This window comes from Mus caroli, unplaced genomic scaffold (genome assembly GCF_978045245.1).
Source record: "Mus caroli unplaced genomic scaffold, Mus_caroli_1 scaffold_1, whole genome shotgun sequence".
Taxonomy (NCBI): Eukaryota; Metazoa; Chordata; class Mammalia; order Rodentia; family Muridae; genus Mus; species Mus caroli.
In genome coordinates, this window is record NW_028227256.1 from 164,957,229 (window position 1) to 165,090,274 (window position 133,046).

At 46.8% G+C, this 133,046-nt stretch overlaps 2 protein-coding genes and 1 pseudogene across 2 annotated transcripts; 2 read left to right on the plus strand and 1 right to left on the minus strand.

The window, feature by feature from the left end:
* Nucleotides 1–5,343: 5,343 nt before the first annotated feature.
* Uck2 (uridine-cytidine kinase 2) lies at nucleotides 5,344–68,167 on the minus strand. Its single transcript, XM_021162233.3, has 7 exons — nucleotides 67,854–68,167; nucleotides 20,036–20,195; nucleotides 19,153–19,249; nucleotides 17,013–17,155; nucleotides 12,351–12,448; nucleotides 10,202–10,250; nucleotides 5,344–8,982 (listed from the first exon to the last, which is right to left on the minus strand). The coding sequence occupies exons 1-7, from the start codon at nucleotides 67,950–67,952 to the stop codon at nucleotides 8,843–8,845; spliced, it is 786 nt and encodes a 261-aa protein (XP_021017892.1). The 5' UTR covers nucleotides 67,953–68,167; the 3' UTR covers nucleotides 5,344–8,842.
* LOC110309844 (DNA-directed RNA polymerases I and III subunit RPAC2-like) lies at nucleotides 25,750–30,230 on the plus strand (annotated as a pseudogene).
* A 23,527-nt stretch (nucleotides 68,168–91,694) lies between the features above and the next one.
* Nucleotides 91,695–115,899, plus strand: Tmco1 (transmembrane and coiled-coil domains 1). Its single transcript, XM_085842679.1, has 7 exons — nucleotides 91,695–91,949; nucleotides 92,330–92,407; nucleotides 97,097–97,156; nucleotides 98,719–98,765; nucleotides 101,940–102,007; nucleotides 109,143–109,287; nucleotides 115,106–115,899. The coding sequence occupies exons 1-7, from the start codon at nucleotides 91,880–91,882 to the stop codon at nucleotides 115,202–115,204; spliced, it is 567 nt and encodes a 188-aa protein (XP_085698805.1). The 5' UTR covers nucleotides 91,695–91,879; the 3' UTR covers nucleotides 115,205–115,899.
* The last annotated feature ends 17,147 nt before the right edge of the window (nucleotides 115,900–133,046 follow it).

Consider the following 133,046-nt stretch of genomic DNA (forward strand, 5'->3'; position numbering starts at 1 on the left):
GATACTGAGAATTGAACTCAGGACATCAGACTTGTCCACAAGCACCTAAAATTACATTACAGCTTTCAGTGACTAAGAGGGTGTCTTAGTTAGGGTTTTACTGCTGTGAACAGAAACCACGACCAAGGCAAGTCTTATAAAAAAACAACATTTAATTGGGGCTGGCTTACAGGTTCAGAGGTTCAGTCCATTATCATCAAGGTGGGAGCATGGCAGTATCCAGGCAGGCATGGCACAAGCAGAGCTGAGAGTTCTACATCATCATCCAAAGGCTGCTAGTGGAAGACTGACTTCCAGGAAACTAGGGTGAGGATCTTATGCCCACACCCACAGTGACACATCCATTCCAACCAGGTCACACCTATTCCAACAAGGCCACACCCCCAGATGGTGCCACTCCCTGGTCCAAGGATATACAAACCATCACAGAGGGTTTTCTGGGTTTTGCTTACAATATCTCTGTGCGGTTCTGATTTTATTCAGAGAAGAAATGGCGTCACTTAAGAAGACCACATTTCCTAGTCTTCCTACAAGGTAGGTGCAGACTGAGTTCTGAGGGCCAAGAAAACGTGAACAGAGGGCTCATTCTTCAAAGTCTCCCCAAACAGGACTTCCCCACAGCCCCATTCTGAATGGAATGAAGTCTATTTGGACCATAAAGTGGTTTTGAAAATAAAAACCAAGTGCATCAGATGGAAGCCTTAGCGTCTGAGTGTCTGGTAACACCATCGTTGTTAGCACTGGACTTCAATGCTGACGTTAACACAGTGGTTCTCAACCCGTGGGTCCCAACCCCCTCTGGGGATTGATTGATCCTTTCACAGGAGTCGTATATCATCATACCCTGCATATCAAATACGTACATTACAATTCATAGCAGTGGCAAAATTACAGTGATGAAGTAGCAAAGAAAATAATTTTATGGTTAGGGGGTCACCACAACATCAGGAACTGTATTAAAGGGTCGCAGCTTGAGGAAGGTTGAAAAACTGCTGACTTAGGATTAAAACAGGCTGCTTTCCTCAAGTCACACGTCCTTGGTACTTTGTTTTCCTACTGCATGCAGCTCAACCCAACGAACCCTCACTGACTACACCTCCATCGGTGCTTGGTACAGTGGCCTCACTGCTAAGACATTAGGTCTGATGACAATGTGACAAACGGACCTGAAGTAGTCCTCACACCACTTGCTGGTTCATAGGCATAGCCTGTCACCCAGCCGATACTGGCATGGCTTGAGTCCCTCCTCTCTCTGTTTGACTCAACTGTGAGGGTTCGTGCCAATCATCAACCTGACTGACTCTAACTTCACCTGGGAGAAGCGGACCTCTGGGCATGTCTGTGGCCTGTGGGGGATTAGCTTGATCATGTTAACTGAAATGGGAAGCCACTGTCCACTGTGGGTGGCACCATTCCCTAGCTTAGGTCCTGGATTGTCTAAGTAGAGAAAGAAGCTGAGCAGTTACCTGCATCTGTTGCCCTCACCTTCCTGGTTGTGGATGCCCCTACAACCTTGCCTTCCCCACAATGGACTTTGCCCTTTGAAGGTGAGCTGAAGTAAAACCTTTGTTTCCTTTAGGTTTCTTTTGCCAGGGTATTCTTATCACAGCAACGGGGGAAGAAAACAAGCAATACTTTGGTCTGAGCTAAACTCAATCAGTTTTTAGTACCACCAAGGCTAGCTGCATAGTGAACTGAACACTCACTCATTATCCTTTCATTGTTCCTAACTCACATTGTGTCTGTCACCTTATGTGACCTACTAAGCCACTAAATTGATAAAGATGAAGGTCATACTCTCAGAGAACTAGGGAGGCTGGTAACCTGCCATCTCCAGTCATGTAAGGTACCACGGGACTTTCTCTAGTTAGTACCTTGTTCCAATGGAACTACGGTGGACCATGTTGGATGCTCAGTGATGCAGACATGCTCCCTGCTCTCCAGGAACTGTTGTGCAAAACAGAGCTGGTGTGGGGTGGCATCCATGGAGATAAGTGGCATCTCCCCACCATCTGCTTTTAACTGAAAGAATGAAAGGACTCCAGTGGTTCCTTCTCTCTTCCCTGGATTGCAGTGAATGTTTCCAGTCCCCATCTGCAATGCTTGGGACATGTCTGGAAGAGTACAAGTGCTAGGAACACCAGGGTGTGAGGGTCCCTATGGGTAAAAATGCACAAGGTAGGTCCTGGGGTTCCAACCCTTCCTGTAGAGCTCATCCACCTACCCCAACAACCTGTTATCATTGATCCTCTTCCAGGTCTACAGATTCAGAGTTCTCAGGAGTAGATCCCAGTAATGCTTTTAAAATAATAATAACCACACACATGTGCACACATGCACATAGACAGCTGATGATAGCAGCCTGTAAAAACTACTGTAGTAGAAACAGCTGTAGCCTTGGGGCTGGGGAGATGACCATACAAGCATGAGGGCCTGAATGCAGAGTCCCAGAACCCACTGGATCCTACAGCACACATACATTTCGTGGGCAGAGACATGCCACCTTACAGAACCTGTGATCTCTAGCCACATGAGAGAACCCCTCTAAAATAGATAGATAGATAGATAGATAGATAGATAGATAGATAGATAGATAGATAGATAGATAAATGGTATAGGATGACGTGATGATACACACCTTTAAGCCCAGTACCCAGAAGGCAGGAGGCAGATCTCTGAGTTAGAGACTAGCCTGGTCTACAAAGTGGGATATTATCAATAATAATAATAATAAATAATAATAATAAAAGAAGGAGGAGGAGGAGGAAGAGAAGGAAGAGGAGGAGGAGGAGGAGGAGGAGGAGGAGGAGGAGGAAGAAGAAGAAGAAGAAGAAGAAGAAGAAGAAGAAGAAGAAGAAGAAGAAGAAGAAGAAGAAGAAAGTGATTGAGGAAGACACTTGACAACTTCTGGCCTACACACACATACACTCACACCTATACACCCATCCACACCACATCCACACACACACACACCCCATATCCCAATCCACTCACAATTGTTGCCATGGAGAAATTAAGGGAGTTAGTTTCTATGTGCTCTAGTGGAGGCTTAAATATTTTTTTTAAAAGTCATATTAGTAGTTAATACTTTCAGTAGCACTTGGGTATACATCTCTTAAATATCAATAGCCAATCAAATGGCTGTCCAGGAACTGAAGCCACCCACTCCTGCTGCCATCTGAATCCCCACCACTAGATGGCAGACACACACCAGACTTCCTGCCATTTAGGTTAGACATTTGCAGCAGCTGAATTCAGTTTTCCAGTGATCCCGGAGAACCAGCACGTTACCTAGCATTCTTCACAGGTTTAGTTTGCTTTTTGGAGAGGTGTTTGTTTGTTTGTTTGTCTGTCTGTTTAAGGATGAGCGAACACATAACAAACACAGGAAAAATCTAATGTGATTTTACAATGGAGGCCGTTTACTTCAGAGGAGGCAGAGGGCACTGGGAGGGCTCCTCTAAAATGCACACGTGTGATGAGCATCCCGTCCCAGGCAGGGGAGCTGTCACCAGGTGCTGGCTTGCCCTGGCCAGGACAGTCAGAACTCAACACACACTCAAGTCCCTGGAGCCACTGAATCCAAACAGCTCCTCACGGGTACAAGTCAAGGCCCAAGGTGGATGTGGTGTTTACATAGAGGGCAGTTTTATGTTCCTAAGATGTATATACCAGGGCTTAGTCCTGTCTCTAATGGGTTCCCATATGTTATTTTAGCTCATGGTTTATTGAAAGTGTATGTAAGTATACACACAAGACTAGGCTAACAGATAGCTCATAGTTTCAGTTTTGCAACGTTGGGGATTGAGCCTGGACTTTGGTACCAAGATACATCCCCAGTTGAGAAAATGACCTCATTAAATTGTTATCTTTGTGGGGGCGAAGGGGCGATTGGGAGGGATATTTCTGAGATAGGGTCTTTGTATGTGGCCCAAGATGACTTCAAATTTGTCATCCTGCCTCAGCTTCTCCACTATTGGGGTCACAGGTATGTGCCATCAACTTAAACTTTAGATCCGCCTTAAAGCACCTAAACACCCCCAGCATATCGTGAAGGAATCCACCTACCCTAGTCTCTTGAAGCCTACAATGCCATGTTCCAAGACCCTCTCTCTACTCCTTGTATTGAAGCCACTGTCTGCAAGCCAGCCCATTGATGGCTTCATTAAAGCAATGTTAATCTGGAGCTAAAACTAGGAGACTCACAACCTCCTGTGACTTCAATTCCATAGCATCTGATGCCCTCTTTTGGCCTGAGGGTACCATGCAAACAAGCGCACCGATATACCATGAAGGCAAAGCAGCCATACACATAGAAAGAATTAAGAGCAGCATCACTGCCCTGCCTCACCAGCAAAACCACCCTAGGGGAAGAGGGGACACTGCTGAGGCTCCTATCCAGAGGCCTGCCTAGTTCCAGGATGGCCTGGGTTAGCAAAAAGCAAGCATCTGGAAAGACAGGATGAGCAGAAGTAGAGATGAAGGGAAGCTAAGACATGGGAACTGTCAGGAACGGCAAAGAGCAAAAGCCAGTTGTGTGAAAGGCCCTGGATGTAGGTGTTTTAAAAACAGGAATAAGCTGGATGTGATTGTGTGTGCCTTTAATCCCAGCACTTGGGAGGCTGAGGCAGGTGGATCTCTCTGAGTTCAGAGGCCATTCTGGTCAACATGGCACAGGGCTATATAGCAAGACTCTTACCTCAAAGAACAAATCAATCAATCAATAATCAAGCAAGAATAGAAAGGCTGGAGCGATGCCTCAGTAGTTCAGAGCATTTACTGCTTTCAGAGGATCCAGGTTTGGGTCCCAGCACCCACATGGTGGCTCACTCCAACACTGTGCGTTGCATGCACATATATAGTACATACACATACATACATACAAACACTAACGCACATGTATGTTTTAAAAGTACACACATATACCTTCATTCACATCATAGTGAGTTATCATTAATGTAAGCTTCCTTACACATGCCCCACCCCGGTACCTTCCCTCCCCCCACCCCACCCCCACCCCCAGTTCACTCCACCTAGGTTTAGTTCTCCTTTTCAACAGAGAGAAGTGGGTAGGTCTAGAAGGCGGCAGAGGCAGAGGCTACACAAAGGACATCAGTGAGAACAGAGCCAGCATCCCTAGAATCTCAGCCTCCCAGAAACCATGTGATAGAGAGTGCAAGGGAGAGCCCTGGGAGTCTGTCCCACACACATCCCAAGACCAGGACAGGAGGCAGGCTAAGCACCCCTGCTTCCTCCAGAAATGCAAGGCCCAGCCCTCCCTCCCTCCCCCCAATTCTCACAGCAGGCTGCAGAGACTGCTGCTAACCAGGCACCACAAAGGAGTGAAGAGTTGAATTCATTGTTTTTATTTGTCTTTATTTACAGCCAAGTACATAGGGTGTGGTCATTTCATAGCACGAACAAAGGCAGGGCAGTAAAAAAGCAAAGACGGGAAGAGGCAGCACCTTCTGGGGAAAGAACAGCCTAGGTCTCTAGTCACCCAACCCTGCTGTGGAGGCAGGGCTGGGTGGGAACTCACTGCCCGAGGGAAACAGGACTCCGCGGCTGAAACCGTCACCTGTGCCTGGCACTGTGAGAACCCAGCAGGACCAGAGCCAGAATCTTAAAAGGGACTTGTGTACACTACTAGATGCATCCAATTGTGCCTTTCCAACCTGCCCTCTTCCTTGTCCTGACACAAAGAGCATACAGCAATGGCCCTGAGGAAAGTATGAACGGCAAAGGAGACAGAGAAGGCCAGCTGGTCCTTCGCAGAAAGCATGGGCCTGTATGTACCAGGGGCTGACCCCAGCCTCAGGAAAATCAGCCCTTTCTTTGGAGACTCTTGGACATGAACAACACAGGTTCCAAGGGCAGTGAAAAACATTTCCCTGCCAGAGACTGCATTCCTCTGCAGCAGTGGGGGCTTTGAGGACAAGGTTGATCCCAGTCTCCACTTTTGACTACTCAGGGGCACTGACCCAGCAGCCTCCCAAGAGACTCACCCTGGAGAGAGCAAGCTGGAGCCAACTTCCCCCACGGTCTGAGTAGTCACCACCATAAGTATTCATTCGGAGACAGGTGACTTGGCCACTGCCCTAGCCCCAAGGCCTGAACCCGTTCCACTCCCTTCCCCAGGGCCTACTCTACCCACGCTAGACCAGATGCCTATCTTTTTCGGCCTCAGGTTATCCAAAGAGAAGTCAGGGGGGCGGGGGGTGGGGGGGAGGTTGTATTACCATGATGAGGTGTAAGGCTGGACCTTCCTCTGACACAAGACTCAGAATTTTTGTTTCCTAAACACTCAGGCCATAGACGTCTGTGAACGGGTGGGGGAAGCAAGCACCATTGAGTGGCTCTGAGGTGGAAGAATCTGTGCACCTGTGTTCAAGGTTGTGCAGCTCTGCCCAGCTGGGCTTCCTCTCTAGAACAGCTCGGAGTCCCCAGATGACAAATGCCATGGTTTCCAGATCCCTTTACCTCCCTGCTCTCCAATGGAATGGCAAAACCAAAACCTCAAGGCTCAGACCACATTTCCTATAGAGAAAGTTCAAATGCACAATTGGCCAAAAGCTGGGCGGCGGCCTGGAAACAGTACAGCGTCCAGCCCTCCCCTATACCCAGCAAATGCTGCTTCTAGCCAATCCAGAACTTCCCACGGAGATAGGGGTAAGGTGGTCCTACAGCTGTGTCCAAGCTACACCAAGTGGGCTGCTCAGAGGTTTTGGAGGCTTGGTCCCAACACCATGGGTAGATGAGGGAGCAGCTAAGTAAAGGCTCAGAGATGAGAAGAATCCCTTTTCCACGGCAGTGGGATAGACAGCCAAGGCACGAAGTGGTTTGGCACCTGGAAGCTTCAAGTAAAGTTGAGCGTGCTACCCACTGAGCTGCCAAGGCTCTTGTACACAGGAATAAGTTTTTCCCATGAGCACATGCAACATGCAACACTGACCAGCAAGGCCAAGGTCCTTGTTCTTAGGATCTGAGGCCAGGTCCTAACCTACCGTTTTCTAATCTCAGGATTTCACAAAGTTGGTGTGATAAAGACTGCTTCCCGAAATACTCTAGATGGATCTGCCTTGGTGAGTGCGCCTTCCCCACAGGCTCCTGAGCTGAGAGCTCCCTGCTCCAAAGGCAGCTACCAGCATATGAACTTGCTACAGAGCCTGCACCACGGCCCCCTACTGCCTCAGAAAAGTGACAAAGCTCTGCTGAGGACTGGGTTAATGACACCTAAATAGAAAAACGGAATTGAAGGCAAATTTGAATCCTGATTGGGGAATCAGACGGGACAGCTCGAGGGAACCTCGGTGCGGTTTGTGGAGTATCGGAGTAAGAGCCTCAGTGGGCTCCAAGTGCTGCCCAGACATGAGGCTCTCCCATGGGTTGAGGATGTGGCCCACAAAGTGCAGGACGGTGACCACCACCATGACAATCCACGGCTCTTCTGCAGCCAACACAGACTGAGGCCTCTACCTCACACCTGTCCCTTCTGGCTTGGTCCCATTCCCTCCAGCTGTCTTCTCAGCAAGCCATCCATCAACCTCCTCTAGGCAGGAGTCACCACCGAGGAAGTGCTCAGAGGAGCTGAAGATCTCTACCTTGGGCATCTTCAATCTAAAACCCCAGCTTGGGTACCCATGATTTAACTACCCTCCCTTAACATCTTCTAAGAAATAACTTCTCTTCTCCCGGCCCCTTCCTGCTAGGCAGCCACCTTATTAACACGGTGACAGTGTGGTTCAGGAAATCATCCTGATGCTGCTGCTTCAAGAGAATCTCCGGGGGCGAGGCATTGGCTGTCACCTCCCAATACAGCCCCAGCTCAGACGGGAGAAAAAGCTATTGCCAGTTCCATGGGTAGAACTCCTGGGGCAACCTCAAATAAATGTCAGTGGTCCATACCAGATGTCGTTAACCAAAGCTCATTAAGATAAATATTCTTATCCAATAATGTGTCAGGCAATTGGCCAGCTAGTTCCTTACACTCTCCAGGAGACAGAGTCACGTCCCATCCCCTTCTCTCTTTTCGCACAGGATGAGACCCTAAAAAAATCCCCACCTGGAAATTGGAGACAGCTCTGGCTTCCTGGGGAACAAAGATAGCACAGGAAGAAAGGAGTCATGGAGGTGCCCAGGCAACCAGAGTGAGGCAAGAAGGAACGCAGACAGTCTGATCTTCCTCAGTGGGCCTCTTCCCTGAGATTGAGGGGAGTTGAGATCACACTTAATTTCAACTCCAAAACAAAACAGGAAAAAAAAAAAGAGAGAAGTATCTCCCTCAGCTCCAGTTTCAAGGTGGTGGCATCTGACAGGGGAGCCCTTGAGGGTTGAGTCCCATCCCCACTGAGGCCCAGGGTGCTGAGAACAAGGGACAGCAACCAATCAACCACCCGACTCCCGTGGCTCCCCGGTGGCCGGAGCACAGAACACTGCTGAGCGGGGCTCCAGGCCCGACACCCACGCACGGGTTCCTACAGGATACTTATGGCAAACAGCTTTACAGTATCTGTACAGTTACACAAAAATAGATCCTTTCTTTTTATATAGACGTATGTATGTGTGTATTTATAACTGGTTACACGTTGGGTTCATAATTCGGCATCACCAGTACTAGTTGGCACAGTTTGTCACTTATGCTCGGGGTCAAGTTCCGTCAAGATTTGCTGTTCCAAAGTACAAAAAAGGCAGAAAGGGAAATCAAGGCATTTCATCTCCGTGGTGGTGTTTTCTTAAATACAGTAATTTTCTGAGGAGGCGTATGTACAGGTGACCAGAGCCTCTTGACCCCTCCTGTGTCTTGGAGCTGGGGGGCTGGGGTTTGGAGTCAGGGGCACGGGAGTCAATGTGGCCGGCTGCTGGACTCTGACGCCTGCCTCTTGCGGGAAGGGGTGTAGCCGTTGAGATAGCCGTTCGTCTGCCGCTTGGAGAGCCCCCCGTTGAGGATGTCCTGGATGTGTTGCACGATGAGGTTGATGGCCACTGTGAGACAGAGACCGGCAGTGTTAGGGACAGTGGGGATGCGGCAGGGGCACGCGGCAGGGGCACACGGTCGGGGCTGTGAGGACAGTCTGTGGGCATGGACGGGCCACGCAGGAAGCAGAGGCAAAGACTTCCAGGAGAGTGGCCCCAACCCTTGAAAGCAAGTCTTACCCAAACTTCTCCAGAGCCTCCAGCAAAATATTCTAAAAGGACAGGGAATGATAGCCAGTGAACGGCCATTGACTGGCAGTCAGTCAGGGTTCCCACCAGATGAAGCAACCCAGAAATTGTGTGGAGATGACTGGAGGTGGTCTGGTTTTTGGGTTGTTTGTTTGTTGTTTGTTTGTTTATTTGTCTTTGGAGGGTGGGGGCTGGGGTTAGAGACAGGATTTTTCCGAATAGCTTGGCTGTCCTAGAACTCCATTGATCAGGCTGGCTTCAAACTCAGAGTTCGTCTTGCACATGTCTTCTGAGTGCTGGGATTAAAGGCACTCGAGACCACCCAGCGAGAGACGGTTTTTAACACCAATTACCTCTAAGTTCCCTTTACTAAGGACCTACCAACTTATGTCCCCAAACTGCGACAATATCAACAATACAGAGAGAGGCTCTTCTTCCCACAGAAGGACGAGCTGTGTTAGCATCGGAAACAAACTGCATACCTCAGCCAACTGACCAATGCTAACAGCATCAACAAGGGTGTGTGTGTGTGTGTGTGTGTGTGTGTGTGTGTGTGTGTGTGTGTGTGACAGTGGAGTATGTACCTGAGTGTATAGGGAGGCCAGAGGAAGATGTCAGGTGTGTCCTTCTCTATGACATTCCGCCTTGTTCCCTTCAAACAATCTCTCACTAAACTGGGGGTCACAGTTAGGCTGGCAGACAACATGTCCTAGCAACTGTCACGTTTCTAATCCAAACACTGCCAGAGTTACAGGCACAGGCACAGCCATGCCCAGGATTCTGGGACTTGGTATGTTTTGACAAAGGTGGTCTTGGATACCAGGTGGCCACATGTCATTACTGGGGTGGCAGCTGAAGGGAGTCTGCAGCTCTTTCTGTAAGATTCCCTGAGTATGTATGTCTACACACATGGACATACATGTGACCACAGATCTGTTCCCAAGACTACCAGACCCTGTAGAGTCATCACAATTGTGCCCCTATTAAGAGCCGTGTGAGCGTGTTACTGAGCACAGGAGGACTTCCCACAGGTACTCACCGAGATTGTCTGCACCTCTAGGAATGATCACATCAGCATATTTCTTTGTCTGTAGAGAAAGATATTTACATAGAATTAACCCAGACGTTCAGGGACAGACCTGAGTCCCTCTCCAAGGGCACAAGGGGGGGGCCTAGCCTGACCCTGGCAGCAGCTTGAGACTTTGAAGGCAATGCTGGGGAAGGAGAGGCCTAAGGAAGTGCCTTCATGGCTGACATGTGAGTGAAGGGAGAAAGGACGTGTCAAGTATAGCCCATACTAGGAATAGCATTAATCAGAAAAACCCACACTTAAACAGCTGGAGATGCAGCTCAGTGGGAGAGCCCTTGCCTAGTCTAAGACCCTGGATTCCACCCCCAACGCTCACAAAACAAAGAACCAATAGCTGCACTTAAAGGGGATCCATCTACACCTTGGGTTTTTTAAGCAGTCTGAGGGGTGACGCTATTCACACCTAGCCCTCAGATAAAAGCCTCTGAAGGGAACACCCTGCTGGCGATCGGCTTCTCTATCACTGCAATAGATTACAAAGTGAAGCCATGCTCCTGGTGTATTTTGTTTGTTTGCTGAGATTCCATGAGACATATTAGCAGTAAGTGCATCCTAGAAATATGCCCCTGCCTTTTCACACAGTCCGTGAGTACCCCCTTGTATGCCCGAGAACCCTCACTCCTGCCAAATCCTGACCACGGCCACTGTCAACCTCAGACCCCAGACGTTTCTCAATGATGGGAAATGAACTGCTCTTCCCCGAGCAAGAAGTAGCTGGACCGTGGGGGTGAGCACAGACGCTCCAGACAACACTCGGCCAGAATCTTCAGCTGGCCTAGACCTGAGTTAAACGGCAGGACAGTGACAGACACGGCTGGCTCCCAAATGGTGAAACCCTTCTGGGTTCTCAGTAAGTCAAAGAGTGGGAAGGTCCTCCGGTAAAAGAGACGAAAAGGATTTCACAGCCCTTCGGCCCTGGGAGCCCTTTCCCAGAAACCTGATCCTATAACCTAACCTTCAGACTGGCAAACTTACTCGGGCTTACTCAGAAAGTCCAGCAGTCCCCGACTGAAAACAAAACCAAGCCTGCTGTAGGGTGAAGGTCTAACGGACTTAAAGCAGCATGTTGAGGAGAAAGGGCAGAAGGCATTTATTAGCAAGAAGAGATAAAGCCACACTTACTGTGAAGACGATCCCCAACACCCCTCTTCCCAAACGACCTCACTCAAACCGGCCTAAGCTCCAACTTCTCCCTCTCCTAGTTACAGATAAGGAAGGCCTGCTTTGCCAGACCTGCTCAAGCCGGGAGGACACAGTGATTCTCCTAACATTCCTTCCACATCTTCTTCCCTTCTCAAGACTACATCACACCCTGAGTCTCGGGCCCCATTTGGCCTCTCCTGGAGAGATGTGTTTCTCTTGCAGATTATATGCTTTGAGTCAGTCCCCTTCAGTTCTCAGAAAGCCACCTCACAGGGAACTCCCAGGTCAACTCCCAGGTCCTCCAGAGGGGATACAGCTGTGCCAGGACACAGGCAAGGAAGAGGATTCTAGCATAGTCCAGCACTCCCTAAAATGAACCAACTGTCACAGTGCCTCCCACCACACCCCCTGCACCCACACTCGGCTTTCTGGAGTCTCCAGCTGGTTAAGGTCTATCTTGGATGTGAGCTAGCTTCAAGCAAAGTCTCGATACCATAGCCCTTCCAGGCAAGAAACGCAGGTTGTGCTAGGAGATACTCAGGGCTAGAGTAACTTTAAGAGGAAGAGGGGAGAAAGACAGCAGGACGGAACCCAGCCTGCTCTCTCAGGACTTCAATCAGGTGCTCACTCAGAGAGGAGTAAGATCCGAGCTGCAACGAGTCCAGCAATCTACCATCACAAAGCTATAGAGCGAAGGCCCAGCAGCTAAACGCTCTTATTGTTCTCCCAAAGGACCCAGCATACGCCTGGCAACTAACAACCATCTGTAACTCCAGTTCCATGGGATCCCAAGCCCTCCTCTGGGTACTCCATGCATGTGGTACACAGACATACACAGGCAAAAACACCCATACACATAAAATAATAATAATAATAATAATAATAATCCTTTAAAGAAGATGAAATCATTAAATATCAAGATTTACATTTAGCAAAGACAAAGAATACAACTCACTGGCAAGCAGAATTCCTCAAAGGCAGGCTTCACAAACGTAATGTACTGTGATAAAATCTGCTCAAGGTCCCTCCCTCTTTCGCTGATGTCCCTCAATACTGCAAGAGAAGAAAAAACAAAAAACAGAAATCAAGAAAGCGGTTCGTGAGGGAGCAGACCGGGCCCATGCAGGTCGCCCGGGTGACTGAGAAGCCGGACTTCTCAGATTCTTGACCTGAGATGGATCAACAACAGATTTAGGAAAAAACAAGTTACATTAAGTCTTACTGCCAGCAAATTCTACTACAGTGTGTTCTCTAACATAAAAAGGCTGCCTGACCAAGACCAGCAAGCAGCTGTCTTGTCTCAAGCCAACAGAAGTTTTACAAGAACCAGGAAAGAGCAGGGCATCCCCACTGAGTCAGACAACAGGGAGCAGCTGGCTGCGGCTGGCAGAATGCTCACCAGTGTTCCCAAATCCACAGCAACCCCACCACCACCACCACCATCACCCCACCCCTCAACCCCTGCCACTGGGGTGGAAAGCCCTTTCTGCTCACCTCGGGCACAGAAGTTTGCAAATAGAAATGCCCATGGTGAGTTCTCTCCCATTCCAGGCAAAACTAAGCCAGAAAACGGAGGAAGCCCAGATGGATCCAGATTCACCACCTTCCACGTCTATGATCTCCCTCAGTCCCTCTAGTCAGGGACCTGCAGCCAGCGCTTTTTAAAAACCTGTTTTAAGGGCCAGACTATCTTGGTTCTGTCACTGTGCTCTGACCTCCCCAGGCCTCAGTTTCCCTCAGAGAAAGAAGTGAGGTAGGAAGGAGGCCTGTCAACCAACGCAGCCCTCTGCACAACTGTCATTTTAAAGCTAACTATTAACATGCTAAGTTCTTTATCTGTATTCCCAGGGATTACCAGATCTCAGCCAGGCCACTAAGTAGTGATGTGTGTGTGTGTGTGTGTGTGTGTGTGCACATGCGTACACGATCACACCCCACACAGACCTGCTGCTGCTGCTGCTGCTGCTGCTGCCGCCTGCAGGCCAGACCTGGTAACTTCATCTGTCATAAGAGAAGCCGGTGACTCATGCAGTCAGCTCTGGGGGGAAAGTGACCCAGCAGGACTGCGTGGCTCTCTTTATCTAATGAATATGGATCTGGAGGAACGTGACCTAGATGGGAGTCCTGTCCCTGGAGTCTCCTGCTCCTGTGACCTTAAACAAGTGACTTCTCCTCTTTTGGGTCTTCATTTAAACAAGAAGTTGACAACGTAACATCCTGATTATAACTGGGGGAGGGAGGAATCTCACGGAGCCTATAGGCTGGTCTTGAAATGGAGCAGAGGATGACCTTCAACTAACACACACACCTGCCTAAACTCCCGAGAGCTGGGATCCCAGGTGTTGGCCGCCGTGCTCCGTTTTCACACAGTGCTGGGGAAAGAATCCAGGCTTGTGCCCGCTGGGCAAGCAATCTACGAACCAAGCTCCATTCCCAGCCCCGATAAAGCTATTGGTTAAGATGACAGGGAGGCACAGAAAATCTTCAGCATGGCAGCTGGCACACGGTAGGTTCAACAAGCCTACCCTCCTGTGACAACTGCAATACCGGCACAACCTGAAGGGGGCTCCTCAAGCTAAGACCAGTCAATGAGGGGAGGGGGCAGGGGCTGCAGGAGTCCTGCAGAACCCCAGACAGCTAAAACAAGGTCTGGAGAGTCCAGTAGAACACAGACACGTGCGATACGTATTTTAAAGGGACAGATGGAAAAGAAGAGTCACAAAGACACGGGTCCCAGATATTGAGGACATAGATAACAGAAAAGGCACTGTCACCCAACGCCCTAAGAGCCTTCAAAGAAGTTGTCACCTTAAACAGACTAGGATGGCTCCATGGCCAAGGGCAGGCCAGGGTCAGCCAGCACACTGCATTTGAAATGCCCTGCTCCTTGGCCACTGCCAAGAAATGGAGCCAGACCAAAGGCTGAGTCAGAACAAGATGTTGGCACAAACCGGAAACTCCAGAAAACCAGCACTCCCACCCCACCCCACCCCACTGCAGCCCAGCCTGAGCCCCACACTTGGGTTGGATCAAAGCAATGTGCAGGAAGCTACATGTCTGCTAGCTCCCTGTCTGGCCTAGAGGGGCCCGGCAGCGGTGCTCTAACCGCCCAAGCCTCTAACTGCCCAAGCCTCGCTTCTTCTCTGCCCAGGTGCTTAAGAGCCCGCCAGGAGGAAGGAGCAGAGAGAGAAGCACTCAGTAAACGCAGAGAGTAAGGTGATCTAGGGGGGCCTGCGGGATTCTAAAACCCACTTCTCCCTGGCTGATATGTCAGACACCTAGCACACATAGCCTAGGTTAGGAACGATGGGTGGAAACCTGGCACCCAGCTCTCTCAGAATCTTCTCCAGGCCTCTATCTGCTACTGTTACTCACTCACTGTCCCCCAGCCCTGAAGATCCCTGCACCCCAAGCATACACCAAGCGTGTTTTGTGTCACACCTTGAAAGAAGGAACTTGTAGAAATGACAAGTAAGAAAACTCCACAAATCCACCAGGAAGGGCAGGGCTTTGCAGAGGAGGGACTTGTAAAACCACATCTGAAACAAAGAGGCAAGCAGTCTGCCCAGGCAGCAACTGGCAGACAGTCACTGGCCAAAGAGAACCTCGGGGGAGCTGGGTACATACACCTTTAAATCTCAACCCTTGGAGGCAGAGGCAGGCAAAGCTCCCAGATCACTTCAAGGGAGACCTCTCCCCACCCCAGGCCAGGAAAGGGAGGGAGACTATTTTGGTCAACCTGGATCCTGATGACCGGATTTTAGTCAGAAGCAAAGACTTTACAACTACTCCAAATCTGATTCTAATTTCCTAGACATTTAGCCTCCTTCTGAGGTCTCTCTAGGATTGAGTCCCACCTGCTAGGGCAGTTAGTAAGCCAGTCAGTCAAGACTCTCCCGAGGCCCAGCTAGACTGCAGAAAGGATGCCAGCCCCTCCCTCTGACCTCACATGCAGCAACCATCAACTCCTGAGCCTCTGGGCACTCTCCCTGCAACATCACTAATCTGTCACTGAAGGACTCATCCCCAGATGACTGCGTGCTAGGAAAAAATAAGGTTCAGACACAGTCTGCCCAAGGCCACACATCTGATGGGCACTGAAGCCTGAGTGTTAGCGCACTTCGCCTGGCTTTGATTTAATTAATTAATTGTATTATTTATTATTATTATTATTATTATTATTATTATTATTATTATATACCATGTTGCCTTTGGCAACCATAAGGTGAGGAAAAGTGCTGCATTTGTAGGTCAGGTGACGAGCCAGGCTGGGTCAGATGCACAGGAGGGGTCCATAAAGAAATACAAGCCTGCCTAGGTATCACTAGAGCCACCACCGTCACTAAGCTAGAAGAGGGATCTGCCTGCTGGAACTAAGGTCTCGCCCACCAATCTCCCCCCATCACTTACGGATACTTTTGTTGTTTCCCACTTAGAGTTCAAGTGGGGCTCCAAGTGAATGTGCACCCCATTGTTCCTTAGCAGGAAAATCCCTTAGGCTAGCTTCTCTCTGTTCCACAGCTTCCATGGACAGCTCTTGCTGAATATTATATATATGTGTGTGTGTGTGTGTGTGTGTGTGTGTGTGTGTGTGTGTGTATACATATACATACATACGTATATATATTGGACTGGAATGTCCAATAACTCACATATCTACCTACCAGGATCTGTCTGAAACAGGGTCTAAGCTGGCCTTGAACTGGCTAAAGATGACCTTGAATTTCTGATCCTCCTTCCTCTACCTCCCCGGATGCATTAGTGATAGAGGGCACCTGCTCACGTGATGCTGGGGATGGAACTTAGACTTCACAGATGCTGGGCAAGCACTCTGCCCACGGAGCTGGGAGTGCTACATCCCTAGCCCAAGCTACTTCCTATCTATTCTCTCTTGTATGCTCCATCCACAAGCTACTCTCAGAGTGGGCCACTGTTGTGTCTATAGGTAATGAGCACTTTCTCTAATTGCCTGCACCACAATCACTCCTCACCCCTATGACCTAACCCCTCACCACCACCACCCCCAGCCTCCCAGTGGAATCAAATGGCTCCGCTCAACTCCTCACCCAGTTAGTTCTGTGGTTTCTGAGAATGCACAGATTCAACAAAAGCACAGGTCCGCTCTCAGGAAGCCTGGTGGAGAATCTGCTCCAGGGCTGGCTCGAGGGAATGAGAGCATGAGGAAGCAGATGGTGGGAAAAGGGGCAAGGCACTGCAGGCCCAGGATCTCTGTCCCCAGATGCCCTGAAGTTAGTGACTTCCAAGTCCAAGGCATCTCTTGTTGATGTCTTATGGGGGAAAAAAAGTCATAAGCATTTAAACTAGACGATTCCCAATGAAACTAGCCTTGTTTCACCTTCGTGACCGAACAAGCCCTTCTTTGCCTAAACTGTAACGTGACTAATCCCTTCCTAAATATCACCAAACACTCGGTAGCAGGATATCCCAGGGCTGGGCTGATATAACTGGGCTGAGTCACAGGGCCACACAGCCGCATTAGGAAAGGTCCAGGCTTCACTTCAGATCCAGGGAAGGCGCCACATGCCTCTCCTGGGCTCCCATCTATCTGCTCCCAAAGTGGCCACCAAGCGGGCCATGTGAAGCTTACAGAACACACCTCTGCGAGACAGACGGGTATCCGCATCTGTGTCCACAAAAAGCTTCATCTGGAACAGGTCTCGGACCTCCTGGGAATAGAAGGCTAGGATCCCTTCGAAGAGCACCACGTCTGCGGGATAGATGGTGACCGTCTCCTCTTTCCTGCAAAGAGGGGAGCAGTGATGGAGACGAATGGCTAGGGAGCCACAGCAAGATCAGAGCATCTGCTGGGCTGCGAATCCGGGTTCTCTCCCGCTACAGACCTACAACGGGAGGGGCTTGGCTCCTAGCCCCAGAGGCCTCAGGCCACCACCATGCAAAGGAGGAATTAAGAAGGCTAGGACAAACTAGTGGTGGACGTTCTTTAAATAAAACGGGTTGAAGGACGCAGACAGAGACAGAGTTTTTCTGAAGGCCTCTCTAGGAATTCTGTCATGCCTTGCACTTCTCCAACTTAGCACTCTGAACTTTTAAGAATCAGATATTCAGTTCTTGTTATATACTCCCACCCACTGCTGTACACATCTCTACCCACTCTCCCCTACCTGAGGCAACCTGAGGGGAGCAAAGAGCCAAGGAAAAGTGTGGGGGTGGGGAGTGGGGGGGAGTTCTGGAGTGTGCTGTGGTAAGCGAGAAAGCCCTGGATGGAAGTCCAGAGTTCTCTGTCCACCTCTTCCAAGGGCCCCCATGATGAATGACAGACAGACAGCTCATTCACTCACAGAGCTGGACAACCCAAGGCAGATCCTTGCACAGTGGTCCTGAGATGGGTCTGAACAGACAGGCTGCCTGGGGCTCTTCTGCCCCATGCCCCTCCAGTGCACTCTTAGCCTTTGATAAAATGATATCTGCCTTACGCCTCCTTACAGGCCCTACTGCCTCTCCTGTTAACATTGTACAGTCAGTCTCCTTCCCTAACTCAAGCGAGCTAACATTGGCAAACCACTCCAAGTTAGGGGGCACTTAGTTCTACTGTTCTAACCCTCATGTGGCAGGATCTGGCCCCACTGGAGGCGCTGGGAGGGCACTGGAGCCCCACTGCATTTCACTGCATGGATTACCCTCTCATCTCCCTCCTCTGTCCCAACCCCTGCCACGCCCTCGTGCCCTGGGTTATGAGAAAGGCACAGGCTATATATATGTGCACTGCTCTAAGAGCTCAGGATGCAGAACAGGATAATGCAGAGGCAGGCACTAGGCTTATAATGACAGGAACATCTGGTAAGAGATCTAATTTCCTGTTTTAAAAGAATTCAACTCAGAATGAATGGCACAGAGTAATCAGAAGAATGGAAAGCCGGTGGGAAAAACTTTCTAACAACCCACAGATAAAGACTGGAGCCTCGACAAGCTCAGGTCCAAGAAGCCATGCCTGGGAACAGACTGTCTACAAGTTCAGCTTACGCTGTAGAGCCCCAAGGAGTTTTTTATGTTAACCCAGTTCTGAAGACTCATATCTGGCCAACAAGAGTAAATATTCCCAAATGTATCCTCATATTAGGGCAAAGAGAGTGAGCTCAGATTCTAATTATGCCCTAGGATGGATGCCCACAGGAGGGGCTTCAACAGAGTCTGTCTGGATCTAGATGTCTGGATGCTGACTGCAGACTAGGGACTAGCTTTGGGGTGTGGTATGATCCTGATGGCCTCAAACCCTCCACACTCTCCAGCTACAAGTACAGCCTGAGAACGGAGAGATGTTGCTTTGTTCTTTCCCTGGTCTGCCTTTGGTCCTGCCCATGATAACCTTTTTAAAGAGCAAAGAGTCAAAGATGCATTCCACAACAAACACACGTGCCCAAAGTTCAACCCCGTCCTTCTGAGAGAAAAGGGAAACGACCCAAGTAGTCCACGAAATATCCTCATGAAGATGGGGAAGGGGGCTGGTGAGATGACTCAGCGGGTAAGAGCACCCAACTGCTCTTCCAAAGGTCCAGAGTTCAAATCCCAGCAACCACATGGTGGCTCACAACCATCCGTAATGAGATCTGACTCCATTTTCTGGAGTGTCTTAAGACAGCTACAGTGTACTTACATATAATAAATAAATAAATCTAAAAAAAAAAAAAAAAAAGAAGATGGGGAAGGAGGCAGAGGGCACACCCGGGTTGCTGGAAGCCGCAATGGCTGACAGCCTCTGGCCAGCCTGGCTTGCTTACCGTGAGTGGGAGACAAAGTCATACACGGGAATCTGGACGGTTTTTCCTTCGGTGATTTCTTTGAGTGTTTTGAAGATGAGTTCGTTGTCAAAGGCATCTGAAGGAAATCAAATGATTAATTAACACAGCTCTTGGTTTTTAAACCAACCTGTCCTAAAATCAGAACAAACTTTCACACCCTGAAGTACACTGCCTCTCCAAAGCCAGTGTCCACCTGTGACAGAATATAAACACTCCCTGGATCTTAAAACAGGGTGTGTTAAATGAGTTCTGGCAAACTGAGCTCTTTGTTACCTGCTGACAGCCTACACTTGGTGCTGACACGCCCCACTCCCATCTCTCCTCGAAGGTCAGCTGAGGGCCCTGGGATTGGCTCAAGTTAAGCGAAAAGTACACTGTGACTAGGAAGAACTACAGTCCCATTGCCAAGCAGGGCTGACTCCCAACAACGAGAAGCCCAAACGACCTGAAGGAGCACTGTGCTGATCTAAGCTCGCAGCAGAACTCATTTAGGGGTCCATGTTAAGGCTCCCATCTCCCTTCTTGCTGGTCACCAAGCAGACCACATGGGGTTGAGGTTGAGGGGTGGGTGGAGATGGTACAGGCTGCTACACATCAACCAGAAAGACCAGTGGTGTGTTTGCTCCTGGGGCTGGCCCATCTCTACCCAAGCTTACATGGCTGGCATTCATTCGATTCAATCGGCTCTCTGCAAAATATCCCAAAACCCATTCTTTCCTCTAAGCACATGATAACCCTGCAAGCTGGTCATTAGGCCCCTATGGTGTGGACAGGAGGAACAGACTGGGAGAAGCTAAGCCTCGTGGACACAGCCACCACCCGATCCACCTTCAACACACACATCTCTCAACTCCCAACTCACCCGGGTGATCAAAGTTGAATTGGCCCTTGAGGGCTTTGGCCTTCTGCTCTGAGGTGAGGACTCGGTAGAAGCTATCCTGGCTCAGGATCACCACCTGCTTCTGGTGGTAATCAACCTCATTCTGCCCCAAAAGCTGGACGATCTTAGCACAAACGGAAGACTGTGAGGAGAGAAGACGACAGCCAGGAGTCAGAGGTGTGCGCGGGAGTGTGCGGGAACACAGGAGGCGCGCATCTCTAGGCTGGCGCCTCCCTGAAAGGAAGCCAGCAGCTCTGGTAATATACAGCCAACTAAAACGATAAGACAGTGCAGGGGATTGGGGGGGGGGTGGTATCTTGAAAAATAAAACCCCTCTAAGACCAGCCTGCTGAAAGGAAGGTCTAAGGAGCCCATGGTCCTTTCCTCCTCAGCGCCTGCTGCTCTGAGGGCTCCATGCTGTAAGGTGTGGAGAGTGGCCCTGCCTCCTCTCTGCAAGCTGGTGAATGAAAACGGAATGCCAAGAATCGCTCCATCTTCATGTAGAAAGTGGAACTGATGCTATGCTGACAGAGCAAAAAGTGACTACGTAAGCACGGGGCACTCAGCGCCTACACAGCCTCATCAGTGTGAGCCAGAGCCGGAGCAAGGGAGAGAGCCAGAGCAAGGGCTATGCAATGTAGTGACAGAGGGGCTGGAATGTCGGCTCTGTGGCTGAAGTGCTTGCTGCTCTTCCAGGGGACATGAGTTCCACCCCCAGCACCCAGGACGGGTGGCTCACAATCACCTGTAAATCTTTAACTCCAGGGACGCCAACAGCTTCTTCTGGCTTTTATAGGCATGCAGGTAGATATAAACAGGTAATAAAACCTTACTTAAAACAGAAGCAGACTGGCAAGATGGCTCAGTGGGTAAGGCACTGGTCACCACTCCTACAATCTGTGGTGGACCCGTGAGACAGAAGGAAAAGAGTGAATGTGGATAAGCTGTCCTCTGAGCTCCACAGACATGCACAGACATGCACATGCATGCACACACTAAACCCCGATGTACAACAAAACAAAGTGTGTGCCGTTGATTCTAGCACTCTGAGAGGAGAAGGCAGACCAAGCCCTGAGTTTGAGGCCAGCCTGGTCTAGAGCCAGGAAAAGCTCCAGGAGCAAGCAACGAACCAAACAACCCAACTCAGAACTGATACATTAGAGAGTTACCAGGCTCGGCTTTGTCCTTGAGCCTGTTTTACGAACTTTGCCACCTGACTTTAACAGCAAAACACACAAACCAAAGCACACACAAGTTACAAATTCTTATAAACGTTGTTTGGTTTACTGGAGCCTGAGAACAGTAAGCCACTCATTGCACTGCTCTGTATCCATCAGACTGTTCTGTGCAGCACCACAGGGCATGTTTGTCACTCAACCCATTAAGAACCCTCGAAGGAGGGACAATAGTTTGCCGCAGTTTATCGTTCCTAAGTCACTTTCCCTCTTGTGACACTTTTATACAGCTAAGCACTTGACACTACTTTGAACTTTTATTGGAGTGTATATTTGCTCCCTGAGATGCCCCCGCACACACCGCTGCCCCCACCCCCAGGAAGGTAGAGCTTGCATGTCTGTCTCTAAGTGCAAACACCCGGCATCCAAGTCAATGGAAGGGACTGATACAGTTGCAGGCCTGGAATCTCCTTTTCCTAACTGATACAGTTGCAGGCCTGGAATCTCCTTTTCCTAACTGATACAGTTGCAGGCCTGGAATCTCCTTTTCCTAACTGATACAGTTGCAGGCCTGGAATCTCCTTTTCCTAACTGGCATCTGATTCCTACATTCAAAGGTGGCGAGAAAAGTCTGCGCTGCTCACCTTTTTGGGGACACAGAACTTTCACAAAGGCATGTGTACATTAACTATACATTACTTGAACAATTTTGCCCAAGTCTAGTAAATGTTTTTGATCCACAGTAATACCACACTACCACCAAAGTGTATAAAGCTAGCATGCCTGACAAGAAACAATTTCTTTCCCTTGATCCAGCTACAACCCTGGGGGGGTGGGGGTGGGGGGGAGAATCTGATTGGCAGCTCTTATGAGTAGGCTAAAAAAGTTCGCCGTCAAGTGCGATTCGAGGGCTTCGGTGCTCTTCGTAATTCCTGACTGGAACAGGGCTGTTTCGTGAGCCTAGCCTTTCATGATGGAAATCACTAGTACAGGAGTTCAACAGCTAGTGCTAAGGTGGGGGTGGGGGTGGGGTGGGGGGTGCGCGGCACAACAAGACGCTGGAGTCAGGACTCTAAGCCAGGGCTGGAACAGCTCACAGCTAGCTAACACAGCCTGAGGGAGCTTGCGTGCAGCCTAGTTTTGTGCATCTTCATCCTCTCTTTGTTTTTCCAAGGTAGACTTTCTCCATGTAGTCCTGGCTGTTCTGGAACGCCTCTGTAGACCAGACTGGCCCGGCTCAGAGAACCAAGTGCAGGTACTAAAGGCATGCACCACCTCCACAGATTTCTCGCACTTCCGCAGACACTGGCAGAGAGAGGGCTCTGGGCAGTGTCCAGCCGCACTGCACCGCATCCTTACCTCACTGCCTGTGTTAAATGTCATAGCATTTCAAATAACTAAAGGCAGGGAGTGGTGCGTCTACCGAAAGAAAGCTCAAAGTGCATACACAGAAGTCCCAGTTGTTGGGAGCCAGCATCTACGACAACAGGCTGAGCGCTCTAGATGTGTGGAACAATGGCTTCCTTTCTCAGAGACACTCTCGGTGGCCCTCGGGGAATCGCCAGAGTGTCAGTGAGTCGCCAGAACCCTCCGGCTGGCAGTTCCTAAAAGGGCAGATGCTGAGCCTGCTGCAGATTCTGGCCTAAGCAAAGGCTTTTTCTCTAAAAACCATCCTCACTCACACACAAGTTGGCTCTCACCACCCAGACACCATCTGCCTATTCTACTTCTAGCAGTGTGTCTTCCCGGGCCTAACCCCCTTCTGAGGCTGCGGGCCAGTGCCAATACTTCTGAGCGGGGAGAGCACTGGGGACTGTTGTCTCTTTGTCATATGCCCTCCAACCCCAGGATGTACACAAGGCCAGGGCAGGAGAGCTCTGTGGCCCCAAACCCTTGAGTGGGTGGAAGGCTGGGGGGGGGGGGGGTTCCCTGCAGCCTCACAAGGGACATCCTGGCTAAGGGCCACTCTGTCCAGCATGCCACAATCCCATCAAGTTGTTGAGGCTACTTCAGAATCAGGGGGAGGGAAGCCTAGCAACCAGCCAGCCAGGCTTAAAGGAGCCAATCAACAGGCAGATTCATCATTTCCTTCCCCTCTGTTAACACTTGCCCTGAACTCAGCTGACCTCATCAGCTGGTGGTGGGAAAAGGCCAAGCAGGGACGGCCATCTGGCCCCTTCGCTCTGGTACTGCGAATAAGTCATACCAATTACTCTTCAGTCTTTCCCTGTTAGTAGGATTACTAAGTTCTATGGTGTCCATCTCAAGAAAAGAAAAAAAGAAAAAACATCATGCCCCCCCCAGACATTAGGTCACTTTTTTGGGCTCAGGGGGTGTTCCCCACACAACTCACAGGCTCTAATTTACAGGCATGAGAACATCAAAACACCCATCATTTGCTCTGGCCGCAACTGAGAACAAAATTCAAACCTGTTGATTCTAACGGGAGCAAACCAACCTTGTGGCCACGGCAGAGAGGTGTCCACGCGAATGCTTCCCTAGAGTCAAGCCATCGATATAGGCTTAAGAGTGGGTAGCCAGCCCAAAACCATGCAATGCCAAGCAGGCAAACTAACCACAAAGCAGACCAACTGTGTCCTTCAAGACACAGACGGGATCTCAATGAGAAACTTGTTCAACTGCTACAAATGCATGAGGTTCTCCAGGACCCCAAAGAGGCCACAGACCATTCCAATAACCCAAGAACCAGCTGTGGCTCAGCTTTTACCCCAGGGTCTGGCCAGGCTGTAGCACAGAGGAGCGGGGGAGGGGTGTCTCAGTTCAGCCGAGGTCCTTCTCTTTAAACCCGGCACCTGTAAAGTGTACACCGCTCCTTTTTAGTTAGCATCAGCCATGATTTGAACTATTCTTTCCTAGGGTCTATCCTGAGCGACCGACAAAACTCTTAAATACTCAGTAGAGATGGCTGGTTGTGTGTTCCGAATCTCCAGCTCTGAGCACTAACGTTTTCGGGGCCCTTCCTTGAGCTGCATCATCATGCTAAATTCTAGTCACATTAATATGTAGAGGTCTTAAACGAAAGGTTTCAGGAAGCTCCTTAAATAATTAAGTACCCCCCCTTTGTTCCTCCTAGTTAGTAAACACTTGCTAGCTGGAGCTTAAGCAGCCACCCTGAAGCAACTAAAGATAGACAGTAGCTAGACAAAGTAAGTCTGAGAGTCAGGGAACCTCAAATCAGACAAAAGAGTAGGAGCATGCTATGTCCAGAATATGTCCTCCAAAGTCAGGCTGAACGTGTCTGTGAATCTGACAGTGTCAGAGGTGAGGGTACTGGGGGGTGGGGGGGGGGGAGGTGTGAGTTATTGACACACTGAGTATAGGTGTGATTTACACACGCACACCTTCCGTCCAAGTTCAGGTGACACAGTTGACCAAAGCTACAGTCCTATCTGAGAAAAGGAAATTTAATGCTTTTTAAATGCTTCCAAAGAAAGGGGGGGATGAGGGGGAATTGGAGGGAAAAAAGAAAGGAAATGCCTCCTGTGGGGCATTTCCCTAATTAGTGACTGCTAGGGGAGGGCCCAGGCTATTACAGATGGTACCAGCCCTGGGCCAGAGGTCCTGGGTACTATAAGAAAGCAGGCTTAGTAAGCCATGGGAAGCAGGCCAGTAAGCAGCACCCTCCATGGCCTCTGCATCAGCTCCTGCCTCCCAGTTCCCATCCTGACTGCCTTTGGTGATGAAAACTGATGCCAAGTGTGAGCCACATAAGCCCTTCCCTCCCAGGGTTGCTTTTGGCCAGTGTTTCATCACAGCAACAGTAACCCTGACTGAACCCTGACTATGACACAGAACCTGCAGCTAGAGCCATCTCAACCCTCAACCCAGCCTATGACGTGGGTGACACTATCCTCTCTTACCTAACTCTCTGGAGTCACAGAGAGGCAGAGTAAGTGATTCTGCCTGTGACCACACACTGCAAAAGCAGCTGTGCCTGGCTCAGACAGCCCGGCTGAGGGTGGGTGGGTGGGTGCTCATAATCACTGCACACCTGCCAGGCCTGCCCCACTTCCGAGGGGACAGCCCCGGGACTCTTCAAACGGGTGCGGTGCCGACGACGTGCTCAGACCCGGCATCGCCGGGGAGACTCTGCCGCCCTCCTTGCAGGTTCTGCAAAGCAGCTGCTTGCCGGGCCTCTCGGGAAGCTAATTGTTCTGATGACTACTTCACGATGGCGGGAAAGGTAAGCCACTGCTGACTGTCGACAATTAGTTCTCTTGGTTAAAAGGTGTCTGAGCACATGCTGAAGGAGGCACAGATGGCTACTCTAGGAAGCAGGTGAGCCCGCTGTGTTCTAGGGGGAAAGGAGCGAGCGGCACAGCACAAAGTCTAACACACAGACTATTCCACTTGTGCTGGCCTCGAGTTGTGAACTGACCGACTCCACTCAGAAGGACCAGGCTAAGAATGGCAGCGCTCCTACCCTCTAATCCAGCAAGAAGCTAACAGTCCTGAGTTAGTCATTAGCTAGGCAAGAGTTAGTAGTCTCAAGCTAGCGAGATGGCTCAGTGGGTAAGAGAACTGACTGTTAAGGTCCCGAGTTCAAATCCAAGCAACCACATGGTGGCTCACACCCACAAAAAGGGCAAACACTGCTCACATAGACCTGAGGTCTAGGGTCATCCTGTCTGGTCACCAGCTGTGCAGAGGCAAACTCTCCCCTCGCACAGCAGAATGCCAGGGATTCCGGTGGTCACGCTAACCCTCGCATGAGGTAACAATGACTCTAAACAGTCACTCTGCAGAAACAACTTCAGTCCTTCTGTGTAAAGAAATCAATTCTTTCTGCCTCCACTTCCTCACCCTCCGCCTGAATGCAGAATCGGTGGCCGTGCCTGGGCTTGCTGCTGCTAGCTTTGGTGAATCTGCTAGGAGACGTTCTTTCTGAAGCTCGTGGCAGAGAGCAGAGATCACACTGGAGGGTCTATCATTCCTCACTTCAGGACACAAATGGGGCTGGTCCAGTTCCTTCCCCTCACGCCTGGGGATTAAGGGACAAACTGGAGTGGTGAAACTCAATACTCAAGGTCCCTTGCCCCCACGGACACAACACATTTGCTCTCACCTGGCTTCTTCTACACAGGGAAGACGCCTATAACAGAGGTGATGCGCTAAGAAGTGAGAAGGCAGCTGACTGCCTCTCCTGTTTATACAGCAATGAATCATGGGTGGGCGGGGGCAAGAGAGACTAAATGGCCAAAGTACATAATATGCACCTGTAAAAACCCAAAGCCCATCATCCTGTACAACCAATACACACTTGTGAACAAGGACAATGAAAGGCAGTGCCACGTCAGTGGATCCTCTGAAGGTCTTCCAGAAGGAAGGACCACACGGACGGACAAACAGTCGGTGTACACAGACAGAACAAGAGGAGATGCTCAGGTGAGCAGCCTTTGTTGGCCTGTGCTTCCACTCCATGTGCAAGCACTGGAAACCCAGAGACCTGCCCAGGAAGGTTATTTTCATTTCTTCTTTTGTTCCCATCCAGCATCAGAGTCTAATGCCCAAGTCTAATGCCCAAGTGCAAGGTGGCAGGGGAGAAACAGCGTGTGCCAAGCTCCCGTCCCTCCATCCATCTCTTCCTTTTGGAGTCTTTTTTACTCTCTTTAAGAACAATTTATCATTCGATCTTCCTAACTTCTGAAAAGACTTCAGTTGCTTTCCTGGCAGTCGGTTCCCTAGGACGCTCCCTTCCTTACTGATGTTCCTGGATCTGTCATTCATCGCTGCCTCCAGGCTCCCGAACACCTACAACCTCACACTACATATAAAAACGAACTCACGTTTTAGAAACACAAAACACAGAGATGGTACAGAGATTGGAAGCTGCTAGGGGTTAGGCAGGAGGGAGGAATAGATGGGTTAATGGGGACTTAAGGCAGGCAAGTTCCCCAGCTACTGAAATAGTGGGCAAGACCAATGCCACTGAACACACAGCACCAAGAGAGATGTGAACAGTGGGCTTCAGTGCCAGTGGACTGCTGTAGGTTCACAAGGCAAAGAATATACCGCTGGGGGGGGGGGGGGGAGGGGGAGGTGGTGCCTGTCGGGGAAAAGGAAGGGGAATTGCCTATACTTGTTCAATTGTAACTCCTATCTGTTGCTGCAACATGTCCACAAAGAAGCATGTACACAAACGTTCACAGACACTTTCTTGTTAGACTAGAAAAACCCCTGGGCATGAGAACAGGATCTGGGGCCTGAGTGGAGACCCAACATTCCCATTGGGCTGTTTCAAATCACTTTGGCTCTGAGTCCATCCCTAGGAAGGCGGGCTCACCTTAAGCTATGCAGAAGACACAGGCCAAATAATTAGTCCTTGGACGAGCAACAGAGGGCAAAAAGCAGGAAAAAGCTCACTGGCCAGCCAAGCCAGTCAGTCTCTTGAATTCAGTGAGAGACCTCGTCTTGAAAGACAGGTAGATCAAGGGAAGACACTCAACAGCAAGTTTGGGCCTCCCCACACATGTGCACATGTGTGCATTCAACACCATACACATACATATGACTTAAACAGTAAAGCTCAAGAAATTCTTGTTGCTATGATTATATTTACCTTAACATTTGAAATAAAAAAAAAAAGTCCTTCCTAAGTCATAGATTTCTTAATCTTTTCTCCATTTCATGTCCTTTTTACTACTCAGTGGTTCCCTTCATCCCTTCTGCCTCCCCAAAGTATCAAACAGGTCAGGAGGCCCGGAAGAGGGCACCAATTCAGCAGCTCCAGATGCTGGAAACAGGCCAGACCCACGGCGAGTACAGAGACCTGAGAGGGCAGGGTGGTAAGGAGCTTCCGGTGAACACTCCAGAGAGTGCCAGACAGGCCTGCAGCTGCGAGCTCCTGGAATCCATCACTGCAGAGACCCAGGCTCTGCTTCCAGTCCGCTTGCTCACACTAGAAAGAAAGGCCTGGGCTTTGGGAAGAAGCTGGACCCGTGGCACATCTGAGAGACAGACAAAGGTCTACTGCACAGTTCGTGGCTTCTTTAAGCACAAGTGCTAGTTCCCACTTCACGCCAGGTGTTCTGCAGAGGGAGAGCTTGTTTTCCCCAACCACAGGAAATAGCTAATGCACACTTGCACACACACCCATACACACCCCTGTGGGGGTTGGGGGTGGGTGTGTACACCACTCAGAAAAACCTCACACACACACCCAACTCTTCTCACACCAAAAAAAAAAAAAAAAAAACCTCCATGCCTGAATAAGATCAACGGGCAGTCCATGCCCATCCCCAAGCCTTTGGTGAAATAGTGTCACCTACGGAACTAGAGACAGAAAATTAAGAAACAATAGCGTGTGTTTCTAATCCATCCCGGACAACCTCCTACTTCCATCAAGGTCTACTCCTTCAGGAAAGCATCCTGGTGTGTTCTGTCAGTCCACAGGACAGTGAGAAGCTTAAAGCTCCTCTGCATCATTTAGGGAAAACAACAACAACAACAAAAACCTGGCAGACACTGCGCCATGCAGCTCAGTGACAACCTAAATAGCAGCTATCTTCTTCCTTGTAAGAAAATTATCCTTTACCAAAGATACTGAGAAAGCTCAGCTATTTCTTCCAAACAGAGCCGAAACTTTGCTGACATTATTCCACAAACAAAAACTCCGAAAAGCTAAATTATACGATACTGGGAAAACATGGGAGGCAAAACATTGTGACCTGGGGTTTGGAATGGTGTGGGATATAATACCTGAGGCAGAGAAAGTCAAAGGAAAATCAGGAAAGCTGGACTTCGTACAAAGAGTACTGACCATGGAGTAGAAAGAATCCGTGGGGTGGGAGAAAGTATTTGCATTCATATGTTGGTTGGGGAATGATGTCCTAAATACATAAAGAAGTTCTACTACAGTAACCAAAAACCTGACTATAAAATGGGCAAAGTCAAGACCCAAAGTCGAGACGCAAACAAAAGGTGCTCAACCCGGATGCCCGATGGAAATGCAAATCAAAACCACAAGGAAATAGCCTTCCACACACGTCAGAAAGACCTGGGGAAAAGAGAAGTTTTGCGTAAGTGACGGGTATAAAATGATGTGGGCACTGTGGACAGTGGGATGGTAACGCCTACAAATATTAACCATGAAATTACCACATATTGTATTAATTCCACATTTGGATATGTGCACCCAACAGAGGACTGAAGGCAGGGGTTGAAATACATGTGCACGGGCTCATGTTCACAGAAGCACTGTTCACACAACGACCATTCCTCCATTGATAGGTAAGCCAAATGTGGACTGTACTTACAATGGAGAGCAACCTTCCAGGATAAGGTGTGCTAAGCAAAATAAGGCCACCAAAAAGACAGCTGCTACCTAGTCTGCACACTTCTAGTCCTCACCTTTCTACCCTTTTTGTTACTGTTGTTGTTTTTCTGATACAGAGTTTCTCTGTGTAGCCCTGGCTGTCCTGGAACTCACTCTGTAAACCAGGCTGGTCTCGAACTCAGAAATCCATCTGCCTCCTCCTCCGCCTCTATCTCCCGAGTACTGGGATTATAGGTATGTGACATCTCAGCCAGGCCAGCATTTCTGTCCTTTTCACCGGCATCACCCGAGGCTCCTGAAACCTTCCCACGGTGAAGGAGGACCAGGAGCTGGGAGAAATATACCAGGATTGACGATCTCGGTGGCTGAAGGCAAGAGGAAGCCAGCCCTGGAAACCGGCCAGGCAGTTGGAACAGACGTTGTGCAACATTTCTAGCGGAGGCCCATATTCTAGGAAATTTGCTGTGGTATCTGATCATGAAGAAACCAGAAGTGGAATTTTGTGGTTACACTACAACCCATCCTTCAGAGATCAGATTTAATTTGCTCATCCAGACACAGGCTATTCTTACAACTGGTGATTTGTTTCAAAGAAAAGGCCTGGCTGGGGTCATGAATGTCTGCCAGCCAGGTGCCAGATAAGTTTGAGGCTGGCATAAAGGACTACAGAGATCGGAAGGCAAGCAGAAATGAACCCCCTTTCTAGTCCCTTATGTAAAGACCACTCTCACGATGGTGTAGAGCCTGGAATTTGAGTTTGTGATTATAGCATATTTTGTCCTATAGGATGGTATGTAGCTGTGGACCCACCCTGAAAAACAGCACCTGAAACTACAGCTGGCAGAGGGAAATATCACCCTGTAATCTTTTCCTCATTTTAGAACTGATAATCTCATTAATGAAATGTTTCATTTAAAAAAGAGCCAACCAAGCTGGGCGTGGTGGCGCACGCCTTTAATCCCAGCACTCGGGAGGCAGAGGCAGGCGGATTTCTGAGTTCGAGGCCAGCCTGGTCTACAAAGTGAGTGCCAGGACAGCCAGGGCTATACAGAGAAACCCTGTCTCGAAAAACCTAAAAAAAAAAAAAAAAAGAGCCAACCAGCATATGACCAGTTCCCACGGTGAAGGAGCCTGGCACGAGCTGAGGGCCCAGCACAGGCTCCCGCGTGCCAATGAGTCTCCTTTTCCGAGATGATATGGAGACTGCTGCTCCCTGGGAGTACGTCTGCTCAGCTCCCCACTTCATTCCAGTTCAAAGAGGAGGACGGAGTCATGTGCTAGACTAAGGCAAAATAAGAAACGAACTCTATCCTTTTGCATGTGGGGCTTAGGGGTGTGGGAACAGACTGCAGAGCAATGAAACCAGGCGTGTGCCCATCCTCCTGGGAAGGAGAAGATGGTGCGGAGGGCGACCGTCTTCCCAGTCTCTTGCTGTTGTGCTCGCCATATCTGCTGCAGAATCGGGAGCTTTACAGCACAGCCACCCCAGCAACACTGCACCTGGGAAACTTATCCCCAAACGCTAGCAGCAGCTGGCACCGCACCACAGAGCCTGCCCAGCAGCTGGGCTAGCAGATAAATGGTTAGACGGATAAATGGTCTTTTTGACCAAGAAATTCCATTTCCATGTGGTTGTTCTAAGGAACAAACAAAACTAATTTTGCAGGGCTGAAGAAATGGCCCAGTGTTTAAAATCACTTGCTGCTCTTGCAGAGGGCTGGGTTTGAATCCCTTCACCCAGCACCCACAGGGCACCTCACAACTATCCTTTCCTCTTCAGGCCTTCACAGGTATGAATGCGGTACATGCACGGTACACATACATGCATATATACATACATACATATTTAAATAGATAGGTTTACATATGCACATGTTGCTTAAGGAAAGGCCCATCACTGCATGCAAGCTAGTAGTGCCACTCCTGGCCACCACCATCAAAGGCCATTAAATCTTGGTGCATGACAAATATAACATACAAAGCTACCAAAAGCCGTTTGCGGAGAATAGCCGAAGTATGGGAAATGTTCAGAATACATTATAAAACTACGCAATTGGCCCTCTTTATCATGAGTGTTATTGCAACATACTTAAGCAATTTTATTTTTTAAACTGGAATCCAGTTGGGCATGTTGACACCCAACTAAGCGTCCCAGTTCTTGGGAAGCTGCGGCAAGGAATCATGAGTTCAATTTTATCCAGAGCTAGAAAGGGAGACCCCGTCTGAATAAACAGACAGTATCCACACTAACACACACAGACGTCTTTCTTGTTACTGTCTGAAGAATTAAGTATAGCTGTTAGGTGTGTGTGAGTAATCTAGAAAGGATTTAAACTAAGCTATACAAGAAAGTACACACACCCTCAACGTCTTTAAAAGGTATTTGACCATCCAAGGTATAAAGGTATTTGAAGATCCAATCCAGCACCTAAGGGGAGAGCTCTTGAGATCAGCCATTTATGGACAACCATATATAAAAGCCTCAATTTTGTCTAAAAGCAGAAATCATTTCCACAGTCGTATGTGTATGTTATCTACACACATGAATTCAGGGGCAGGAGCTGGAGGAGATGCTCATTTGGTAATCTGCAAGCACGGGAACCTAAAGTTGATCACCAGCACATTTTTTAAAAATGAGCAGTGTCGTGCGCCTATAACCTCAGAGCTGGGCACGCAAGCAGGCTTAGTTAGCATCTGGTTCCAATGGCATCTGCGCTTCCCCGACAGAAGCCCTTGGATTGCAAAGAATGTTCTCTTCTCTATGCAATACTCTGCAGTCTGAGACTTACGCTCACTCATGCGCTCCCAGCGAAGGGGAAGGGCCGGCACAGCTTGTTTTCCAATATACAACACAGCCTGTTCCTCCCACGCACCCCCAGCTCCTCTGCTGCCCTGTTCTATGTCCGCTGAGAGAGGAGCCCTCAAATACTGAAATAATAATGATCTGGGCTCCTAGGCCTAAGGATGCCGGAGCTCTTCAAGGGCAGACACAGTAACGGCTATTCAGCACCTTTTCTTGCACCGGCAGGCCCACATTTCCTATGCTCCCCTCCAGGATGGGGCCGCTTAGGGGCAGGCAGTAAAAATGACCTCTGCAGAAGCCAATGCCTGACTGATTGACTTCTCTATGCAGGAAAATTGCATTCTTTGTTCTTTATTTCCAGATTCAAACCTAATAGGCCTCTTTTCCGGATGTCACGGGCTTCGAGAAAAGAGGCGCACATTCACTGGTGTCTCCATGTCCAGCAGGAGAAACAGTGAGGGTTTAAGTGTCCTACTAGGTCATTCAATGTGGACAAAGACTATCAAACTGAAACTAGAGCCGCAAGTCACTCGGAAGAATCCCTGCCACCTGACAAGCATCAGAAACAGCAACCTACCTGTGTGGCTAAGCAAGTCATAGATGCTGGCCTTGGGTGGCTGCCACATTCCACTCACTAACTGTCCTTAAGAAAACAAGATGTGAGCCAGGCGTGGTGACGCACGCCTTTAATCCCAGCACTCGGCAGAGGCAGGCGGATCGAGGTCAGCCTGGTCTACAAAGTGAGTTCCAGGACAGCCAGGGCTACACAGAGAAACCCTGTCTTGAAACCCCTCCCCCCCCCAAAAAAAAAAAAACAAGATGTGGTGTGTGCCAGGTGTGGTGGCACACATCTTTATTTCCAGCGATCTTCGATGCAGATCTCTGTGAGTTCAAGGCCAGCTTGGTCTATAGGATTCCAGGAGAGCCTGGACTACATACCAAAAAACCTGATCAGGGAGGGAGGGAGGGACTGGGCAGACTTCCTGTCATTTCTGTGAAATGACCAAGTCTTCCTGAGTCTTTCTCCCTTTAAGGACTACCTTGGGAGACAGTTGGGGTAGTGAAGCACTTGTTATAGAGAAACTAGACCTGCACTGGATGTCCAGAACCCATCTAAGAAGCCAAGCATGGTGACTTTATAATCCCAGTGGTGGGCAGGCAGAAACAGGATCCCTGCAGCTCAGTGGCCTGCTAGCAGAGCCAGACCAACAAGCCCTGGGCCAACTAAAGACCCTGTCCCAAAGCAAAACAAGGCCAGTTTGCCCTCTGGCCAGATGTCTGTCTGTCTGTCTGTCTCTACATATACACACACACACACACACACACACACACACACACACACACGGAGACACGGACACCCTAGTGACCCCCAGGTTCTAGGCCGAGGGTTTTACAACAAGGCCTCCAGTGCTTCCCTGACCTCCTATGCTATCATTAAGACCGAGTTAGCTAGCCCCATTGGGCATTGCCTGCGTGCAACAGTGTCCTGGTCCAGATGCCTGGCCAGAACAGGATTAGTACCCAGAGATGTATTGCCCGAGACTAGATAATCAAAAGGAGGAGAAAGATGAGATTAAGAGACCATGCAGCCGGGTGTGGTGTCAGACACCTGAAATCCCAGCACTTGGGAAGGCCTGGCTGTACTAAAAGCCAGGCGAGGCTAACATAACAGGACCCCACCACAAAAGGTCAAATTCTCAAGAAAAGACATGAACAAAGAGGCTGGTCCAAGAAGCTAAAGCAGGTGGCTAATGTTTTCAGTCAAGCATTTGGTGAGGTTCCACACATGGGACTTGCCTTTTTCAATAAGCTGTTTATTCAAGTGGAAATCAGAAAAGATTAAAACCGTTGAGGGCCTCCATCAGAGCCCCTTTGATCTCAAGGAGGGTCTACTAATTATCATCAGGCCAGCCAAAAGTGATGTGATATCGGGGCTGAAGTTATGAAGAGATGGAAGGATTTTGCTGGAGACTGGACATTACCATGATAACAACCACTGCAACAAACCGGGCCTGACTTACAAGAGCCCATGTTCAATCCGAGATATGTCTTCTGAGTTTGGAGACAGTGGCTCACCTCCTCTACAGTTCTCTCCATCTGTGAGATGGCCGGGTCAGGAACATCTTGCACGGGCTTGGAACGTAAGCCAGAGCCAACTGTCTCTTGTCTGACAAGTTCCGTAGTCTGCAACCCACCTCTTCCACTCCAATGGTTGGGACCCAATCCTCAATGCAATGGGAATAAAATGAAGGGCTTTGGGAAGTAATTAGGTCACAACGGCTCCGTTCTCCTGGATTCCACTGGTGCCCTTATCCAAGAAGGCTAGGAGAGCCCTCCTGCCTTTCCACAGTGTGAGTACACATAGGGTACTGCCTTCCGATGCAGGGATGGGTCCTCGCTAGACATTGAATCTGCCAGTCCTAACCGTGAGCAGTATGCCTCTGTGTATAAATTACCCAATCTAAGGTAAAACATTAAGCATTTAAAATCTGAAATGCTGGTCCCTATCTTCATCACATGTCCAAAAGGACCAACGGTAGCCAGGGAGTGAACAGCTGTGAGCAGGTCTTGGCTGATGTTAAGTATGAAACTCTGTATAGACAGATAAATCCTACACACAAGGAAGAGCACTGGAGTCCTGGAGTCCTTACAACATTGACTACACTTCTTCCTGGGGTCTGGACCCCAGGGACATCGGATAGGGATCTGAGCCTGCATCAAGGCCCTGACAGAGTAAGAGCTGGGTACCCACAGAAAGACTTGGGGCCAGGCTGCTGTAGTGGACGCAGGAGGCCAGCTGTGATGGGTAAGACAGGCTGGGCAATGGGAAAGCAGCCCTAAAGGACATTTCCTCCCCAGATCTGAGACGGGAAGAGACTTTCACTCTTGAACACACTGATACTGCGGACAATGTGCTATGTATTCAAGGGCACCATCCCAAAGGGACAGAGTGTCACTTGACCGAAAAATATGCAGGAGACCACAAAGGTTCAGTGAGAGCTAACCGGGTCAGAGGACAAAAGCAAGACAAGGCCAAAAAAAAAAAAAAGGGGTTCCTTCTCCAGATACCCAGAAAACCTGGGACAGCCAGTTGTGTTACCTCTATTCCCAGAGTGCAGGCAGCCTCCTCCACAGAAGAGGGCAGGTGAGAGAACAAAAGAACAGCATGCCCTTGGGACGCCTACCCCCAAAGTATAGAAAGCATGGTCCCTTTAAGACATTCCTCCATCGCTGTTAGAAACCACCCAACATGGAGCAATTCCAGAGGATGTGCCCAGCAGGTGCCACTGGACAGGGTGACACCTTCAACTTATTTTACCCCTTTTACATGAGAAATGTTTACATGACCCCAGATACAACTCAAATATTTACTACTCAATGAGATTTATTTTAAAACAAGCCCTAGTTAATATATAATTTTTGCCATTCATGAACAATAAAAGCATGAAGTAGATATGATTGCTTGGTTTCGCATTAAGAATGAAGCCTTTACTCTCTGCAGGAAAACAATCTTGTAGTATCAGAATGTTCTCCACCTACACTTACCTATTTATAAACTGAAGAAGGTCAATAAGTAGTTTTAGATTCCTTTTTTAAAAACTTAACATCTTAACTGGGTTGCATGCCTTTAATCTCAGCTCTTGGGAGGCAGAGACAGATGGATCTGTGAGTTCAAGGCCAGCCTGGTCTTCATACCAATTTCTAGGCTACCGAGGACCACATAGCGTGGTCCTATTTGGATGAATAAATAAATACTGGGTGTCTTAGAGCTGACTCCTTGATTAAGAGCACTTGTAGCCCTTGCAGAGGACCTGGATCCAGGTCCCCTGACCCACCTGGTGGCTCACAACCAAAAGCTCTTTGACCCTCAAGGGCACCAGACACACAACATGATACACAGACATACATGTAGGCAAAACACTGTAAGATAAAACATTTTTTGAATAAACCTTGACTTAAGATTTGATAGCAAAGCCGGGCGTGGTGGCGCACGCCTTTAATCCCAGCACTCGGGAGGCAGAGGCAGGCGGATTTCTGAGTTCGAGGCCAGCCTGGTCTACAAAGTGAGTGCCAGGACAGCCAGGGCTACACAGAGAAACCCTGTCTCGAAAAACCAAAAAAAAAAAAAAAGATTTGATAGCAAACAACACAAATCACCTTAAGCATGTTTCAAAATTAATCGACATTTTTATTCTATAATAGACACTTCTGAAAACACCCCATCCCATAATTACATAGTATAAAATGGCAGATACCTGTTTAATAACATCTCTGAAACTGTTGTGAACTCTCTGAATTCTAAGCAAAAGTCATAAGTCGATTAAGAAACTCAAGTCAGCAAGCCAAATACTTTTAATGCTTTTAAAATTAAGCATTTCCACACTAGACAATCCAAGATGTACTAATCTTGACATTTACACGCTGAGGGACGGTGGCAAGATTAATAGCCAAAGTCTTTGTTGCTCATAAACCATTGAGTTTCTGGAAGATTAGAGAACCCGGCATGCTCAGTAGAAACACCACACTGCAATTCAATATGGTGTAAGTCTCCGATCAGGGCTGCAGTGTTTCCGATGACTGGCGCACAGTATAAATGCTCGTGCTGTGTGTTTAGAACCAAGTGGCTTTAAAGTAACTGCCCAAACCACCTATGATTCATCAAGCATTTGACTCTGAATTCACTTGTAGTCTCTGTTGCCACATTTTTTTTTATAGCCCCTACATTGAGTTACACAGCCCCACAGCTGGTCATAATCCACAGTTCAAGAAAAACTGTAAGGTAGGGAGAACTTCCAAATGGCTCAGTGGATCAAGGTGCCTGCGCCCAAGCCTGACGAGCCAAGTGCAATCCCTAGGAGGCACATGGTAGAAGAACTGACTCCCCCAAGTCCTCTCCTCGCCAAACATGTGTGAAACACAGCCACATTTAACTTCTTTCTAGAAGAAGCTGTGGTATAACAAATGTATGATTCATTCAGCCCCGATATGACTTAACTCAATAATCTCTTACAGATATTTGGAATGATTACTATATAAAATAGTGCCAGCTTCCTCAGGAATTAGCACTGCTCTGCGTTGAGCCAGAAGGCCCTGCCTTCTAGTCTTCCTTGCCTGAATGGTCCCTGAGCAGGCCACTGCACACATCTCCTGGGGAGGCAAGGTCTAGTTCCTATGGCACAGGTGCTGATGATGATAAACCTGCGTCCCCTCCAGCTCAGCCTCTCCTGGGCTGAGAGGTGACCACCAGGCAGGACTCAGTGCGAGGACTCAGACCTACAGGATGGGCTGTGAAGCAGGAGCTGTAAGCTAGGTAGATTTGCTGATGTGTCCAGATGTTTCTGCTGTGAAGCCTGGACTCCCTTCTCTGGGGACACATTCCCAGGCCAAGCAGAACAGCTGGCTGTTTGCTCACCTGTCAGCAAACTGAGCTAATGGAAACAAAGTTGCCAGAGGAGCAGATAGGGAATCAGAGCCACTCTGCAGGACACTGCGAACTACCACCCCTACCTTCACAGAGGCATGGGGCTTAGAGGAGAAGAGCTGGGCAGACCCACACATGAATCCTCTGTTACCCAATGTACTGGCTGGTTTTGTGTGTCAACTTGACACAGGCTGGAGTTATCACAGAGAAAGGAGCTTCAGTTGGGGAAGTGCCTCCATGAGATCCAGCTGTAAGGCATTTTCTCAACTAGAGATCAAGGTGGGAGGGCCCCCTGTGGGTGGGACCATCTCTGGGCTTGTAGTCTTGGATTTTATAAGAGAGCAGGCTGAGCAAAGCAAGCCAGTAACATCCCTCCATGGCCTCTCCATCAGCTCCTGCTTCCTGACCTGCTTGAGTTCCAGTCCTGACATCCTTTGGTGATCAACAGCAATGTGGAAAGTGTAAGCTGAATAAACCCTTTCCTCCCCAACTGCTTCTTGGTCATGATGTTTGTGCAGGAATAGAAACCTTAACTAAGACACCCTAAGCAACTCTGGGGAAACTTCAGCTTCTCAAAGCTGCCATTTGCTTTCTCCAACACCTCAGGACAGAGTGCACAGGCTGTCCACTATGTGCTACATGTAGTGGCTATAACATTCCATCGGTGCTAATGGTTCCGCACGAGTCTAATATGCTCTACATAGTTGTTGAAGAGGGATCAGATATTTCCCAGTTTCCCAGTGCTCGTTCCTGACCTTCTCGGAGGGCTAATTCTAGATACCTGGTCCTGGAAACTTAACCATGATAACGGCACACCATACATCCATGCATTGTGCTAGTAGCCAAGAGCCCCAAACTGCTGCTGCACCCGTCTCCGATTCCTGCAGTTTTCTGAGTCCTCACTGCCTTCCGAGCCATCCAGCTAGCTGTTTCCAATGTCACCCTGCCCTTGCCTGACCCCACCCTCCTCATCCTGGCTGACTCTTGCCCAGTCATCATCTTCTTGCCATCTGCCCCCTCCACCACCTCACCGCGGCACACCCTTCCAGCCCGGTGCTTCCCAACGGCTCGTTCCTATCAGTTGTCTGTTGCCTTACTCATCTTCCATTGCCAGGAAATGAGTCAGGTATCCTTACACCTCAAGATGCCTGTCTTAAATTACTCCTCACAAGTTGCAGAATTAGCTGAGTGGGGTCTCGCCCTGGGGGCTCCTGCCCCTCTATTCCGGTTCTCATCTTTCAGCACAAACCTTCGCTCCAACATTACATTGCCGGGGGCTCTTTTCTCCTCACGCTGTACGTTTTGTATTTCTTTCTCCCCTGCTTGCTCTTGGTCACTGAGGATAAGAGTGAGCCTCACTGCAGTCAATATTAGGCTGGCACGTGTGTTCTCTCTCACTTTCCCTCTCCCCACCATGATGGTCACAGACTCACCCTCTGAAAGTTTAGCCATCCCATTAAATGTTTTCTTCTATAATGTCTCTTCTCAGCAACAGAACACTGGACGGTAACTAAGAAGTTGGTATCAGCCCCACCATGATGTTTTGTGAAAGACCGTGGAAGGGCTTAAAAGTCCATCCTAGGAAGGAGCTTGCAGGGCACTGGTGCTGAGAGCCATGGGGACTCTGGAGGCCCAGGTCAAGGTCTTCAGAGTGGAACAACATTAGCAGCTGTGGCTGCTTTTTGCCTGTTTGCCCTCACTCTTGCTGGCAAGTGCCTGTTCCCTGGTCACCCACATCACTGACATTAGAACCTACTTCCTTTGGAATTCCATCATAGACTGAAAAGTGGCAGCTCGTAGGACTCGCCTGGGGCTGAGAATGTGTGGATGGAACAGCTGTGGGGCCCTTGGCCTTTTAGTCAGGAGACAGCCGTTGTTGGACTACTAGGACCCCAGTAGTATAAATATTATTTATATTATAATAAACATAATCTAACAATACATACATCGGTTCTGTTCCTTTAGAAAATACATTGTATAACCAAAGGTGACCTTACCGCTCTGATCCTGCAGGGGTACAGGTGTGCACCACCACAGTTTTAGGTGGTGCTAGAGACCCAAACCGTGGCTTTCTACATGCTAGGTGAGCATGGCTGGTCATGCAAGACCGAGGCAGGAGGGCCTGGAGTTTAAGATCAGCCCGTGCTATATATAAACTCTTTCCCACTAAGTAGAGGCATAAATAAATATTTTTAAATGTTAAAGCTCGTTTCTTGGCAGTTTAACACAAGTACTTAGAGGCACACATCAGCAAAGCCACCTAACTCCAGACTGAGCCACATCCCCAGCTCATGTCAGAAGGAGGGATGGATATTACCGTTTCCTCGCTTACTCAGGATCAGCTGAGAAAGCAGGTGTAAGAAATTGAGTAACTGTGACGGATGGGCGCTCTGGGCCCGAATGCTTTCCAGAGACCCTTAAATCATCTCTGCGGGTGGCAAGGCCGGGGCACATGATCCTGCCTTCCCCGAGACACTGTTTTCAGAAGCTGTCAGAGGCCCCTAGTTAACGCATGCCCTTAATTTTCTGACTCTGGACACTTGTCCCAGTTAACCTGCACAGCTGCCAAGATGAACGCCATCCACTCTGGGACTGTGTTCCAAGTTAATTATTGACTAAAGCTTTCAAGGCTTCTGCTGCTGAGTAGAGCCTAAGCTGGAGCGCTGGGAAGGTTAGCAGTGGACTCACTCCTGGCAAAAGGAGCATGTGTCACAGACCCAAAAGATTGACTACAACCATCTAAGGTCTCTTTTCCTTCACAAGATACTCCCCTGCCAATTGTGGCATAAATATACACGGGGACATCAACTAGGAATGTACCACTCAACACCCAACACCTAATTAGGTCCTGAGTTTTACCCCGAACCCCGTAGCAGACTAAGAGCCAATGGCGTGGGCTACTCCGCTACAGTCCGTTACTGAGAAGGCTGAGGAAGGAAGATCTCAAATATAAAAGTAGCCCATGGTATATAAACTATGTGTGGTGAGAATGGTCCCCATAGACTCATATATGTGAATGCTTAGTCTGCAGTGGACACCGTTTGGGAAGGATTAGGAGGTGTGGCCTTATTGGAGGAGGTGTCACTTAGGGGTGTCATTCCCAGTTAGTGCTCACTCGGGAGCTCCCTGATCCCCTCCTGGTTGACTCAAGATGTAAGCTCCAGGCACAGCTCCGGCACCATTCCTGCCCTGTTTCCCCACCATGATGGTCATGGACTCTACTACCTGCTGGCACTGGGAGCCCCCAATTTCTTCTATAAGTTGCTTGTCACAGCAGTAGAAACGTAACTAAAAGACCATGTCTCAGTAATTAGTTTAAATTTAAAAGTCACTACATTGAAGCCCATTACAAGTTACATAAAAGTCGGGCACGGTAGCAACACTTTAATCCCAGCACACAGCAGGAGAGGCCAGTGGATCTTTCTGAATTCAAGATCAGCCTGGTCTACACTGTTAAGTTTCAGACCGGCCAAGGTCTACAGTGATGCCCTATCCCCCAAAAAAGCCAGGCATGGTGGTCATGGTGGTGCATGCCCAGAATCCCAGCACTCAGGAGACAGAGGCAGGATGAGCTGGAGGTTAGCCTGGTCTACTGAACAAGTTCCAGGATAGCCAGGGCTACCCAAGAGAAACTCTGTCTCAGAAAACCAAGAAAAGGGGAAAAAAAAAGAAAAAGGAAAGAATTGAGAGATATTTTAAAGTTATGGTATATAGTAGGGTCTGTAAGATGTTCATTGGACCTTATGACCTCCACACACATACACACAGGACAAATAAAATGTAATATTTTCAAAAGTTAACTAGTAAATGGTAGACTGTGCATACGTTATGTGCAAATATGCTACTTCATTTAAGGTACTACAGGATCCTGGCAATTTAGCTATATATTTTTTTATACACACACATACATATACATACATATACATACATATATATATACACACACACACACACGTGTGTGTGTGTGTCTGAAAATAATTATATTCTAGTGACATATCACTAGAATATATATAATCATTTTATTGTGGAGAATTTGTGCTTTTTCATTTTTATGTCTATTTTCACATTTTATTCTCCTAACAGCAGAGTGTCACAGACAGGATACTCATCCATTTCAAAGATAGTCAAAAACCAGAAACATCAACTGAGAGTAGAGTGTAACTTTAAAAACAAACTATTTTTAGTGATGATTCTTAAACGTTTTAGCCTCCCTGCTAGCCCACCACCCACCAGAAGTATCAGAAAAGAAGGGATTGGGAGGTGGGGGGTGTGGAGACCTGATTAGAAAGGTTCTTTGGAGCAACTCCTGTCTGTGTTGCCTGGAAGTTCAGTTCATCAGCTCACAGGTTAGCAAGAAGTGGCAGCTCAATCCACTTGCAAACATTTCACAGACACACCAGCAGTCCAGTTTGGCAGAGTTGGCATAGCAAACACGCATAGACCGAAGTGGTACTACTACCTAGCAGACAAGACAGCCAGGTCTCAGCCTCAGCGTGAGTCAGCAGGCAAGACAAGGAGGAACACCAGGAGTTAGAACCTAGATAGAGGCTTTGCCTTTCTCGGTGAAGATCAGCGAAGACACAAGACCAACAAGCGTTGCATAGCCAGCTGTACCAGCAAGCCAACCTCAGCCTCTGTCACTGTCTGTCAGGTTCTATCTGTACTCCCTCCAAACATCATGTGTCCTCCGCAGGCCTTGCCTTAGCACATGCGTCTGTCTCAGCTGACACAACTTTGCCAATCTGCCCAAGTCTGAGGAGTCCAAAGAAGTGGCAAGAAGCTGCAGCACACCACCAGAAGTTTTTTTTTGATGTTTCTCTCTATGGAGTCCCCACACATGCAGCTCAACTACTGTACAAGGTAAAGTGGACCAATACACGCATGTGGCTAACAAAGAATCCATCACGTGCCCTTTCACGGGCTTGCTTTAGCAGAACATCCTCTCTCCTGTGTCTGCTTCAGCTAACCATTTCACAAGTCTGCCTTCTTTCACTTGTGTCCACTTCAGCTAAAGGTTCCTTCTACACTATCCAACCGACTTTCCAGAGAACCCTTAAGTTTCCACTTCAGTAGAGTACTGTCTAGCATGCCCAGGGTCCTGGGCTTAATCCCCAGCAATTCCCCAACCTCTGCATGCACTCGCACAGACCCCAGAGGAGCTAACAGTCTTGCACCGAGGCTTGCAGAGGTGGAGCGACGGATTCCACCTCTCTGAGCCTCTTCCCAATGTTCCATTCTGGCGATAAGTTAAAGACATTCCCAGTGCACACTCTACAGGCCTGCATGTGCTCAGACACCCACAGAAACCCTGGAATGTGCAGCTCAGCTCACAGACGCTATGTGGGCTAGGCAGGACAGAAGGAGGCTGCAAGAGGAAAAGAAAGTCACTGAATATGTATGCAGGACAGTTTTGCTTCCTGCCGTGCTGGGGTCTGTCAGTGCTGAAATGTGTTTCAACTGTGGGTGCCGCTCTGCAGCAAGATGTGACGAAGCAGGAGCTGCTGCTATTTATAAATGTCTTATTTGGGGCCGTCTTTCCCGTAAAGTAACAGGCAATCCAGACAGGAACTGGGAATGGGTTTTTTTGTGGACTGAATTCAGAAAAACTGACACCTGGCAAATGCCCTCCATTTCGAGGCCTGCCACTGCTAAGGGCTTCTGAACAGAGCTAGGTGGAGCCTCTCTGATCAGAATCTGTCATCTGTCATCCCAAAGCAAACAATGTCTTTTTTCATTGATTTCCCTCTTGTGTTAAAACAGCTTAAAATAAGCAGGGCGTGGTGGCACACACCTTTAATCCCAGCACAGAGGATTAAAGGAGGAGGAGGCAGAGGCAGAGACAGGCCGATTTCTGAGTTTGAGGCCAGCCTGGTCTACAGAGAGAGTTCCAGGACAGCCAAAGCTACACAGAGAAACCCTGTCTCAAAAAACCAAAAAAAAAAAAAAAAACACAGTTTTAAAAAGGGAATTGGGGGGCTGGAGAGATGGCTCAGCGGTTAAGAGCACCGACTGCTCTTCCAGAGGTCCTGAGTTCAGGTCCCAGCAACCACATGGTGGCTCACAACCATCTGTAATGAGATCTGACACCCTCCTCTGGTGTGTCTGAAGACAGCTACAGTGTACTCATATAAATATAATAAATCTTTTTAAAAAAATGTTAAAGGCCTCTTTAAAAAAAGAACATTACCCAAACAAACACAGAGAAAAAAAAATTCAGAAGAAAGCACTCAAGAACTATGGGACAATATCAATAACCTAACACATCTATAGTACAGAAATAAATTAAAAAAAAAAAAAAAAAAAACAGGGAATTGGGGCTGGGTGTGGTAGCCCACACTTTTAATCCCAGCACTGATTTGTGAGTTTATGTGAGGCCAGCCTGCTCTACACAGCAAGCTCAAGGCCACAGGAGACCACGTTCAGAAAGCTCAGAGCTACACAGGAGACCATGTTCTGAAAACAAACAACAAAAAACAAAGAAAATTGGCAGTGTACAGCAGTGTGTTACAGTCCGGGAGGACCTGACTAGCTCAGGTGAGACTTTGGCTGGAGACCCTGCAATGCAAGAGTCACGGGTGGTTTTTGTCCTCATCTTAATGCTGGAAATCACACCCAAGTCCTCTGGAAGAGCAGCAGCCCAGTGCTCTTAAACCACTGAGCCACTGCCACAAACCCCTTAAAGGATTCCTAAGTGCTAGGGATCTATAAAGAACAACTGTGAGCCGAGGACGCGACACCATCGTTGTTGGAGTGGAAAAGGCGCTGTGAGGGAAGGGGGTGGGAAATCAGACCCTGGAGAAAGCTGTGATCTTACGGTACCCCCAAGCCCTGGCCCTAGAGCCTGATACCACCGCTGTTTCAAAGCCTGCTCCCAGTGACCTATGTGATTCTGTGCTTGGGATTCACACAGATGCAGGACTGAGAGCCTAGACGACTAACTCACAATAAAGGGCAACATGGAAAAGAAGCAGGAGCCAGGATACTGGCGGGGGGTAACCTCGGCAACAACCTTGAAGAGGAAGATGGTGCTGATGCTTGAGAGATGGTGCCCATTAGAGCTGGGATCGTCTAAAGGGCCACCAGTTGGCCTGCATATACATCAATACTCCTCCGCCCCGGCCTAGATGCACAGCCTCTCCTAGCCAGAGTGCATCAGGACAGATGCTTACAAACCATCATATTGCTCTGCGAGGATGCCTGATGCACGCACTGGTCCTCAGATGAGACAGAGACAGACCAGGCTACAAGGACCAGAAGGGACTCTCAAAGCTGTTCAATGCAGCTCTAAGGAAGGACACACAGCTCTCCAGCTATCAGGTTCCATTCCAAGCCATCGGGGGTCACCAAGGTAACCGTCTTACCTGTTAATCCAGCCAGTGTGTGGAGAGAAGCAGGTGTCGCTGACTACACCTACTTTACCTGGAAGACAACCAAGTTCTAGAGGCAAGGCCTTGCTTGCCAGAAGCCACTCAGCAAAACTCGGTGGAGGCTGGGTGAGACACACGTACACTGAGCCACACCCTCTGCCGTCCACTGGGGAGCCCAGGGAAAGGTGCCTGGCGCCGAGCTTGACAATCTGAACCAGATCCTCGGAACCCACCTGGTGGAAAGGACTGACCCCAGAGGGCAAGCCAGTGGGTGCTCACACTGACACATACACTAATTAATGTAATTTTTAAGAATTGCTTTAATAAAAGCAACTTTTCCAGTTTTTCTGGCTTCCCTCACTCTGACATTTAAGGGCAAAGAAAGAAAAAAAAAAAGAACTGTTTCCGCAGAGAGGAGTTCCTTGCTCCTCTGCCCCCAATGGACCTGGTCATTTAGGGTCAAACTATTTTTAGTGTTGGGCATGGCTCCCTCACAGGAATCCAAGTTGGCTTTCTTCTCCCCAGCTCCGCTGCCCCACTGCCCTGCTCTGCCTTGCCTTACCCCTAACATCTCACCCCGAGAGTAGTTGGGGGTATCTGGTACACAACAGATCCCTTCAGGATTGAATTACATAAAACCCTCTTCCCAAACCTGGGACCCACAATTCAACCACACGCTGTAATGATAGAGCTCTGGCCTCTAGTTCAGAATCCCAGACCAAGGCTCTCAGCCACCTGACCTCTCCCATCTGGTTTTCTGGCCAAGGGTTTAGCTCAAGAAAGCCACAATTGAAAGCTGCCCCTGCCCCCTTGCCCTTCCCTCCTGTGGGTAGCTACCGAGTGAATCAGTATTGCTCTTCTCACTCGGAGAAGCTGCCTAAGTACAGCTTAAGAAACCACCTCTCTTCCCTTCCGGCATCTGTATTTACTTCCCCGGTCCTGTCCACCTGCCTTTTCCCACATCAGGCTCCTCCTGGACCACGGCCAACAGGGCCGTCCCGAGCGTGCTTTCCAGTGACCTCATCACATCTTCTGAAAGACGTGAAGGCTTCCTAACCATGGGCGACCTCAGCTTAAGGACAAAGGTGGCTGGTGTCACACAGTGGCACAGACCTGCTGGTCACCCAGTTTTTCTACCACAAAACCTGCCATAGAGATATTTCTTCAAGTTTAACCTTGCCAGGCACATGTCTGTAATCCTGACACTCAGAGGACTGGGTCAGGAGGGCCACTGGAAAAGACCCACGTTTTTATTTTTAAAAAAAGAAAAAATAAAGTTAAGCACACCTTTCCCAACTCTTCTACGTTCAGAGAAAGCACGGAGTCTAAGATGAGCACCTGAGAGAACAAGTCGCCAGACAGACTGACCTCAGCGGCCACAGCCAGTGGCAGCCTGGCCTTTGCACTCAGGCCTCAGTAATACTACCCTCCTGGTTTGTTGCTTTGTGAGAGCTTTTTGTTGTGTTGTCCTGCATTGTCCCCTGCCTCACCCTGTACTTCTCTAGATCCTGTCTGGGCACTCGAATGTAGAAACTGTGTAGCCCTACTAGAACTCAACCAACCGCCTCTGCCTTTAAAGGATTAGAGGTGTGTACTGCCGCCGATGGATTCTTTGCAAATCACACGCATGCATTGGTCCACCTTGCCCTGTGTAGTTGAGCTGCGTTTACTCGGGCTCTATCATAGAAATGCACCAACAAACTTCTGGTGGTGTGCTGCAGCTTCATGCTGCTTCCTCGTCGGACTCTGGCTGATTGGCAAAGTGCCGTCTGCTAAGACAGACGCATGTGCCGAGGCAAGACCCGTGGAGGACACGAGATGTTTGGAGGGAGTGTAAAAGGCCTCTCTAGCCCCATGGTTGTTGTTCCCCCCCCCCCCAACCTGATTTAACAGTTAAAATATTCATGAGAATGTAAATATCAAGTGTCAATTTAACCAAATCCCAACAGAATTACACATGGAAAAGGGACAAGTGTCAGGAAAGGATCAGTGAACTCAATTGTCGGCATGGAAGTCAATAAAACCGTGTAATGCGGATCCCAGAGGTGGAAACGGACGGAGAAATGGCAGTACAGTTGTTCCAGTCCTTCGTTTTGAAGTGCCAAGATAAATAAAAGGAGAAATAACCAGAAGGGGTGAAAGAGGTTCTCTGGGAAACAGGATGAGCTGGCACAGGACTGCTGGTGTTTGTTACAGGGCTTACAAGAACGGTAGCTGTCAGAGTCATGACCACCACCACCACCAGGGCCACATCAGCTACCTGTCACTGTCACCAGCACCGTCGTCGTCGTCATCGTCGTCGTCATCATCATCATTGTGGTAGCCATCACCATCATCACCATCATGAGATGCTGCCCAAGGAAGGATGGACGCTCCTGCTACTGAGCTCCAAACAACCATTCAACGGCCTTCCCTGGACACTGCTCTGTAATCTCCAAGCATGGACACTCTACAGAGACCAAACTGATATCCCCCTCAGAGATCCAACTGCCTTTGCCTCCATTGTGTGGGATTAAAGGTGTGACACCAACAATTCACATTCACTCTGTGTGTTGCTGCAGCCTTAAACCTAGGCCTTATAAGGGCAGACAAAGGTTGCCCAGTGTGGCAGTGCACTCCTTTTTATTCCTAGCACCCAGGAGGCAGAGGCAAGTGGATCTCTGAGTTCAAGGCCAGCCTAGTTTACTGTGTGAGTTCCAGGGACAGCCAGGGCTACAAAGAAACCCTGTCTCCACCCACCCACTGCCAAAATGGAATGGCCCCCATAGACTCATAGCTTTGAATCCTCAGCACTACTTACAGGGACTAGAAAGTGTGGCCTGGGCAAAACAGGTGTGGCCTTGTTGGAAAGTGTCACGGTCGGGTGGGCTTTGGGATTTCAGACCTCAACCCCAGCCCAATGACTCTCTCTCTCCCTGCTGCCTGCAGATCCAGATGTAAAGCTCCTCCCGCTGTGTGATTCAAGGACTCACTCACGTGTCAAGCCCGGCAGCAAGCATCTTTGACAAGGCACATCACCCCCATGCACAGCCTGGGACAGCAGTGGAAAATAAAAATGGCCAATTAGATGCCAGGCTGTCAGCTCTTCCTGTGACAGCAGGCTCACATGAGGACAGAAGCCAGCGTGGCATCACTCTGTCCAAGAATCTCTTCGATATCATGAACTACAATCCAAACTGCCTTCTCTGGCACACGCGCACACACATACACACATCCCATAACCAATATGGTGCCCAAGGTCCTTGTCAAACAACACCGTTAACCCAAAACGTTAGCCCCAACCAAACTCCACATACAGCTTCTGGAGATGAGTGGCCCTTTCTGAAGCTCACCCGTGGGCACAACTGCCCGGCTAATCTAACTCATCTGCCCCACAGAGAGACTTCTGGGGAGTGGAAGTACAAGGTCAGCCTCCCCCCAGGTGGTGGTGGCTGCGGGGCTCTGGCTCTCTCTGAGCGGTGGTTTGTCAGCAGGTGGGATTGGAGTTGTCAGCAGTTGGAAAGGGGTGGGACCTCCTCCAGGGAGGGAGACCCACAGTTGGTAGTGGTGTACTGTTCTCAAAGAGATTGAAGGTAGTTCTCACGGACCTGGCAAGTGCCTGTGAAAATGTGTAGATTTCAGGGCAAGCCTGGCATCTTCCCCATCCTCTGGTTTCCTGTTTCCCACATAGGTGTCCACCACCATGAAGCCCTTAGCGGTGACTCAGCCTTCAACTTCCAGCCTCCAAGCAGCAAGGTAAAAAAAAAAATAAAGCCCCTTTTCTCTATATATTCCCTGGCCTTGGGTATTTTGTTTTGGCGCCAGGAAACAGACCAACTCAGTCAATAATGTGGATGCTCAATTTTCCAGAAGGGATATCCCGGATATGAACTCTCTACTCAGGCATGCCACTTTGTCAGAATCCACAGAACATACGGATGGGAGGAGACACCTGCGGCAGTACTCGCCTGCTGGGAGACTGCTGACGAGACCAAAACGCTCCCCAAAAGTCAAGGAAACTGACAGTTCATGTAAAGCAAGCTGGTATCCAGCTGACTGTTGCAGAGTCAGGATAATGTAATACTCAAGAGACATGATTCCCCAGGGAGACAGGTTAAGAAAGAAGAAGAAATGCATTTACCAAGGAGGATCACTTTTCTTTCAGAAGGCTGAAGCAGGAGTTCAAGACCTCTTACACTTACACACACACACACACACACACACACACCCCAAACACTAAGACTAGCTCACTTTGTAGAGAGCTTGCCTAGCATACATGAAGTAGGGCTTGATCCTAGCAGTATTCGGACGGAGGTGTGGGGGTACGAACCTGTAATCCTGTCACTTTGTGGTGAAGGAACTTGTAACTCTATAGTGGGACTTATCTAAGAGTTTAAGGTCTGTATCTGTGCAGGAACGTGTGTCTGCAGCTGAAATGAAATCACCTGGGGGCTGGCGAGATGGCTCAGCGGTTAAGAGCACTGACTGCTCTTTCAAAGGTCCTGAGTTCAAATCCCAGCAACCACATGGTGGCTCACAACCACCTGTAATGATATCTGATGCCCTTTTCTGGTGCATCTGAAGACAACTACAGTGTACTAATGAATATTAATTAATTTTAAAAAAAAATCACCTGATGGGAGAAGCCTCGAGGAACTCCTATCCACTGCCTTAGTTCCCCATTTGGACTTCCTACAGAAGATTTCCTCTTTGCTCACCAAAACGTTGGAGAATTTCTACCACCAGACCAGCTGCATACGGTCAACTGTCCCCCAGAGCAGCTGGGTGTACCACTAATTCCACTTTCCTGTAACCAACCTGGAGACAGATAAGATCTGTAGTTTAAGACCACCCCAGGGGTTGGGGATTTAGCTCGGTGGTAGAGCTCTTGCTTAGCAAGCCCTGGGTTCGGTCCTCAGCTCTGGAAAAAAAAAAAAAAAAAACCACCCCAGTTCCACTCTCCCGACCTTGGATGCTCAGCTCAAGCCCTGACCCATGTGCAGCTTGTGCTTCTGACCCAGGGCTATAAAATGGGGTTTCCTTGTTCCCCACTTGGGACCACAAAACGAGGGATACTCTCCTATGTTCACCATTACAGACTATTTCAACAGACAGACAGAAGAGGATGCAGAGCACAAGTTGTATAGGAGGGGGCTTGGAGCATCCCTGTGCTGTGTGGGAGGGGGCTTGGAGCATCCCTGTGGTGTATGGGAGGGGCTTGGAGCATCCCTGTGGTGTATGGGAGGGGCTTGGAGCATCCCTGTGGTATAGGGGAGGGGGCAGGGAGCATCCCTGTGGTGTATGGGAGGGGACTTGGAGCATCCCTGTGCTGTGTGGGAGGGGGCTGGGAGCATCCCTGTGCTGTGTGTGCGAGCGCGTGCACTCCTCTCCAGCAACTCTACTTAATTATCCAGCAGCCAGCTTGAGCCTTGTCCTGTAAGGTTTTTTGTTTCTTCCAGAGCATGACTGATTATGGCACTGGTCGTGATAATTAGCTCTACCTCCTTTCCCATCCCTGGATGTCAAAAGATCGGGGAGAGCATGAAGAATCTGGCTTCAGATATGAATCAGCTCATTTTCTGTTCTGTCTTGTTTGTGAGTCTTTACCCCTTGGGCATCAAATGACCCTCTCATGGATGGGTGTCCCAGATACCCTGCATATCAGATATTCACACTGCAATTCATAACAGTAGCAAAATTGCAGTTGTGAAGTAGCAACGAAGACAATTTTATCATTGGAGGTCACCACGACATGAACTGTCCCAGCAATAAAGGGTCCCAGCATTAGGAAGGTTGAAAATATGTAGACCTGGTTGGCCTAGGAACTCACAAAGATATGCTGTATCTCTGCTACGACTAAAGGCCTGTGCCACCACGCCTAGCCCACATTAATTCTTTAATGGGTTCACATTTGACACGGTGCTGGGACCACAGAAAATACAGAAGGTATGGCTGGTGGGCATGCATCAGTTGGCAGTATCTCTCATACACCAAGCCCTGGCTCCATCTTAAGGATCCTGAGAACTGTGTCGCCATGGCTGAGCCTATAACTGAGCCCTAGAGGTGCATACTCAGCCCTAGAGGTGCATACTCAAGACAAGAAAATCAAGGTCTTCCCTCAGTGCTGGGCCAGACTGTGGGATACATGAGGCTATCTCAAACCACCTCAGCCCCCCACATAAACTGGTGAGCTGATGCATGAGGCATGAGGTGGGGGAATCATACTTTCAAGGCCAGCCTGAAACAGATGCGATGGTATACAGGAAGGAATGGGTACTGAGTTAGTAGGGTCAGGGCAGTGACCTTAGGGACCCGCCTTGACCCCGATCATTCCCTCTGCTTCCTGGTCACCACGAAGCACACAGCAGCACTTCGTTTGGCACCAAGCTTTCTCTCGGCTGATGCCCCTGCTTTGCCACAGGCCCTGTAACAGACTCCAGTGGCCAAAGTGCTTTTCTCCTTCAAGTTCCTGGTCACAGGGTGACACTGATGAATGAACACAGGACTCTGTGACACGAAGGGGGACAGGAGGTTGTTTGTGGCCAAAGACCAATTACTACCATGAAGATTCTCCTGATCTTTCTACACACTAGAGACTTGGGAGCTCTGAACTGAGCATAGGGCAAGCACACACTACTCCTTAAATCCCCCATTCTTAGTGTTTCGGGCTTCCATGTCTGCTTTTCACTTGTGGGGTCTGTTGCTCATTCTGAACCTAGTGTCACCTATGAGGGGGCTCAGTTGCCAGTCCTGTGGGCACTCACTACGTGGCCCCTAGCAAGCTTGTGCTAAGCACCCCAGGACCAGAGTCAGGTTTTCTAGCCCTCCCCACTCAGTTGGCTGGACAGGCTTCAGACCAAGCACCACTCGCTGGGCTACGGGACTCGAGAGTGGTTACTGACTGAACTCTATGAAAATGGGGAACCATTACAGCAACCCCTCTGAGGGCTGAGGGGTTATGGACTTAAAAGATGTTTCTCCTAGGAAGAAACAAGGTGAGCTGGAGAGATGGTGTGGTGGGTAAGGGCCCTTGCTGCCAAGGCTGGCTTGGGTTTGATCTCCAGGACCCATATGGTAGAAGGAACTTTCTGCTCCAAGTTACCCTCTGATAACATTCATTCTGTGGCATGTGTGCAAGCAGGCATGCTCGGGCAAGCACACACAGGCACATAATTTTTAAAAAGCCATGAAGCTGTTTTATAAAGCAGAAAACAGAAAGAAATGGTGTAATACATGTATTAGAAGTTGTTTAGGCTTCACTGGTGTGTTTAGGGATATTTTCTTGGTTCTTTGGGACAGGGTATTACTCTGAGGCCTTAGCTGGCCTGCAGCTCCCTGTGTACACTGAACTCACACCAATCTGCCTCGTGTCTCCTAAGCCCTGGGATCCTGAGAATGAGCTCCAATGCCTGGCTAGAGGGCATGTGTGCGCATTTGTGTTTTAAGTGGATTAAGAGAAGAAAACCGGACAGGATTGGGCCAGGGAAAGGTTGTTCTTCCTAATAAAGTCAAGGGCTGTGTCACACCTCAAAACTTCTGGGCGCCAACAACTTCCTGAAACTCAAACATCTGTCCAAGTGCTCAACAGAAGAGCTGCGGTCTCTGCGGCAGAAGCAGGGTGCGTTTAAAGCTGGCTTTTCCAAGAACTGGCATGTGAAGACTGACTTCTCAGATCTCAAATTCTAAAGTTAGAATGGGGGCGGGGGGGGGGGGGTGTCAGGCAGACTCCACGTAAGACACGGAGGGAAACCTGAATACACTCTTCTCTCTCAAGGGCCTGGGCACCCGCTACGCTGTACAGACATAAGAGCAGTGTCCTTAAACTGGGAAGATTAAATAGTACAGAGGAAGGAACACCTAGGATGGGAATCCCAATTCAGATTTAAGTGGAGTGGCAGACACACACAAGGGAAGAGGAAAGCTGAAGAGGGCTTTAAGAGATGAAGTGCATGGCTGGGCAAGCAGGAGGCAGAATGCTGAGCAGGGGCAGCTCTGACATCACAGGTGGAGGCGAGCCGACAGCAATGAGGATGGGAAAGGACAGGTGTGACACGTGCTAAGAGCTAGCCCATTACGGCCTTGGAAATGCCAAGGGCAAGAGCGGAAACACAGCCACAAAGAATGTCCAGGGAGTGACGAGCAGGATCAGAGCTGTATTTGTTTAAAGATCACTCCGGCAGCAATGTGGAGAATGTTCTGGAGGGGGTCCAGGCTGCTGGCTGGGAAGCCAGCCACTAGAGAGTCATGCTGTCTGGAAATGATGGAAGCCTGGCTAAGATTCCAAGAGAGATTCACAAGTGGAACGGAGGGGATGGGCAGCCTGGATGGACAGACTGGGGGGGGAGGGGGGATGACAGCAGCAAGGTGTCTCTCCCGAGTGGCGGAAGGGAAGGTTGCAGGTGGGACTGGCAGGATTCCAGGTCTCACACACTGCGTGGAAATGCAGGGTGACAGCTGAGGACACGGGAAGGGGGCTAGGGACAAGTGATGACTGAGCAGACTCCAGAAGGGAGCGGAGCAGTGAGCCAAGGAGCTTCAGAGGCGGTACCCAAGCCCAAGAAGAAAGAATACACAAAGCAACGGAGAGAACAATGGGAGGCAGGAAGCCAGCAGCAGCCTGAGCATAGAGGTTGGGGCTGGGGTGGGGGTGCACAGTAGACCAGTGGTTCTCAATCAGTGGGTCTCGACCCCCCTGGGGGAGGTAGGGTGACTATTTCACAAGGGCTGCCTATCAGATATCCTGCTTACCAGATATTTACACTACAACTCATAACAACAAACAGTTTTAAGGTTGGGAGTCACCCAGACACCACCACAGTTTGCAGCACTGGGAAGGTTAAGGGCCACTGCAGTAGAGACACATCCTAGAGGAAACAGCACAATCATGTGATGCAGAAAGGTGAGCTCGGCTTCACAGGATCCAGAGACTGGGGAGTGGGGGGGTGGGGGTGATTTCACGCAAATCCCGCAAGAAAGACTTCCCCATTAAACTCTCTCCAGCTCCTCTTGATCTGCCCAGAGCTTACTCAACCACTCACGTGGCACCGAAGACAAACGCATCACTCTACCAACAATCCCTGAAGCTGTCTCCGTGCACAAGGCATGAATCTGCACCCCACCAAGTTCAAACCCCCAAAATCGCAGGTACAAACAATCAACCACAACACAAGACCGGTGCTCCAGGGAATGTCGCAAGGGGTCCAGTTTAGTCTGGCTCAGTGACGTTTCACAAGGCGCCAAATGAACAGGGGTGAGTTAGAGCCAGCCATGGAGGGAGGATCCCTGAGGCCAGGGCCTTTCTCTCAGGCACTGCCGAACCCCAACACCTCAGGATCCCCAGCGCAGTCAACCTTCACATCACATTACCAACTGAGGAGCGCCAGGCTGAGAATGGAAGCGCCCTCTTCCTTCAGGAGTAAGACATAGTCAATGGTTCCGGGGGTCATTTGTGTTGTATGTATCAGGGTCTTGCTATATATTCCAAAGTATACCCCCCAATTAAGCCTGGCAGTGGTGGCACATGCCATTGATCCCAGCTCTCCAAAGGGAGAGGCAGGAGGATTGAGCCAGGGCTATACAAAGAAACCTTGTCTGGGGGAAAGGGGGAGGTATTCCCCAATAAAACAAATAAGTATTGGGAATATGTTTAACAATAGACTGATCAGAGAGGCTGTTCTGGCAGCACACACACTGTAGAACGTGAAGGCAGCTAACAGGAGGGCGATTGTTCCCGGTTCAGACACCACTGTGTATACACTGGGGCCGGTGTTCTCACAAGCCAGACCTTATCTCTTTTCACAGATGTAGGGATGAGGTCAAAAGAACCAGATTAAAAACAGGCCAAGACAGGCCAGGAACTCGAGCCTGACAGAGTACAAGGCCTATGTTCCCTGTCCCCAACTCACCTGAAAACACTTTTGCCACAAGCCTGCGAGGTCCCCATCCTAACTGGGCACAGTGACGGATGCCATAAAAGCTTCCATTGGATTACAATGGAAGATCTCAAATCTCACACAGTGAACACAATCCCCTGGAAGGCCTGGTGGCATCCTCAGTGGGGGTGCATCCATCTGGGGAAACAAAAGGTCAACCCAGCTGCAGTGCTCTGGGGACTGGGGACAGCAGACCAGGAAGGTCCTGCGGCTTGCTCTTCCTCCAGAACAGTGTTCATGCCTCCCTCATTCAAATAGGGTGTATTGCTCCATAATGTTCTGCTCTCAAATGTTGGCTTTCCCCACAGAAGCGCCAGAGTAGGGGAAATGCAGCCAGTGGCTAATCAAAGCACCATGTTTGACCTCCAGAGATCAATAAGTCGTGAGAGCTATGGCACGGCTCCAGGACCAGTCTCGAAAATGGGACTTCCTCAGACAACCAAATATGGAACACATAATCGTCGTGGGCTCTCTCCTGAGACAGAACGGCCACACTGCTTCTGTGTGATGCTGCCCCCAGGACACCTAACAGAAATGGGTTTGTGAGGCCCCCACACATGCTGCAGGCCACATGCAGCCCCCAGTTCTAACCCTGAGCTGAGTCCTAGTCAGAAGTAGGCATTACCAACACTATCACAAGTCCATTGGTGTGGGGAGAAGGGTTGCTGGGACTGGATCTATTATGTAGCTCTGGGTGTCCCGGTACTCACTAGGTAGACCAGGCTGGCCCAAACTCACAGAGATACCTGCTTCTTTCTGCCTCCTTATTGATGGGATTAAAGGTGTATGCTCCAGTGAAACTGGTTATATTTTATCTTCTAAGTTTAGTGTGTTGCTAGGCAATCAGGCATGCCTTCACTAGATCAGAGACTTTAAAAACACACTTTATAAAGCTGTGTGTCATTTTGTATGGCCTCCTTTGGATGATTACCATATTTATATGTATTATAATGATACATAATTATATGTATTATAAACTTCTATAAGATCCTACTAAACACTGCTACTTAAAAGTGTCCCTTTTTGATGAACGGAGCACAAAGCCTGTGTAAACTGTGAAACATGTATAATGTGCTTTCCATCCTATTAGATGCCCGACATCTAGTGGGGCTGGATGGCTCAGTGGTTAAGAACGCTTATTGAGCCGGGCGTTGTGGCGCACACCTTTGATCCCAGCACTCGGGAGGCAGAGGCAGGCAGATTTCTGAGTTCGAGGCCAGCCTGGTCTATAAAGTGAGTTCCAGGACAGCCAGGGCTACACAGAGAAACCCTGTCTCAAAAAAAAAAAAAAACAAAAACAAAAAAAAGCAAAAAAAAAAAAAAAAAAAACGCTTATTGCAAATGACCTGGGATTCATTACCAGCACCTACACAGCTCCAGGCACAGCTCTGACACCGTCTTTGGACATCTTTGTGCCCCTGGACAACAATAGTCCCCCGCCCCCGCCCCCGCCCCCACCTCTCTCTCTCTCTCTCTCTCTCTCTCTCTCTCTCTCACACACACACACACACACACACACACACACACACACACACACAGTAAATCTAAAAAGATTTCCCCGGTGGGCGGCAGGGGAGGTAGGTGCCCAACTCCAATCCCTGTTAGAAAAAGCCCCTGTTGAGACTCTGAGCTGACCAAAGCAGGTGGGTTTTCCCCAGGCAAGGCAGACCTGCCTTTTCCTAGATCTTTGGGTTCACAAAATCTATAAGTCCTCTCTTAGGTTGAAGATGCGGTCCCTATCAATAAACATTCACTTAAACAAAATAGATGAAAACTGTGGTTCAAGAGCCAAGAGGTACTCAAGCCTCTCCTTCAGCTGACTTCATCATCTCACCAAACGGAACATCAGATGGCACCTGGCCACCAAGCAAGCGCGTTCACACAAAGCTGCATGACTACGGGGGGGCGGGGGGGGGACCTCTCACGCTCCCCCTACCCCCAGCCCCCACAGAAAGCCCAAGTAGGAACAGCACTACCCATATCTCCCAGCAGCCAACGACACAAGCAGGTTGAAATGCTCAACCAGTGTCTGAGGGCTCCAGGGCAGTTGGTGAGGGGGGAGGGCGGTACAAGCTCAGCATGATGCCCTGTGTGTTGAACCTCAGCACCACAAAAAACAGAAGACTTAACTGGGCAGAGAAGCAGTGCGGTCTTCAGCCGCTCTCCCAGCCGATGAGCGCATGTACTGCGTACACTTCTGACTGGAGCAGTGGTGAAAGCCAAGAGCAAACACTCAGGGCAGTCAAGGAAGTGAGAGCTGCCATAAAGACTCAACTGCTAAGGCAATTAGGACTGAGATAAGAGTTATCTCCTCCTAGCTAGGGAGAATACATCCTGGAGAAACAAGTCAACACAGAGGAGCCATTTACAGTCCTAGAGGCCCTTGGCATGCCCGGATGCAAAGGCCTTTAAAGGCAGCATTCATTGGAGGCAGAGGAGGCAAGGAGATCTGAGTTCAAGGTCATCCAGGACTATGCGGAAAGGCCTACCTCAAAACACAAAACAATTGTGTTGAGGTGTGTGCATGCGTATGCACCTGTGTCTGGAAGCCAGCGGTCAAGGAAGTGTATTCTCCGCCGTCACTCTTGACCTGTCACTCTTGGCCTGTTTTTTAGACAATGTCTCCCATAGAACCTGAAACTGTCTTGCTAGTTGGCTAACGAGCCAAGTGCCCAGCAATTGCCAGTCTCCACCCCCAAGTACTAGGGTTGCAGGCACAGGTAGCCCCTCCCACTCTCACAGGCGCTCATGGAGAAAGGGGTTCTGGGAAGGATAAGCAATACATCATCTCATTAAGGAGCGGTCAGCCCTCGGCTTTAGCCTTGTCTTCCGGTGAACAGGATTTCCTTCGAGACAAGGTGGTGGACAGACCCTACCCCTTTTTTCGAGACAGGGTTTCTCTGTGTAGCCTTGGCTGTCCTGGAACTCACTCTGTAGACCAGGCTGGCCTCGAACTCAGAAATCCTCCTGTCTCTGCCTCCCAACTGCTGGGATTAAAGGCCTGTGCGCCACCACTGTCCTGTCTGGCAAGACCACAAGACCCCTTCCCGTAAGGAGACAATAGTGATGTTTTAATCTCTGGGGCGCAACAGAACGTCTCCACTCAAAACCAAAGGTCATTCTTTTGATCAGGAGGGCTGAGGAGGGGCAATTGTGTTTTCCTTTCTTGCGTTACCACAGAAACCCAGCAGGAGATCCTCGGCGGATGAGGAGGGAAGGGTACATTCATTGTACCTGAGTGGCTCTAAATCACTATCTAGCTACCTACCAGGTTCCTCTCACTTTACAAAACCAAAGCCTGCCTTTCCTGCTTGAATCAACCCAGAGGAATGGTATGAAAATACTCACAGATGCTACCACAAAGCTAACGGGTCCCTTTCTGGGTATAGGGTTTCCCAGTCTTCTCTCTAAGCAGTCAGCTGGGCACGGTGGCTGGGCACATCTACCTAAATCCCAGTGCCTGGCAGGTTAGAGGTGGGAACACAGGGCCTAAGGAGCAACTTTGGCTGCAAACTGAGATCACGCTTGGCCCAGGGTCCAGAACATCCTCAGAGGGCAGAGAAGGAGCCAGCAAAATGGTTCAGTGGGTGAAAGTTCCTACCAAGTCTTAGTTCAATTCCCTCAGGATAACGTGGTAGAAGAAAAAAACTCCTCACGAGCTTCCTTCTGACCGACACACAGTGACCAACAGCTCGCAGTGACACAAATGTCTACACAGTTATACACACTAACTAAATATGTAATAAGTATTTTAAAGAAATAAAAATCTCGCCGGGCGTGGTGGCGCACGCCTTTAATCCCAGCACCCGGGAGGCAGAGGAAGGCGGATTTCTGAGTTCGAGGCCAGCCTGGTCTACAAAGTGAGTTCCAGGACAGCCAGGACTCTACAGAGAAACCCTGTCTCGAAAAAACCAAAAAAAAAAAAAAAAAAAAAGAAATAAAAATCTCTAATAACGTCTAATCACACTGATCACGAAGTAGACACAAACAGACCACTGTTTCAGATCAGGGACACAGATCAGAGAGTTTCAAATCAGCCACACGGTGGCTACACAGAGAGACCCTATCTCAAAGAAAGCAACAAAAAATATAGTCTGAAAGAAATTAAAAATTATAATATGAAATAAGGGCCAGTTAAAGGCTGAGACTGTGGGTAGGAGTGATTTTCCACCAAGCTTGAAGACCTGGGTTCAATTCCCAGGACCGACAAAAGATGCATCTTGTGTTGATATCACAATATAAAACACAACACAACTTTAAGAGGCCCACGGTCTTATAAAAATTACAAAGACTTAAAAACCCTCTAACTAGGGAGCTGGAGAAATGACTTGTCTCAAACAACTGCCTGTCTGTAGCTCCAGGACTACCTGACACCTCTAGCCTCTTGGAGCACCCACACAAAAATACACACACATAATTGAAAATTACCAAAATACAAGCTTAAAAAACCTGACCTACACACATTAAATGAAAAAGAAAAAAGAAACTACGCTATAAAGATGAGCATCACAGCCGGACGTGGTGGTGCACGCCTTTAATCCCAGCACTTGGGAGGCAGAGGCAGGCAGATTTCTGAGTTTGAGACCAGCCTGGTCTACAAAGTGAGTTCCAGGACAGCCAGGGCTATACAGAGAAACCCTGTCTAGAAAAACAAAACAAAACAAAAAAAGCATCATTGGAGCTGGGGAGATGGCTCAGCAGTTAAGAGCACTGACTGCTCTTCTGGAGGTCCTGAGTTCAAATCCCAGCAACCACATGGTGGCTCACAACTATCGGGAATGAGATCTGACGCCCTCTTCTGGAGTGTCTGAAGACAGCTACAGTGTACTTACATATAAATAAACTTTTTTTTAAAAAAGCATCATTGATTAATATCTTAATAACAAAACCATGAACTGATTTGAGGGCTGTTAATCACCCTCTACCACTGTTCAAAATTTCCAAATCAAGCCAGGCCCGGTAACACACCAAGTACCAGAGATAGGTTGACCTTAGCTACTAAGTTGAAAACGCTGGCTGCAAAGGCCCAGACTCAACACCAGGACCTACTGTTGGAAAAAGTTGTCCTGACTTCCAGGATTTTGACATGACACACTGGTGGTGCACACCTTTAATCCCAGCTTGCCAAAGGCAGGCAGATCTCTGTGAGTTCCAGGCCAGTCTGGTCTGCACAGCAAGTTCCAGGATAGCCAGGGCTACACAGAGAGACCCCATCTAGAGACCCCCAACTCCCAAAATAAGGCTTTCTTTTACTTGGACTTTTGAAGAGTTAATTCAGCAGCCACTAAATCAATGTTCAAAAGACTGAACAGATCCAAACACTTAACCTCTAAACTGTTATCAACAAGTGACCCAAGAATCAGAACATCAAACATGATTTGGGCGGAAGAGGCAGTGTTCTCTCAGTATGCGCCAAGCCCTGGGTTCTATCCCCAGCACCACATTTAAGAGAATGTGGTGGCAGCACAGGCCTGTAAGGCCAGCACTGGGGAGGTGCAAGGAGGGTCACAAGACTAAGGTCATCACCAGCTACACAGCAAGCTCTATCTATGCCAGCCCGGAATGAATAAGAGTACAGCTCGGCCAAGGAGATGGCTCAGGCAGGTACAGACCCTTACGGGAAGGCCTCAGGACATAAGTTCAATCCCCAGATCACAACTGTTGGATGGTGTGAACCAACTCCAAGTGTGTAGACCTCTACCTCTACACACATGCCATGTACACATATGTTCTGTATATGCACACACACATGCACACACACACACAATAACTTAGAATAAAATAACTTGCTTGGTTTCACCTGTCACATTTTTAAGGGGCTTTTTAAAAGTGTGTGTGTGTTGTGTGTGTTGTGTGTGTTGTGTGTGTTGTGTGTGTGTATGTGTGTGTACAAAGTATGTGGGCACACACATGCTACAGCATACATTTGAAGGTCAGAGAATGATACCGTTCAGGAGTTCTCTTCTATCCTGTGGGCTCTAGAGCCCAAACTCAGGTTGGCAAGCCTAACCCCACTGAGCTATCTCACAGTGCCAAAGACATATTTCAATCACAAATATTTTAATAAGAACCAAGACATTCTCTACCACTAAAGAAATGCTTCTAAATGGCTCACTTTTTCTTCTTCTTCTTTTTTTGGGTTTTTTTTTTTTTTTTTTTTTTTTTTTTTTGGTTTTTTGAGACAGGGTTTCTCTGTGTAGCCCTGGCTGTCCTGGAACTCACTCTGTAGACCAGGCTGGCCTCGAACCCAGAAATCCGCCTGCCTCTGCCTCCCGAGTGCTGGGATTAAAGGCGTGTGCCACCACTGCCTGGCTGGCTCACCACTTTTTTTAATTAAAGATTTATTTATTTATTTATTATATATATGTAAGTACACTGTAGCTGACTTCAGACGCCACAGAAGAAGCATCAGATCTCATTACGGATGGTTGTTGTGAGCCACATGTGGTTGCTGGGATTTGAACTCGGGACTTTCAGAAGAACAGTCAGTGCTCTTAACCGCTGAGCCATCTCTCCAGCCCCTGGCTCACCTCTTCTATCCTTTCATAATTCCTATCGTTATTTCACAAAAACATGGTTATACTTATAATTTGCATATGCCTATGATTTCTATATTAAATTAGATGGTCTAATGATAAAGCTGACTAAATTATTGAAAGGGCAAGAAAAGCATAATCCACTATAAGTACCTCCTCAAACACTTTTAATTAACAAAAAAAGTAAGGGCCAGAAAGATGGCTCAGGGGTTAAGAGCACTGGCCACTCTTCCAGAGGACAAATGCTCCAGAGTGCCACAACTCTAACCCCCCCAGGGGCTCTGACACACGCTTACACACTCATTCAGGGAAAACACCAATACACATCAAATAAATTTTTAGGGCTGGACATGGTGACGCAGGCCTTTAATCCTAGCATTGGTCGAGCACACAGGATGTAGATCTCTGAGTTTCTTAGCCAGCCTGATCTACAGGGAGAGTTCCAGGACAGCTAGGACTATTAAAAGACAGAGAAACCCTGTCGCAACAAGCCAAATAAATGAATTTGAAAGACCTAAAAGACCTTGAAGTTTCAAGGTCACGATCACAGAGCCCACCAGCAAAAAGTCCTATCTCAGCATTTTCAGTGGCACTCCCAAATGCAAGCTGTCTGCATCACAGGAGCTAATAAAAGCTGGACTCTGAGAGCGAGTGAGAGTCCACCGTCTCCTTCCACCAGGTCTGAACATGTGTAGGCTACTGACACGCAATAAATAAAGTATAAAGCAATATTCTACAAAAAAAAAATTACAGTTAAGTTGGAGACCGCACAGTTCACTAAGATGGACTGAGGTGACCACAGGGGGTGAGCATCAGAAAAGACACTTTAAAGACACTCATCCTAAGAATAAAGGAAGGCCTCCATGAGGAAAGACAACAGGGCAGCGCTGCTGCAGGGGGTTTCCCTCCACACTGCAGTGGAGCACTGAACTAAATGGAAGATTTTCAGGAGGTTGGGGGGCGGAAGCACGGCATGCCTAGAGGAGTGACTGAAAAAGAGCATGGGAGGGTAGAGGACACCGGGGATGGAGCACTGCCTGTCAAGACCAAGGCAGGAATTTGGGAAGTGGAAAATACACAGTGCATGCAGCCCAAAGAACAAAGCCCACGCCTGGGGTCCTGGAAGCACCTCACTGGAAGAGTATGCGATGAGCCATCCGGATAGAAGGGGAGCAGCCGAGGTTCCAGGAATAGGGCAGGGGACGCCAAGATGAGATGACGAGGCCCCGCAGCATTCTGAGGGCGTCCAAAAGCAGGTGCTGACTCACAGTCAAGCTGAGCTGACGTATCAGTCCACACCTCAGTGGGGACCAGCTTGTCCTGCATCCCTAAAAATACCTTCAAGGGGAGGTCACTGCTACAGGAAAGCTCAAATGAGGCAAAGTCAGAAAAGCTGAGCCTGAGCCCCACCTCTGTTCCTAAGTTTCCGCTATCTCTTCTACAAAGGCACCTGACCACACACCTATAAAGTCAAAGAATGCAATTCTCCCATGATAAAGCCCCAGGATGGGAAAGCAGAATGGGCTGCGATAAGCAGACAGACATGGGGGTGGGGGTGGGGGACCTTCTCTCAGTATCCTTCAGTTTAGATTCAAATGCCTTTAATCCCAAGGGGCTCAGGAAAGCAAGGTAGACAGATTTTTTTGTCTTGAAAAACAAAAACAATCGTGCCTCCCTCCATACACCTCAAGAAACGGACAGCATTTCAGTCCTTCTTACAGAAACTAGACTCTGGAGGAAGCAGCAGTCTAGAGCCAAGCATGGTACAGGGCAGGATGCAGTAGGTCTGACGGAAGCAGGCAGGTTCTGATGAAGGAACTGGGTGACGAGTTCCCTTCTGGAAGCAGTTATAACAGCGTTGCACCAAAAGCCACTGTAGACAGGGACAGGAACAATGGCATCAGAAAGCAGTTTAAAGACATGTGCAAAATGAGCTGTGGTCCTCAGCCCAGGGCCACAGCTGAGGGACCAGTTTTTGACCTGGACCCTGGACCGTGGAGAGACGTCCATGTGTGTGAAGAGGGGAGGGACAGCAAGAGCAGACACAAGGAAGGCCATCTGAGATGGTGTGACAAGATGCAGATTCATAGGCTGTTTTTACTGGTCAAGGGCAAGAGTGAGGCTCAGAGGGAGGGAGGGGACCATACTGAAAACAATACATGTATACAGAGACAGGCAAGTGGGCTGGAGGGAGGGGACTGTACTGAAAGCGATACATGTATACAGAAACAGGTGGGCTGTTGGGCAGGCTGCTGGGCACTGGTCAGGTCTGTTTCTGCCTCCCTGCCAAAGTTATTTCTTGCTATCATCCTGCACCTATTGTTTAGGAGGAAAATTAAAGTCTGGCTTTTGATAATATTAGGCCAGAAAAACTTTCTCACCCACCACATAGAGTGGCTTCATGTCTTTGAGTTTTAGGAGAGAAAACTCAGACCCTTTCTTTATGTATACTAGACAAGAGTGTTACAGTTCCTGGTGCATTTTTTTAATTTTGGTTTTTGGATTTTTGGCGTTTTGGTTTGGGTTTTGGTTGGTTTGGGTTTTGTTTGAAACTGGATCTATGTATCCCTGGCTGACTGTAACACCACATCCAGCTTAATGTAAGGGTCTGGATCCTTTGCATATATGTATGTGTGTACCACATCTGTGTCTGGTGATTCCACAGGGCCAGAAATTGATAGCAGATCCCCTAAAACTGGGGTGGTAGGGAGCAAACCTCAGTTCCTCTGCAAGAGCAGTCAGTGCTCTCAACTGATGAGCATCTCCCCAGCTCCCCACCCCCACTAGGAAATGTTAAAATCATCCAACAGTGATTTGGTTTGTCTGCCTAGTAAATTTTAAATTTCTTTTTTTCTTTCTCTCTCTCTCTCTCTTTTTTTTTTTTTTTTTTTTTTTTTTTTTTTTTTTTTGGTTTTCCGAGACAGGATCTCTCTGTGTAGCCTTAGCTGTCCTGGAACTCACTCTGTAGACCAGGCTGGCCTCGAACTCAGAAATCCACCTGCCTCTGCCTCTGCCTCCCTCCCAACTGCTGGGATTAATTAAAGGCGTGCATCACCACTGCCTGGCAAAATTTAAATTTCTAATTCATCTTAATCTATAACAGAGCAGAGGACGCATGCATTCAATTATCCTAGCACTTGGCCGGCAGAAACAAGGCAATCATCACAGCCTGGACTGTATAGCAAGACACTGTCTCAAAAAATAGAATATAAACGTCATCATTGGAGCTGTCATCAATATTTTTGGTTTTGGTTTTTTTGAGGCAGTTTCTGTGTAGCCCTCACTTGTCCTGGAACTTGCTCTGTAGACCAGGCTGGCCTTAAATTAACAAGAGATCTGCCTGCCTCTGCCTCCTGAGTGCGGGGAATTAAAGAAGTGGGCAGTTACCTTTTTTTGCCTTGCACAAACAAAATAATTTAGTCTGAGATAAAAAATATTTATACACTAAAGAGCCACAACATTGAGACAAGGAAGAGTCCCATAGGAAAACGTCTCATATCACCAAGTGGTTCAGGAGGAGACCAAAAAGGGAGAAATTTATCAGATTTATGGGGCAGGGCTGCAGGGTCCCTCCATTTGCTCTAGGTTATATAGCTGTCCCAAAATGGAGAGTCCCAGTATTCCTTCCCAGCTATCTCCCTCCATACAGTCCCCCTGTCCCATGTGACAGCGGGAAGCTGTGCTCTGGCTTCATGTCTTAGCTCCTAAGCAAGCCCCGCAGCAGAGACTGGGCATGGAGGCTCTCTAGTCCCAGGGCAGCCACTAACTACACCATCTGCATATGTGATTAGCTGGGCCTCCCTTCTCTCCTCTACACAAGAAGACAATGCATGTGCAAGCAAGCTCCCGAGTTACACCACCTCCACCCAAAAGCAGAAACCTTAAAATGGGTAATTAGATTGTTGGGCTCTGTAGTCTCCTTGAAAACTGTCATTTTTCTTGACCCCTTTGTCCCTTTCCAAATTCCTTTTGCAGGAATTTAAGATATCAGCCTGCCATACTTCCAGCCCCTACTGCACCAGGTTTTGAGCCCCAAAGGAGACCCAGTTTGTTCACACTGACTTCAGAAAAGAAAAAAAAAAAAAAAAGGAAACTTCCAGTTCTTTAGTGGAAAGACACTACGGACTGGAATAAAATTGTAACATAATTACCCACTGACTACAATATGAAATTTTTACAAGTCCAGTGCTCTTTTAACTTTCTGAAACAGTGGTTTTGTTTGTTGCCCAGGCTGGCCTCATATGCAGCTGGACTTTTTAAAAAAATAAATGCACACAGCCTGGTATGGTGGACCACACAATTCTTTAACAAGCCATCATATGCCCAAAATGTACATTTTGAAAACTGCAGGATGAGACCCTTCTTTTATTGGGGGTTCCCTCTTCCTCCTGTATAACAAGCAGGTCGGCAGAGACTTGGCTACACCCACAGTGGCTAACTGGCCCTGCCATTCCAGCTATCTGAGCGACCCATCCTTAATATCAACTGCAAATCCAGTAGAATAAGACAACACAGAATGTTTATCTACACCTCTGGTGACTGAATTATTTAAGTGACTACCAAGGTCATTATGTTTCTAAATGTTCCACTCATCTTCAAGTTTAAAGTCTCTTCCTGCCGAGCTGCTGGGCAGTGGTGGCGCATGCCTTTGATCCCAGCACTTGGGAGGCAGAGGCAGGCGGATTTCTGAGTTCGAGGCCAGCCTGGTCTACAGAGTGAGTTCCAGGACAGCCAGGGCTATACAGAAAAACCCTGTCTCGAAAAAAACAAAAACAAACAAACAAAACAAAAAAATAAAACAACAACAACAAAAAAGTCTCGTCCTCACTAAGAGGGCTGACTGGACTTTAGGCTAATATTACCCCAACTTTTCTCTGGGAATACAACCATGAATTCCTCTACAACAGGAATACTGGAAAATGAACAGTGCGGCTGAGGTGATTCCAAAAAGAGCTGATAAGGGGTCCTAATAGGAATGGCATTCCTAGATGAACTAGTGAAGAACACTTTTTTTTTTTTTTTAAGTTTAGCTCGTTAACTAAACGAGGCAAAGAGGAAGGAAAAAAAAAAAAAAAACCCTAAGTTCCGAGACCTAAACAGCATTTCAGAATCCTAGTCATGGAAGCTAAACTAGAGGCGAAATTCATCAATACTGGAGTCTGCGGCACACAACGCTGAGTCTGGGCTGCTGAGCTAAAGTACTCCAGACCTGGAGGGAAAATACGTAAAAATCAAAATGGAGGAGGGGCCAAGGAGAAATGGGCTGGAAGCTAAAACCTCGTGGCGCGTGGCGCGCGTCTCATGGCGCCATCCAGCCTTCCTGCTCCACGCTGCCCAGCCTTGGGGACTCACCATCCGGCCTCACCAGCGGCCGCACGCGGCGCCCACCTCCCTCGGGCGCCCCTCATGGAGCCCGAGCGCCCACTGAACTTGGCGGCTGTTAAACGGCAGGCGAACAAGCAGCCACATCCTAAAAGGGAGCGAGGGGGAGTAAAGAAAGAACCATCTGGGAGGGCTCCACCCTTCTCCACCTGCAGTAAAGACCCGAGGTTAAGTCAAGACGCCCCTCGCTGCCTTGCAGGAGAAAATACAAAGGAAAGAGGTTCCTCGCAAAGTCAGACTCGGTAACCCCTTCCCTGGGATTCAAGGAGCGAGCGACCCGGACACCGAAGAGCATGGAGCCTGTACAACTTTCTCACTGAGACTGATGCGGTTTTCTCTTCTAAGCATAAAAGACAGCAGCCCCTGCTGTCATCCCATCCGTGACTGTGCCCATCGAGCTACGGCTCTCCCGGAAAGCCCTGCAACCCCCAGGTGGGCTCCCGGCAGCGGGCGCACCACCTCGCGCATCCCGGCCACCCTCGCAGCCCACGGGCTTGGGCCGGGGCCAGGGCCAAGCCGGGCGGAGGAGCGCACCGGGGCTCCGAGGGAAGCCCCGAAAGCCGGGTCCCTACACCCGACTTGCAAAACAATAAGCATCCGCTTTCCGCCCCTCCCCCACAAGACCCTGACCACGAGTCACAGCCGCCGCCGGGAACCGGCAAGGGAGCGCACCATCCCTGCGGGGGACTTGTAGGAGGAACCCGCATCCTGGACCCTCGGTCGCCCGGGTCCCCCCGCTGGTCCCCAACGCCGCGCACCGAGCCTGCGCGGGGTCTGGCGGCGCCGGAGCGCGGTGGCCCGGAACGAGGATCCCGCGGGCCACGCGGTGGCAGGCTGCAACTGACACGGCCCGCGGGCGCCGGCCACATGCGCCGCCCGCCGTGCGGGCAGGGCGCGCGGGCTCTTACCTTCCCGCTGGCCGTGCCCCCGCTCACGCCGATCAGGAAGGGCTCGCCGCCGTTGGGCTGCTGGTGGTTCTGCAGGGTCTGCTCGCTGTCCCCGGCCATGACTCGCGCCGCCCCTCCTCTCGCAGCCTGTGCGAACCGACGCACGCTCCCCGCCCGCGACCGGGCTCGCTCGGCTCCTCGCAGGAGCAGCTGGTCGCTGCTGAGGTCGAGGCTGGGCCGGCCGCGGCTGGAGCCCGGGCGCGGGGGAGGCCGAGGTGGCTTTCCCGGAGGTGCCGAGAGCTCTCCTGTGCCCGTGGCGGCCCGTGAGGTTTACATCCCAGGCAGAGGTCAGCGTGATGAGGCTGCTCCAATCCGGGCGGGCTGCGCGCTGCTATTCGCCAGGAGTCTGGCCCCAGCCTCCGCCCCGCCCGGGCCCCGCCACCGCCCGAGGTCTCTGGGAAAGGTGTGAGCGCCACTCCCCTCCCCACCCGCCCGATTAACCCTTTCTGGGACGGAGCGGGGGGTGGGGGTGGGGGTGAAGAAACCGGCTAGGTCAGCGTTTTAATGCGCCACTCTGCGTCCTATTTCACAAGAGATCAAAAGCTAGAAGAGACTGCCAGACAGAGCAGACTGGAGGTTTGAGACGCAAAACTGGAAAAGGCTGGGAATATGAAGATGGAGAATTAATGCCTAGACCCTTCATCCTCACTGAAATTTGTGTTTTCAGAGACTCCCTTCCCACCCTCCGTGTGCCAAAATAGTGTGTCACCCGCTCGGCTTAAGAGATTTCCTGTCTTGGAAACCCCCAAGTGCCATTTTCCTTAGCAGGTCTGTCCTCATGTGACTCCCTAAAAGAAGGGTGACTCGGGGACGGTTACTCCTCCCTGAAAAAAACCAGTGCCCTTCCACACCATCCTAGCTCCGCAGTACTGACATTCCCGTGGAGCTAGGGTTAATGAAAATAGAGACATAACAATGCCATTTCCATTCATTGATGACTTTAACTGACCTAGTTTATTAGAGACTGGCAATTTGTCACTTAGTTAGGAAAACAGTACCAAATGGAGACTAAAGAGGAGTCTTCACCGTGGGAGCCAGATGTCTTCATTCACATCAAGTTCCATAAGCAAGGCCACTGTGCCTCAGTGCTCCCGTCTGTTAAATGGAAATAAAAATTATACACGCTAGGATTTTTGTTGGGCTAAAATGAATTATCATAGGTAAAGTTTTTAGAACAATGCCTAAATATCACTGTAGAGTATTGAGGCTTGAAAAGACTCCTAAAGGAGCCAGAAAGGGCAGTTTTGCTGGGCACACCTGAAAGGTAGTACTAGAATCTCTGCTTCTCCGAACTCTGAACCTCTTTTTTTGAGGGGGGCGGGGTTCAAGACAGGGTTTCTCTGTATAGCCCTGGCTATCCTGGAACCAGAAACCTGTAGACTAGGCTAGCCTTGAACTCAGAAATCCATCCACCTGCCTCTGCACACCTTTAATCCCAGCACTTGGGAGGCAGAGGCAAGCAGATTTCTGAGTTCGAGGCCAGCCTGGTCTACAGAGTGAGTTCCAGGACAGCCAGGGCTATACAGAGAAACCCTGTCTCGAAAAAACAAAAACAACAACAACAACAAAACCACTGGCTGCTTGTCCAGAGGTATGTGGGTCCAATTCCCATCACTCACTTGGCAGCTTCAGGGGATCTGATGCCCACTTCTTGGCCCTGCTTCCACCAGGAACATGGGTGCACAGATACACATGCAGGCAGAACGCCTATATACATAAAACAGGGGGTTTTGTTTTGTTTTTGTTTTGTTTCGTTTTTGTTTTTTTTTTCCAAGACACGGTTTCTCTGTGTATCTCTGGCTGTCCTGAAACTCTGTAAACCAGACTGGTCTCAAACTCACAGAGATCCTCCTGCCTCTGCCTCCTGAGAGAGTCCTGGGAGTAAAAGTGTGTGCAGCCACCGCTGCGCTACAATTTTTAAGTTTAAAAAGAAATAAAAAAATTTTAAGTCTAACACACTTTCTTGTAAATATTAATTTTGAAAACATCGTTAAAGAGTACCTAACGAATCAGTCCAACGTGATAAAGTGCATCTTCTCTCATATTGACTTCAAAAAACAAAAAGGAAATAAAGAATTCTTCCAATTCTTTAGTGGAAAAACACCAAGGATTTAGCTGGGTATTGTTGGCAGACGCCTTTAACCCCAACACTTAGGAGGCCGAGGCAGGCAAACCTCTGAGTTCCAGGACAGTCGAGGCTGCACAGAGAAATCTTCGGAGTTGGGGGGAGAAGACAGCCATCTTTGTTTTGTTCTTTTGAGATAGGATCTTATGTAACCCAGGCTGGCCCTGTTACTCCCTAAATAGCTGAAATGGACCTTCCTGATCCCACAGTCTCCACCACCTTGTCTTGCTTACACATGTTCTCTTCTGAGATATTTTATGTCGCCATCAACACCAAACTTCATCCCCAGGAAACCAAGAGTGGTTGCCTGGTGTCCATCGGCGACATCTGGGAGAGGCTGGCTAGCCCTCACTCCATTCCCCAGCAGAGACAGTGTGGGTGGGTTGACTTCTCCCAAAAGTCTATTCTCTGCAAAGGAAATTTAACAGTCTTCAAGGATTTGCAGAACTCTATTTATAGCCCAGTGTGAGGCTTGTTGGAATCTGGAGTTCGATGAGTCCGCAGATTCGTAGGGAGCTAGCTAAGAGGAAGAGGAAAGAAAGCAAGAGGCCACACCATGAACTTTTCCAAAATCTCCACACCTAGATGTTTCCATATTTTAACACACACACATTAAATGTATTTGAAATATCTTACAATAAACAATATATGCAGGCTGGGTATAGTGACAAACACCTTTAATCTCAGCCCTTGATAGGCAGAGGCAAACTGATCTGTGAGTTAGCCAGCCTGGTTTTCGCTGTGAGATCTAGAGCCAGCCAAAGCTACACAAAAACTCCTCTGTCTCAAAAGCAAGCAAACAAACAAACCAATAAAAAAAACCACCAAAGAACAAAAGTACTAAAAATAGTATACCTACCACCCAGAGTCCACCATTAACATCTTACTAACCCTGCGTCTCATGTAAACTAGCCATGTGCCCATCCCCCTACCCACGAAGCCACTTGTGTCAGGACCTGTTTGTCAGTTTTACTTAGCCTACTCTGAACTGACACATCTCTTGCCTCTTTTAATTATTCCATCCCAGCTCCTAGAACAGTGGGTGGCAAAAAAAGTAAGGCTTCTGTGAATGTCCTCTGGGACACCACACCTCATTTCTGCATCCCCACCCCAAGCCCCAGGAGAACAGCAGGCAAGTAGGATGCATTTGATGCGTGACTGTGGATGAACAAATGGGGATACTGTAAAAAGGTACCAACAAAGACACATCTTATCATACTGAAAGAAAAGGTGAGGTTGGAGAGATGGCTCAGGGGTTAAGAGTGCTGTCTACTCTCCCAGAGTACCAGGGTCCAAGGCCCAGCACCCATGTGGCAGTTCACAACTCTCTGTAGCTCCAGTTCCAGGGAATCCAACACCACCACCCAGACATCTATGCAAGCAAAACACCAAAGCACATAAAAACAAATTATAAAAAAATAGGAAAGAAAATGTTCCTATGATTATGATTGCATGCTTACTACTTTTATGGAAGGGGGAAAGGGCGGAGCGGGGAGAGAGAACAAGAGAGAGCGCTGCCCTGGAACTTGCCCTGTAGACCAGGCAGGCCTTGAACTCACAGAGATCCTCCTGCCTCTGCCTCCCCAGTGCAGGGTTAGAAGAGTTTGCCAACACACTCAGCTACTAATTTTACTTTTGAATATTTTTTTCCTGGCTGTTACATTTTCAGTGTAGTTTGTCACTGCCCAAAATTCATACTGATAGTTGATTCCCTATGTAACAGTACAAAAAAAAAAAAAAAAAAAAAAAACCTCCTGGGACCTCTTAAGAGGGCTAGGACTGGGTCACAGGAGCTCAGCCCTCACGGTGGGATTGATGCCGTTCTCCCAGGGTGGCTCAGTTATCAGGAGTGTGGTTCTTGGCTCTTGGCTCTCTTCTGCTTCCCCTCTCACAAATTTCTCTTCTGTGGTGTCTGTAAACCACACCCTGACCATGCTACATCATCCTCCATATCATGATGAGGCATAAAATTAGTCCCGCCCCAACCCCAGCAGCCGGTAGATGCTGGGGCTGGGCTTGGAGGCCTTCCTAATTTCCACTGCTTTCTCTAGAATTACACAGTAACTTTCTACTTCCAGGTAGGTGTGCTGGCTTCTTAGTTGAGCTTACTGAGTAACCAAGCTCATTCAATATATTTCTTTGTACTTTGCTTAATACTAAAACCAGTACGGGAGCTAATAGCCACAAAAAATGCTCTGAAGATGTTGAAAGCTTTCTCTGTAAAGATAAGGCGTGGTTAGCAGAGGATACCAGCTGCACAGACCCCACTCTGTCTCCATGGCCTCTCTTTGCTCTCCGGTTCCCTGTCCTTGGGGCTGGCTTGCCTGCACAGAAGAAGTTGTCCTCTGTTTAAAGTATTACGAGGACTGTCTCAGCATGGTGACCTCAGCAATGACTTGAGCGTCTCTCTCCGCACTGAGCAAAGCAAGCTGCCTCTGCTACTCCCTGTGCTGTGTCATCCTCTCTTGAGAGCCAGTCACAAATCCCACAGCCAGGGGATGCTCATATCACGTTTGAGACTGCTCTGCAATTACCGCAGATGCCAAAGTGACTTCAGTCTGACCCTCTGCCCCCCGCCCCATTATACGTATCTCTTAATATATGGATTCCTTAAGAGTTCTGACACATTCAAGAAAATGCATTTCTTGTTTATCTGTGATCATTTTTTTTTCCTTTATACAAATTCAGCCTGCTCAAGCTCTGGCCCGGAGAAGGGTTGGGAATGAAGTCAGCCTTGAGTATGCAAGCTACAGCTGTAGCCAAAGAGCAGTGAGACATTGCAGTTGACAGTCCTTTGTCTGCCTGCCCCCTCTCCTGAAGCACCAACACCCCTCCTTCCTAGCGCCAATGGAATTGTTCTGCCTGCAGGTGCTTCAGGAACAATGACCAATTCTCCATTTGCCTGTTCATCCCCCACCGGGAGAATAGATGCTACCACATTTCAGTACCACCCTGACCATTTTTTCCCCCTCTCTGTTGACTTTCTAACTACTTTCCACCTTTTCCCAGTCAGCAGTTGCTTTGACAAGCCGTCTATATCTGTTCTGAAACGATGACCTTCTGACAGGAAGGCCATTCCAACCTCTCTACCCTGTGACCTTCATCATTCATGCGGCCCAATGCTATTGGGCAGAAAAGCAGAGTGCCTGGGAAAGAGAGAAGAACAGCACAGCGCAGTGTCAGACCTGCGGGAGCAGCAGCTGCAGCTGCAGCCCTCCTCCACAGTGCGGCTGGAGATGCTTGGGCTTGGGCTCCGCCCGAGAAGTTCTGAATCAGGAATTCAGTGGCTGAGCTCCCTGCAGTCTTTCACAAGCTCACTGTAGTTAGTGAGCCACTGGCCCGCCTTGAGGATGAAGAAGGGCTGGCCAGAAAAACCAAGGTTGATGTCCTGGCTCTGCCTCTAACTTTGAGACGAGGGTCTCACATACCTTCCTAGGCTGGTCTGATTCATCACAGAGCCCTGTTCATGTAGTTCTGGGAATCAAACCGAGGGCGTTGCCCATGCTGGGCAAACAGCACACCATCAAATAAGCTATTTCTTTCTACCTTTGTAAATGTTGACAAGTTACTTGGAGTCTATAAATGTCAGCACTGTTAGGTGATAACCAACTGGCAGAACGGTTGTGAAAATCACTGCAAATTACTAACGTGTTCGTTGTTAAGAATAACCCCCTCTCCTCCTCTTTCTCAGAGCTGGATTACACAGAGTATAGCATTCGGGGATTAAGTGTTCCAAAAGGAAGTATTCCTAATCCCCAAAGGCTCTTTCTAGTAAAAATCAAGACATCCTGTCCTTTCATAAAGATATGCTGAGTATGGACATGGCACACAGACATACAATATAATAATAAATATATACAAATAATATATACTATAATAATAAAGTCTCTAAATAAAAGAGTCAAATGTTTAAACTGATATTTACATTATACAATGATATGTGTGTATACACACACAACATTGCACAGTATCTTACTAACATGTATAACTTTTAATGTTTTATGTGTCTGTTTAAAACTACCATTTGCTGGGGGCTGGAGACAGCTGTTAAGAGCACTGACTACTCTTCCTGAGTTCAACTTCCAGCATCCACACAGTGGCTCACAACCATCTGTAATGGGATCCGATACTTTCTTCTGGTATCTGAAGACAGCTACAGTGTACTCATAGACATAAAATAAATAATTCTAAAACCAAACCAAAACTACCATTTAATTGAGACAGGGTCTCACTCTGTAGCTTACAGCGGCAACAGAGACCCCACAACAAAAACAAAAAGCTAATGTTGGGACCAGAGAGCTGGCTCAGCAGAGGACCAGAGTTCAGCTCCTGTTGCCCAGTCATCCAGGCACAGTCGATTCACAAATCCAGATCAGGGAATCTGGTACCTTGTCCTGGTCTCCTGGGACATTGCACCCACAGGCACAAAACCTAACACTCAGATACACACAAAGTTAAATGTTTTTGAAAGATATATTTTTTTTAAAAAGATAATGGTCAGAATAGGAGCATCTATAAAGTCAGAAATAAGCTACATAGGAGGCTTGGGGAGATGGGTTAGAGACAGGGAGTGGGTCTAGGCCTCGTTATGTTGTGGTCTCACAGCCTTGAACATACTGAAAATCACTGAGGGGCTAGGGAGGTGGTCCAGTCAGTACAGATCCTGCCACAGGAACCTGAAGCCCTGAGTTAGAGCCCCAGATTCCACAGAAAGTGCCGAATCAGCAAGCCTGGGTACACTTAGTGGGGGGAGGGGGAGACATGAGGAGCCCTAGGGCTTGCTGCCCAGCTGCTTTAGACAAATCAGTAAGCCCCAGGCTCAAGGAAAGCTGTTGTCTCAAAAACTAAGGCGGAGGGCTGGAGAGATGGCTCAAGGGTTAAGAGCACTGACTGCTCTTCTGGAAGTCATGAGTTCAAATCCCAGCAACCACATGGTGGTTCACAACCATCCGTAAGGGGATCTGATGCCCTCTTCTGGTGTGTGTAAAGACAGCCACAGTAGGCTCATAAATAAAATAAATAAATCTAAAAAAAAAAAAAAAAAGAAGAAGAAGAAAGAAAAAGAAAAAGAAAAAGAAAAAGAAAAAGAAAAAGAAAAAGAAAAAGAAAAAGAAAAAGAAAAAGAAAAAGAAAAAGAAAAAGAAAAAGAAAGCATTCCAGGTGCGGTGGCACACCTTTAATCCAAACACTTGGGAGGCAGAGGCAGACAGATCTCTGTGAGTTCAAGGCCAACCATCAACCATTCTACATAGCAAGCTCCTGGCATGAGAGAGAGAGAGAGAGAGAGACAGAGAGAGAGACAGAGACAGAGACAGAGACAGAGACAGAGACAGAGACAGAGATAGAGAGAAGCGAGATCATCATAGAAAGGAGATCTTATCTTTAGTTAGTTGAGAAGGGGAGGGGAAGGCAGACAGGCATACACAGCACATGCTGGGGTCAGAGGCCAAGTTTCAGGAGCGAGTTCTCTCCTTCCACTCTGTTCTGAACAATTGTAGTAAGGGAAGTGTGGCAGACAGGAAATGAATGGAGAGGGAGCCTGGGAAAGCTCTCAGATCACAGTACAAGGTATCCCGAGCAGGAGCTCCTGGACCACTTGGGACAGTAATAAAAGCTGTGCAAAGCTGCTGCGAGTTCTCCAGCCCAAGCGGTTGACTATGAGAAGAACCAACTGTCCCCTGGAAATGGACTTCACTTGGTGTCCCAGCTGTTTCTATTCGTTGGCCAGAAGCAGACGGAGGAGGTATGGCCTCCAACAAGAACATCCAACAAGCAGTCTCAGAGCCCAGGAGCTGGTGAGCTTGGCCAGGCCGGGGAGGCTCCTGTCAGCAAGTGGGCACTTCAGGCTATCACATACGGAGAAGGAAGTAGTGACATCTCGGGAGACACAGGCAGGCAAAGGTCCATGAGTTCAGGGCCAGCCTGATCAGAGTTCCAGGAGAGCCAGGGCTTCAAAGCAATATTTTGTCTCAAATAGCAGATACTAAATTAAATATTTGAGTACTTTGGTGTTTGTTTGTTTTCATATGCATCAGTATTTTTTTTCTTCATATACCTTGAGGCTTTCTTTTTGTAGTCAGGGTCTTACTATATCTTTGACTGCCTCAATTTCATTATTCTCAGCCTCTCGAGAATCGCAATTAACCAGGCGTGGTGGCGGTGAGAATTACAGGCTTGCACTGCCTTGCTCAGTTGTACTCAGCGCTGGGAGTCTAATCCAGGGTTTCATGTTTCCTGGGCAAACACTCTATCAACTAGCCAAATCTCAGACTCAATTGGTACAATATTTTACAAATATTACTTTTTATTATGAAATGTTCTTTATTCCCAGGAAGTCCTATGTTCTAAGCCCATTTGGGGCCCCGAGTCATAGGTCAGTCAGTAGTAGAACACTTCCAAAGCATACAAGAGGCCCCGAGTTCAACCATCTGTACCAAAAATAGCTTGTTTGACCTTAAAGTAACAACTATATCCCGCCCCCTCCCCCTTTTTCTTGAGACAGGATTTTTCTATGTAGCTTTTGCTGTCTTGAAACTCACTCAGTCACTCACTAGCCCAGGCTAGCCTTGAATTCACAGAGATCCTACTGCCTCTGCCTCTAGAATGCTGGAATCAAAGGCGTGCGCTGCCACTGCCACTGCCACAACTACAGCACTCTTGTAATTACTGTCTACATAGTGTATCCTTTCCCAGCTTTTAGTTTTAACAGACTTGTGCTCATGGATCTAAACTATTTCTCTTGTTGACAGCCTGTAACAGGATCTTGCTTGCAGTCTTATCCAGGCTGATAATCTATGATAGATCTGTTTGCAGGGTCGGCAGGCCACAAGCTCTTTCCGGTTTTGTTTTATTTTGTTTTGCTTTGTTCTACAAGAGGGCTAATGCCAAGATCACACCAATTCTCCCAGAGAGAAGGGGAGCATCTTGTAACGCATTTTATGTAAGACAGAGTGGTCTTCACTGTGTTACACACCAATCCTAGAAGTTAGGCCGTATGATTTTAAGTTTGAGACCAGCCTGTACTACATAGTGAGAGTCTCTTCCAACAAATGGAAATGAAAGGTGAACTGGGCCTGACAGCATGTCTGTGGTCCCAGGACTTGGAAAGTGAAGGCAGGAAGGTCGTAAGTTCAAGGTTATCCTTGGCTACATAGTAAATTTGAACCAGGGTGAGCTACTTGAGACCCTTTCTGAAAACCCTCAAAAGGCAGGGAGAGGTGAGATGGCTCAGCTGGTAAAGTGCCTGGCACCCAACGCAAGGACCCGACTTGAGATTTCCAGCTGTAGCAGAGAAGCTGGGTGTGGTCGCACATTTCTTCAACCCTAGCACCAGTTAGGCAGACACAGGTAGAGCCTGATGATGAGCCAGTGGAGCCGATAGGTGAGCTCTCTGGGTTCAGTGAGAGACCCTGTCTCAACTGATAAGCTGAACCAGGAGGCAAAGGCAGGCAGATCTCTGGGAGTTTGAGGCCTGTTTTCAATAGTAAGTTCCAGGGCTACACAATGCGACCCCGTCTCTCATACACACACACACACACACACACACACGATTAGGTGGAGCGGAGGAATCACACTGAACGCAGCAAATGTGCACCAACTCACTCTTCTCTGCTTCTTGACCATGCAGTGTGACCTCCCGTCTCAAGCTCCAGCAAGTGATTTCCCCCACAACAATGTACCAGGTGCCGTGAGCTAAAATAAACTCTCACGTTTAAAATGTGAACAGTGATATTAGAAGGACCGTGGCATCAGACACAAGTGCACATATAACCATCTACACCCGTGCACAAACATGCATTATACATGCATACACATCCAATATACACATGCAAAAAAGGGGGGAAATGTACTGTGTATTCCCAAAAGCAGGAAGGTAATTTGAATGTTTCAACTACCAAAAGAAGTGATTTTTTTTATTTGATACTTACAGTCATAGTTAAGTTTAACCCAGTTTAAATATGACACAGTGTCTACATAGCTCTGAATATCATAGGATACTTTGTAGATAACATACAATTTTTTTGTACATTTTTGCCCTTAACTTGCTATATAGCCAAGCCTGGTTTTGAACTCTGGTCCTCCTGCCTCCATCTCCCAAGGGCTGAGATTACAGGCCTGTGTGCCACACCCAATTAATGGTACTCATTGATAGACCTTCACCGTCTATCCCAGACTGCAGCGACCATTCTACTCTCTGCCTCTTTGAGATCAGCTTTTCTAGGACCCACCCAGGTGTGAAATCATGCAGTCTCACCATTGTATGCCTGGCCTGTTGCTCTTAGTACGTTCTAGTTTCCTGTATGTTGTAATTTGTGTGTGCATGTGTATGCATGCCCTAGAGTATGCATGTGAGCATGCACACGCATGCATGTGTATGTGGAGGCCAGAGGCCAACCTTGGGCTTTATTTAAAGACATATTAAATTTGATTTTTCTCAGCGGAAACTCCACTCCCCTGCCTCCCAGCACAGGCAGTCTTGACGCATTGCTGGCAGGAAGCTTGCCCCGCTGGAGCGGCTCTTCCACAAACCTGCTGACAAGGGGGATTCCTTTTCCTTTCATCATATTTCATTAGAATTTTCTGTGATCTTCTTTGCTTTAAAGTCTCTTCCTCCTCAGGGGATAGCTTGGCTCCCTCCTTGAATCATGTGCATCGTGAGCTCTTCCACTGTCTGTGACTGTGCTGTGTGCTGTTAATGAGCGTGCTGCAGTTCTCCACTGGGGTCTTGGGGTGGACCAGCTTGTTACTGGACGCGTTGTAGACAGCATCCGTGGTCCTTGTTTTGTTAGTACAGCACTCAGTACATCCAACCTCAGGGCGTGGTGCTTCTAATGGCCGCCTCTGCTGAGTGTATTTGACAGGAGCCAGTCTCCCAGGGATCTCTCTGTCTCTGCCTCCTCAGGGCTCGGATTATAAATGATTATAGCTACACCTGGCTTTTTGAGTTCTGGGGACCAGATACCAATCCTTTCAAGATAAGCACTTTACGGAGATTTTTTTAAAAAGAATTATTTAATGTATATAAGCACACTGTCACTGTCTTCAGACACACCAGTAGAGGACATCAGATCCCAGTACAGATGGTTGTGAGCCACCCTGTGGTTGCTGGGAATTGAACTCAGGACCTGTGGAAGGGCAGTCAGTGTTCTTAACTGCTGAACCATTTCTCCAGCCCCTCCCTGCCACCCAACTGATCTCTCTCTTTGCTGATTTCTGGTTGTCATTGTGCCTATTTCTGGGTATGTGTGAAGTATGTGAGTGAAGAAGTCTCTGTCACAGCACACATGTGGAGGTCAGAGGTCAATTTTCTGAATTGGTTCTCTCCTTGGGATGTCTGTTCCAGGAACTGAACTCATGCTGTGAGGCTTGCATTCACACCTCTAATGATTTCTCAGCTATCCAGCTATCCTTCCTTCAGCTCCTTTTTCCTCCCCCCTCTCCTCTCTCTCTCTGTCTCCCCCTCCCTCTCATTTCTTTGAGACAGGGCCCTGCTATAACACTCAGAACTCAACAATTCGCTGTCCTGTACCTTCCAAACACTGGGATGTCTGATGTTCAGCAACACACCCAGCCTGTCTCATTGCTTTTTTTTTTTTTTTTTAAAGATTTATTTATTATATGTAAGTACACTGTCGCTGTCTTTAGACACTCCAGAAGAGGGAGTCAGATCTTGTTAAGGATGGTTGTGAGCCACCATGTGGTTGCTGGGATTTGAACTCCGGAACTTTTGAAAAGCAGTCGGGTGCTCTTACCCACTGAGCCATCTCACCAGCCCTGTCTCATTGCTTTTATGGCTGAACAGTATTTAAAGATAATGTGTCTTTTTTGGCCATTTTGAGTACATCAAACACAATTTTAACAAGCAAATCTAGCAAAATATAAAACCGATATATCATAACCAAATTTCACTTGCTTTGTCTTTTTAAAACTGAGGTCCATTGAGTATATGAAATATCTACTTTAAATAATTTATATCTGGCTTAAAAAAAAAAAAACAACAACAGTAAAGAGTATGCCTTTACCAGGTGTGGTGGCACACACCTTTAACCCCAGTACTTGGGAGGCAGAGACGGGGGAATTTCTGAGTTTGAGGCCAGCCTGGTCTGTAGAGTGAGTTCCAGGACAGCCAGGGCTACACAGAGAAACCCCGCCTCGAAAAGCAAAAAAAAAAAAAAAAAAAAAAAAAGCTGTGGGGCCGAGTGGTGGTATCACATCCATTTAATCCCAGCACTTGGAAGCAGAGGCAGGCAGATCTCTGAGTTCGAGGCCAGCCTGGTCTACAGAGTGAGTTCCAGGACAGCCAGGGCTACACAGAGAAACTCTGCCTTAAAAAAACCAAAAACCAAACCAAAAGAAAAGGCTGTGGTAAGTCCAAATGAACCCTTCCTTACTGGAATATCTGAAATGAATATTTCCCCAACTGCTCCTGGCAATGGTAAAGCTGGGAAGGGAAAAGACATGGAGGACAAGAAAGTTTGAGAAAACCTCCCTGCCCTTCCCGCCCTTTACATCTCGGAGAATATGGTACTAGCATGGCAAACACATTGAGTAACACTCTGAGGGAGGATATTTGCTTATCTTTGCTTAAATCACCGTTTTTCCAGAGTTGTCTAAGCAAGCACAGCATCTTTTCTCCCAGAAAAGCAATCTGGACTGGTTTATCCAGTGCACAGTGTGTACACTGCCTTTCCTAGTCTGTGTGCTGGAGCTAGAGGAAAGAGAACAGCCCAGCAGGCCACAGCCTAACTCAGAGTCTGGGGCCGCCAGTAACTGGCTATATGCTCTCTGCTGCTCCTTCATGCTGCTGTCAGTTTTGCTCCCCTGCAGAGGGAAGGAAATGACATTGAACTGTTTAAGATGCTTTCCAGCTCTGGGTTTATATTAGCACAGGGTGGCCATGCCTCTGCATTCCTACACCTTACAGAGAATCTGAGCAGTATATCCCCAGCTCAGCTTCCTAGTCACCAGGAATCGATTAACGTCAAACACATACTTAAACTTGGCAGCTTAAAATCTCAAGGATTAAGCCAGTGTGGTAGTACACGTGCAATCCCAGCTCCTGGGAGATAGAGGCAGGAAGAGAAGCAGTTCTAGGTCAGTCTTGGCGGCATAAAGTCCAACCTGGACTATATAAAACCCTCTCTCAAAAAGGGGTTGGTGATGGGGTGGCTCAGTGGGTAAGGAAATTTATTATCAAGCCAGATGACTTGAGTTTGATTCCCAAAATCCACATGGTGTAAGGAGAAAACTGACTACTGAAAGTTGTCATTTTTAAAAAAGATTTATTTATTATTATACATAAGAACACTGTAGCTGTCTTCAGATGCACCACAGAAGAGGGTGTCAGATCTCATTACAGATGGTTGTGAGCCACCATGTGGTTGCTCGTATTTGAACTCAGGACCTTCGGAAGAGCAGTCGGTGCTCTTACCCGCTGAGCCATCTCACCAGCCCTGATCTCCATTGTATGTGCGTGCACATGTAAATAAACATAATAAAAAATCGTAAGTTTTGAACACATTATCTATTTTATTTAATAAAGAGATGGGGTTTCACTGTGTAGCCCTGGCTGTCCTGGAACTCACTCTGTAGACCATATTGGCCTCAAACTCAGAGAGATCACAGCCTGCCTCTGCCTTCCAAGTGCTGGGATAGAAGATGTGAGCCTCCTCTGCCCAGCTCATTTGTACCTTTTTACATTAAGTCGGAATGTAATATACCAGTATGATGAATGCCAGCCCTGTCCTTATTGATCTTACAGTTTTGAAGGACAGGCATTTATTTGTACCATGACAACAAGCTGCAGCTGGGGAGGCTCTGGGAACAGGCAGAAACCCCGGCATCAGTGCCATTGCCATTTTTGTGCTTTTGAACATTTTCATTTATTCTGTGACAATTTCACACATGCATATGATGTTTTTGGGGGTTTGTTTGTTTGTTTTGTTGTTGGTTTTTTGAGACAGGGTTTCTCTGTGTAGCCCTGGCTGTCCTGGAACTCACTTTGTAGACCAGGCTGGCCTCGAACTCAGAAATCCGCCTGCCTCTGCCTCCTGAGTGCTGGGATTAAAGGCCTGTGCCATCATGCCCGGTGCATATAATGTTTTGATCATATTCATTGCCCTTTTCTTTTCCCTTGCTACGTCTGCAAAACATCTTCATCCCTAAAAACCCCTTCCCATGTCTTTTGTTGGCTTTTTGTAATCCACTGAGTTTGCTCAGTGTGCTGGCTAGTTTTATGTTAACTTGACAGAAGCTAGAGTTACCTCAAAGGAAACATCAATTAAATGTCTGTAAGTTCTGGCTCTAAGGCATTTTCTTAACTGGTGATTGATGGGGTTGGGGAGTAGGCAGCTCATTGTGGGTGGGGTCATCCTGGATTCTATAAGAAAGCCACGAGCAAGGCAGTAAGCAGCACCCCTCCATGGCCTTTGTACAGTTCCAGCCTCCAGGTTCCTCCCTTGACTTCTTTCCAGGATCATCAGTGATGTGAAAGTGTGAGCCAAATAACCCCTTTCTCCCCAAGTTGCTTTGGTCACAGTGTTTCATCGCACCAGTAGCAACCGTTGACACACTCGGGGTTGCTTGCATGACTGAGGGGTGGGGTTATTTAGTGAAGCTGAGGCAAATCACCAAATGCCTTCCTACACCACTAAAAAAAGTGTGCTCCCCTCCTCTAACTGTCCGCAGCTCCTCAGCAGCGGAGCCCCATGAGCACCTTCCCATCCTTGCTAGAATGCTGATGGACCCATTATAGCCCGGGTCTTGAGTACAATGGCCACTTCACATCCAGAAGCCACTTCACAGCATTCCTCCAGCTCCTCCCCCCCCTCCAACTCCTCCCCTCCTCCAGCTCCTCCCCCTCTTCCAGCTCTTAACGTTCTTCCAGTCCCCCTCCTCCAAGATCTTCCTTTGGCCTGGAGGGTGGTGTTCAAGACATCTTGTTCTGTAGGCCAGGGCAGATTTAAACTAGCGCCATACATGCCTGGTGCAATTTTCATTTTATAAAATTTTGTCTTGGTTACTTGGAAATTTTAAGCAATTTACCCATATTCTTTTATTTAACAAAATAAATTAACAGTGTTTAGAAAGCCGTCATTTTCCTTCCTGGGTAGATGACCCCCATGGATGACAGTGCATACTATACAACCATGAGTTCAAATCCCCAGCAACCGAATAACATTCCTGGTATGGCCTAAGCAGGTTTGTAACACAACACTATGGGGGTGACTGGGAGGTTTGGGGAAGAGGCAGGAGGGGCTTTCTGCTCAAGCAACCTAGCTGAAATCACTGCAAGACCCAGGTTCGGTGAGAGACCTTCCTTGTCTTAGGGAATAAAGCAGATAATCACAGAGGGCATCTGATGTCTTTCACTGGCCTTTTTGTATTTTCTGCATGCATGGGGCATAGGCACCCTCCACCCACACACACACACACACACACACACACGTGTGGAAACACCCATACACTGCATACTGCTCTTGCAGAGAACCTGAGTTTGGATCTCAGCATCCACACAGATGCCCACACATACACACACACACACACACACACACATACACTGCATACTGCTCTTGCAGAGAACCTGAGTTTGGATCTCAGCATCCACACAGATGCCCACACACACACATGTGCTTAATTTTTTTCTTTTTAATGCTAGATTTACCTTTAAGTCAGATAAATATTGCTGTCTCTTCTGTCCCTCCTGCTTTCTTTGAGACAAGGTTTCCTGTATCCTATGCTGATTTCAAACTCCCATAGCTGTGATGACCTTGAACTTTTGATCCTCCATTGTTAGAATTATGGGCATATGCTACCACTCTTGGTTGATCTGGTTCTGGAATTTGAACCCAGGACCTGTGCATGCTAGACACTCTACCAACTGAGCTTCATCACAATACTTTCTTTTCTTTCTTTTTTCTCTGAGACAGGGTCTTGCTAGGTAGACCAGGCTGGCCTTGAGCTCACAGCTCCACTTGCCTCTACCTCCCAAGTGTGCAATAAAGCTCTTCTTATTTTAATGGGCCCATGTAACTAAAAGAAATTTGAGCCGGGCGGTGGTGGCGCACGCCTTTAATCCCAGCACTTGGGAGGCAGAGGCAGGCGGATTTCTGAGTTCGAGGCCAGCCTGGTCTACAAAGTGAGTTCCAGGACAGCCAGGGCTATACAGAGAAACCCTGTCTCGAAAAACCAAAAAAAAAAAAAAAAAAAAAAAAAGAAATTTGAGTGATAATACCCTTATTTTGTCTTTTCATCACTGACTCTATTTAAATTTTCATTTCATTAGCCAGTTGGTGGTGGCACATGCCTTTAATCCCAGTACTCAGGAGGCAGAAGCAGGCGGATCTCTTTGAGTGTGATGTCAACCTGGTCTACAGAGCCCCCTGTAATGAAAAAAAATATATATATTTTCTTGTGTATATGTATGCTGTGGTACATATGAAGCTAGAGGTCAACTTTCCCAAGTCATTTCTCTTCTTGCACGGAGGATAGGACTCTGGTCATCAAGTTTACAGTGCAGGGGCTTTTACCTGAGGAGGTGCCTCCCTGGCCCTGCCCCGTTTACTCGTGATTGTTGCCATACGCGTGATCTAGAATATTGACAAGTAAGCTAATGTCAAAATTCTTGGGGGAGATGATGCAACTCAATCAAGGGGTAGCAAGTTTAAGGCCCTAAGTTTAGCTGTCAGCACTACATACACACACACACACACACACACACACACAAAAGCAAATTCCTACATGCTTTTCTGTGTATAATACAGAGGGGGGGGGGTGGGATGAGATTTTGGGTGTGTTAGATTTACTTTTTAAGACTTTTGGGTTTTTTTTTCTTTCTTTTTTTCTTCCTTCCTTCCTTCCTTCCTTTCCTTTTTTCTTTCATTCTTTCTTTCTTGCTAAGATGTTTTCTGGCTGTAGATGTGGCTCAGTGGAATGCAGGTGCAGGTGCAGGCACAGGAACTGTGCACCTTGACTTTGAGACAGGGTGCCTTACAGACCTACAGTTCACAGATTAGACTAGGCTGGAAGGCCAGCAAGCTTAAGGCTCAACCTGTTTACCCTCCTCAATGCTGAAATTACAAGCACAGGTGTGATGGTTTGTATATGCTTGGCCCAGGGAGTGGCTCTATTATAAGATGTGGCCCTGTTGGAGTAGCTGTGTCACTGTGGGTGTGGGCTTTAAGACCCTCATCCTAGCTGCCTGGAAGCCAGTATTCTGCTAGCAGCCATCAGATGAAGATGTAGAACTCTCAGCTGTGCCTGCACCATACCTGCCTTGATGATAATGGACTGAACCTCTGAACCTGTAAGCCAGCTGCAGTTAAATGTTGTCCTTATGAGAGTTGCCTTGGTCATGCTGTCTGTTCACAGCAGTAAAACCCTAAGACAACAAATCTGCCTTTTTAATGTGGATTCTAGGGATTAAACTCAGGCTCTTGAGGCCTGCGGAAATGGCAGTTAAGAGGACTAGCTGCTTTTTCAGAGGACCCAGGTGGTGGCTCACAACCATTTGTAACCCCAGTTCCAGGGGCTCCAACACTTTCTCTGGTCTCTGAAGGCACCAGGCATGCGCCAAGCACATACAACTCTTAAAGTGAGTGCTGTAATAGGAAAAACTTGAGGGCTGAATAAAAAAACCTCCGTTCATGGATCTCAAGTTTAACTGTGCCTCCTTAACAATCTGGATCGACACTTACCCTGTCAACCCTTTCAGTACCTGCATTCCCATGCATGTTCATTGCACACACTGCTTATGTAGAAGCCAGAGCATAACTCTGTTGCATTCGTTGTTCTTCCAGCATCATCCACTTTGACACAGGATCTTTCACTGGCCTGGGACTCACCAAGTTGGCTAAGCTAGCCAGCCACTAGGGATCTGATACTCTCAGTGTCCCCAGCCATGGGGGGATAATTGTGTGCCACCATGCCCAACATTCTTAATGTGGATTCTGGGGGATTGAACCCAAGTCTGCAGGCATGCTACCTACTGAGCTCACTCTCCAGCAAGTGCCCCACCCCTCCTTTTGAGATAGGGTCTTAAATTTGTTACCAGAAAATGACCCCAAGCCTCTGATTCTCCTGCCTCCATCTCCCAAGTGCTGGGGCTACAGCCGTGCACCATCACACCTGGTTTCTACACACCCTTGGTAATCAACCCCAGAGCCTGGTGGATGCCAGGCAAGCACTTCCCTGAGCTGCTTTCCTGGCCCTCCAGTCCTGCTCCTGTAAGTTCCTCCCCTCTTGAACCACTGGGCATGTCTGTTATCCCCCTGCTCCCGGCTAGCACTTTCTCATGTCCAGCTCCCGGCTTCTGACCACAGCCTTCCCTGTGTCCTGATTACATTTTACCTTCCTTCTGTGTCCTCACGTTTGTTTGATTCTCTCAAGGAATTTCTACAAACCACCATCCTCTCTCACCAAAGTATCATTTGTTCATTCAGAAACCATTTTCCATACAAACAAAAGAAACAATCTGTCCACAAAATAGTATTGATTAGCCCAAAGCAAATTAAGTACGTACTTCAGACAAACATGCATAAACTCAGATATTATTTTTGGAGGGAAGGGCAAAATACTAAAAACCTAATAACATAGTTTAGTGTTTTATTTTTCTTCAGGAAGAATTCACAATTCGTTAGTGCTCAGGCTTATGAACTCAGGTTTTATTTAGTTCTGCTAGTAAAAATGGGGAGAAGGGGGTCTTTCCCTAAGAGCTCAATACCTCTTCTGTTCTTTGCTGTGAATATATTTAAGTGCTTACAGGCAAAAAATTCTGCTGGGCAGTGGTAGCACACGCCTTTAATCCCAGAATTTGGGAGGCAGAGGCAGGCAGATTTCTGAGTTCCAGGCCAGCCTGGTCTACAGAGTGAGTTCCAGGACAGCCGGGGCTGTGCAGAGAAACCCTGTCTCAAAAAACCAAACAAACAAAAAACCCAAACAAAACAACAACAACAAAAAAACCCAAAACAAAACCCAAAACAAACAAACAAACAAAAACCTGGTGGATGACCTCAACTACTTCTTCTTCCCCCAGTTCTCCCTATCTTGTCGCTCTGCATGTGTAAGGATCACACTGCCTGTATGGGCAGAGTGGCTGGCCGAGGGAGAAAACTATCCTACACACGAACACAGTCCTGGTGTGAATTAGACTCGATGATGACAGAGATGCGTGGCGACTGAGGAGATAAGGGAAGTAGGGAAATCCATAAAACTTGGTATGTGACAAGCCAGACAAAGGACATTTCCGAGAACTGTGCCTTCATTCCAGGTTTGCAAACCACTCAGATATGATGTTGTATATTGACTATTATACACAGGCTCAGTTTGGCTATCTAAATGAAGTGATAGAATGGCAGCCCAAGGATTGCGTACTCAGTGTTTTAACAGAACCAGTAACATCATTAGCAGTAAGTGAATTGTATTATAGACCAGACAGAATAAAGCTTTCTTTTTTTAACTCAGCATCTTTTTTTTTTTTTAAAGATTTATTTATTTATTATATGTAAGTACACTGTAGCTGTCTTCAGACACTCCAGAAGAGGGCGCCAGATCTCGTTACGGATGGTTGTGAGCCACCATGTGGTTGCTGGGAGTTGAACTCTGGACCTTCGGGAGAGCAGTCGGGTGCTCTTACCCACTGAGCCTTCTCACCAGCCCTTAACTCAGCATCTTACTTTACAGGCCTGGCTGGCTGACCCGGCCTCTGCCTCCTGACCACACTGGTGGGACTAAGCCTGTGGCACTACCCTCAGCAGGGACAGCGAATTCTTTCTTTTCCTTACAGTCTCCTTTCTCAGCTGAGACCACCAAGTGTAATGATATATTTTTTTTCTTTTGCAGGAAACTAAATAAAACATTTGGATGTAGGCACCAGCATAACTATTATCCCATTTTCCTCTCAAGTACACTTTAGTGAATCACTGCCTAAAATTAAATAGCTACTTTATCCGCAGTCATCAGTGGTCCAGATGTGAAGGAAAGCAGCCCTCCCAATTTCAGACCCTTGCAGTAATGCTCCATACCCCAAACAGTAGCTGTTAAATGTAAGTACTTTTACTCCCATTGAACAGAGGGTTTTTTCAAAAGGCTCAGAGCAATTAAATATCAGGAACTTGTAAAAGTAACCAGTTAAAGTGCCAAAGACTGAAACCTAGTACCCATATTGTTTCATACTTAAGTATAAACAGAGAAAATTCCCTTGAAATAGTTTATTTATGATGGCTAGTCTGGCACTGTTTTTAACAAAAAAAACAAAACAGTACTAAGTCTACTAGTAATGTAAAGCATTTGAATGTTAGTGTCTCTTTATCATCCACAGGTATGATGATAAAGAGGTAATGCAGCAAGAAGCAAATATAAACTAAAGAGGACTCTAGCTGTCACCAAGCATACTGGGTACTACTAGGAGAATAAAGGAAGCCACAGACAAAAGCTTAGAGGCTGGAGCAGGGCAGTGTGCTGTGGAGGTGGGGGTGGGGACGGTTTCCAGGAGAAAAGCTTCTAAATACTGTCTGTTAATGCTGTTAGGGAAAGTAGTATTTGAACTAGGTCAGTTCTTCAGTAACGTGCAGGACTGTGACATCACACTGCCGTCCCAGTATTTTAGCAGCTGCTGTTCACACAGTAAACATTTGCACAGGGACAGCTGAGATGTGTTTATCAGTCCATGTCATTGACTAATCATTTCTAAAAAATCTTATGTGTGTGGGTGCTTTGCCTGAATTTATATGAGCCATCCATCAGCCAAAAGAGTGTACGATCGATCCCCTGGAACCAGAGTTGCAGCCAGCTGTGACAGCAGCTTTGTGGGTGCTGGGAACTGAATACAAGTCCTTTAGAGCAGCAGGTGCACTTAACTTCTGCTTAGTCAGCGCTCCAGCTCACTTCTTTTTTTTCCTTGGCGGGGGTGGGGGGGTGGGGGGGGGGTGGGGGGGTGGTGTTTGAAACAGGGTTTCTCTGTGGAGCCCTGGCTGTCCTGGAACTCACTCTGTAGACCAAGCCGGCTTTGAACTCAGAAATCCACCTGCTTCTGCCTCCCAAATGCTGGGATTAAAGGCATGCGCCACCACTGCCTGCCCCCCCCCCCCCAGTTTACTTATTAGTTTTTTCTGTTTTTAAAGCAGATAAGATTTATTTACTTATTTTATGTATATGAGTACACCATTGCTCTCTTCAGACACACCAGAAGAGGGCATTAGATCCCATTACAGATGGTTGTGAGCCACCATGTGGTTGCTGGGAATTGAACTCAGGACCCCTGGGAGAGCAGTCGGTGCTCTTAAGTGATAAGCCCTAGTTTTGTTTTTTCTTTTTTTTCTTTTTTTTTTTTTTTGGTTTTTTTGAGACAGGGTTTCTCTGTATAGCCCTGGCTGTTCTGGAGCTCACTTTGTAGACCAGGCTGGCCTCGAACTCAGAAATCCACCTGCCTCTGCCTCCCGAGTGCTGGGATTAAAGGCGTGCGCCACCACGCCCGGCTAGTTTTGTTTTTTCAATGCAGGGTTTCTCTGTGTAGTCCTGGCTGCCCTGGAACTTACTCTGGAGACCAGACTGGCCTAACTCAGCAATGTGCCAACTTCTCAAATGCTGGAATTGTGACCATGCCTGGGTTTATTTTATATGCACGTATGCCTGCAGAGGCCAGAAGGGGGTGCTAGATCACCCAAAACTGGAGTTAAGGCTGGTAGTGTGCTTTCATGTGGGTGCAGGGGAACTAAGATCTTCTGCAAGAGCAGACAGTGCTCTTAGAGAAAGCACTGTCTCCAGCCCCATTTTACCGATTCTAACCCTCCCCTTTTCGTAACTTTAAGCTAGTGTATGTAGCTACAGTATAGTACTGTTTAACCAGACTCTTAGTATTATATAGTCAGTATCATACTTGTTAAACTCCACGTCAAGCACGTATAAAATGCTATACAGTACATACTGTCTCAGTCAAGCTTCTAACAGCTTTACCCAGCTGGTGCCATTAATGGTTAAAGAAAACTGAGGCTAAAAGCCTTAAACAGGAGACTCAAGCAGAACTGAAAACCTGGCAGAGCTAAAGGTCAACCCTCTGTCCTATCTCAACATTTACCTTGGGTGATGTAGAAGATTAAATAAAAGCACCCTTGTGTGAACTCCTGCGCAAATCGAGATTCAGCTCAGACTGACCTTTCTGAAGCTTTTCTTTTCTTTTTTGGTTTTCCAAGACAGGGCTTCTCTGTGGAGCCCTGGCTGTCCTGGAACTCACTCTGTAGACCAGGCTGGCCTTGAACTCAGAAATCCACCTGCCTCTGCCTCCCAAGTGCTGGGATTAAAGACAAGTGCCACCACCACCCAGCTTCCTCCGGGAAGAATCGGTCTTGCGCTCTCAACACTTTAGCTGTAATTCTATCTTACTATGGCGTACAATTTCCCTGGGGAATTTTGGAACCAAGGAATCTTATCTTACTCCATCTTACAGGGCCCAGTACTGTTCCTGACATATATTTAATGTCTATTAAAGACATATTTATAGTTATGTATTTATTTAATAGACATATATTTAATATCTATTAAAGGAGTCCTGGATAAATATAAGGCAAGAGAAACTAAAGAGGTAATGTTACGGAAGATTTATTAATTGTGTGCAGTGAAATTTGGAAAAACCAATGACAGAAAATGGAAGTCAAGTTGGGCATGGTGGCACACAGTTATGGTAAGCTAGGGCAGGGGGGTGTCTCTTGAATGCTCCAGGTCAACCAGGGCTCCATAGTGCAACCCTGTCTCAAAAAACCACAAGAACACACAAAGGAAGATTTCTGAGTTTTCTTGAGGAGAAAGAGCAGATCTGAGAATTGGGAGGAATCGAGTGCTCAAGGCCTTCCCGTCATTTTCTCGCCCCGCTTGCACAAGGTAATTTACAGTCCCTCACGGAGGACATCTGAGTGTATGAGCTCTCTCAAGACATCCTACTTTTACACACCACACCTTTGCAGACACCTTTTTCTATCCTCCCCCGCCTTTCACTGTGCCTAGAAAGTTCTTTGCTTTTTTCCAAAACCACTTCTATTTACTTATTTGTTTTTTGTTTGTTTGTTTTTTTGAGACAGGGTTTCTCTGTATAGCCCTGGCTGTCCTGGAACTCACTTTGTAGACCAGGCTGGCCTCGAACTCAGAAATTCGCCTGCCTCTGTCTCCCAAGTGCTGGGATTAAAGGCGTGAGCCACCACCGCCCGGCCCCCAAAACACTTCTAATCCTGGAATTCAACGTTTTCACTTTTTCCCCTTCGACTGCGCCACCGCAGCCCTTTCCTTCCAATAAAAGCCCGGCCGCAGCTTGGTGTGCAGCCCTTCCCCTCCTCCGGCGTCCCCGGCATCATAAAGGCTGGCTTCACCAGCGCCCGAGGACTCCTCGACTCGGCTCGCCCAGCCCCGCGACGGCGGGGAGACCCCAGACCCTGGCGCTCCGCACGCCGTGGCCTAACTTCGGCCACGGAGGCGGGGCTGCGGGTGAAGTCCAGCCACCGCGTGACAGGGTTCTAGTGTGAGGTAGGCCATCGGGCTCGGAGAGCAGGTAACGCACTGCCGAGGTCGCAACGCCACCACCACACCGCCAACCTCCGACGGACCTGGCTTTCCAACTCTCGCGAGACCGGGCCTGGCGCGCGCCTTCGGCCCCCGAGACTTGCGCGTTGCCGCTCTCTTCCGACTATGGCGGCCAGACGGCGGGAGTGAAGCCTGTAGTTCCGGGTCGGCGCCCCGGAAGCGGAAGTGTAGACTCGGGGCTGTCAAAGTTGTAGTGCTGCTCCTCGAGGGTCGGTCCCGCCACGTCTCTTCCCGGTCTCTCTGGCTCTGGAGTGCTTCCCCCTTGCGGAGGGTGGGAGCGCGGGGACAGACGGGCGAGATGAGCACCATGTTTGCAGACACGCTGCTCATCGTCTTTATCTCCGTGTGCACTGCGCTGCTCGCCGAGGGTGAGGGCGGCTGTTTCCTTGGACGTTTGATTAATCCCAGGGTGGAAGGGCACTGGGGTCCCTTGCACCCCACGAGGAAAGATCGGGAGCCTCACTTCCTGTGACCTGCGTGGTCCGTTGCAAGAAATCCCGGGCTCATCCCCCTATAGAAGCAGGAGAGTAGTGTGGAGTCATACTTCCTGATTTTCTTTACGTATTTGTGGATACACTTACAAAAACAAAACAAAACGTGGGTTGATCTGACTTTGGAAAAAAAAGTTAGCTACTGATAAGTATAGAGCAAAATGTCGAAATCCTTTCGTCTCCAACACTAACAATTAAAGATGGTTTGTTGTGATTTCCATTTATTTCTCATTAGCATGTTGCTTTTACTGTTTTAGGCATAACCTGGGTCCTGGTTTACAGGACAGACAAATACAAGAGATTGAAGGCAGAAGTGGAAAAACAAAGTAAAAAATGTGAGTATGGTAAGACGGTGGACGGTTCAACACGGGAAGTTCAATGGGTGCATGTTCACAGTAACTAAGAGAGGAGCATACCAAGAATACAACGAGCCAGTGTTCCTTGTTAGGGAAACTGAAATCTCAGCACTCAGGAGATGGACATGATTGTGAGTTCCCAGCTAGTGTGGGTTACATAGGGAGATTCATGTTACAAACAAAACCATACTCTTGGTAAAGATAGAAATCAAAGACCTTTGTGCAGCATCTTTAATAAAGCTAAAAGGAATCTGGGTGTGGTAGAGCTCCAGATAGGGCAGGCCTGGTCTACATTCCAGGCTGAATCTACTGCGTGTCGAGATCTTGCCTAAGAAGTGGGGAAAGCTAAAGGAGAAAGGGGTCATGGCAGACACACACACACAGAGTCTTCATTCTAAAGAAGAGTTCCTGTTCTGTTGTGAGAGACTATGGAAGACCTCATGGTACAGATGGACCCAGTGCCTTGTGGACTAGTTAGAAGGTAGATAGAAGATAAAAGAGTGAGAGGAAATTCTAGGGAAAGGAGAAATCACGTTAGTAAACATGGAGATTTGAATGTGTGAGCTGTGTTTGGAGAATAAGTCTCTGTGACTAGTGTCAGTGGGAGTGGTACCCTTTAAAGTTTAGCCAAGTTTCAGTCGGGTGAGAAAGCTGAAAAATGTTTGAAAAAATGATTAACATGGGTAAAATTTGTGGCCTTAGAAGGAAAGTTAAAATTTAGTAGGGCACAGCTGATCATATAAATAAGGCCTTAGGTAGCCCAGGCAGGCCTCACATTTCTGACGCCTCACCCTTAGCTCCCCAGTTGCTGGGACTTTGAATGGTTCTCTAAAAGCACAGTTGGTAGCCAGTGTTGTTTGTTTGTTTTGCTTTTATGAGGTGGGTCTCATTTAGCCCTGCTTGGCTTTGAACTCACTAGCTGAAGATGACCTTGAGCTGATTCTCCTACCTTCCAAGAGATGGAACTATAGAAATTCAGAACCCTAAACCATACCTAACTTGGCTTCTAAGAGTTTCTACAGCTACCTTTATTCCTATATCCTTCTTATTTCCTTATATCTTTATAAGTTTTGTGAGTGTCTGTTTTTTTGTTTGTTTGTTTGTTTGTTTATTCTGTTTTGTTTTTAGTTTTAGACAGGGTCTTATATAGGCCAGGCTAGCCTATATAAGCTAACTCCCTTAGCTGAGTTTGACCTTGAACTTATGATCTCCTGTTTCTGCTCACTAAGTGCTGGGGTCACAGTTATTCACCATCAAGTCAGTTTATGGGGTGCAGGGGACTGCACTCAGGGCTTTGTGTATGGTAAGCAAGCACTCTGTCAGTTGAGCTGTACTCCTCAGCTCCCCTTGCATTCTTCCCCCCGTAAATTATCCTATGTGAGGGGCTCAGAGCATAGAGCTGTGATAGAGTTCGTGCCTGGCATGCCCAAAGCCTGGAGTTCACCCTCAGCAGTGAAAAATATGTCATTTGGTTCACATAAAAACCATTGTGGTTGGTTATAAAAATGTTTCCACCTTATGGGACAGGAGATTGAGACCCAGGAAGTTAATGATAGACTTACATCACGAGAAAACAAAGAACTGCAGACTAAACTCAGACTTTTGTTTTTGAGCCTAGACTTTGAAAATTACAGTTCGCCATCCTTTATTCAAAGTTGATAATGTTGGCTCGCCATATTCAAACCAAATTCATTATATTTACCTTCACAAACATGACCTTCCAGGATTTTTTTACCTTGGTGATTTTATGCTTTTAGCAGGGAAATCTGAAAATCTTTTTTATTTTTAATTTTTAGTGCATATATAATAAATATATATAATATTATATATATATATATATATATATATTTTTTTTTTTTTTTTTTTGGTGTTTTTTTGAGACAGGGTTTCTCTGTATAGCCCTGGATGTCCTGGAACTCACTTTGTAGACCAGGCCGGCCTCGAACTTAGAAATCCGCCTGCCTCTGCCTCCCAAGTGCTGGGATTAAAGGCGTGCGCCACCACCGCCTGTCTTATTTTTATTTATTTATTTATTTTATTATATATAAGTACACTGTAGCTGTCTTCAGACACTCCAGAAGAGGGTGTCAGATCTTGTTATGGATGGTTGTGAGCCACCATGTGGTTGCTGGGAATTGAACTCAGGACATTTGGAAGAGCAGTCGGTGCTCTTAACCGCTAAGCCATCTCTCCAGCCCCCAAAATCTTTTTTAAAAAAGTAATATGCTTGCTTTCTTTGCTGCTGTGTCTACTTGCTAGCATGGACATGCTGCTAGGACATGGTTCTTTGTGTTCATGTATGCACCTGTGTGACTGGAGAAGTGACTGGTGCATGCTAAACAGGTTGCCTTGGTTTGGGGTTTTTTGTTTTGTTCTGCTTTAGGTTTTTTGGCCTTGACTGACTGAGAACTTGCTGTGTAACTCGGGCTGCCCTTGACCTCCCAGCTGACCTTCTTTCTAGTTTAGGGGTTACAGGTATAAGGCACGCCCCCTTTGTTCAAGCACTTGTTATTCCTGCCTGTAGTTCATTATTAAAGCCTGTACCCGATGTCCTCTTGAATGGTTGTAGATCTTTTTACATCTCCCATACCTGCCAAACCCACCTATTCTCAAGTAGCATGTTCCGTTGACTCTATGAAAGCGCCTCGTGTTATTCAGATTTGCTCTGTAGGGTTCATGTAGCATCTTTTTCAGAACATAAATGTGGTTATGCTACTTGTCTCCTTGATATGGCTTTTAGGATAAAAACCTCTGTGCTGGGTGGGATGGCACTTGTCTGTGATTCTAGTGTTCAGGAGACTGAAACAGGGAGTCCTCAGTTTGAGGCTAGTCTGAGCTACATAGCTAAAGCCAACTTCAAGAAAGCAATGGACAGACTTAGTACATGCCTTAAATCTCTGAGGTAAAGGCAGGAGTATCTCTGAGTTCCAGGCCAGTCTGGTCTATAAACAAGTTTCAGACCAGTCAGAGCTGCATACAGAGACCATGTCTCAAACAAACAAACCAGGAAAAAAAAAAAGGGAGGAGCAGCAGCAGCTGCCAGGTGTGGTGGCTCTAGTTTCTGGCAGCTTGGTCCACAGAGTGAGTTAAGGACAGCCAAGGGTTACATAGTGATGAGAACATGTAGAAAGGAAGGAAGGAATGTAGGTAGACATGGCTTTAGCCCTCAAGAGATGAGCTGCAGTTAAGAATGCTTTCTGTTCTTGTAATACTACCCAGTACCCACATTATGTGGCTCATGGCTGCCTGTAATTCCAGTTCCAGGGATCCATTGCCCTCTTTTGGCCCTGTGAGCATCTGTACAGAAGACATGGTGCATATACAGACAAGCAGGAGCGCGTGCGCGCGCGCACGCGCGCACACACACACACACCCCACATTTTTTAAAAAACCTTTTAAAAAAAATATGACCCAGTAAAGCTCAGGAAAATAAGATTCTTCCTACCCTTCTTTTCTGACATTGTTTGTTTGTTTGTTTGTTTTTGTGGGGCTTTAAGATAGCACCTTACTATATACTTCAGGCTTGCTTCTAAGTTGCAATCTTCCTGCCTCAGCTTCTGCTAGAGTGGCATTGCAAGGGTATGCTACCATGTCTGGCTTTCCTGAAGCCACTTCTTACCTCATACTCTCCTGTGTTCTTTGCCTGGTTTCCTAGGGCCCTTTTCTAACTTCTGACTGGGGCTTGGATTTTCCTGCTGTTGATTCTTAGTATTCGCTATTCCTTTCATGGTAAACTTTTTCCCTTTGTATTTTTTAGTAAACTCTTAGGCTTATTTAGTCACCAGATCTTTGTACTTTCTGATTTATCCATAGGCCTCTCCTTGGAGCGCTTGCTGCAGTTGTGATCACCTCCTCCTATCTCCCCCTTCTCCGGGTTTCTCTGTGTATCCCTGGCTGTCCTGGAACTGGCCCTGTAGTCCAGGCTGGCCTTGAACTCAGATTCTCCTTCCTCTGCCTCCTGAGTGCTGCAGTTAAAGGTGTGCACCACCACCATCTGGCTACAGTTGCAATCTTTTCGTACCTGTCAACTATGGTTATTAGGATTAGGGTTTTGCTCTACTCCAGTGTAATGTCTGTGAAGGCAAAGTAGTATCTCTAGCCCTTAACGTGATCCTAGATAGTTGTGAAAGTGCTTCATAGGCTAAAGGATAACGTGTCTCTGTAGCACGGCATGTTTCTGAGAAACTTTGTTATGATCACATACTAGTTAGCATGTACTGTATCTGAATAGAAAGTTCTTTATGTAATATATATGTGTATGTATGTGTATATATATATATATATATATGTACATATATATAATTTACTATCATATTTACTTCAATGAGTATTCTCATATCTTAGCCATGGATTTTTTTCCTTAAGTTTTTTAGGCTTTTCATTAGTGTCTATAATTTTTCTGTTTGTTTGTTTGTTTTTTTGTTTTTTGTCTTTTGATACAGGGTTTCTCTGTATAGCCCTGGCTGTCCTGGAACTTATAGGTCTTTGTAGACCAGGCTGGCCTCGAACTCAGAAATCCGCCTGCCTCTGCCTCCTGAGTGCTGGGATTAAAGGCGTGCGCCACCAGGCCCGGCAGTGTCTATAATTTTTACATGGAGTTTATTTACATTTTGGAAGCAAATGAAAAGTTTACTTTTAATATATAATTTTATGTGTTTATGTTTACAGTAGAGAAGAAGAAGGAAACTATAACAGAGTCAGCTGGTCGACAACAGAAGAAGAAGATAGGTAAGCCAGTAACCTAAATATAACTTGGGTTGTGTGTGTGTGTGTGCATGTCTGTGTGTGTCTATATGTGTGTGCGTGTGTCTATGTATGTGTATGTATATATGTGTGTGTGTGTCTATGTATGTATGTGTGTGTGTATATATATATATATATATATATATATATATATATATATATATATGTGTGTGTGTGTGTGTGTGTGTGTGTGTGTGTGTGTGTCTTGTTTTGTTTTGTTTCCTGAGACAGTGTTTCTCTGTGTAGCTTTGACTATCTAGGAATTCATGTTGTAGGCCAGGCTGGCCTAAAACTAACAGAGATCCTCTTGCCCCTACTTCCTGAGTGCTGGGATTAAAGGCATGTATCACCACCACCCAGGTTTTTAAATAATATTTGCAATTAAATAGTTTTATCACTTTACCATGTTCCTTTCTCCTGCTCCTCCCTCAAACCTTCCCATACCTCCTTCCATCTTAAATCCATAGCCTCTTATTCTTTGATTACTATTGTTAAATACATCTATGAATATGCATGCATAAGTATATAAATACTATCTGGTTCTTCTCTTTTTGTTGTTTTGTGTATGTTGTTTCAAAGCTGACCACTTTGTATCGTATAGCCAATAAGAGTGCTCATCCCCAAGCAAAGCTAATTTTCCCCTCTCAGTAGTCATTAGTTTCATAAAGTTCTTTATCTGGGGGTGGGACCCTGTGAAATCTTGTCCCTTCCATGTTATTGTGTTGATGCTATTGTCTATTGATTTGCCATTGTTCTGGTCTTGTTTATGTAGCCATTTCTAGGAGAGTCAGTTTCAATATCAGACTTCCTGGTATTCTGGCTTGTACAATTCTTTTGCTCCCTCTTTTGTGATGTTCCCTGAGCAGGGATGCAGGAGCTGTGGAGTAGATGTATCCACTGGGGCTGGGTTCTGCACAGTCTGTTGTTTTCTGCTTTGTGTTGAGTTGTGATTTTCTGTGATGGTCTCCATTTGGTTGCCAAGAGAAGCTTTTTAAATGAGGATGGTAGCTACACTTATCTGTAGGATAAGGATAGGATTTAGAGTAGACAGGAGTTATGTGGCATACCAAAGTGGAGGTAGTAGATTGGTTTTCTTTTTTTCAAGCTTTTAACTTGTGAGCCTCTATGTGGATACTGGGAATTGAATCCACATCCACTAGAAGAGCAGCCAGTTTTCTTAACTGCGGGGCCATCTCTCTCCCCCCAGTAGTCTTTCTAAGATCTATGACCTCACTAGTTCCAGGAAGTTGGCTAGCTTTCTAAGCATGACTTCCTTCTTGTTTAGTGGGCCATGAGTCTAATTAGACATCTGTTGGTTCCCACCGATCTGTATCTGCCACTCATAGCACTTTTTAAACTGAAATATTTTGGCATTCTTCTATATTTAAACATTGTTTTAGTATGGAGTAAGCAACAGCCCACATATTCACTTCGTCTTATTGAGTGATATTGAAACAAAATGCTATTGTAATCTCCAGACAGTGATAATTTATTAAATAATTAAGCTGTGCTCAGTATTTTTGAACTAACCAGTTTCTTCTTTTCAGAGAGACAAGAAGAGAAACTAAAGAACAACAATAGAGACCTGTCAATGGTAAGAGTCCAGAGTGTAACTGATGGTAAACCACATAAACTATTTTTTTCTTCAGCCAAAGTCCTATTTGCATCAAATACATTACATTTAAGTTCTTAAAATTTATCACCTATCAGGGCTATAAATAATAATCATAGGTATTATTGGACTAAATAGAATCAAATATGGTGCCACATTTAAATTTCATTTAATTTAAATGAATTAATGGCATGGTGATGTATGCCTTTAATCTCAGTACTCAGAAGCAGAAGCAAGTCGAATCTTTAGAGTTCCTGGCCAGCCAGGGCTACCCAGAAAGACCTTGTCTCAAGAAAACCAACAAACAACACTCCCCTCCCCACCCCCACCTTCGAAAAAAAACCAAAAAACTTTATTTTATACTTTGTTTATAAAGGCTGCTTTGGAGGTTATAATTTGTCTTCTTCAGAAATGCCTTGCATTTTCTTCTTTGATACTGATATATTCAAGTTTTTATGTGCAGTAAGGGGCATAAACGTTATTAGAGATAAAATACCGATGGAAAAAACCCATCCCAGAGTAACATTGACAGTTGTTTCCGTCACTTACAATACAGTAGCTACAATGATACTCCGTGTCTTGCTTAAGGTTTTTAAGGTTTTCCTGGTTTTGTTTGTTTGGTTTGTTTTTGGTTTGAATCAGGGTTTCTTTGCTTAGCCTTGCTTGTCCTGGACTTGATCTGTAGACCAGGCTAGCCTTGAACTTATAGAGATCCCCCTGCCTCTGCCTCTGGGGTGGCTCTGCCTGAGTGCTGGGATTAAAGGCATGAGCTACCACTGCCTGGCAAGTTTTCTTTTTTTTAAAAGTTATGTATTTTATGTAAGTACACTGTCACTGTCTTCAGACATATCAGAAGAGGGCATCAGATTCCATTACAGTTGTTGTGAGCCACCATGTGGTTGCTAGGAATTGAACTCATGACCTTTGGAAGAGCAGTCAGTGCTCTTAACTGCTGAGCCATCTCTCCAGTTCCAAGTTTTTCTCTTTTTAAAAAAAAAACTATTATTATTTATTTTTATATGTATAGACATTTTGCCAGCATGTGTGTCTCCACGTGCCTGGTGCCCGCAGAAGTCAGAAATGGATCCCCAAAGATTGGAGTTATAGATGATTGTCAGCTATTATTTGAGTGCTAGGAATTGAACCCAGGTCATCTAGAAGGAGCAGCTAGTGAGTGCTCTTGACCACTGAGCCCCTTTAACTCTAAGTCCCCTTTTTATTTTAAAACAAAATCAATTCATTTTTCCTTGTGTTTATGTTGAATCTTGGTTTATGGAGTTTGTGTAATTCCAGGATAGGGGTTGGCACACTGGAGATAGCTCTGTAGGCGTCACATTCATGTAAAGACAGTGGGTTCCCAGCCCCTTTGTTCCCTCTTTGACGCAGGGCTACCTTTTCTAGTTCTGTGTAGTTAGCATGGGGCATCTCAACTTTCCATGAGTTTCTTCACTTGCTGGGAGATCTTGGCTATGGTTCTTTATTTGCTAAAAATTCTTTTCCCAAATGACTCTACTGGTAATTTTTTTTTTTCCTGAGGCAGAGTCCTAGTATATACCCTGACTGCCCTGGGACTTGCTATGTGGACTAGGTTGCCTCAAACTCAGAACGATTAGCTTGCCTCTTCATCCTTAGTGCTGGGATTAAAGGCATGTAGTACCACATACAGGGAGATTTTCTTTTTAAAGATTTATTTTATGTATGAGTATACTTACTGTTGCTGTCTTCACACACACCAGAAGAGGGCATCAGATCCCATTACAGATGGTTGTGAGCCACCATGTGGTTGCTGGGAATTGAACTCAGGTCCTGTGGAAGAGCAGTCAGTGCTCTTAACCACTGAGCTATCTCTCTAGCCTGAGGGAGTTTTTTTTTTTTTAAGATTTTATTTATTTATTATATGTAAGTGCACTATAGTTGTCTTCAGACACCATAGAAGAGGGCATCACATCTCATTATGGATGGTTGTGAGCCACCATGTGGTTGCTGGGATTTGAACTCAGGACCTTTGGAAGGGCAGTCAGTACTCTTAACCGCTGAGCCATCTCTCCAGCCCACCAGAAAGATATTTTAAAAAGCGAATTTTCTCACCTTTAGCACAATGTTTATCATGTTCACTATTTGGAAATTATAAAAGTAAAAATCACCAAGTGATCCAGAGATTGTGTCTGAAAACTGTACATCTTTATACTCTTTTTTTTTTTAAATCTATTTATGCATTTATGGGATGTGGAATTTAATAAGAATTTAGTTGTAATTAACAGGTTACCTAACTCACAGTGCCTACCATGTTGCTTTCTTTCTGTTGCTCATGAAGTCAAGAGGTTGGCAGCCCTAAGCTGCTGTCATAGCTTAGCAGGCCCTCAAAGACTCTGGGCCTCAGTCACAATTCACCTGACTGGTTGATGCTTTCCCTGAGGCATTCTGTTCTTCATCCAGTCACACCACCTCATCCCTTGAAAGAAGCCTAAGAAGATTCAAGATTGTCCTTTTAAAAAGGGCTTTTCAGAGCCAGATATTGCGGTAGACCATGCCTATGATCCAGCTACACATCAGACAGGCAGGCAGATTCAGTGAGTCCAGGAATTCCAGACTCCACCATAATAATGAGACAAGTATCCCAGTCAACACTTGTTACTTATGATTGGTTGGCCAGAATCTGGCCTCAGAGCTGTCCCAGTTTTTTACAAGTAACAAGGAGAGGAGGGATTGGAGATGGAAGGCGAGTTAGATAACAAGGAGCTTTTTGCAAAAGAGAACTTTTTCTTTGTTTGTTTTTGAGACAGAGACTCGCTGTGTAGCCCTGGCTGCACATCTCACCTCATCCTGTCAGATCAGCCTGCTACCATACCCAGCTCTATGGAAAAGTTTTTAAGAGAAATTACATGAAGCCGGGCATGGTGGCGCATGCCTTTAATCCCAGCACTCGGGAGGCAGAGGCAGGCAGATTTCTGAGTTCGAGGCCAGCCTGGTCTACAGAGTGAGTTTCAGGACAGCCAGAGCTATACAGAGAAACCCTGTCTCCAAAGACCAAAAAAAAAAAAAAAAAAAAAAAAAAAACCCCCAAAAAAGAAGAAAAATTACATGAAACTTCAATTTTTGTAGCATGATACACACACACCTTTAGTGTGAACTGACCATTTTTTGCTTTTCTTATAGGTACGGATGAAATCCATGTTTGCGATTGGCTTTTGTTTTACTGCCTTAATGGGAATGTTTAATTCCATGTGAGTAACCTTTTTTATATGCTTCTGTCTAATAAATGTTCTGTCTGTATGCATATGAACATAACATTTGTAGTAATATTGTATTTGACAGAATTTCAAAGTAATCCACAGCCAAATCCTTTCTCTCTTTTTATTTATTTATTTATTTATTTATTTATTTATTTATTTATTATGTAAGTACACTGTAGCTGTCCTCAGACACTCCAGAAGAGGGCGCCAGATCTCGTTACGGATGGTTGTGAGCCACCATGTGGTTGCTGGGATCCGAACTCTGGACCTTCGGAAGAGCAGTCGGGTGCTCTTACCCACTGAGCCATCTCGCCAGCCCCAAATCCTTTCTCAAAAATAACGAAAGAAAGCCAGGCATTGGTGGCACATGGGAGGCAGAGGCAGGCAGAGCTCTGTGAGTTCCAGGGCCAGCCTGATCTACATAGTGAGCTCCAGGACAGCCAAGGCTACATACACAGAGAAACTCTGTCTTGAACCTCTACCCTCTCCCCAAAAAAATCGAAGAAAACAAAATTTCAAATGTATACATTATTCACGTATCAAGAAAAATGTTTTCATTGTATATATTTATTGTATGTGTGATAAGTATACTTTGTACATTGAGCAAATTTTCCCCATACTGCCTGTCCTTTTAAAATTGGCTTATATTCACTATGCAAATGTACAGTACTGGTGTATGGTGTGCTTTGAGCATATCTTCACTGTCATGTATCTTTCATAATCATTTGAGAGTATGCAGGGGAGAGAGAGAGACAGAGAGAGAGAGCACAAGAGCTCAAGAGCTCAAGTGCATATGTTGCAGGATATTTGATCACATTGTGAACCCTGAGATTGTGAACTGTAAAAACCTGCTCTGGTTGTAGTATGGCTCAGCCTTTGATCCTAGAGCTTTCTGTTTACTGTAAACAAGTATTGTACTGTGGCCTATCTCTAGCACACAGCTTTAACCCAAGAGCTAAAGAAAGTCAACACAGGTCATGTGGCCGAGCAAGCAACCAGCTGGCAGGGAGTGAACAGAAGTGGACGGAAAGGAGGGCCTTTGCGCTGAAAGGTATTTCAGACAGTGTGGAGAAGGAGACTTTGGTGTAGTAGGAGGGTCAGCTGGGTGCTTTCTCTGCCTCTCTGAGCTAGCAGGCTTTCATCCCAGCTCTGGCTCCTGAATCTTTTCTGGTAAAATCAAATGGCTGGGATTTTTATTTTTAAAACAACATGCATGAGTGCAGGTCAGAGGACAACTGGCTAGAATCTGTTCTCTCCTTCCCACAGATAGGTCCTAGGATTTTGAACTCGGTCATCAGACATGATGGCAAATGACTTTACCCTCTGAGCCATCTCACCATCCTTCTTTAAAAAATAACTTCGGGGGCTGGTGAGATGGCTCAGTGGGTAAGAGCACCCGACTGCTCTTCCGAAGGTCAGGAGTTCAAATCCCAGCAACCACATGGTGGCTCACAACCATCCGTAAAGAGATCTGACTCCCTCTTCTGGAGTGTCTGAGGACAGCTACAGTGTACTTACATATAATAAATAAATAAATCTTAAAAAAACAAACAAACAAAAAAAACCATTTATTAAAAAAAATAAAATAAAATAAAAAATAACTTCAATATAAATATGGACAGTCAGGAACACCCCCCCCCCCCCCCCCCCCGTGTGTGTGTGTGTGGGAGCTGTCAAACTATTCTCACAGGGGTGGCCTAAGACCATTAGAAAACAAATAATTTACATTTCTATTCATAGCAGTAGTAAAATTACAGTTTTGAAGTAGCAATGAAACTAATCTTGGCTGAAACTGAGGAACTGTGTTAAATAAAGGGTGGCAGGCAGCGCTAGGATAGTTGTTGTCTTAGGGTTTCCACTGCTGAGAAGAGACTCCATGGCAACTCTTATAAGGGACAACATTTAATTGAGGCTGGCTTACAGCTTCAGAGGTTCAACCATTATCATAGCAGGAGTCATGGCAGCATCCAGGACTGGTAGTTCTATACCTTGTTCCAAAGGCAAACAAGTAAAGACTGTCTCATGGGCAGCTAGAAGGAGGGTCTCAAAGCCCACCCCCACATTGACATATTTCCTCCAACAAGACCACACCTCCTAATAGTGCCACTCCCCGGACCAAGCATATTCAAAACACCACAGTTGAGAAGCACTAATATAATAACTTTGTTTGCCTTTTTTTTTTTTTTTTTTTTTTTTGAGGCAGGGTTTCTCAGTGTAGTCATGGATGTCCTAGAATTTGCTTTATAGACCAGGCTGGCCTCAAACTCAGAGGTTTTCCTGCCTCTGCCTCCTGAGTGCTGGAATTAAAGGCAAGCATCATCGCTGCCTGGTTCCTAATAACTTTTTAAATCTACTTAACAGTGAGAATGTTTGTCAGATAAAAGCCTAGACATTATATAGTCTTTAAAGATAATTCAGTATATCCCTCTGTTTTTAAATTGCTTACTGATATGCTTCTTCAGACTGAAGGTATTGGTATGAAAATATTTTGACTCAAAATAGAGTCTTAACAACTATAATCCTGTTCAGTGATGAGGTCAGGGACTGTTGTTGAAACAGTGAGTAACAGAGTGGCGCAATCGTGTGGCGCTAGTTTGACAGAGCTAGGCACATCCAGAGTTCACTTAGCTGATCATTCTCAGAACCATAGGCCTCTAGAGCTGGAAGACACTGGAAGATGAAATAACTTTATGGGCTATCTAGAAACCCCATGATTTCTATCCTATAATTCTGTTTTCCCTCATTTATTATTTTTGTGTTTGTTGATGAAGGGCATACTATAGTTTGCATATAGATGCTAAAGGATAACTTTCAAGAGTTTGTGCTTGTAGACCATGTGGGCTTCAGGCATGTCAGCTGTTCTATATAGGGCCTCCTGTGCTTAATAATAATTTATTGTACATTTTTAAAAATATGGAAGCAAGGATCTTGGTTGTTCCCACCACCAAACGATAGATAGATGGATGGATAGATAGGTAAGTGTTTGGGAGATAGAGAACTGAAAACCATGTTCTGATCATTACACATTTTATATGTACTGAAGTGTCATACTCCCTGTGCTCCATGGCCTGTAACAGTATGTCACTTAAAGATTTAAAGTCTTGTCAGGGGCCCGGCCATGGCTCAGTGAGAAAAGAAGCTTACCATGCAAGCCTGGTGACTGGAGTTTGGTCCCTGAAGCCTACATAAAGGTGGGCAGAGAGAACCAGTTCTGCAGAATTGTCATATGACCTCTGCGTGCACACCGCCGTGCACACAGAGCAATAGAAGAGACTTTGATCAGTTCATTTTGTAGTGTTTGATGTGTTGTACTTCTTCATGTGTTTGGTTTTGTTTTTGAGACATGGTTTTTCTTTTTTTTTTTTTTTCTTTTTCTTTTTTTTTTAAAGATTTATTTATTTATTACATGTAAGTACACTGTAGCTGTCTTCAGACACTTCAGAAGAGGGCGCCAGATCTCGTTACGGATGGTTGTGAGCCACCATGTGGTTGCTGGGGTTAGAACTCTGGACCTTCGGGAGAGCAGTTGGGTGCTCTTACCCACTGAGCCATCTCACCAGCCCCAAGACATGGTTTTTCTACACAGCCCTGGAACTCACTGTGTAGACCAGGCTGAACTCACAGAGTTCTATCTGCCTGCCTCTGTCTCATGTTTAATATTCTCATGTAAGAGTAGTTTTTGTTAAGTCTGTTTATATTTTGTAGCTTCTTTCTAAGTGTCTTTAGTATTTCTTATCCTCTAGCTTGACTCTTCAGCATAGAATTGGGCTGTGTCATCATCATCATCATCATTGTCGTTTTAATTCTTGCTTTTAAGAAAAATCAAGGGCTGGTGAGATGGCTCAGTGGGTAAGAGCACCCGACTGCTCTTCCAAAGGTCCAGAGTTCAAATCCCAGCAACCACATGGTGGCTCACAACCATCCGCAGCGAGATCTGGCACCCTCTTCTGGAGTGTCTGAAGACAGCTACAGTGTACTTGCATATAATAAATAAATAAGTCTTAAAAAAAAAATTAAAAAAAAAAAAAAAAAGAAAAATCAAGACAGCCGGGCAGTGGTGGCACACGCCTTTAATCCCAGCACTTGGGACGCAGAGGCAGGCGGATTTCTGAGTTCAAGGCCAGCCTGGTCTACAGAGTGAGTTCCAGGACAGCCAGAGAAACCCTGTCTCGGAAAAAAAATAAAAAAATCAAGACAGGATTTTGTTGTGTAGTCCAGGCTGTCCTTGAAAATGCAATTGTTCTCTCTTTCTGCCTTCCAAGTTTTAGAATCCTAGACTTACAGGTGTGTACTAACACATTTAGCAGGACTTTTTCTTAAAGCATCTGCTGTCTGTCTATAAATGGTAAGACTAAAAGTAGGCATTTCAGAGATTATATTTGGGTTTGAGAGGGTTTGGGTTTGGTTAAGAACATTGACTGTTCTTCCAGAGGTCCTGAGTTCAATTCCCAGCAATCACATGTTGGCTCACAACCATCTGTAATGGGATCCGATGCTCTCTTTTGGTGTGTCTGAAGACAGTGACAGTGCACTCATATACATTAAATAAATAAATCTTTTTTTAAAAAGAGAGAGACTGTATTCTAGCCTCAAACACAGCGGACTTGAGGGCAGCTTCCAATAGACAGTGAGAACCTGTCTCAAAAGAAAGACAAAAAAAGACCAGAGAAGCAGCTCTAATCCAGAGAGCATGTTCCCTTCTTGTCTCAATTCTATGAGTGTAAGTTTTAAAAGAAGGGTTAAAGAACTGGAAGCGATCAGCAGTGCTCAGGCAGTTCTGTTTCCAAATACCTCCCAGCACTCCAGAAGCAGAGGCAGGAGGATTAGGTGTTCAGTCACTCCAGCTAGGGTCTCCCCAGACTAAATTAGACTCTGGTTTTTAAAAAGAAAATAATTTCTTTTACTGAGTCAGAATATGGTTCCGAATTCCCCTACTCAAGAGTAGCAGTCTTGCTCTGGATTTTCTTTCTTTTTTTTTTTTTTTTTTTGGTTTTTCTGAGACAAGGTTTCTCTGTGTATCCCTGGCTATCCTGGAACTCACTCTGTACACCAGGCTGGCCTTGAACTCAGAAATCCGCCTGCCTCTGCCTCTGCCTCTGCCTCTGCCTCGCAAGTGCTGGGATTAGAGGCGTATGCCACCACCGCATGGCTGCTCTGGATTTTCAAAGCTTAAGTGTACTTAAGGAAAGTCTACCTTGCACCAACTCTTTCCTTTATTAGGTTAAGGACGGTTGTTTAGCTCTTCCCTATAAAGTCTCATGGTCATCTGGGGGGGGACATAATTCTTAGACTTTGCCAAGGAGTTCTAGGGGAGGGGAAGGCAGGATGATTGTTGGGGCTGAAGCAGAGAGATCGAAATTTTGGGCACAGCTTAGCATATAGCAAAATCTTCTCTTAAAAATAATTGGTAGCTGGTAATGGTGGCTCCTTTAATCCCAGCACTCAGGAGGCAGAGGCAGGCAGATCTCTGTGAGTTCAAGCCAGCCTGGTCTACAGAGAGAGTTCCAGAACAGCCAGGGCTACGCAGAGAAACCCTGTTTGAAACAAACAAACAAAAAATTTGCTGCTGCTGCAGCTGCTGCTGTTGCTTCTCCCTACCTGCAGTGTATATGGTTGTCTGTGTGTGCTGGTGGGGGTGGGGGTGGGGGTAGGGGGAGATGAAGGCCAGAAGCTGATTTTAGTGCCTTAGTCTCTTTCCACCATATTTTTTGGGACAGGGTTTAGACCCAGGTTTCCCAAGATGTGGTTTAGGTTTTCCTGGGTGTCTCTGGCATCCTTCAAGGAGTCTGCAGTTTTCATAAATCTCACAGCATTCTTCTCTGTCACTCTCATTGTCTCACAGTGTACTGTGGGGTTTTCTAGAGTGTCTGATGTGTGATGCTGCAGCACCCCAAGATTAAGAATTATAAACCCCATCATTTCTTAGGAGGCAACTATTAGATTTCAGAAGTTAAAAATATCCCTCTTCTTAGCATTTTTAAATTTTAGAATATTTTTCCCCCAAATACTTATTACTTCTTTAAAAAAAATTGTCTGTGTTTTGTGGTGGGTACCCTCACATGTGTTGAGGTACATATATGGAGGTCAGAGGTCAGCTTACAGGTGGTTCTCTCCTTTCACCCTGTTGGTTCCAGGATGGAATTCAGGCCATCAGGCTTGACAGCAGCCACCTTTACATAATGAGCCATCTTGCTGGCCCCTAAAAATTATTTTTCATTAAAATATGTTAACACATATCAGATTTCTTGCTAGTTAAGAGGATACACTTTTTAAAATGTATATGGGTGTTTTGCCTGCATGTATGCACAAGGTGTCTGTCTGCAGAAGTCAGATGAAATCTCCTGGAACTGGAGTTATAAGAGTATTGTGAGCCATGGTGTGGGTGATAGGAATCGAACCCTGATCCTCTGGAAGAGCAGCAAGTGATGGCAACTGCTGAGCCATCTCTCCAGCCCCCTTCCCTGTATTATATTGTATTGGTTTGGTTTGTTTGTTTTGAGGCAGGGTTTCACAATATAGCCTTGGTTGGCTTGTAATTTGCTATGTGTTGACCCAGGCTGTCCTTGAACTCCAAGAGATCCACCTGCCTCTGCATCTTGAGTACTTGAGTACCTTGCCCAGCTAAGAGGATACTTAAAAACAGTTATTATCTCAGTTTCTTTTTTTTTTTTTTTTTTTAAAGATTTATTTATTTATTATATGTAAGTACACTGTAGCTGTCTTCAGACACTCCAGAAGAGGGCGCCAGATCTCGTTACAGATGGTTGTGAGCCACCATGTGGTTGCTGGGATTTGAACTCCTGACCTTCGGAAGAGCAGTCGGGTGCTCTTACCCACTGAGCCATCTCACCAGCCCTTATCTCAGTTTCTAATAGACCATATATTAATAGCCATACTGTCCACAAGACTTTTCGGTCGTCTGTGATTTGAGTGTGCTGGGTCTTCCTACCAGAAGCATGGAGAGACACTTGTTTCAAGTGCTCCAACTAGCCGGGTCCTTTGCTCATCACAGCACCCTCGGCCCTGGTTACGGTGTGTCCTACTTGTACCCAGGCTTCTTCCTGGAAAAACTTGGTTGGTTTTCTAAAAATAACAGTTCTTTGCCTTTTTTATCTTTTCATTTTAGATTTGATGGTAGAGTGGTGGCAAAGCTCCCCTTCACTCCTCTGTCTTACATCCAAGGACTGTCTCATCGGAACCTGCTGGGAGATGACACCACAGACTGCTCCTTCATCTTCCTGTATATCCTCTGTACCATGTCAATTCGACAAGTGAGTGTCTGCACCCTTGATTCACTGTGTATAGCTCTCCTTTCTGCCATCGCTAGCTCACACTAGCTCTGCCTCTGTAACGCTGGGAACATTTATCTGCTACGAGCTCTTTCAGTTGCTCACCTGCAATTCCAGGGTATTGTTCACAGCTGTGTTACATGCCTGCAACTCTAGATGACTGACACTAGGGATGGGGGCACTTGTAAAACCAAACGTGGCTCCCACACCCCTTCCTGAGCCTCAGTTCCTTCTCACTGGATCAGAGCACAGTGACTTTGGTCATTCCAGTATCATCTCTCTCATGTTCTAGTGCCTTTTGTCAGTTCAGGAGTGTTCACTGCTCTGGAGGTGGTGGGACCTGGGAGAATGGAGCCTGAAAATGAGGCGGATGCATGCAATAGCCAACTTTCTTCAGAGCATCAGACAATTTATACTCTTAGGTTTAAGAACTCACTTTACAGCCGGGCGTGGTGGCGCATGCCTTTAATCCCAGCACTTGGGAGGCAGAGGCAGGTGGATTTCTGAGTTCGAGGCCAGCCTGGTCTACAGAGTGAGTTCCAGGACAGCCAGGGCTACATAGAGAAACCCTGTCTCGAAAAACAAAGAAAAAAAAGAACTCACTTTACACGAGTAAAGTATAGACTCACAAGGACAAGCTAAACATGGCACAAACATGCTTTTCACAGAGGCAGGTAAGCCAGTACCAGTAGCCAGCTGTATACCTGAGGGAAGCTCACTCGTATCTGTTACACCCGAGAGGAGCATGGAAACACATTCCAAGGACAATTCTGTGTTTCCAGGTCAGAAGACTTTTGGCTTGGTTTCCTAGGATTGTTTCACAAGCACTCCGAATTCCCTACATGAAACTCCATTTTTGGAAGGTGTTCTGACAATATCATTAATATAGTGATTTTAGGGTGTTTACAGTTAAGCCCAGGTACTAACGACTTGAGTTTTCTGTCTGAGCTAACAATGAATTCTAGGTCTCACAGGTTAGTAAAGAAGCTGAAAATAAGTTAAGAGCTTATGGACGGTGGACTCAAATTTAGGTGGAAGTCTAACCCTGGGCGACAGTAGCAGTACTTCACGCCTTTCCCAACCTCTGTGTGCAGAATGCAGTAGGAGTTAGAGACCTGCTACTGAAACGCAGTGGCCACAGGGAAATGCTGTACAAACTCAGAGTGTACAGAAGGATGGTTTGACTTGTGTCCTGGAGGACGAGGAACAGTCCTAGCAGTTGTCTTGACAGAGGAGGCAGCAGGAGTGAAAGGCTGCAGGCATGGTGGGGAGCAGGGACCGTGAGTCTGCTGCTGCGGAGAGGCGGCCGCTGCACTTGTGCCTCCCAGCGCCTGCTGGCTTATGAGCGTTCCCTATGGGGTTGCTGAGCTGCTGCTGCTGGCTATCCTGTTTCTGGTCCATCGTCTGCTTCCGAGGCTGTTGTGAATGAGGTTCATTACTGGGTGGGTTGTTGTTCTCAACTGCATTCCACTTTTATTTGTATTGAGGGTATTATAGATGAATTCTCAGTGTTAGAGAAAAGCACAGAGAACAGCTATTGATTTTTGTATGCTCATTTTGTATCCTGCTAATTTGCAGAATTTATCATTTCTTTGTAAATACAGAGCAATAGCCATTTGTGGCACTGGGACACCCTTGCTCATTTTTTCAAAGGGCTGGCTCTTTGATGGAGAATATCCTGTTTGCTTACGTAGGATCGCATCAGCTGCAGACAGGGATGGCCTCTCACATCCGCTCATTTCTCTTCCCTGTCTGGACTGCCTGAGACTTCAGGCCCTGCTCTTGAGGAAGAGTGGGAAGAGTAGATGACTTCCTGTTGTTCCTGATTTTGAAGGATGTGTCTCCAGTTTTTCCTAGCTAGTAAGATGTTGGCTGTGGGTTTGTTGTTCATCGTCTGTATTATGATACGGTTCTTCCATACCTAGCTTCTGCAGGGATTCAGGGCTTTTTGTCTTATTTTTTTCTTGTCTTTTTTTTTTTTTTTTCTTTTTTTGGTTTTTCGAGACAGGGTTTCTCTGTGTAGCCCTGGCTGTCCTGGAACTCACTTTGTAGACCAGGCTGGCCTCGAACTCAGAAATCCGCCTGCCTCTGCCTCCCGAGTGCTGGGATTAAAGGCGTGCGCCACCACGCCCGGCTTTTCTTGTCTTTTTCCTCTCCTCCCCACCCCCTTTCTCTTTCATTTTTGGTTTTTTGAGACAGGGTGTCTCTGTGTAACCGCCATGGCTATCCTGGACCTTTCTTTGTAGACCAGGCTAGCCTGGAACTCACAGAGATCCACCTGCCCCTGCCTCCTTAAAGGTGTATGGCGCCACCACCCTGCTTACAAAACCTTTTAATATATTTTATTTTTTAATTTGAGACAGGGCCGCACTGTGCAGCTTTGGCTGGCGTAGTATTTGCTATGTAGACCAAGCTGACCTTAAACTCGCAGAGATCTGCCTGCTTCTGCCTCCCAAGCACATGCGTCACCATGCCCATCTCAATGTTTTATTCTCTGAGACTTTGATGTTTGTAGATAACTGTGTTTTGTACATCTACCCTACACCTCCCTTCAACTTCTGCAGACCCACTCTGACATGTCCCCTCCTGGCTTCATGTCTCCTTCCTTCCTAACCTAACCTAAGTCCATTTAGTGTTGCCTGTCTGCATATGGATATGAGGCCATCCACTAAGGGAGCATGGGCAACCTAGCAGTCACCACACTTCCAAAGAACAGTGACTCTCCCTCCCTCCCTAGCAGCCATCAGTTGCCAGTAGCTCCTCAGCTAGGGGAAGGGCCTTGTACGCCTCTCTCCAAGCGTCCACGCTGGAGTTTGACTGATCCACAACTGCCATGAGTTCATCCAGAAGATAGTTTACAATAGTCCTCCACATCTTTCTTCCGAGATGTTCCCTGAGGCCCAGGGAAGGGTTGATATGGCTAGCCTGCATACAGCTGGCCATTCACAGTCACCTGTTCTCAACCCTTTGCCTAGTTTGGGTCTCTTTATTAACCACTGCGCACTGACCAAGGTTGAGAGCAGCAGAGAATTGTAGAGTGACTTGTTGGCCGTGCTGCCTTGAGTCAGAAGGTAAGGTCCTCATTGGGAGCATGATGCTCTCAGTCTGCCCCTCAGTCTCTGGTTTCTCCAAACAGTTTGACTTTGCTTCCCACTTTCTACCTCATCGCAGTAACCCTGTCATTTAAAGCCATCAGAGTTTTTACACTGGCTTTTATTCTGGAAAATGACAAGGACTCCTATAATTGACCCTTGTCTCTGCAGAATAACTGAGCCAAGGTTCCTGGTATATTTTGTCTAGACTTTTGTGTTTGTTGGCTGAACAAATGCATTATCATCCTGTGCTCTCTATTGTATAATTTCTAATTGTGCTTGTTTCTCAGAATCCTTAGCTAAATACATTGTAGGTACCCAGGAAGTACTGGTCAGTTTCTGTTCTTTTTAATTATTTTTTGAGACAATCTTATGTATCCCAAGCTGGCTTTAAAACTAATCCCCCTGCCTCTGCTTTCTAAGTTTGGGGATTAGAGGCATGTGCCATCACACCTGGCTATTAATGCTCAAATTTTTTTTTTTTGTTTGTTTTGTTTTGTTTTTTTTTTTTTTTTGATTTTTCGAGACAGGGTTTCTCTGTGTAGCCCTGACTCTCCTGGAACTCACTCTGTAGACCAGGCTGGTCTCGAACTCAGAAATCTGCCTGCCTCTGCCTCCCGAGTGCTGGGATTAAAGGCGTGCGCCACCACTGCCCAGCAATGCTCAAATTTTAAAAGCAGGAAATTAATAGGATATTGTTTGATTTTTCTCACTGTTTTATATAGTGTTTTTGTTTTTAATTTTTTACAGCTGTCTGGGAGGTTATATTTATTATAAAAGAAATACAAACTCAGATACTTCTCTAGCCTGACCTATTAATGATTGATCTTCCTAACTCATTTTAAAATTTCTCATTAAAGTATGAAATATTTAAAGTATTAAATATATGCAAATATATTTAAATATTTTATGATAAATTAAAGGGGTCCTTGAAGTCATATTTGTTACTTCATTATCTTCTGACAAGGAATGAAAGTATTACGTATATACAAAGGAGCCTAGGAGCATTCTCCTAGTGTCTTAAGCCTAACAGACAACGGAGTGTTGAAGGACAGATAGTCCAGGAGTATAAGGCTGTGTATACTGAGTGCCATTTGTTCTGAAGACCAACACTCTAGCAGAAAGTGTGGTGGGAGAGTGTCCACTAGACTAAGAATCAGAGCATATGGGTTTAAATTAGAACCTTTTGAGACAGCTCAGGCTGGCCTTGAACTCTTGATCCTCCTGCCTGTACCTCCTGAGCACTGGAATTCTAGCTGTGCTTCATCACACCTGCTGCTAACTTAACTTTGCTATTTTGGAGAACCCATTAGTCCTTTCCAAAGTTTAGTGGTTTCAAATACCAAATGAAGGGACTGAGAAGAGTAATGGAATAATATCCAAGGTTTTCTTCAGAGATGCTGTGAACTTTCTAATAGTTGGCAGTGATGTAACACTTGCTCACTCACCAGCCCTCTCCATTCCTGTAAAGTATATGCCAACTGATTTTCTAGTCAGATGGCTGTGCATGAGTATTCTTTAGACACCCACGCCTGTCTGCTCCAAAAGTCTATTGTTTTCCAAAACCTGTTTATACTGGTTTTACTTGTTATTGTAGTTATGTAATTAAATGAAATGTTACATTAGTCAAAGATATCAGAACATAAAAAATGTTTTTTATGGAAACTGCTTCAGTATTTAAAAAAAAACTGAATACACTTATATTGTTGTATTAGATGTAGTTAAGATAAAGAAAAGACCCAAAGTTTTAAAAATTTAAGGTTTTTGGGCCTCCAAGTTAGGTAAGTGTTCTTCCTCTGAGCTATTATGTCCCTGCCCCTCTGGCACTATTTGCAGTAAAGACTAAAGTCAGTCATACTATACTCAAGGGAAAGCAAGCCCTTGTATTTTATAGGCTTTGTGTGAAAAATAAAACATTACAGTGGGGCGTGGGGGCATATACCTTTAATCCCAGCACTGGGTAGACAGGCAAGAGGATCTCTGTGCCAGCCTGGTCTACAGAGTGAATTCCTGAACAGCTAGGACTACACAGAGAAACCCTGTCTCAAAAAGCCAACAGGGTTGGGGGAAGAGGCAAAGAAAGGAAGGAAGCAAGCAAGGAAGGTAGGTAGGTTACCTGGAGGCTTGGGGTACAGCTCAGTGGTAGAGTGATTGCCTACTATAAACAAGGCTGTAGGTTCCATATTCTTGGCACTTCAATAAGAACCAATCTCTCTCTTTCTCTCTCTCCCCCTCTCCCCCGTGTGTGTGTGTGTGTGTGTCTGTGTGTGTGTGTGTGTCTGTGTGTGTGTGTGTGATTCACTCTACAAAGTTGGCATCTTTAGATTAGCAGCACCAGGTCCTGTCAAGTATGTACAGGTCTTTTGGTTTGGGTTGGGTTTTGGTTTTTTGAGGCAGGGTGTCTCTGTATTACCCTGGCTGTCCTGAAACTCACTCTGTAGACCAGGCTGGCCTTGAACTCAGAAATCTGCCTGCCTCTGCCTCCCAAATACTGGGATTAAAGGCATGTGCCATCACTGCCTGGCATATGTATAGGTCTTATTGTTGTGATCTTCATTATATTGAAAAATGACACCATCAGCCCATTGCAGGTAGCTGTAGTTTTAGTTTATATGCATTTTCTTTGCTGAAATATATGTAAAACACTCTTTATAGCTTGTATTAAAAATTGGTTCTTCCTGTGTTTACTATGTTATGTTTCTTTACAGAACATCCAGAAGATTCTTGGCCTCGCCCCTTCACGAGCTGCCACCAAGCAGGCTGGTGGATTTCTTGGCCCCCCACCTCCGTCTGGGAAGTTTTCCTGAAGGAAAGCAGAATTCTGAATTTCCTATCATACTTTTTAGATATTCACATCAGACTTACAGAGCACCTGGCCACATTCTAGGTTTGTGTTATTTCTCAGCTATGGATATGATCACTGAGAACAGTGCTTACCTAACGGGATAATGCTGTGGTCACGGATGGCTCTTTAGTAATTAAGTGCACTCACTGGTTACATGTGGATGGCTTATGTAACCACAAACATCATCTTTCTTTTTTTTTTTTTTTTGGTTTTTCGAGACAGGGTTTCTCTGTGTAGCCCTGGCTGTCCTGGCACTCACTTTGTAGACCAGGCTGGCCTCGAACTCAGAAATCCACCTGCCTCTGCCTCCCGAGTGCTGGGATTAAAGGCGTGCGCCACCACGCCCGGCTAAACATCATCTTTCTTGTCTCACTTGAGTATTTCAGTGTATGTGCCATGTACACAGAAGCAGACTGTCCATGAACATTAGGAGAAAAATAGTTTATGTAACAACTTCACTGGAATTAGTTGCTGTGTTTTTTTAAAAAGCCAAATATGTCACTTTGTGTTCGACAATGAGCCAAATTTTTAGATGTTTCATTTAGAGAAATGTTTGATTTTTTTTGCATATTAAAAAGAATATTTTCTGTAATCTGAACATAAGGATAAGCATTGGCCCAAAAAGCTAAAATAAACTTTTGTCATGTTCTTTTACCAGCCTTGCCTCATATTCAAAATGTGGGATTGTCCTAGCGTACACTTTAAACGTGTTCCAGTTGGCTTTCTGGTGCTTTGTCAAACACTGGCCAGAAGCAGCTTAGGGGAGGAAAGGGGTTTTCAGCCTATGCTTCCGGGTCATAGTTCACCATTGGGGGAACAGAGGTTAGAACTCCAGCAAGACCCAAGGCAAAAGCTGTGGAGGATGGCTACCAGCTAGCTAACTCTGCCTTGCTCTCAGTTAGCCTCCTCTTAGCAGCCGGGCCCACCCACCTAGAGAAGCTCACATACTGTAACTGTGCAGGGTTGGACCAGGCCCTCCTCCATCAGTCAGCAATCCAGAGAGTCTCGCACAGACATGGCTACAGGCCAGGCTGACCTAGGGAGCTTCTTAGTTGATGGTCCTTCTTGCCAGGTGACTCTGGGCTCCGTAAAGGTGACAGTAGGAACAGTACGACTGTAAGCTTGGAAAGGAAAGGGACAGTGCAGTGAGGGGAACTCGTGCTTGACTAGAAGCAGCCGCTGATGGGAGAGGAAGGGCTGCTTCCCCTTTATGGAGAGTAGTATGGAGATCCGTCCCAGCACTAGATGCTCTCAGACACTGCCTTGCTGTTTCTAGACCTTTCTGTGAGCATAATACTGCTATTTCAAAGGAAGATGCATCGTGAGCTCAAACTGCCCAGGGTAGGATCTTTCCTTCTCTGGCTTGCATTCACTTTATCAAATGTTCATTTAGAACTGCAGGGTTTAGGGCAGGAACTATGTATGGATGGGGAGAACCACACACACACTTACCCACGGGCATACACATATACACGCACACATACACACACACACACACACACACACACACAAGTCCCAACAGTAGTGCAAGCATTAGCCAGCAATGTGAGTGAAGTTTCTGGAATGTATTGATTTTGATAGGGAACAGTGAAGATTGAGGTACATCCCACTGGGGACTCAGTCGAATTACTGAGATTTCAGGTAACAGTTCTCGGATTTTATTTTAATTTTCTGAGGCCGCTTTTTAAGTGACTTGGGAGTGTTGGGAGTCACACCTGGGACTGTGCTCCTTGCAGATAAGCACTGCGCCACTGAGCTCTGTCCTCAGCTCCAGAGATTGTACTGTAATTTCACGTTCCAGCCATACAGTGTTTTTAATGGGTCTCTAGGCCACCAGCAAAAATCTGAATAGATGGAGGTGGTTGTGCTTGTTTACCGAGTGTAACTGTGTTCATACGACTCCACATGGGAGAACGATGGGCAGGTGCTAAGGTTATCTGAAGCAATTTAATTTTAAACGAGTGCTGGGGTCATCGAGAACACCCCTGCAGTAGTCCTGGGGAGCAGATGAAGTCCTGTGTCTGTGTGTGTGTGTTGTTGTTATTGTTGTTGATTAGAGCACAGCCATGTCAAGGACCCCCATGTCTCAGACCCATGGGAATGGCAAGACCACCTTGTGCAAGGTTTCTCAGACCTGTGCATAGTTGGGTTAGACTTCTCTCCCAATATTTCTGTTTCAGCTTCTCATATAAGTCACTTGTTAAACAATTAACAGACCTTTTGATGCCTCAGTTTTCTGATCTGGGAAAGAGTTAATAACCTTGTGAAAGCCCTTTACAGTCTCCATGTAGCTGACTCTGGATAGAGTCTGCCTGACTCCTGCCCATCTTGCTTTGGTTCCTACAGTTTGGATTGCATAATATTGGTCCACTTGTTATTTTAATTAGATACGTTGGTTACATAGTATTTGCTTCTATGAAAACTAAGTTGAATGGTCCAGACTGACCTAATAAGTCAAGCTTCCAGTTAAGGCCACCATTATAGAATAGCACTCTGTGCTACCCTATGGCCATGGGCCTCAACAATGGCTACAAGGTGACAAAGAACGTCAGCAGGCCAGGGCATGGTTATGCCAGGGGGTGTCCTCCACCAACACACCAGATTCCTGCCGGACCTGATCCTGGAGGCATGCCCCTTCACACCATAGGAGTGGTGCACTGAAGGTCTCCAGGGACAGGTATGTGTTTATCATGCAAACTTGAGGACTTGACCCACAGTGGGAGGAGGGAACAGAAGTGTGAATGTTGTCCTTAATTTCGTCACACACTGTGGCTCATGAGCACTCACATCGTATACATCTCTCACACACATGCTAAAAGCAATAAATAAAAAGTTAAAACCAAGGTGAATGCTGAAGCCATGGGTGAAAGTTTATGCCTGTAATACCAGCACTTAGGATTGGCAGCAGGAGGATCAGAGAAGGTCAAGGCAACAGCCTGAGATATTTGAGACCCTGATTCCATAAAACAAGCAACAGGTTTAGAGATTTGTGCATGATTTATCCTCAAATCCCATACCAGTAGATCAGAAAACCAGCAAACACTCTGACCTTTGGGGTTTGGGGTTCCTTGGCTTTCTACCTTGCAGCTGCAGTGCTGACTCCTTTGGTCCTGTTAACATCTTCAGTTACTTAGTGGGAGTCTCGAGTTCCACAGCCCCGCGTTCAGATGGCTTCATGGAAGGTAAGTACAAACTCTTAGAAAAAAATGTGACTATTTTGTTAAAATATTTCCTTGCTCTGATAATCCCATCTGAATAGTTTTATTAAAAAGCCTTCTTTAATGATGAATTAACGCTTCCTTTAATTTATTCCACTGTTGCCACACTGTAAGGAAGGAGACAGGTGGAAGTCTAGTGAGATGATAATCAAATGGCCACCTTTTGCAGGTGGAAGCTGCATATATTTTTGTATGGATCCAAGATTCATTGGCTGCTGAAGAAATTCAATAGAGTCAAAGGCTTTTTTTTTTTTTCTTAGTACAAAAGTAACTTTCAGGTTTATAATTATTTCAGCCATTTTCTGAACAGCTAAATTGACCTTCACAGCTATCTTATGAAGAGAGCTAAGAAATCTCTGAGACTGCTTGACCTGGTGGTAGAGGATTCCATTCGAAGGAAAAATAAATGCGTTTTAAAGCAAGATGCGATAATAAACACTTCAGCACCGTGCTTTTCCTGCTTGTTTTTTAAATTCCAACCCAGGGGAAAGCATCTATTATCACCATCCAAATAAAGACGTTTCCTGAAATATTTCCCTCTTCCATGCATTTTGAATATTGTTCCTTCATTTCTCAAAAACATGTGGTCATAACCCACAGATTTTACTGGCTCCTAAGTTCTGATTGCACTAGACAGAAAAATAAGCCCATTCTACTGGGGTAGGGGCGGTAAGGGTTTCCTTTCTCTGTGGACTTGAATATTCCAAGAACGGGGGGCTGAGTGTGATGTGGTGAGTTACTCACTCCTGTAGTCCTGGCTCCTGAGAGACCGAGAGCAGAGTCACCTGAGTTCATGAGTTGGACACAAAGACAACCCCTCTCTTTTGTTTTTTGTTTTTGTTTTTGTTTTTCGAGGCAGGGTTTCTCTGTGTAGCTGTGACTGTCTTGGAACTCACTTTGTAGACCAGGCTGGCCTCGAACTCAGAAATCTGCCTGCCTCTGCCTCCCAAGTGCTGGGATTAAAGGTGTGTGCCACCACGCCCAGCTTTTTGTTTTTTTTTTTTTTTAAAAGATTTATTTATTATATGTAAGTACACTGTAGCTGTCCTCAGATACTCCAGAAGAGGGCATTAGATTTCGTTACGGATGGTTGTGAGCCACCATGTGGTTGCTGGGATTTGAACTCGGGACCTTCAGAAGAGCAATCGGCGCTCTTAACCACTGAGCCATCTCGCCAGCCCCGGGGTTTTGTTTTTGTTAGACCCTGGGACAGTGGGGAACACTGCTGTCATGGTGCACGTGACTGACCCAGTACCTCATGATGTCTCTTCATGATTGACAAAGTCAATCACACCATTCATTCCCTAAAGGGTTTGTGTGGAATTAGTGATAGGATCAGACGTATCTCCTCTCTGAGAGGAGACTCCGGAGGAGAACCCAGCCGGGTCTCTCAGGAATTGTATGTGAGATAGCATCGTATATCTCTGCTAAGTCCAGATCACAAGTTATATCAAGCCGCATGTCAGCACTCTCTGGGGATGGCCATATCTACTTGGGCATGTGTCCTTTCTGTTCTTCGATCTGCACTAGGGGCTTGGCTCAATGATAAATATGTGAAACATTTTTGGGGAAACAAAACCAATCTAGGTTGGATATGGCTTACTTTTCTGCAGTCAGTTGTTCTACCTCAGAGACAATTCCCAAAGAGAGACTAATTTGCCTCACTCCCTCTGTCCAAGGCCTTATCTAGTAAGTCTTGCTGATAAAGTGCAAGGCTTGTGGTTTGGTTGTTCCAAGGCTTAGATGCACTCAGTGGTCACTAGATACTTTAAGATACACCACTTAATTAAAAACCTTATCTTCTTCTCCAATGATAAATGCTTATCTGAATAGAGAAGACTTACTGAAACAACCACAACAACAACAGGTTAAAACACCTAGAAGACTTGAAATAATGAGGATTCTTGCATCCGCTCAAGAAAGTTCATGGCTGCAGACAGATCATCTCCGTAACTCATCCCTCAGCCACAGCTCAGTCCTCAAATGTTCTTGTACTGTGAATATCTGGATGGTGATCCCCCCTCCCCCGGTCTTGTCAGAGCGACTCAGCAGCCATTGAGCACAGTGTCCTGGGCGGAGGGAGGTGAGCAGTAATCCTGGCAAGAAGACACCTTGCCATCGAGGTGCACAGACAAGGGAAGCACTGGTTCTGTTTGGGGAAGTCTTGGACTACTGTGTCAGTGAAGGTTGGTAAGAAGTCTAGGAGGAGGTAGGAAACCACCAGTGAGAGGAGAAGGAGGGATGGTGGTGGTGTGGGTGTGTGTGTAGGGTGGGGACTGGAGGGGTATCAGGGAGGGTGGGTTTGGACAATGTATATTACACATGTATGAAAATGCCATAACAAGGCGGGCAGTGGTGGCGCACGCCTTTAATCTCAGCACTTGGGAGGCAGAGGCAGGTGGATTTCTGAGTTTGAGGCCAGCCTGGTCTACAAAGTGAGTTCCAGGACAGCCAGGGCTACACAGAGAAACCCTGTCTTGAAAAAACAAACAAACAAACAGAAATACCATAACAAAACACATAATTTTGGTTTTTCGAGACAGGGTTTCTCTGTGTAGCCCAGCTGTCCTGGAACAAAACACATAATTTTGAATGCTAACTAAAATGGTACAACATAAATTACAGCCAGGCATGAGGGCCCACGCCTGTAATTTCAGCTCCTCCAAAAGGCTGAGAAGAGATCGGAAGTTCCAGGCCTGCCTGGGAAACTTAGATCCTGAGTCAAAAATACAAAGTTAACAATGGAAGAGTATTTGTCTATTTTCTGGGGTCTTTGGCTGGCCAACAATTTCCTTTAGGGAACTGTTGGACTTTCATTTTGCCATGGCCGAAAGCTGAGAGAACAACTCGGAGAAGGAAGGAAGGGCTGGTTGCAATTGTTGTGACTCATGTTTTCAGGTCACAGGTAGCCCTCTTCTTTCAGGGCTGTGACGAGATGTATATTACAGTAGAAGAACGTGGATGAGCAAAGCTATCTACAGCATGGTGGCTGAGAAGACAGGGAAGGGTTCCCAGCGACTCCACCTCCTGCTTTCACCCCTCTCAATAATCCCATTATATTAGGAATCTATCAGGGACTCCATCCATCAATGAAGGAGCTACCAGGAGCCAGTCACTGCCCCAAAGCCTGTCAGCTGGCAGCCATATCACCAACACTTGATCCCTCGAGGACATTTCACACTCAAACTTTGACCAGACACTTAACCTCTCTTACTTCATAGGACCCTAGAGGTGCTGTGATGGTTCTACTGACCGTCGCCTTGATGCCATCTAAAATCATTCAAGAGACACGGAGACAAGCCTCCAGGCATGCCTGCAAGGGACTGTGTAGATTAGGTTCACTGACTTGGGAAGACTTCGAAAGGCCAAACTGAACAAAAAGGGGAAGGGAGCTGGGTTTGGCTTGCTTTATTCTAGCTTCTTGGATGCAAGGGTCAAGTGACCAGAGGCCTGAGGCCTCTGGTGCTGTGACTTCTCTGCCACAGTAGACTACATCCTTGAACACTTTACATAATCAGGGTACCAATCTTATCTCCAGTGACTGGGATCTAGGAAGGCAGGAAGAAAAGAATGAAGTTCTTGCTGTTTTATCTGGGTGTGTTCATGTGTTATTAGGGATCGGACCCAGGTTCTTGTACATGTTAGGCAGGCGCTGTGCCATTGATCTAGAAGGGTTATGTTTTTTTTTTTTTTCTAGAAGATGCTTAATCTTTATCACTTTTTGGCTGTTTACTAGAAGAGACATTTCATGTTTTTAACACATACTCGAGTGCATGCATGCACCTCAGAGGTGATGGATGGTCATAAGCTTGGCTGTGGTGATCCTATCCCTATCTATGAGCATCAGCACCCCACTCTACACCTTACATAAAACCAGTGTAATAAAAAAGAGTGTGTTGGAGACAAAGGCAAACTACAGAGAAATTGGCAAGACATTTGGAATGGAAAAAAATCAATTAAAATCTTGGTTTCCATATTAAATCAAAAAAAAAAAAAAAGAGTGTGTTGCCTGTGTGCATGTCTGTGTACATGTCTGTATTGCCCTCGGAGGTCAGAAGGGGCTGTCTGTCGTCTGTAACTGGAGTTGAGTTATAGACAGCTGTGGGCCACCGTGTAGGAGCTGGGAATTAAACCTGAAGTAGTGAGTGCTTTTAATAGCCTGGCCATCTTTCCAGCCCCCAAACCAAATTGAAGCTACAGGAATAAAAAGGGAAATTCTATGTGTTTCCAAATCTCACTCTTCATAAAGCTTCCTCCTTTCTGATACTGATGCACAGTCTACCCACCGTTTCCTTCCTGACCTCTGAGTTACGTCTCCTTGGCATTTATTTTCTTTGCTGCTTTTTTTTCCCCCCCCCCGGGGGAACCTGGAGTCCTTACTTTATTTCCTCCCTATGTAGAGTTATCTGCAAATCATTTTTTCCTGTATTTTATCCAATTTTATGGTTCCTTAAAGCAGAAAAACTGGCTCCAGCTTTCTCTTAAAGAACATGAAGTCTCCTGAGGCTGAGACAGAGGACATGGAGCAAAGTGGATCCTAGAGCGCCACCCAGTGGCTCTGACGGGAACTTTATATTGCCTGGGTTCTCTCGGATCTTTCCTAGCAACTCCCCTAGCAGCCCATGAGTCAGTCCCTTGGATGCACTGAAGACTTTACCACCTGGAGTACTTTTGCCCTATTTTTCTTATTCTGCCACCATTTCCGGTTCTTATAATATCTGCTCGTTGGTCAGTCCATTATAAATAGCTGCTACTTAGAAAGGTCACAATGCCGGATATTTTAACATCTTTCACAGTTCCTTACAAATGTGTATCACTTCCTCTTAACACACAAGTGAAAACGCGGCGAAGGGACTAAGCATCAAATTCAAACTCATTTGTTAACGGACAGAATCGAGATTTTCCTCTTTTCATTACATCATCGACAGCAGTGGTTCTCAACCTTCCTAAGGCTGTGACCTTTAACATAGTTCCTCGGGTCGTGGTGACCCCCAACCATAACATTATCTTACTGCTACTTCATAACTAACTTCGCTGTTATGAAAAGTAACGAAAGTATCTGGTAGGCAGGCTATCTGTCATGTGACCCCCGAGGGGGTCAAGACCCACAGCTTGAGAACCGCTGACCTAAGGAGTCCTTAGGGAAGCAATGCTCCCTTCCAGGTCATTCCAACAATTACTTCCCAGAAACTGATCTAATCACTAGCTAAGACTTTGCATTATTGAATACAGAAGTCTCGGAACACCAGCTCCCACGCCCTGTAAATCTGCTTTTCTAAACTGTGCACACCTGTAATCCCAGCACTTGGGAGGCAGAGGCAGGCGGATTTCTGAGCTCAAGGCCAGCCTGGTCTACAGAGTGAGTTCCAGGACAGTCTGGGCTACACCACACATATAAAATAAAAATGTATGTTGCAGCTAAAGTTGGCAGTCCTTATTGTATATGTTTTCTATTGTATTTGCTTGTCTTTATTCCTATTTCTTTACAAAGGTTTCCCTGCAGAAAGAGTAAGAGAAACTCACATACCCTTGGACAGAAGAAGTTCCAGTCAGATACATTTTTTTTTGTATTTTGTATTCGTATTTTTTGTGTCCAACAAAGATGAAACCAGACCCAGTCATTGTCTTAGTTAGGACTGCTATTGTTGAAGTAAAACACCGTGACCAAAGCCACTTGCGGAGAGAAGGGTTTATTTGGCTTACATTTCCATATTGCTGTTCATCACCAAAGGAAGTCAGGACAGGAACTCAAACTCAAACAGGGCAGGAACCTGGAGGCAGGAGCTGATGTGAGGGCCATGGAGGGTGCTGCTTACAGGCTTAGCATCATGGCTGGACTGGCAGGCTTGCTCCCCACCCCTTTTCTTTCTTTTAACATAACATTTTTATTGATTCTCTGGGAGTTTCACATAAAGTACCCGGATCATATTCGCTATCTAATCCTTTCATGTCTGTACCCTCTTGTGAGCTCCACCCTCCCCAAAGTAAAAATAAAAACAAGAATAAAAAAAAAAAAAGTCAAATTTGTGCTATCTATCTACTCACTGGAGCATGGTTAAACTCTCAGTGGCCTGCCCCTTAAATAGAACTGAGTCCTCCGCCTCCCACACCTCTGCCAGAAGCCATTGGCTGTGGAGTTAACTCAGTGTCCCCATCAGACTTTTTAAGAGTTCTGTTTGGCACCTGGAGAGATGGCTCAGCGGTTAAGAGCACTGACTGTTCTTTCAGAGGTTCTGAGTTGAATTCCCAGAAACCACATGGTGGCTCACAACCATCTGTAAAGGGATCTGATGCCCGCTTCTGATGTGTTTGAAGACAGATACAGTGTACTCATACACATTATATACATATATATATATATATATATATATATATATATATATTTTTTTTTTTTTAAAGAGTTCTCTTTGGTAGCTTTCTGTCTAGGCAGTTACTTTTTGGGGGATGGGCATTGGGGGAGGGGTTGTCACGGAAGCCTTCCCTGTCCCTTCCTCTCCCCTGTGCATCTTCAGTCATGGATGGCACAGCAAAAGTAGCCTCCTTGCTCCTCACAGCCAGCAGGAGCATGGGCCATGGATCTTCACAGGATTTCTGGAGCCAACACTATTCATGGACACAGCTCCCTGATGCAGTAGGACCACAGACCCAGACAAGGTCCTCAGAGGCTGCCCGGACCATGGACATCAACATGACCTCAGGCGGTCTAGCAGGCCACTCACATCAACAAGACCCCTGGTGGCAGTATGGCCCACTGACAGCATGGCTTCAGGCAGCAGCACAGACCACAGGCATCCACATGGCCTTCAGTGGTAACAGGGGCCATCAACATCAGCACAGACCCCAACTGCAGAAAGACTCCAGTCCCAGACACGGCTCTTGGCAGCAGCGTGGGTCTGAATGTCACCATGGTCTCAGTGGCAGGGGCAGGTCATTCACATCAATATGGCCCATGGAGGCAGCATGGCCCACCGACACCAACACGGCCTCAGGATGCAGCACAGTCCACAGGCTTCTGCGTGGCCATTGCTGGTAACCTCTGCCCCAGACACCAACACGGTCCCCCAGCAGTGTGTGTGTGTGTGATGGCATGGCATGGCTGGCTGACTGCCAGGATTTCTTATAGAGTCCAGGACCACCAGACAAAAGGTTGCACCACCCACAATGAATTAAGCCCTCGCCAGCAATCACTAATCAAGAAAACACCCCACAGGCTGGCATACAGCCGGATCTTATGGAGGCATTTTCTCAATTGAGGCTCCCTCCTCTCTGATGACTCTGGCTTGTGTCCTAGATCCTCAACAAGACTCACTGGCTCACCAGGTTGGACTCTGGTGATATCTGTACGCTGGTCTAATGAGGATTCCCTATCTGGAGTGAATAGATGTGTGTGTGTTGTGTCTCCCCTGGAAAAGCTTTGTCACGCAATAGCAACTGTTAGGTGATGTCGCTACTAAAACGTGGGAGTGTCCAAGAAAGAGGAAGACTTTCAAAGACTGAGACAGGAGGCTGAAATAAAGGAAGGAAAGCGTGAGAGAGTCCACTAGACAAGGAGGTCCCGAGACTCCAGAGGAAACCCAGCACGTCAGCTTTCCAGTGGCTTTGAGCCCCTTGACATTATGTCTCTTTACAGAGATCCACTTACAGGAGTGGATGAGCTTATAGGAGTGGAGAAGAAGGGAAGTGGGGGGGAGGGAGGGTGTGGAGGACTATTGGGATAGCATTGGAAATGTAATTGAGGAAAATATGTATCTTGTGTCCCAGAACAATTAACTAGACCAGGGACACATGGATACTGATAGAAATAGAGGCAATTTATTGAGAAAGAAAAAGGGGTCCAACACAGCCACTCAGTGGGCTAAAGGCCGCTAGGTCTGAGGACTTGGATCCTATCCCTGGGACCTACCTGATGGAAGGGAGCCGTGAAGTCCATTTGAAGTAAGTTGCCCTTTGACCTCCACACATGATATGAGGCGCATCCACAAGGGTATATCCCTCATTCAAACTCCACACACAAATGTAGTAAAAAATGTAAAAGTTTTCTGAAAGTAGGAGAGGCCTAGTATGCTGGGGGACAGACAGATATACAAGAGAATTTAAAAAAAAATTTTATTAGGTATTTTCCTCATTTACATTTCCAATGCTATCCCAAAAGTCCCCCATACCCTCCCCCTACTCCCCTATCCACTCACTACAAGAGAATTTTTGATTTTTTTTATAAGTCATCTACACAGCATCTGTAGTTTCCAGATCTCTGGGGCTCTTCTTGTTTTGTTGTATGTAGCCCTGGTTGGAACAGATTTCCAGTTCTCCCACTGTCTGTCTTTTGAGACAGGGTTTCTCTGTATAGCCCTGGCTGTCCTGGAACTCACTTTGTAGACCAGGCTGGCCTTGAACTCAGAAATCCGCCTGCCTCTGCCTCCCAAGTGCTGGGATTAAAGGCGTGAGCCACCACGCCCGGCGTCTGTCTTTTAAACATCAACCTCGTTCTAAAAAGCTTGTTTGTGTGTGTTATGTGCAGGTTTGTATGCAGGTGTGCCCCCCTTGTGCACATGTGCAGAAGCCGGAAGAGGGTGCTGGCTGTCCTCTTCTATCACTTTCTGCCTATTCCTTCAAGGCAACAGCTCTCCTTGGACCTAAAGCTTCCATCTTGGTTAGGCTGGAAGCCCGGAAAACTCCCCTCAGAGCTGGGATTAAAGGTGTTTGCAGGTGTTCCTTGCTTGTTACTTGGGTTCTGAGTCCTGAACACTAATCTTTATGAGGGCAGAGCAGAATCCTCCATCCCCTGTATGTTAATCTGATGTCACTTTCTCTATCCCTAACCTCCAGCTACACAGCTTGATAGTGTGAAAAGACTTGCTGTGACAGTCACAGTTATGATTAAAAGCAATTATGAGCTGGGTGTAGTGGCACACGCCTTTAATCCCAGCACTCAGGAGGCAGAAGCAGGACCTTTGAGTTTCAGGCCAGCCTGGTCTGCAGAGAAGAGTTCCAGGACAGCCAGGGTTTCATAGCGAAATCCTGTCTCAAAAGCCAAAACCAAAGCCAACCAACCAACCAACCAACCAATTATGAACTCTAGGAATAACAAAATGTGTTCAAGGAAAGGAAAGGTAGTTACAATAGACTGATTGGCTTACCGCTGATTACTCTCCACACAGAAAACGGCACATCTGCAATCTAGAGTTCTGGCTGGGACAGCAAGTCAAACTGACAGGAGAGTACGCCATAAGAGAAAAGGCTTAATGGCCTAGTCGGCCATCACTGGAAAGAGAGGCCCATTGGACTTGCCAACTTTATATGCCCCAGTACAGGGGAATGCCAGGGCCTAGGGGTGGGGGTGGGTGGGTGGGGGAGTGTATTGGGGACTTTTTGGATAGCATTGGAAATGTAATTGAGGAAAATACCTAATTTAAAAAAAAAAAAAAGAGAGAGAAAAGGCTTAGGTTCATTTAACTCGAGGGTTCCAAGAACTGGGAGCCCTGACAAGGAAATGAGATGTGGAGGAACAGTTATAGGTGATGACTAAATTGGATGAGGGACAGTATGTTATAAAGAACCAGCTAAATTACGGATGAAGCTATTATGGTCAGAGCTATTCTAGTAAGGTCTGTCCAGGCTTTGCATTTTTTCGAAAGGACACACATGTCATATGTGCCACTTTGACTCTTAGCTTCTGCTTTTAAGCAACAGCACAAAGGTCAGAGTGATCTTTTTACACTGGCTGCTTTCAGCTATTTTGTTTTTGTTTTTTTTTTTTTTTTTCTGTCAGTGTGCCCCAGGGATATCCTCAGCTCCTTCTGGCTCTGGCTCTTGCTGTCTAGCCTGTGGAGAACTACTTAACCCTGCAAAATCTTACTAGCCTTATCTATAAATTGACAGCATTTCCTACCTCCCTTTCTTAGTTGTGTACAGCTTTAAGACTGGGTGAGTTAGAAAGACCAGGAACCAGCTGTGTGTGTATAGCTACCCAGCAAAGGAAGCAGAGGCTGCAACACCTTGAGTGTGAGGTCAGCCTGGGCAACCCGGCAAGACCATGTCTCAAAACCAAGACCCAAGTCCGAACCCCAGAAATGCACTTTCCCACAGTCCCGGAAGCTCTGGTGAGGGTCTCCCTACTGCATTTTTTACTACCAGAGGCCAGAAAGAAACCAATGAGCCCCCACCCCTAGATCTTTTAGAAAGGTATTTACCAACATATGACGATGGAGCCCTCTCAACGTAAATTGCTCCCTAAGGGCCCCACCTCCCAAGACAGTCGCACTTAGAACTAAGTTCTCAACATATGACTTTTGGAAAGGATGTTTTAAAGACAAAGCAGTCTTGGTTATCATTTTGAGGGAAGAGATAGTAATTGTAAAAGCATGATACAGTTAATGCGATGTGTGCTAGTATTAAAAGGTGGGGGCCGTTAGGAGGTGGCCTGGTAGTGAGTGGGGCTAACTCATGGCTGGAGCTTGTTGATGTCATAAGAGGGAAAAGGTGTGTGGCACTATTCACAGTGGCCAGGTTAGAGGCCCGTGAACATATGAACACACACACGCACGCACACACACACACAGAGGATGTGTGGAGTAATAAAGAACAAAATGACTGTCATTTGCAAAGACACGTGAGGGAACCTGGAGATCATCATGTTAAGCAAAATAAGCCAGACTGAGAGAGACGAGTTTTACATGTTTTTGCTCACATGTCAAGTCTAGATTGTAAAATTATATATTAGTAAAAATACGTAACACACATATAATCATGGAACCACAAGTGGGGCTCTTGGGGAGAAGCTGGAAACCAGGGACAGGGTAACGTGTTAATAAGGGAGGACTTGAGCAAAGTAGATGCTCTCCATCGACAGCAATGCCATAACAAAACCTATCACTTTGTACAATGTATATACATAATTTTCTCTCCCCCCAAAATTAAGATGCAAGAGAGAAACTTCTAGTTTCCCTCTGCAATAAAAGCACTTGGCAGGAAGGCGGTGCCTCTGAAACGGGGCAGGAACACAGCTCACACTGAGTCTGCTGCTGACCCGAGTCTAGAACTGTAAGAAACCTGTTTCTGGTTTCTATTACTTATTGAGCCGAAGGCCTTTTCTTATAGCACCTAAGCAAAGACAAAGACAGTGTCTCTAGTAAGGTTTAGCTACCGACATTGTTTATGGTCAATGTAGTAATTTTTTTTTTCTTTTTAAAAAACAACCCACACTTTTACACTATGGCGTCAGCCTGCGATGCAGCACTTGGGAGGCTGAGGCAGGAGAATCATGTGTTGGAGGTCAGCTTGAGCTATAGAGGGAGCACAAGACCTGCAGACTGAGATCCTGTCTCAAAAAAAGCCCCAAAACATAGGAATTAACTACAACAAAACAAAAAGCAAATACACAAAAATCCATACATAGTGTTTAAGGGCCGAGAATCTACTCGGGGCAGAGCTTTGGCCTAACATGGAGAAGGCCAGATGGATTGTTGATTATGTTGGTTTAATCCGTAACACCAAAATTAAAAAAAAAAAAAAATCATACTTTAATTTTTTTTTTACTAGAGTGACCATGCAGTTTATTTTTAAGCTACTTACTTTGAAATACTATAGACTGGGGCTGGTGAGATGGCTCAGTGGGTAAGAGCACCCGACTGCTCTTCCGAAGGTCCAGAGTTCTAATCCCAGCAACCACATGGTGGCTCACAACCATCCGTAACAAGATCTGGCGCCCTCTTCTGGAGTGTCTGAAGACAGCTACAGTGTACTTACATATAATAAATAAATTACAAAAAAAAAAAAGAGTCCATGATTTAAAAAAAAAAAAAAAAAAAAAAGCCGGGCGTGGTGGCGCACGCCTTCAATCCCAACACTGGGGAGGCAGAGGCAGGCGGATTACTGAGTTCGAGGCCAGCCTGGTCTACAGAGTGAGTTCCAGGACAGCCAGGGCTATACAGAGAAACCCTGTCTCGAAAAACCAAAAAAAAAAAAAAAAAAAGAAATACTATAGACTTAGAAAATTATACTAAGTATTTGCTTAACTTTTGAAGTTTTGTTTTTTTAACTGACTATCTACAAACACGCACACATTTAGATAATTAAAGTTCTCCCTGGCTCTAGAAGAAACAGAGATGACCAATTATGGATATATCAGATAAGGGAGTTGATTTCCTCACAACCCTCTCCTCTCAGCTCACACAGGGAAGCTAAATGTTTGTGGAAGCCGCCTGCAGTCTCTGGGTTATTATCAGCTCGAAGATCGAATTCCAAAGTGCATGACTGTTATCTTCTTTGGAACCAGGCTGGCCTGATAAAGCACAGAAATTACTCTTGTTTAAAGTATTTTGGCTTATTTACGTATTTCTGAGACAGGGTCTCACTATGTAGCTCTGGCTGTCCTGAAGCCCAGTATGTAGACCTCCAACTCACAGAAATCCATCTGCCTCTGCCTCTTACGTGTATGTATTGCTCTTGTAATAAACCTTGTACAGTGCTTTCAACTTTTGGATCACTACCTTATATCCTGTTTAATATCATGTTAGTAGGTATTAAACCTATCCTTCAAAACTCCTGAAAAGAAAAAGACCATCTTCTCAAGTTAGAAAAGCTTGTCCAGGGCTGGAGAGGTGGCTCAGCGGTTAAGAGCACTGACCACTCTTCCAGAGGTCCTGAGTTCAATTCCCAGCAACCACCTGGTGGCTCACAACCATCTGTGATGGGATCCAATGCCCTATTCTACCTGTGTCTGAAGACGGCTGCAGTGTAGTCATATAATAAAAGCAAGCTTGTCCGATGTCGGGGCACATCCTCACTAGAGCGGTGGTTGTAATAATTCTGGTTTTGATTACTGCTTTTTCAGTAGATATTCATGAAGGACCTGATCTTAGCAATAGGCTGTGTAGAAACCTACTAGGCCCCGAGTTAGAAAGTTATTCTCTATATATGAAGAGTATAAGGGCATTCACAGTTTACATAGAATTCAGTATGGAATCTGCTTTAAGAAAAAAGGCCTAGAAAAATGTATAGGAACCAGACTAGAAAGACTTTCTTTCTTTCTTTCTTTCTTTCTTTCTTTCTTTCTTTCTTTCTTTCTTTCTTTCTCTCTCTCTCTCTTTTTCTCTTTCTCTCTTTCTCTCTCTCTCTCTCTCTCTCTCTCTCTCTCTTTCTTTCTCTCTTTGTGAATAGTTTTCTGGCTTATTGAAGAGATAACAAGAGTTATAGTCATTAATGTTCAGGGAATAAAAGTGTGTGTCTGTGGGCATGTAAGGGCGTAACTAATGTAAAACTGAACTCTTGCAATAAATAGCCTGACACCAGGATGCTCGGGGGTCGTGGGGAGGAATGGCCTTCAGTGAGAAGGTGGATTTCCAAGGACTTTCTCCTTGGGGAGCCTGGAGATGGAAAGGTGACTGAGTTATATTTCTTCTGTGCCTCCAGTTCTCTAGGAAGAAAACAGACCTGAGGGACTTTAGAGTCCCCCCCAGCTTGGCTTTACGTAAACTTCTGGGCAGGCTTTTTTTGAGGGCTGTCTTCTTTCCCCTTCCCCATCAAGTCTTTCGCTGAGAATGTCTGCCTGCCAGCTTTCACCCACCTGAGGATGCTTCTCCTTTGCCGCTCTCTGAGCCCCTGCAGTTTTCCTCCTTCTGAATTCTTACGATGACCTGATGACCCTCTGCCTTCCCCGATGCTTCCTTGGGTATTGCTAACGAGGCCGTCTATGTACGGTAGGACTTGTATTGGTTTGCGGTTTGGGGGTGCAGTCCCTCATGGAGAGGAAAGCCGGGCAGGACAGTGAGGTAGCCGGTCACACTGAACACAGAGAGACCAATGCTGACACTCAGCTTCCTGCCTCCTCCTTTTTGCTCAGCCTGGGACCCAGCCCATGGAACGGTGCTGCCTCCCTTAAGGTGAGTCTTCACATCTCCTTTAACCCAACCTAGAAATCCTCCCATAGAAATGCCTAGTAGTTTAGCCCTTAGACGATCCCCGAAACCATCAAGCCTATAATTGTTACTAACCCCACTCTTCCTAGGAAATTTACACATCCTTTAAAGTTTTTTTTTTTAAAAGATTTATTTATGTATATGAGTACACTGTAGTTGTACAGATGGTTGTGAGCCTTCATGTGGTTGTTGGGGATTGAATTTAGGACCTCTGCTTGCTCCTGTTGGTCCTGCTTGCTCAGGTCCAAAGATTGATTTATTATTATAAATAAGTTCACTGTAGATGTCTTCAGACGCACCAGAAGAGGGCGTCAGATCTCACTACCGGTGGTTGTGAGCTACCATGTGGTTGCTGGGATTTGAATTCAGGGCCTTCAGAAGAGCAGTCAGAGCTCTTACCAGTTGGGCCATCTCACCAGTCCTCCTTTAAACTTTCGATCAGCGGCACACTCTCCTTCCCCCTCCCCCCTGAAACACCCACTTAGGGAGTTTCAAAATTCGCTCCTTTTCTTGACTTTAAAAAAAAGCAGGTGCCAGAATAAGAATGAATTTTCATACCAACATTCTGACTTGATAGAGTAAGAGCAAATTTTGCTGTTGACTTTCATTGGGTTGGGTCACACTCTACTTTTATTGCCACAATTAGATCAACAGATGCCATGGTCACATT

What these genes read in the sequence shown, in the direction of transcription:
- Uck2 (XM_021162233.3), bottom strand. Translation starts at nt 67,952, where the DNA reads ATGGCCGGGGACAGCGAGCAGACCCTGCAGAACCACCAGCAGCCCAAC. An exon ending in TTGAGGAATTCTGCTTGCCA is followed by an intron (nt 10,251 to 12,350) that starts GTGAGTTGTATT and finishes CTTTCTCTACAG; the next exon opens with ACAAAGAAATATGCTGATGT. An exon ending in TAGAGGTGCAGACAATCTCG is followed by an intron (nt 8,983 to 10,201) that starts GTGAGTACCTGT and finishes TCTGTCTCACAG; the next exon opens with TGGCCATCAACCTCATCGTG.
- Tmco1 (XM_085842679.1), top strand. Translation starts at nt 91,880, where the DNA reads ATGAGCACCATGTTTGCAGACACGCTGCTCATCGTCTTTATCTCCGTG. An exon ending in CACTGCGCTGCTCGCCGAGG is followed by an intron (nt 91,950 to 92,329) that starts GTGAGGGCGGCT and finishes TTACTGTTTTAG; the next exon opens with GCATAACCTGGGTCCTGGTT. An exon ending in ATGGGAATGTTTAATTCCAT is followed by an intron (nt 102,008 to 109,142) that starts GTGAGTAACCTT and finishes TTTTCATTTTAG; the next exon opens with ATTTGATGGTAGAGTGGTGG.